This window comes from Canis aureus, chromosome 1, assembly GCF_053574225.1.
Source record: "Canis aureus isolate CA01 chromosome 1, VMU_Caureus_v.1.0, whole genome shotgun sequence".
Lineage (NCBI taxonomy): Eukaryota > Metazoa > Chordata > Mammalia > Carnivora > Canidae > Canis > Canis aureus.
In genome coordinates, this window is record NC_135611.1 from 44,440,152 (window position 1) to 44,577,147 (window position 136,996).

The 136,996-nt window shown below is 35.7% G+C and overlaps 1 protein-coding gene and 1 long non-coding RNA gene across 2 annotated transcripts; one reads left to right on the plus strand and one right to left on the minus strand.

Annotated features, from left to right (window-relative positions):
• The first annotated feature begins 46,885 nt into the window (after positions 1–46,885).
• OPRM1 (opioid receptor mu 1) lies at positions 46,886–119,346 on the plus strand. The gene is made up of 4 exons (XM_077897784.1): positions 46,886–47,256; positions 93,163–93,515; positions 94,241–94,761; positions 111,698–119,346. The coding sequence occupies exons 1-4, from the start codon at positions 46,964–46,966 to the stop codon at positions 111,734–111,736; spliced, it is 1,206 nt and encodes a 401-aa protein (XP_077753910.1). The 5' UTR covers positions 46,886–46,963; the 3' UTR covers positions 111,737–119,346.
• LOC144314082 (uncharacterized) lies at positions 92,978–98,361 on the minus strand. Its single transcript, XR_013379736.1, has 3 exons — positions 98,221–98,361; positions 96,590–96,722; positions 92,978–93,479 (listed from the first exon to the last, which is right to left on the minus strand). It is a non-coding gene; the product is annotated as an uncharacterized LOC144314082 (long non-coding RNA).
• Positions 119,347–136,996: the final 17,650 nt, after the last annotated feature.

The following is a 136,996-nucleotide window of genomic DNA, read 5'->3' on the forward strand; positions in this document are numbered from 1 at the left end:
CTACTCATATTTTGGGTCAGGTGTTTCTTTGCTGTGGGAGAACTGCCTTGTGACTCTACCTACAAGACTCCATAGTACACTGACCTCCTTTCATCCAAAAATGACACCAGATGCCTTATATCTTTGCCATGGCCTGAATGTTTATGTCTTTCTACAATTCATGTGTTTAAATCCTAACCTCCAAGGTGATGGTATTAGGAGGTGACTAACTAGGTCATGAGGTTGGATCCCTCATGATGGGGATTAATACCTTTATAAAAGAAGCTCCCCAAAATTGCCTTGTCTCCTTCCATATGTGAAGACACAGTGAGAAGGTGCCCGCTAAGAACCAGAAAATGGGCCCCCCTAAGATACCAAATCTGTCAGTGTCTTGATCTTATGCTTACCAGCCTCTAGAACTAAGGTTAAAGACTGTTGCCTTGAAGCTACCTAATTTAAGGTATTTTTTTTATAGCAACCTGAATGAACTAAGACAATCTCTGTGGTAGAGGCTGGAGTAAAAATTACCTTCTCATTCAGAACTACTAAGCCAGAGTAATAAAGTACAGAGGAAAAGTATGACTAGGAGTCCTCTACTGGGATGACATACAATCCGAAAAATGAAAGAACTCTGGCGAGTCATTCTTAAGTAGCTTGAGTCATTCTTAAAAACAGAACTCAGCAACAGAATGCAGATAGCCAAGTAATTGGAGGACATGTCATAGTCAAATCTGATGGCTTATGATTGTTGACCGTTTTCTAATAATATGGAATAAATCTAAGCAATCATGGGATATATGGTCATGGAAGATAAAAGCTGTAAGTTTGGAAAAACTAAACTAACACTTTAATAAGTAAAAACTGTGAGATAGTAAAAGGAAATAAATGATTAAATGTATACAATTTCCTCATATTTCTTACAGGAAATCTGACAGTCACTTCTTGTAATGGATAAATCAATGATGAATGGTGTAAGCCAATGAGATAAACATTAAAATATAAGAAATAAAATCTGTTAAAGGAAGGGGGCAGAAGCACAATTGTGTTGATTTTCTCATCTTTCAAAATAGGACATTAATAGATGCACCTCCAGTGGTTATACCAAAAGATCAAGAGTTAGGTGTTACAGATGTAAAGATCCATAGAAGAGTAAAAATAATGAACCTTAAAAACATATTCACATACATTCTCACACATTCACTCTGCCTGCCATACAGAAAACAAAATGGATAAAGAAGGAAATCCAAATAGTAAAAATAAAAGCATAGGGAACATTCTAACAGAAAATAAAACAAGATTTAAAACTTACTACTAATTATCCCAGTTTTATCAGGAAATTTAAATGGAGGATAAACTCACTTATTGAGAAAAGATCCATACCTGACTGCATAAACCAAAACAAGCTACCCATTTTGTGCAAATAACACAATTAAAACCAACGTCTCAGATTACAGGTAGAAGGGTAAACATCTTAAGTCAAGCAAGTAATAACAAAAAGAATAATGAAATTTCAACAACAATAATAATAAGTTTGATTTTTTGGTAGTTAGGTAATAAGTAGATGAACATAGGAAATAAAAATGGGTTTGTTCTCTGAAATAAAAAGCTTCAAACATTAAAATAAACAACCATAATGGTAGTAATAATCATATTAAATTACAGCAGATAATGGTAAATAAATCAAGAGAGAGTCTGCATTTATAAATTTATATAGATAGGTAGATTTGACATCTCTACAATATTGAGTCTCTTAGAAAGCAAAATGTCATAAAATATATTTAAACGTCTTTGAGTATTCTTAGAGGAGTGTTTATCTCTTTTGTATTAGTAAAAAGAAAATTAGACTGTTTTTTAATTGCATAAATCTTTTGGTACAACAATCCAACATTGAGTTCTGTCTTACAGAAATCAATCAGTGTGTTATGTAACACATTCTGCCATGGATAGAATATTTCAAGTCAAATGTATATGTGTCCACAAGTGGATGGCTGCATGAATTATGGTATATCCAACAAGAAACTACCAAAAACAATAAGTTCTATAAAATCTATCAGGGGCTTCATTTTAAGCTGCAGATTTACATATAGTGGATAGTTTCTAAACATACAAACAACACAATATCCACATTCTATACATGCTTGTGTCTGTTTGATTAATCATAGAGCAACTTGTGGAATATATACACCACCTGTCAATAGTGCTTATTTCCGGTAGAGAGATTTTACAGGTTTGGTAAAAACATTTTAATTTTTTTCTGAAAGACTTTCTTAATTCTTCAATTTGTTGTATAAAGCAAGTATAACGTTGGCAATTTAAAATATAAAGCCTCAAGACCTCAGATGCAAATTAATAAAAGACTGTTCCCTGAAAGCCCCATTAGTTAAGGGTGAACTTAGAGACACATAGTGCTATTCACGATCAGGAAGTGGTAACTTGCTGCTGCAGTTCTGTGTGGGGTTTTTCTGTCTTCCAGGTTAGAATAGGCAAATTTTGCATGTAAAGAACCAGACTGTAAACACTGTATGCTTGGCAAGCCATATGGAGTGTGTCACAACTACTCAACTCTGTGGTCTGAAAGCAACCAGAGGCATCAAGTAAACAAATGACAGTGGCTGGGTTCTAGTCTACTTTATTTGCGGACACCAAAGCTAAATTTCGTATGATTTTTATGTGTCACAAAATATCCTTCTTTTGGTATTTTTTCTACCATTTAAAAATGTGAAGATCATCCTTAACTTATGGGCTGCCCCCAGGTGAGCTCTGGATCATAGTTTCCAAAACTTTTAGGGAATACAAGTGGAAGTAGAAATCTACCTACTGGAATGGAGTCCTGTTGCCCAAGCCAAAGCCTTTGGGACCCGGGGGAGCTGGTACAGAACTTACGCAAGATTGGAGGTTATCTTCCTACATGATATCTTCCCATGTTCCTTCTGGATGAAATACACTTGATTACTTTATCAGCTTTAATTCTATACTTAGCCTCATTGTTTGCCAGAAGAAAAAAAAAAAAAAAAAAAAAGCTCCAATCCTAAGAGAAAGAAATGCATTAGGCTATGCTATCTCTCACTGTGTGGAATTGCGAAAATGACATTCTCCAAACAACTACACCCAGAAAATGGAAGTTGTAATGGGTTAGAAGAGAGGAAGGAAGCCCTCTTTTAGGTAATAGATCTCCCCTGAGAAAGGCTGTGTGAGCTGTAGGATGGGTGCTGCCTGCCAGGAGAGACAATGGGTGAGGTACAAGGGCAAGAGAGGTGGTGTGGTCACTTGGCTGTAGAAACAAATGAGACAAAACAATATATTCAATTGTTTGCCTCAGACTGCATCCTGATTTTACCAGTAAGATTAAAACTGAAGAAAACAAAGGTATTTGAGGGAAGAAAAGGTAAAAGGCAAAAATCATTTCCATTTTTATTCAAATTTATGCCAAAGAATTACGTAGATGAATCTCACTCAGAGAACAAAACAGTGCATCATGCATTCGGAATGTGGGGCAGTAGGTTATGACTTAGAGGTAAGCCAGGATTTCATAGAGCGGGGAATGCTGGAGAACTTCAAATAAACTTCAGGAAGAATGTGTTAATGATAATAAAGAAGGCTCATTTTTTGCAAGACAATTTAAAGTCCAACTATTCTCATATGCTTTGTTAACTTCCTAAGGGAGTTAGAGTGTACCTTACTTCAAGATATATCTGAAAACAAGATGTGTGTGTATGTGTGTGTTTGTGTGTGTGTGTATAAAACCTTTCAGGATTAATCCCCACAAAACACATTTTAGAAAATTCTACGTTAGTTATAACCATTTACAACAAAATTTGTGCTATGACAACAAAAAATCATCAGGTACACATAAACTAAGTAATTTAGAAAGAGAAACAAAACTTAAAATAGGGCAGCCCCGGTGGCTCAGCGGTTTAAGCGCCACCTTCGGTCCAGGGCGTGATCCTGGAGACCGGGGATCAAGTCCCACATCAGGCTCCCTGCATAGAGCCTGCTTCTCCCTCTGCCTGTGTCTCTGCCTCTCTCTCTCTCTCTCTGTGTCTCTCATGAATAAATAAATAAAATCTTTAAAAAAAAAAAAAACTTAAAATAGGTATATATGGGGATCCCTGGTTGTCTCAGTAGGTAGAGTGTGAACTCCTGATGTCATTGGCAGAGATTACTTTAAATAATAACAACAAAGTATGCATTTACATGCACTTGTGTGTATTTAACCAAACTCCCTTCCTGTGGCACAAACTGTGGGAGACAGTGACATAAATATTTTCTTAAAAGCAATGGCTTCAAGTTATCAAAGAGATTTCACTTTCACATTTTAAAAGTTGGTGTTACTCTTAATAACTCAGAATGTACTTTTTAATAGAAACTAACAAAAATGGTGACTTAGTTTCCCAGCCAAATTTACTAATTTTTAAAATAAAGCTGAAATAAAATTACTGGTGATACAGTAAAACTTTTTTTTTAAAAAGTCATTGTTAACCACAGTCACTAAATAAAACAGAAATGTAGAGATTTTTAAAACAATATTTTTAAAATAGTATATTAAACTTAATGCTTCTGAAAAAATAAGTGAAAAAACATAATAGTTTAAGAAAATTATAAAGGAAATTTTTGAAATATATATTTCCAGACTATTTTGTTTGCCTATACACATATTTATCAAAAAGAGATTTTGCCTTAATAACCTTCTCTTTAACTCTTTTTATTTAAGTATAGCAAATGCAAAGAAAAAATATACAGAACAAATATTCATCTCAGTGAATTATCGCAGGGTGAACACCCTGGCAACCACTACTCCAGAGATGTAATATCATACCTCAAAAACCCCTGAATCACCTCACAGTCACTACTCCTCCCTTCTCCTCATGTATAATATGATCCTGACTTTTAATATAATGGCTACTTTTGCAAGCTTTTGAATTTTTTTTTTTTTATTCATGAGAGACACAAAGACAGAGGCAAAGACATAGGAAAAAGGAGAAGGCTCACGGTAGGGAGCCCCTTGTGGGACTCAGATCCCTGGACCCCAGGATCACACCCTGAGCGGATGGCAGATGCTCAACCACTGAGCCACCCAGGTACCCCTAAGCTTTTGAAATGTATGCAAAGAGAAAATATGGTACATATTCTTCTAGATATGGCTTCTTTTAGTCAATATTATGTTTATGATACTTTTCTGTGTAATTATGTCTTGCTGTAATTTGTTTTCCTTTATTGATGAATAGTATACCACTATATGAATGTACCAGCATTTAACTACTCTACTTTTATATTCAGATTTTGGCTCTTTTACATGGATATCTGGTTGTAGAAATCCTAGTAGTGGAATAGCTGAGTCATTGGGACAAAGTTCATTCAAATTTAGTAGACAATGTCACAGTTTTGCCAAGTGGTTTATTCCCATTCACTTTTCTGTCAGCATTTCCACTGCTTCATATCCTCATTGACACTCGATATTGTCAGTGTGTTGGATTTAGCCATTCTGATATATGTCATGATGTCTTAATTTACATTTCTGTAGTCATCTTTTTCCATATTTATTGAACACTGTGTATCCTCTTTTTTGTTTAAAATGCTTGCCTATAATTTTACTAGATCATCTACTTTTTTGTTTCCTTTGAATAATTCTTAATATAGTTTGGATATAAGCTGCATTTATTGTTCAATTTATTTCTTTATTAACTATTTTAGTGCGTTTGTCAAAGTAAGAAGCTAGGCTTGTGCTAAGGGAACAAAAAACCTTCAATGATTAGTAGACTTACACATAAATGTTAAGATTTGCTTCAGGTCATTGAATTTGGGGATAGCCACTGTACTCCACATAGTCTCACCATTTCGAATGTTGCTAGTTGCCTCAGCAAGAAAAAAGAAAGAAAAAAAGTTCACACCAGAAGTGATATGTGTCATTTTTGTTCACATGACAACATGCAGTTCTAGTCATACCTAACCTTATTCATACCTAACCTTGAGAAAGATAGGAAGTGCACTTTACCAAAGGCCCAGAAATATTGGTAAGAACTAGTAATTTCTACCATGTCTGGACATATTCCTTTATCAATAATATAAGTCTAATTTTTCTTTTGAATGTTTGCAATACATTCCAGTTTGGGCTCATACCATACTTTAGTTAAGTACTTCCCCAAATTATTCACACCATGACACAAAAGAAAATATTATTTCTGTGGTAAAATGGGATGAATATCAGAGTTTTGGTCATATTAGTGACATCTATATGATATTGTTATATTAGGTCATAATTAGAAAAACAATGTGTTCAGTCATGTGTTGCATGATGAATTACTGTATAACATTCAAATTACAGTTTTTCAAAAATTTAAATGAGAAACTTGAACTGTTTCTGTAAACATGTCTTTTAATATCAGATCTTGTACTTGAAATAGTAAGATGAAGTTCCTGGTCAAGGCTTTTAAATGATCATATATATTCAAGTTTTTTGTGTGATCATCAACAAAACTTGTTCATAATAAGTTTGCAGAAAAAATAAAATTACTACAGTGGAAATTATATTTGAAGATTACGACAGCTCCTCTTTTTTCTTTCACTATCAAATAAATTTGAATTGCTTATGGTAATGGGGATGAATTTTGAAACCCAATTCAACATTGTCAACTCAACTACTTCAAATTACTGATTTAAGTTTAGTTTGTAGAACAGGCATGCATTGTTAGGACAATCTTCTATAGCTATCATAAACATGATAAAAAGGATACATCAGCCACAAAGGGATAAAAGTATCCGATACATGCAAAAACAGAAATTCAGAGATTGGGGCAGATGCACCCACCAAGGACTTCTGCCTAACTCCATACACCAGTCTAGGACTGCATGCACGAACTCTTGGGTGCCAGAGACACCACCCCTTCTTGCAGTATACAAACCCCTTGTTCCTGATGGGCAGCACCATACTCTGCAGCTGACAGCTAAAGAAGTTGTCAAAGTGGTTGACAGTGACCAATGTGTGACAGTGAAGTCATTAGTGCCTATTACCTGCAGAAAACTTAGGTGTATCACAGTCCTGCTCCCAGGAGCTCTGGGGGAGCTTCATCTAAGGCACCTAACAGTGAGATGTATTTGGCTGAGCTCCATATTGCTGGACTCTCTGCCTCTTTTCACAATATTCTGGGGACTAATTAACTAGACCCAAATAAGAGGTCATAATGACATTCACTCAATTTAACACAAGAGAAAACTGGGGCACAGAAAGATCAAATGTCTTATGCGCAGCAACACAGATTGCTAAGTGGGGAGTTAGGCTGTGAAACTAGGAAATTTGCTCCAAAGTTGCTACTCCAAGCACTAGAGACAGACATTTATTTTCTCAAGGCGAAACCAAAATGGCACAATTGCAAGGAATTGATATGTTGTGTTGATATTAACCATCTCTAGTGTGTGACCTGTTGATCAGAAACACCTGCAGATTTGCACTGAAAGAAAATAATGGCCCTTGCAATTCATTGTGACTCTGGCTTTTCCTTACTTAACAAAATGAACTAAGAGCTAGTTTGCCTGCAAGTTTAATATGTTAGAATGTAAGATGAAAACTGTGATGATTATAGTTTCGTTTATATAGTACTTTCAAATTTCTCAGTGTTTTATTTATTTTTTTTTTAATTTTTTTTTTTTATTTATTTATGATAGTCACAGAAAGAGAGAGAGAGAGGCAGAGACACAGGCAGAGGGAGAAGCAGGCTCCATGCACCGGGAGCCCGACGTGGGATTCGATCCCGGGTCTCCAGGATCGCGCCCTGGGCCAAAGGCAGGCGCCAAACCGCTGCGCCACCCAGGGATCCCTTCTCAGTGTTTTAATACAGTATTAATTATATCAATAAAATTGTGGGGTTTTCAAGTGAAACAAGTAGAATTGCCAGAACTGATCACACATTTAATTAGAACATAAGTAGGTACACTATTGAGCAACACAATTTCCCTCTTCTCTTGTAACAGTACGAAAAGTTGTACACTGAGGAAATCACAAATTAAAGTAATACCATTCTGAAGATTATTATTCAAGCATACTCTCAGTTTATTGTCTTATACAAATACAAAATTTGATAGTTAATAGGACTATTACTGTAGATTTCTATAAAGAATATCATTACCAAAAAAAAGAAGAATATAATACATTACCGTAGCTATACCAACAGATTTAAATTAGTAAAAATAAATCTGGTCAATTTTTTGACACCTAGATCCTTAGAAATCAGAAAATTCACATGGCATTATCTTTCAAATTGCAGCAGATTTAATGACATCTGAATTATAATTGAAAACACCAAGACAGGGACTCCTGGGTGGCTCAGCGATTGAGCATCTGCCTTTGGCTCAGGGCCTGATCCTGAAGTCCCAGAGTCAAATCCTACATCGGGCTCCCTGTGTGTAGTCTGCTTCTCCCTTTGCCTATGTCTCTGACTCTCTCTCTCTGTGTGTGTCTCTCAAGAATAAATAAATAAATAAAGTCTTGAAAAAGAAACAAAAAGAAAATGCCAAGACTGGGGCGCCTGAGTGGCTCAGTTGGTTGAGCATCTAACTCTCGGTTTACGCTCAGGTCATGATTGCAAAGACCTAATATTGAGCCTCAAATCAGGCTCCCAGGCCCAGTGGGGAATCTGCTTAAGATTCTCTCTCTCTCTCTCTCTCTCTCCTCTTCATCTGCCCTTCCCCCATTCTCACTCTAAAATAAATAAACAAATCTTTAAAAAAAAAAAAAACTAAACTAAGAGAATTTTATATTAGCCAAGCATAGACTGAACTTCAACACATTCCAGCAACAAAGTGTATTACAAATGATATTATTCTGATGTGGTTCTTGCCTCATCCAATTTGTTCATATTTGATATGACTTAACTGCATAAATTGCAATTTGAAAGAAATAGAAGATAGTTTAGGTTATTTTGTTGTGGTCTCTGGGAAGTTGTTTATTCTTTTGGACTTCAGGTGCATGAAATTGGGGCCAGCAGTTAGTTTGTGGCATGATCTAACCTTTCCTTCTTGCATCTTTTTTAGATGTATTTCCATGTGCTTTAATTTTCCTTCCTTTTATCCCTTTGTATATCAGCCCTAATATCATCTCATCTTCTCTCAGCCTATCATGTCACCATAAATTCTGTGACCACAATTTCTAGAATGGTTTGAGGCTATTCGCCTCTTTGTGTTACTTCACAATTTTCATTGAAAATACTTTTGACTCCTCCATCTTGCTTCCTATAGATACAGTTTTGTTTTGTTTTGTTCTGTTTTTCACTGTGGTAAAGTATTCCATCCTTTGTGTAGCTATGTCTTACCTTCCCAGACCCTGCTGATGGTCACTTAGATTGTTTCCCATTCTGATTCTACTAGCAATGCTGTGCCATTGCTTCATGGATATGTACAACGGTTTTTCTCCGAAGTACATCTCAAGGAAGAGAGTTAACGAGTGGTAACATATGTACATACACAAATCCATTACAGATGGCTCTGCAGAATAGTTGAATCTACTTATATTTGGGAAACAGGAAGAGATTTAGTTTTCCATGCTGATATCTGACCTTAATTTTGATGGCAAAAGATTTGCATGTCATTGCTGTCTAATTTGATAATTTTCTTCAGTATTGAGATTGCATAATCTTTACTTCTTAGATATTCATGCTTCTTTCTGTGAATGTAATTGATCTATTAGATCTTTTCTTGGCTAATTAGAGATTTTCCTGTCTTATTCTGTCTAAACTGGAAGAATTTCTTATATATTTAAGATTTCTTATAGATACTGAATGTTTTTTAGTTGCATGTTGTATCAGGATCATCTCCCAGCCTGTGAGCTGTCAGTTAATTTTTTCTATGCTATTTGTGTAACAGAAATCTTTCCTTGTGTTGTATTCAAGACTCACAAATTTTGCCTTTATGTCTTATTTTTAAATGTTTTGTTAGGTCAGGGGTGTATAAAGGGCATACATTTTCAGTGTACAGTGACAAATGTTTATGGACGTCTATCTGTGTATAAACCTTTGTGATTGCCACTCAAATCAAGATATAAAATTTCTAGCATCCGAGAAACTCCTCTTGTGTCTTTTCCCAGACAAAACCAACTCTTCAGCTCTACCCCTACACCCAAACAACAACCATTCTACAACCAGATGTTAGTTTTGTTTGTTCTTCAACTTTATGTAAATGGAATCATAAACTGTATACTCTTATTGTCTAGTTTTCTTCACTCATTGTCCTGACAATGAGATTTATCTCTGTTGTTCCAGGTAGCAGTGGTTCTAGTTTGCAGCTGTGTGGTTCTACATTGAATAAATATATTGTATCTATACATTCTATTATGGTTGGGCATTTGATTGCTTTCAGTTTGGGACTATTATGATAAGCTGTTACATATTACACAAAGAATTTTACAAACATATTTTATACATATGTTTTTGAGATATATGAACTCAATGTATTTGAATGTATTTCTATAACACACCTAAGGATATATAAAATTTTTGGGATTCAGGGTTGTGTATATATTTATTAGGAATAGTTATTGCAAATTTGGTTTCCCAAGTGATTGTCCCAATTTACACTCCAAATTGCTCAACAGTTATAATTGCACCACATCTTTGCCAAGATTTTGTATTGTTGGTCTGCTTAATTATAGACATACTCATGAGCATGTGGGAGAATTATATTTGTGCTTATTCTCTTTTTTCTCAATATTTAACTTCATTTCTCTGGCTTCTTGATCAATTGTTTAGAGGAGAACATGGCCTGGAGTACCATAGTACTAAAGTTATTGCATACAGACTACCAGTGTGGATGAAGCAATTTATTGTCCCACAACATTATTTGAGAAAATTTTCTAATTCTGTGTATGTAAAATTGCTTCACTTTAATGTATTAGTTGTGAATTATATTACCAGATGTCCCACTGCTGAAACTTTGTTATATAACTAGAATAAAATGCAGTTTGTGATGTTATTAATGTGTTACTCCATTCTGTTTGCTTAGAATTCGGTTTACTTCTTATGTTTCTATGGGTATCCATATGTGATTTTGGTTTCCTGACCTACATTAATGTGCTGTATTTTGGAAGCATTCATATGAGGGCTGTATTTGCTTCTTACAATAAATTGGAAATTTTTTCTGTTTCTCTCCCCTGGAATTGTCAAATAATATTGATGAGATCTCATTCCAAGTAAGATAGAATTCTCTTGGCTTCTCTAGCTTAGTGTTTTGTTTTTTTTTTTTGTTTTTTTTTTTTTTTTCAGGAAGTAACACTATGATAAGAAATCTCTATTTCTTCTGACATTTGGCTTGTGTTTTCAAAAACGCAATGAGGTAAACTGGCGGAATGGACTCTGGTGCCCAAAGCCAATGGTCTGGAATCTTGGTTCTGCCCTTTACCAGCTGTGTGACCTTAGGCAAATCTCTTGTCCTTCTGTGCCTCCATGTCTTTTTTGGAGAATAGGAATGATAAAAATGTTCTGATAGTGCCAACTTCATAAGGTTGTTGTGAAGATTAGATTGGTTAGGTATAGAAAACTCTTAGGACAGTGTGTGTGGCACAAAATAAAGAGCATTTAGTACTACTCTTTCAACATTCCTGGGGGAGGTTTGGGCAATTTACATGCTTGTAGAAAATGTATTTCATCAATTTAAAACGAATGATACGGACAGAACCATTTCTTTTACATCTTCAAATTTTTGTATCTTTTATTGTTACCTTATTATTACTTCTTAGTCTTTATTGATGTATTCCTGTTTTCCTTTGATTGGTTTCATTAACAGGTTAACAAGGTCTTGTTTTTCTCCCTGCCCTAAGAACCAGCACAAGATTTATTCATTATTTCTAATGATTTTCATTTTCTTATTTATTATGTCCTATCTTTACTTTTATTTATTTATTTCTTTGGTTTCCTTTGGTTAATTTTCTCCTAAGTTCTTATGTTGAGTGTTTAATCTTTTCCTTTCATTCTTCTTTATTATTTTATTACAGTTATTTTATTCCATTTATATGTCAAAGATTCAGATATGTAGTCTTTCCATTATTTTTGTTTTTCAAATATTTTGCAATCATGGTATGAATTTTTTCTTTTTCCAAATAATTCTGTATGAGAAGTTTTTATCTGTTGATTTGGTCTTTCTCCTCTTTCAATTTTCAGTTAATAAATATTGCCTTATTCTCCAGTTCTCTTATGAATAAATTAATTTTTATTGAATTTTTATCAGAAAGTGTTCAAAAGTCATCTTCTGCTCTGTAGCTTGTTTTACTTTTTCTAGTGATGACTTTTCATGAACAGAGTTCTTTAATTTAGGGAAATTTGTCCAGGAATTTACTTATTATCATTTTATAAGTATTATTTTTTTTTACTACTCAAAGTTGATACAGGTTCAGCCCGCATATTTTCTAAATTTTCATTTTGCTTTTTATATTTAATACCTTAATCTACTAAATCCATTTTTGTATATGATATGAAATCTAATTTCAGTTTTCCTCATTTCTAGTCTGTTTTCACAACACTATTCAATTTTCCCTCTTCTACAATTCTACTTCTCATATCTGTTATGTCCATATGATTTGTCAGTTTGTCTCTTAAGTTGAATGCCACATACACCTAACTACTGTATCTATATAAAGGTTCTGTGATCAGTAGGGCAATTTCCTACAACCGTCTTTAGAAATACCTTGTCACATTTCATTCACATATTCTAGTGAAATCTTAACCTCATTTGAATTTTGTTTTGAATTGTATTCAATTGACAGATCAACTTGGGAAAAATCAACATTGTTTTAACGTAAGCCACAATACATTTTTCCATTTATTTTCTTGACTATATTATAGAAAACATTTACATTGTTTCCATACAGGATTCACAACCCCTTTGTTAGATGTAAACCTAGGCAATTTATGTATTAGTTTTAAATGGCGTTTTATTTTACCAACTAAATCTCTGATATATAGGAATGCAATGAATATACATTAACATCATATTCATCTATGTTAATGAAATCTCTTATTTCTTCTAAACATTTGAAAGTATAACTTTTGAGGATTTTTTTTAAGATTTTATTTATTTATTCATGAGACACACAGAGAGAGGCAGAGACATAGGCAGAGGGAGAAGCAGGCTCCCTGTAGGGAGCCCGATGGAGACTCGATCACAGGACCTCGGGATCACCACCTGAGCCAGGTAGACGCTCAACCGCTGAGCCGCTCAGGCATCCCTTGAGTTTCATATGTGAAAAATAGAACATCTGAGAATAATGACATTTCTCTTTTCTTCCTTTTTAATTTTCATATCTTTAATTTTATTTTCTTGTCTTACAGTAGTAATAGTAATGTTGTATTATTCCTAAAACATTTTTTTACATATATTTTAGCATGCTCTCAGTTTATGTCAAATGTCTTTTGTCAGATAAAGGAAGATTTACTTTCTATTTTAATAAGAATTTTTATTATGAGTGACACCTGGGTGGCTCAGTGGTTGAGAGTCTGCCTTCAGCTCAGGGCATAATCCTGAAGTTCCAGAATTAAGTCCTGCATCAAGCTTCCTGCAGAGAACCTGCTTCTCCCAGTGCCTATGTCTCTGCCTCTCTCTGTGTGTCTCTCATGAATAAATAAATAAATAAAATCTTTTTTTAAAAAAAGAATTTTTATCATGAGTCCATGTTGAATTTCATCAAAGGTTTTTCATACATGTATGGTCATATGTCTTTTTCCTTTCAATATGTTAGAGTGGGAGAAGACATTTCTGGATATTTATGCCTTCTTGGGATAAATTGAACTTGTCGTAATATGTTATTTTTCTATTATAGATATTATCCACTAATATTTTGCTTGGGAATTTTGCATCTTTATTGAGTTAGATAGGCCTAAAATTTTTTCTGATGTGGACATCTAGTTCTTATTGAATTCAATGTATGAATTAAGAGTTTTTTCTTTTTCTGTTCTTTTAGAATAGTTTGTATAATACTGCAGTGCTCTATTCTTTAAGAATTTATCATAATCGGCCTGTAAAGCTATCTGGCTCAAGTTTTACCTCGGGGAAAAAAATTTTAACTACAGAATTAATTTCATGTATTCAGAATTTCTATTTATATTTAATAAATTATAGTAAATTACATTTTGGCCCATTTTACCCACCCAATATTACTTTATTTGCCCAATATTTTTCTTGCTTCAATTTTACAATTTTTTTTACATTTTTTCTTAAAAAAAACTAATTTTAGGTTGAGATTCCTTATGTCATCTTTGGTTTCTATTTTATTAATTTATACCATAATCTTTTTATATCCTTCCACCTTTAAATAATATTTTTCTGATATATAGACATGAAAATTAAATATATATGTTATATAATATATACAAATTTAGGTTCTACTCTCAGAAAATTTTAATTATATAATATAGTATTATCAGCTATTCTCACTAGGTTATGCATTTAATCCTCAAAACTTCTAAATCTTATACTGGAAAGTCAATTTGTTTTTTGTTTTTTTTTTCTAACTTAGGTTGGCTGCTTAGCTCACCCATTTTTAATCTGTGTGTGACTTGTTTTTTTCACTGATTTTTTAAAAGATTTTTCTGTTTACCTTTTGTTTTCTGAAGTTTCACAACAAATTATGTAATCATGAATTTCTTAGTGTTTATCCAGATCAGTGGATGTTTTGCTTTCTTAAAAATCTATGGGTTTGTTTCTTTAATTTATAAAATTCTTAAATATTATCTATTCAAGTAGTTCCTTTGCTCCACTTTTTTCTGTCCTTTTTCTGGAAGTCCATTTAAGATAGATTAAACTTTCTCATTCTTTACTCTTTATATCTTAACCTTTCTCATATTTTTTCATTTCTCTGTCTCCCTGGGATGGATTCTAGTTAGTTACTTCAAACAGTACCTTCCATTACAGTTATTCTGTGTAATATTTAATCTGTATCCTTTGAATTATGTCAACACTTTCTATATCTAAAAGTTTTATTTGCTTCTCTTTCAAGTCAGTCAATTTTTTTCTAATGATTTTGGCTTATTTTCATGTTATCATTCATTTCTTTAAACATTTCATCCACAGCTATGTTATTTTTTTCTGTTTCAAGGCTACTTACTCCAGAAGAACCTATCTGAATTCTCTTGTTCTGATGGTTCAATAATTTCTGGAGTCACCATGTTTTCTGTCAGTGGTCAGAAGATATTTTACAGCTGACCCAGAGCATCCAGTCTTGCAAATGAATAGTCAATTGCCAGACTATAACTTCTCTTCCTATTGATTTCTGTAAGACTTTTGTATCTTTAGAGTCAATTAATGTTATCAGAATATGTTTAGACACTTTCAGTTTTTCATCATTCCTGCCAGAAATTTGATCAGTTCTTTCAATCTATAGATTCAAGTCTATCCTTACCTCAAAGATCTTTTCTTATTTTTTTAAGCAGTACATATCCTTTATCTGTTCTTTTCTTTCCTTTTAAAATTATTCACATGTTAGATTCCTGGAACTATCGATCAAATCTTTCATCTTTTCTCTCATGGTTGTTATCTCCTTGTCTTTACTCTGAATTTTGAGATAATTTATGCACTTTAATCTCAAAGGCTCTTAATTCAGGTTTTAACAGTGACAATATGTTCCTTCAACTAATCTACCAAACAGATTTATTTGAGTAAGTGTCAGTAGTTTCTAACTCCAAAAACATTCTTCTGTGTGCTACATTTATATCTCCTTAAAAGGTGGGTTAGGGAGCCCCCTAAATTCTTAATCTGCCTATAAAATCAGTTCTATTACACCAAATGTTCTATTTGTCTTCACTGATAATCATTTTTTCAGCTATTGGATCCCCTTAAATGAGATGAATTATTCTTTACCCAGTCATCATAAATGGTGAAAAGCAAAACGGTGGTAATATAGAAAACAAGGCATCTTTCCTGCCAATGTACATGGAAGAACCTCTCTTCTCAGAATCTTGAACTCTTCTTGGCCTCAAGGACAGAAATGATTGATTCCTCCCTCAGTACTTTCTGACCCTCAGGGTGATTGGAAAAGTGTATACCTCCCTGATGGTATACGCTTCTCAGTCTGCCACTTTCCGAAGCTTTAGCTACAACTTCAGGCAAACTGAACAAAGTTTTGCACAGTCTGCCTGCATGGACCCCAAGAGAGCCCAAGGTTAATGGCCTGCAGGCCTATTACTGTTGTATTTTTGCCTTCTTTTCAACTACTTTGTTCCTCATTTAGCTTTTATGGGAAAGAGAGGAATATTTTGAGAGCTGAATGGTATTTTTTTTCCCAGAAGTAGTTGTTATTGTTATTATTGTTTCTCTATCAAAGATTTTCCATGGCCCCCAAGATTAGGATTATTTTAATGTCTCTGTCCTCTGCATACTGCTTCTCTGAGCTCAAGCAAGAGTTATTACAATTGCCACCATTTAGTAGTGGTGGCCCTTATGGTTTCCTTTAAATTAAATCATTTTAGTTTTCCAAATCTCTTAGGAGATTTCTATTTATTTCCTGTAGCAAACAGAATAGAATTAGAACCACACTCCTCAGGTCTTCTGAAAATACACACACACACACACACACACACACACACACACATATAAGAAAGAGAAAAATACTTTTCCCTTGCTACAAACATTATCTTGGATCTAAACTAGCAGTTGTTTGTTCTGAGAGGCTTTGTCCTCTGTCTCTGAACTCTAAGCATTCTGGAATACCTTTCCCTGCCAATAAAAGTTTTCCCATTACTATTACATTGTGCCTGAATTCCTCATCCATATCCAATATCAATAGATCAGAAAAATACCCAAAAGTACCTTAACTCTATCTAGTTGGGGGAAAGGTGAAATATTCTATGACAATAAAAGCAAGTTGATAGCATGTGGCTTTTTTTCGGATAAGGGAATGCAAACTAAGAGTCTTCAACAATACAGCAATAGTTATAATTCTAATTCCCAGTATTTATGTGGAGAGTCTAGAATATCCTGCTCCTATTCTATTCCATCTTTGCAAAGAAAGGAATCCTGAGGCGCTCCCTAGTCTTTTCCCTCTAGTCCATTAGAAGTGTACACACTCTTCAGCTATCTCACCCTGGAGTCTACAATATTTGGTATATGGCCATGCCTTGCTACCCCAGCTTATTACATCCCATATAACTTCTTGCCATGCTTTGATCTGAGTTTAACCTCAGCCTGTGAACATTCACCAGTATTGTTTCCAAAAGTTCAATTACTTGGACTAGGTAGTTTCTTTAGAGACATAGAGCTGGGAAAATTCTGGGTGCTTTCACTCTTGCTTCAAAAGCTAATTCTCATTCCACAGAATGAAATATTTATCCCTTAGGGGAGCTAGGGAAGCTAAAGAGCATGTTTCAATCATCTGCCTATTATCACTTCTGAATGCTTCCACTGCTTATTCCATTAGATAATTCAGTGACTCAAAGCCAGATGTTTTCATCCCCAAGTGAAAAGTCCTACATTTGGTCTAAAATTACAAATATACTGCAGTACAGAAAATGACATTCTGAAATTGGCCAAAGGGTTTTATTTAACATCAGAACACTTAGAGCATTTCTGAAGTAGCACCAAAAATTTATCATTTATAAATACATTCTCTGTATCAGTATGTATTTCATGATATATCAATACTTATTGTCTGGCAAGTAAGACTTTGTTTTCATACATGTCTGGTTTTACCTAAGTTATGGCTTCAAAATAGATTGCTATGATTATTATAGTTTGGTGCTGAGGAAGACAAATCACAGTTCCCTCTTATTTCCCTACGTGTTCCATTACTAGAACCCCCTCTTTGTTTTCTCTACAATGTTGGTTAATTCTACTTAGTTTTTAAAAAAATACAGTAACTGGTCTCTTTTTAAAATTTAGACAGGCTTTCCTAACATTTTTTACTTACCATTTGAATACTTGAATGATTATTCTCTAAAAAATTTGAGATATATTTCACGAGCCTCTCTCTTTCTCTAAATACAGATAGATGATACATAGATAGATAGATGATAGATAGATAGATAGATAGATAGATAGATAGATAGATATAGATAGATAGATAGATAGATATAGATAGATAGATAGATAGATAGATAGATAGATAGATAGATTTAGATGATAGATAGATAGATAGATAGATAGATAGATAGATAGATAGATGATAGATAGGTGATAGTCTCCAGGTTGTTCCAGACACCACTAATCTATGGAATTCAAGAGTTTAAGATCTTCCTGTAGTTCTGTGATTCCTTGTTGATAAATAAGTACTATGCCAGGAAAAAAAAAAAAGAGCACTTTTGTTGATGGGTGATGAAAATGTGTTAGCAGAGAATGCTGAGGCAGCAAGACAGAATATCATACTGACAGGAATTCATAGCCAAAACACCAGGAACCAACCTGAGGCCAGATGAATGGCTTCAAAAGCTCAGTAGATGCAGAGTGAATATATTTTTACCTCCAGGATGGAATCGCATCCTTTGAAATGACTGCCATGAGGTGTGGCTAAAACTTTCTCAATGAGAAGGAAAGGTACTTCAGCAGTCTGCCCCTACAGAGTCCAGTAAGGTATCCCAACCAATATCACACCTACCCTGAATCTGTCCCCAACAGATATAGAATTTGTGGTGATTTGCTCAGCCTATGAATGCATAAGCTCTATGGCAACCTTAATTCTGGCTGCTTCTTTTTTTGCCTTTCCACATCCGCATTCTGATCATCTATTGTTGTGTAACAAACTTTCTCAAATCATAGTGACTAGACAACAACAATAAGGTTATTGTTTTTCATGATTTTGTTTGTTGACTGGGCTCAGCTGAGCAATTATTTGGCTGGTTCTAGTTGATGTCATTAAGACAGTAGCAGTTGCATAGTGGTTAGGATAGTGAAAAACCTCTCTCTCTCTCTCTCTTTCTCTCTCTCTCCCTTGAGTCTTAAGGCTTATCCTCTCCATGTGTTCTCTCCAGTAAAGTACAGTAACCAGACTTCTTACATAGTAGCTAAAGGCTCCCAAAATTAATGAAAGTCTTCTTAAAACCTAGACTTGGAATTGGTCCAGCATCACTTCTGTAACATTTTATTCATTAACATAAGTCAAATTCATTGTAGTGGAAAGTACTATACACACACACACACACACACACATTTCATATGTATACTATCTGTTCTACTTCTCTAGAAAACCCTGACTAATAATATAATGATGCACATTTTGCATCCCAGGCACCCTTTTAGCTTTAATATACTTTCCTATTATTAATGTCTTTTTAACTGATTTCTCTTAGCTAGTTTCATTTCAATATATCTTGGGAAAGAGAAAAACGGTTCTTGACAGCCAGGACCCAATCTGGCACTCATAGCTAGGCTGTGGTGTTCTCCTATGGAACATAATTTCAGAGAATGTCAATATAAGAGAGGGCCAATCTGTGATTCTATGGATCCAAACAAGGACAAGACCATAATCATGTCTGTATACAGACAAGAATATTAACATTGTCCAAATCACCAAAATGTCTGCACGTCCCCCTATCCTGGCTAATAGGAATGACATAATTTTTTTAAAGATTTTTATTTATTTATTCATAGAGACACACAGAGAGAGGCAGAGATACAGGCAGAGGGAGAAGCAGGCTCCATGCAGAGAGCCCGACGCGGGACTTGATCCAGGGTCCCCAGAATCACGCCCTGGGCTGCAGGCGGCGCTAAACCGCTGCACCACCGGGGCTGCCCAGGAATGATGTAATTTTAAATTAGGTTTTAGTCTTCTCCCCTGCTGATAAAATGTATTAAGATAGAATTACCTCCACCCTCTGACCTCTGATAGCATCTAATCCAGAACAGAGTCTGCTTCCTCAGCCCTCTTCAAAATTGATAAACCAAACCCAAATCTTATTTTAAAAAGTTGTTTCTAAAACTCTCTGAGATGACTCACAGTTGTTTTTTGTTTGTTTGTTTGTTTGTTTGTTTTTTAATTCAGACAGAGAGAGGCAGAGACACAGGCAGAGGGAGAAGCAGGCCCCATGCAGAGAGCCCAACCTAGGACTTGATCCCTGGTCCCCAGGATCACACCCCAAGCTGCAGGCGGCTCTAAACCGCTGTACCACTGGGGCTGCCCAACTCACACTTCTTGATGGTACTGATTTACCCATCCTGAAGTGAGAAAGAAACCCAAGTTGCTCACCTACAGTTATATTTCTGATAGTCTTTGACTAAAGAGCATTAGCAGTCTTATTATATGTGTCATCAGTGAACTTAAATGATTTCTGAGTCAAATCAAGGTGGCATGCAATACTTAAACAACAGAAGCTTAAAATGTGAAGTTTTGAAAGACCAGTAATCGTTTAGTGTTCTAAGTAATTCTCAGTGTTACACTGACTGATTTCAATGTTTATTTTGGTATCTTATGGTTACAAACCAATATTGAATATCAAAAGCACTCGGCAAATTGCTGTCTGGAAGTTATTAAATTAATCCCAAGTAGCTATATTGTTTCCTTTTCCTGAAGAAAGCTGTAGGCTTGTAATCATTATAATTCTAGGTCCTGTGAGTATTCTGTAGCAATCAAATACTTATTAACTGCCACTGTTAATGCAACCATCAAAAAAATGTGGAATGTATAAGTTTCAATTCAATTTAGGAAATAATGGAATGACACAGTTAAAAATTCAAATGACAAACAAAAGAGAGAGAAAGAAGAAAAAGAAAAGGCCAAATATATTGAGGCACAAAAAGAAAACAGAAAAAAGAACAAACATAAATCCAAATGTATTTTTTTAAGTAAGTTTCTCCTACTAGCCAGAAAGAGTAATAGAGACTTACTAATACTCCCATTGAAACAATCAAAAACAGGATGAGATATATAAAACAAAAACCTTCAAGACATCGGACTATGGCAATAAATGACAGTGATTCCTGAGAAGCATAAATGATGTAAACCCCGCAATTGCTCTAACTTATTGTCTTGAAAAAGCTCCTACTCCACTACCGCAGGGACAGAACACAGGAAGGGAATGTGAGTTGTGAGATAGAGCTAATAGTCCAAACAGCTAGATATCATCAAGCAGAATCATGGAAAAGAGAAGGCTGCACAGAAAAAGGACTCTGAAATCTGCAGATGATCCCTCTTGAGTATTCAACATAGTTCTGAACAGTGCATGTGTATGAAGAATGTATTGCAAAGCTGAGGAAAGAACCACCCAAAAGGATTGGAGAGACCAGTACATGATACTCACACATGTGATATAGGCCACCGAATAGAAAAACATCCTATTTTATGTGGCATTGGGTAGAATATTCAGAAGGTCCTCTAATCTACTAACCAAAAAACCCACAAAGGCACATGGGTTGGGACAGAAAACTATCTTCCTGCAATTTTAGTTATCTTCTCAAAAATCAGCCTTTGTTTTTACTAATTTTCTCTATTGTTTTCCTGTTTTTTATTTCATTGATTTCTTCTCTGACCTGTATTATTTCCTTTCTTTTGCTTGCTTTGGATTAATTTATTCTTCTTTTTCTAATATTCCTAAGTGGAAGCTGAGGTCATTGATTTGAGACCCCCTTTTGTTTTTCTCATTTAAGACTTTAGTGCTATCAATTTCCCTTAAGTATTGCATTATCTACATCACACAAATTTTAACAAGTTGTGTTTTCATTCTTATTCACTTCAAAATACTTTTTAATTTCTCTTTTGAATTCTTTGTCCCATGGGTTATTTCTCTGGTCTCAGTTTCCTCACATTCATGAACTTATCAGTATATAGACTTGAGAAAAAAACTCTACAGATCTTTTTAAATGCAGCTGTCTCTTCTCTAGTACTCTCCCCTGTCAACTCAAACCATGTTGACTTCCATGGACTCCCAGGACTCTTTTCTCAGTTGAAGGAGACCAGCGGGTTCTAGGGTTCTATCTGGGTTTTTATTTCCCTGTATTGCAGCCATGAAACTTTCTTTAGCCAAGAAGTTGGGACAATTTCAAGTTCACCTTGTTTGTTTCTTATTTCTTATTGTCTGGTGTCCAATATCTTAAAAACAACTTTCATATATGTTTCATATATTTTTGGTTATTTAAGAGGTTAAGTCTAGTTTCTTTTATTGCATTTCCACTAGAAGCAGAAGCCCCAGAATTGAAGATTTAAGTTTGCAAAGTACTTATCCCAAATAGAAGTAGACTCCAAGTTTAATATAGTATACCTTGATTCTTCCCAAGGATATAATTATTGGTAAAAGAAGATGAATGATTACTAAGAATTGTAAGAGCTGATATTTCCTTAATATTTTTCATTTCACACACAATAAAAGGAAGAAGAAAGATTTCTCCCATTAAAGGCATCTGAGTCTGCCCCGAATTTCTTTTCTCAGCTGCTATGGTATATTAATTTTCCATCAGCTGCTTCAAAGAAAGAGCATTTCACCAAATGTAGTGACTTGGTAGGTATCATTCAAGTGGACACCTTTTTTTTTTCCCTTTTGCATTAAGAACAATGCAGAGAATCCCTCTGGGAATAATTTGGGGAAGACAATGAATAGTGCTCAAATGTGTTTCCCTTTTACTGATGCTTTTATGTACTTTATATTATAGTTGGGTTGATGTTCATAGAAGTTTTAATAAATGTAAAGCCAGGAAACTCATAAACCATGGCCCAAACTCTACGACTGTAATTGTTCTTTGTTTTACTCTGCTCTAAGGAATGCTGACACACACTCATTTGTCAAAGAAATTTTCCACTCTATTTAATTAACTTACATGTTTATTTAGGAAATATTTGTTGAACAACTACTATGTCAAAACACTGTGTGAGACACTAAGGTTATAATATCTGAAACAAAAATAGTATTTTTACTAGTAAAGTATATAACCTAGTGAAGAAATGGACAATACCAGTAAACAAATAAGTATTTAAACACAGTTGTATTAGGTGAGGTGAGGGAAATTAACAAGGGACTATGCTGCAGAATAAAAAAAAAATCAATTCCTATCATATATAAAAGTCCTATCTAAGAAAGTTATAAAATGATCCACAGAATGAAAACAATCAATCACAGGAATAGCACAAAAGATAGTGTATATAGAGCTATGTTTGTGCTGAAATATTAAGAAAGGAAAGATGAACTTATTGTGTTTGAAAATATGATATAAAGCCACTGCGGTTGAAGTGTATCAACAGAGAGAGTGAAACCAGATGAGGCTGAAAGAGAGGAGAAGCCATACCATATAGGGTCCTACATGCAATAGTCGTTAAAGAGTTTAAAGCATAAGGATGGTAGAATCATCCTTATGTTTCTGAAAGACCACTCTACCTTCCATATATGTAATAGATCAGAGGAAGGCAAGGGTGGAAAAGAAGATATAAACTAGGAGACTAATGCAGGAGTTCAGAAAAGAATGACATGAGATACAGTAAGTTGGTGGAGATGCAGTGAGTACATGACTACATGTTTGAACAGAGAGTTTGTGTATGGATAGGCATGGAAGTCAGGGACAAGTTTCTAGCTTAAACAACTAAGTTAACAATGTCCATTGCTAAGATGGGAAAAGACAAAGTGAGAAAAAGATTTGGAGGTGAAATCAATTCCGTTTGGAGCACATTAAGTCTGGAATGTTTAGGAGTTATCAAAATAGAGATGTTAGGTAGCTACCTGAATAAATAATTTATGGGAGGAATCTGAAATGGAAATATTATTTTGGTAGTTGTTAAAATTTAGATTATATTTGAAGGCATGGAACTGGATAAACTCACCTAAGGAGAAAATGTACTCAGGAGACCCTAGGACTAACTTCAAGTGTGATGGTTAATATTATGTGTCAACTTGACTGGATCACAGAATGCCGAGATATCTGGTTAAACATTATTTCTGGGCATGTCTGTGAGAATCCTTTTAGAAAAGATTAGTATTTGCATTGGCAGACTGAGTAAAGTGCATTGCCCTTCAAGTGAGGGTGGATATCATCCAATCCACTAAGACCTGAAGAGAAGATAAAGAAGGAAAGAAGTTTTCTCTCTCTTCTTCTCCTCCTCCTTCCTTCTCCTTCTCCTTCTTTTCTTTTCTCTTTTATTTTCTTCCTCTTCTTCTTCTTCTTCTTTTTCTTCTTCTTCTTCTTCTTCTTCTTCTTCTTATTATTATTATTATTATTATTATTATTATTATTTTCATCTTCATCTTCTTCTTTTCTTTCTCTCTCTCTCTCTCCCCATGACTATTGAAGCATTACCCTTCCCCAGTCCTCAACACTTCTGGTTCCCAGGCCTTCAGAGTCAGACTGGAATCTACACCACTGGCTCTCTGGCTCTCAGGCCTTCAAATTATGCCACTGGTCTTCCTGAATTTCCAGCTTTCAGATGAAAGATTATGGGGCTTCTCAGCCTTTCCAGTCAATTGATCCAAGACCTTTTAGATAGGTAGGTAGGTAGGTAGGTAGATGATAGATAGATAGATAGATAGATAGATAGATAGATAGATATAGAGGGATAGATTCTGTTTCTCTGGAGAACCCTGACCAACATGCATCAAGGAACTCCAACACCTAGATTTCACATAGAGGAAGAGGAGAGGAAGGGAGAGGACAGTGTGATATCATAAAAGCCAAAGGAGAAAAGTACTTTGAGAAAGGTAATGTGAGTGGGTTGTGGAAAGACATATGTCAATTAGTTTTTAAAACTCAATAGCATTCTTGTGAAGAACAGTTTTTTGTGAAGCATTAGAAGTGATAGCAAGATTTAAAAGGTTAAAAAGAGGTAAGAAGTGAATAAGTAGAGACACGTGTGATAAATAACTCAGAAAAATGATTTGGAAATAAATCAATGAAGTGCAGTGATACATAGAGGGAAATATGGAGCAAAGCGATTTGTATATATATACACAAATATATGTTTCTTCACTTTCTGCACTAAAATAGACCCTGAATATTTGCCATGGTACCAATTTGAAGCATATATAAATAAATTATGGAAAGAAATCAAAGTTATCTAGCATCATCAAGGGAGAAAAGCTGCATAGTCATTCCCAGTCCTGAAAAACATGTGGAAATCCATTCTATCAATATTTGTGCAAACCAACCTATTGCTAAAATTCATTAGTATCAACACAATTTTATGAAACAACTGTCTAAACAAAATAATCCTCAGGGGATCCCTGAGTGGCTCAGTGGATCCCTGAGTGGCTCAGTGGTTTAGCGCGTGCCTTCAGCCCAGGGCATGATCCTGGAGTCCTGGGGTCCGGCTCCCTGCATGGAGCCTGCTTCTCCCTCTGCCTGTGTCTCTGCCTCTCTCTCTCTCTCTCTCTCTGTGTGTGTGTGTGTGTGTGTCCCATGAATAAATAAATTAAATCTTTAAAAAATAAAATAAAAACAATCCTTTTTCTACTTAACAAGAAGAAATGGTTTTTGATGCAGATTCCTGTAAAATTGTGGTAAGTCATGTGACATGTTACTATGAAAGTTCTCTTTCTCTATGTAAAACTAAGAATTACCATTAAAAAAAAAAAAGGCACTAAGCACAACCAGAATAAAGATAGAGGGTTTGACCTCAGATTTAACTTCCAGGTGTGATTTTCCTGTAATTTTACCGCAAAAAAAGCTGAGCTCACAGGATATTTTTAGCAAATAAGAGAATTCTTTAGTTCTTCTCCTGATATTTGGTAATATATGGATGGGTCAAAAGTAGACTAATAAGCATAGGTGAAGGAAGGAGGAGAGCATCTAGTAGCAAAGGAATAGTCAAGAAACTAATCTTATTATTTACTATAAGAACATACAAAGTTTAAGTGAAAGGATTATCTACTTTAACAGTTTCCACCCAAGTAAGGATTTTCAAGCATATTCCATTTGTTCTTACCAAACACAATGAGGTTGACATTATTATAATTTTACAGATGAAGAAACTAAGGTTTATGAAAGTTAAAAATCTTACCTAAGTATACACACAACTGGTAAGTGTCAGTCAGATCCAAGGTGTAAATCCAGCTTATCCAACTCCAGCGCCAATGCTTCTAAAGACATAGCAGTGATAAGCAGTAGAGGGAAATAGGACCATGGGCTGGGAACCCAGCTGCTTCTGTTTGACACCTTACTCAACCCCATATATATATATATTTTTTATTGAAGTTCAATTTGCCAACATATAGTATAACACCCAGTGCTCATCCCGTCAAGTGCCCTCCTCAGTGCCCGTCACCTAGTTATTCCATCACCCCACCCTCTTCCCCTTCCACTACCCTTTGCTCATTTCCCAGGGTTAGGAGTCTCTCATGTTTTGTCACCCTCTCTAATTTTTCCCACTCATTTTCCCTCCTTTCCCTTATACTCCCTTTCACTATTTCTTATATTCCCCGTATGAGTGAAACCATTGTCCTTCTCTGACTTCAATGACTTCAGTCAGCATAGTACCCCCCAGTTCCATCCACGTTGAAGCATCAGAACGTCCATTCTGATGGCTGAGTAATAGTCACAGTTTGGCTATTGTGGACATTGCTGCTATAAACATTGGGATACAGGAGTCCTGATGTTTCACTGCATCTGTATCTTTGGGGTAAATACCCAGAGTGCAATTGCTGGGTGTAGGCTCTATTTTTAACTCTTTGAGGAACCTCCACACTGTTACTAACTCTATTTACTTGGGCAAGTTGTTTCTTCTACTCTATGTCAGTTTTCTCATTTATAAAAGGGAGATAATATCTACTTCATAGGATTGTTATGAGACTTAAATGAATTTAAACAGGACTTGGACTGTGGATTTTAATAAATGATAGGCATTAGTATAGGAACAGTTTTCTCTTTGGTAAAATTACCCTCTTAGGAACAGTTTTCTCTTTGGTAAAATTACCCTCTTAATGGAGTTCCTAGTGACTTCAGTGAGCAAAGATGCTTCCCAGTCAAATCACTGTAAAGTATTTCTGATCTTATATCAGAAGACAGACAACTAGAATTTTAATTTCAAAATAGAGACAATATTGTCTTTGTCTCACTATTACGTATTTGCTTGTTATTCAAGCTTTTCCCACCCCAGTACCCCAATAAGTCTTTGTCTGAGAAGTAGAACAACTAAATCTATCAGCACCAAAGCTGGGAAGGCTTCCAGGATTATTTGGAGAGTACTCTACAGAACGTAGGGAAGTGTGATCTGTCACAATATGGTAAGCTTGCACTAAGTCTGCATTCTAAAAACTCACTGGGAAAAGCAAAAGCAAACAAGATGGAGCAGCTGGGTCAGAAGGGCTTCTCCATTCAGTGTTTAGTAATGATTTTGCCTGCATTAATTGCCTCTTTCTTTTATGAACAGGAGAATTCAGTCAAGTAGATGTGGTAGAAATGAGTTGCTCTAAGATAATAGAAAAGGACTCCTCTCTTTTACATAATTGCAGCTCCTTGCTCTTCTGTTTGTTAGATGCAATAAATGCTATTCTATGACAAGGACCAGTCCTTGCATCCCACCGAAATCTTTCCCGGAAACCTGGAGCATAGAATTCTGATATCCTCTCATATTGTAGCAGAAAAGCAGTAGTACAAGGCACATTACCGAAATAACATGGTACAGGAGAGATAGGGCTGATTTATTTTGTTGTAGAACGTTTTCCACTGAATTTGCTGGAAAAGCAGAGTAAGAGCTACTTAAGACTCAGCTTTCAGGTATTATGCATTCTGCTTGTCCCTGTGACAGAGAAGCAGACAAATGAAGGACAGCAAACAAAAAAAAGTAACAATTCTGCGAGTTAAATGAAAAGGCATGTATGTGTACATATCTGTGTTTTTCCAGAATGGTTATGGAATAGGTAATATTTATGTCAAAGCATGGTTTTATAGAAGTCATTTTAGAGTTCCTTTGGTTACTTCTTAGTTTTATTATACATTTAGAAGCTTGGAAACAGAGGGAAATCTAGGGCTCCTCTCTATGGATTTAAATACTTAGAAAATTCAGCTAAAAGCAGAAGAGAAGAGACAAAACTCCAACATATGAAAAGTTTTACAAAAGTGTTGTTTTCCAATATAAATATAAACTACCTCATGACTGCCTGCTTATCTGTGTTCATGTCTTTGTGCATTCACACATGGTCACACACACACACACACACACACACACACAAAATTTAAGGGCAAGCAATTTGAATTGAAATAATAGGTATGTCTCAATTATCTGGATGCTACAAGAAAAAGTAAAAATATTCTGACCACAATAAGTTTTCTACTTCAATCATGTGTAAACTATTTTAGAACATTTAGGACATTTTTCTTTAAAAGAAAATCTTCGGCAGCTCTTGGAATGGAGAACAAAGAAGGTCTCAATTATTTCTTTCACAGATGGACTCCTAATACACATTACTATTAAAATTATGTTACAGCAATGTTTGCAGAAAATTGGGATTTAAATTCAAATACAAAAAAAAAGTCCATTCAGAACCAAAAAGAGTTGTACTTTGAAAGTCAAGATGAGACAACCTTCCAAGTAACTTAAGCAATACTTTAGCTGCAAAATAATTTAAGTTATTGCACTTTCACTTCCAAATGTAAACACTTAAATAACACCTTGAATTTTTCCTTGTGCCATGAAGTCTCTGTCTTAAGGACTTGGCTGAGAGAAATAATTGCATTTTTAGCACTTATGTGATGAGATCAATTCAACAATGTTAATGAAGCTGAGTATTTACAATCACTGTCTCAACAAATGACAATGTAGGCTAAATAACAAAAATATAACAAGATAAAATTTTTATAAAGGTGGTTTTGAATATTTGACAAACTTCTTAAATAATCAAGTAAAACTCAACAGAAATAAACTTTTGTCTTCTAATTTTTGTCATGATGGAAACTTTCCATAACGTATATTATTGAATTGTACTACTCAGAGAGTAGCGGTAGGTAGATCACCAGCCTTTGGTCTAGATTATCAACGGCTACATCTCTTTTCTTCCTCAAAGAGGAGCTGGGTAAACTTAAGCTGAAAATACAAATTTATGGAGTTCCCCCTATTGGCAGAACAGTGGCATTTATGATAACATCTGATTTCCAGAGCTTTTACTGGGTATCATACCTCCAAAGGGTTAAAGTGGCAAATGATGCCACATTCTAGCACCTGAGAGCTTACCCTAGAGTCTGACATTAAAAGTTGAATTTGAGTCAAGACTGGTCAATGTTTTCAATCACATTTCAATCAATTAAAAACATTCTCTCTAAACTTAATCATTCTTGACAATGTTGAAGACTTAAAAAGTTTCAGTGAAATATTTTCCAAAAATAAATGAAATATGAGAGAATTTGCTTAGTAATATTTATTGCTCATTATCTTTAATCAGTTAGGTTTGCAAGAGAGGGGAGGAGAATTTCAAGTGGCTTTTAACCTTGAGTCCTAAACATTTTGAATCCTGCCTTTTTAAGTCAGCCAATAACACAGAGAAAACAAGAACAGTGAAAATTGTTATGTGTAGAGTACCAATAGCTGCAGTCAGGACATTTTCAAAGAATAATGTACAAAATTCTAAGAGTTAAAGGGAGCTATATGCATTTAATTAAAATCACCAGTATAAGTGTGTGGGAGAGAATAATTAGTTTGAGGAACTATTAGCAATGTCATTCAAGTGCCTAAAATAATCAATGCATGTTTGCAAAACTTACAGAAATAATTTGTGAATTTATTTATCTAACAAATGTTTATTGAGAACCTACTTATGCCAGAAAATTCCCTATCTTCATGTAATTAATATTTAATGGTAGAAAGCAATAAACACAAAAGTAGCATATAATCAGTTCATCCTTTAAAACATGGGTTTGAACTGCACAGATCCACTTATACACATTTATTCTATTTCCATTTATTTTTCAATAAATAAAGTACTACAAATATATTTTCTCTTCCTTGAGATTTTCTTAATATTTTTTCTCTATTTTAAGAATATAATAGTTTATTGTAACAATGTATAATACACAAGGCATACAAAATATGTGTTAATCAACTGTTCATGTTATCTGGAAGGTTTCCAACCAAATAGTAGGCTATTAGTAGTTAATTTGGGGGGGAATCAAAGCTATATGTGAATTTTCAACTGTTGAGTATCAGCACCCCTAACATCATCATTGTTCAAGGGTCCACTGTAATTAACCGGATAAGTGGCAAATGCTAAATAAAGGTCAGTGTTATGAAGTAAAATAAAGTGTGTCTATTAGTCAACTATTACTACAAAATTGTGACAATCAGCGGTAAGTGTTTATTGCACACATGTCAACTATGCTGATCTCAGATGAGGTTGGAGGACTCTAGGATGGTCAAGGTCAATCCTGACCAAGGTGATTGGGGCAACTCAGCTCTAATTCATGTTTCTCAACCACCAGCAGGCCACTCTGAGAAAGTTCTCAGGGCCTAGTGAGAAGTGTGGGAAAACATATGGAGATAGCCAAGGCTTCCCGAGACTTAGACTTGAAACTGGCACACCGGCAATTCTGATTCATTGTACTGGCCACAGAAAGTCATATTATTGAAACCAAGCTCAAAAAAACAGTGTATGTCATCCTACCCAGTGGGAGAAAAAAACAGAGACTTAGTAGTAAGGGGAATGGACACAAGGAGGAATAAAAAAAAAAAGGTCAATGATACACCAACCACAGTGTATAGGCTACTTGAAGAGATCAAGAAAGGACTTATCTATTTGACCCAATTGATCAGACACCTTAAAGAGACAAAAGGATGGGCAGCCCCGGTGGCCCAGTGGTTTAGCACCACCTTCCGCCTGGGGTGTGATCCTGGAGACCCGAGCTCACATTGGGCTCCCTGCATGGAGCCTGCTTGTCCCTCTGCCTGTGTCTCTGTATCTGTGTCTCTCTCTCTCTCTCTCTCTCATTAATAAATAAATAAAATATTTTTTAAAAATGAGACAAAGAGGTGAGCCATTGGGATGCATGGGAGAAATAGTTCAAGTGCAAAGGCCATGAGGCAATATGGAGGAAATGAGGGGAAAGAGAGAGGAGATGAGGTTACAGAGGTGGTGGCAGAAGGTAAATTGAGGCACAGATCTTATACAGCCTTGTAAGCCTTTGAAAACCTGTTTATTTTTTTCTAAGTAAGATGAAAAGCCATTTGAAGATTATGAGATAAGGTAAAACACACTTTATATTTAAGGGAATTACAACTGACAAAATGCTGGGCACGCTAAAAATTGCCATGAAAACTGAAAAATTGAGAGTCATAGAGAAATATGTACCTACAGATAATAAGAGGAATGGGTAAATCCTACATATGGAATCAACATATAAAACTATATGCAATAGTCTCCTATTACCCACAGGGCTTATGTTCTAAGATCCCCAGTGGATTCCTGAAACCACAGATAGTACTGAATCTTATATATACTATATTTTTTCTATACATACATACCCATGATAAAGCTTATTTTATAAATTAGGCCTAGTACAAGATTAACAACAATTATAGTAAAATAGAACAATTATATTAATATACTCTAATCAAAGTTGATCTCTCTCAAAATATCTTACTGTACTATGCTTACTCTATTTCCTCTTCTTGTGATAATAGGAGAGGATAAAATGCCCATGTGATGAGATGAAGTGAAAGGTATGATGTAGGTGTTGTGAGGTAGCATTAGGTTACTATTCACCTTCTCACAATATCTCAGAAGGAGGATCATCTGCTTCCAGACCTCGGTTGACCATAGGTGACTGAAACCATAGGAAAAGAAACTTCAGATAAGAGAAGATTACTATATATAATACCTTAAAGGAAATCTAATGGCTATTCCAAGTAAGGTGATTTACAACTTGCTTATGCTTAATTTAGAATATAGCCCAAATAAGCAGAGATTTCAGATTTCAGTATGAGCTATGGTCTTGGATTTATTACCTAGAGTCTCATTGAGCAGAGATATTCTTTACTTTATGTAGTACATGTATGTCTGAAAAGTCTTCTGGGGCTTTGAATTTTAAACTGAAGTAATTTCCCAATGGCTATAATTTAAAATATGCAATCCTATGCAAAAATAAATTGAGATCCCCTAAAATAAAATACTTAACATAAATAATAAAGTATCAGGTATAAAAAGTTAACATACACTGGTTTTTATTACATAGGTATATATAGTTAACTAAATAGAAGATATAATGGAAAAAAACACATTTGCAGCAACAAAAATAATAAAATAATATAAGATACCGGGAGTACATTTTAGCAAGAAATATCCACACCTCAATGAGGAAGTTTTTAAAACAGTCTTAATGACACAAAAGTAAAAGTAAACGAATGAAAAAATAGACCATGTACTTAGGATGAATCAACATCATAAAAAGATCAGTTTTCCCTAAGGTAATTTAGAAATTTAATACAATACCACTTGAAAAAATCATTCATTTTTTCTTTTCCACAACTGGACAAGTTAACTATAAATTTCACTTGAAAAAACAAACCAGCAAAAATATTTCAACAGAACTGGGGAAGTGGCTAGTCCTAACAGTTATTAAAATATACCATAAAGGTTCATAACTTGAATCTGTGGAAACTGTTCCATTAAAAAGACATAAATGGGACTGAATAAAATGTTCAAAATAAACTTAGTTACATATACATGTATACATAAAATATAGAATATAATAAGGAGGCGGCATCTCAAGTCTAAGAGGAAATACAAACTGTTTAGTAAGTGGAATTATGATAACTGGAAACTGATATAAAAAAGATAAATTAAATCTATTCCTTACACCAAAAATGATAATAAATTCCGAAAATATCAAAAAGATTTAAAAAACAGAACATTATAGTTCTAGAAGTCAGCATGGTTAAATTCCTCTATAATCTGGGAAACTTTGCTTAAATTCCAGAACACAGAGAAACATGAATAAATTTGAATACATAAAATAAAAAGATTTTTTTTGCATGGCAAAAGACACCCTGAGCAAATAACAAAGATAAATAAAATTGGGAAAAATACTATCTGAAGTGTCAATATTCCTAATATATAAGCTGCTCATAAAATAAAGAAGAAAAAGACTAACCACTCCAAATATTTTAATTTTTTTAAAGATTTTTTAAAATTCTGCTATAGTTAATATCCAGTTTTTTAAAAGGAAATATTCTTTTTTTTAAGATTTTATTTATTTATTCATGAGAGACACAGAGAGAAAGAGAGAGGCAGAGACACAGGCAGAGGGAGAAGCAGGCTCTATACATGGAGCCTGATGTGGGACTCGATCCCGGATCTCCAGGATCAGGCCCTGGGCCAAAGGCAATGCTAAACCGCTGCACCACCCAGGCTGCCCAATATCCAGTTTTATAATAGTTTCGGGTACAATACAGTGACTCAACAATTTAATGACCCTATAATTTCATATGAAATAGGAAACCGAATACAGAGGACAAAGAAAACTAAAGGTAAATAAATGGCTTAACTTTAAGGAAAAATATTCAACCTTACGAATAAGAGAAATGCAAAGTAAAACTTCTGGTATACCATTTCTCTTCTACTACATAATCAAAAAATCCAGAAGGTTGAAACCACACTGTTTTTAAACCAATGAGGAATCAGGCCCTCATATATTTCTGTTAAACTGCAAAATGTGAAATTCTCAATGAGACGAGTTTAAAAATACCTAACATAATTATGTATGCATTTACCCCTTGATCCAGCAATAGTTCCAAGAATCTATCTAAAAGACATACTGGCAAAAAATACAAAAAGCACAGGACTGTTCATTGCACTATTTGTAATAGCAAAAGTCTGAAAACAATTCAAGTTTCCATTAAAAAGAGATTGGTTGAATAAATTATGGAACATCCACAAATCTTATTACTTACAGCTAAGAAGAAATGAGTAAACTCTATATACATCAGTATGTGCACCTCTAGAAAATTTATTAAAGTAGCTGATTATAAAATTAACATGCACAAAGTATAAGAAAGCAATAAGTAAAAAAATCTCTGATGTGCTAACAATTATCTAAGAATGGAAGAACACTATAATATATTTTATAACTTTATAATTTAAAAATTCATGGAGAAAATATAAAGTTAAAAAAGTTATCCTTAAGTCAGAGAGGAAGAGAGAAAGATAGGGGGTAGAGAGTAGCTAAACTTATTTAGTAAAGTACTTTGTATACTTCACTCTGAGAGTTTAAATTGCTTACAAAACATCTCTAAGTTTTAGATGAGTTTAAAGAATTTATATCTAAAGTCATTTTCAAGTCTGGAAATTCTAACTCAACTTTTGTTAAGATAACATTAAATTATTTTCTACAGTTACTCATACATAACAGATATTTTGGCAAGTGTGAAAGCACAGTATATATGGACTATATTTGTCACTGTGATAGGTGCTCCCATTATATAGTGAAGAAGGAGATTGAGTCTGGTGGAAAGTTTCTCAGTTGAAAATCAGGTTATCAACCAAAACTAAAAAGAGTTCTTTAAAAATAAAAACCTCAAGGGACACTTGGGTGGCTCAGTTGGTGAGGCATCCGAGTTGATTTTGGTTGAGATCATGATCTTGGGGTCATGAGACTGAGCGCTTTATAGGGCTCTGTGCTGGGCATGGAACTTACTGGGGATTCTCTCTACCCACCCTTTGGTCTCTCAAAATGAATAAATAAACCAAAACTTCAATTGTTAATAATTATATAAGAAGATAAAAATATAGTTGAGCTTTATTCTCTTAATGGCTATCATCTCATTTATATAATCAAATACAAATATCCTGATATACCTCTCAGTTTGGCTTATCATTGAACTACTAATATGACTTTAACATACAATTGACTTTTTTCTAGCACTCATTATCATCTGACTAATAAATTAGTCATAAACAATTTTTTCTCTCTCCAACTGCCCCCTACTCTTCTTCCCTCCTTCCCTCTAGAATGTAAGCTCCATTAACACAGGGACTTGTTCATTCTTTTATCCTAGTATCTGGTTTCCATGTCTGTCATATACAAGTTGCCTAATAAATATTTTTAAATAAATGAATGTGTAAATGTTATGGTCAAAATTCTATCCAAGATTTGATATGGTCTTAGAGTGTTTGACCATGGGTATAAACCCAGGTTTATGATGAACAGCACAATCTCTAGGCTTTCAATGGCATTGGTATACATGAGATCAACAGCAGAATGTAGCGGCGAAAGAAAAGAGCCTCTGAAGTCCTTCACTCCACCTTCTCACAGAGCCTACTTTACTCACTTGTATAGAAAGATTCATGATAGTACCTATCTCATAAGGTTATTCCAGGTAAATAACCTATCACAGTAACTAGAATACAGTAGGTTCCCAGGAAATGTCTTATTCATACTTACGTGCTGTGAAAAGAGATTAAGAAAGAAGAGTGAAGGAATTTAATCCCTAACATCTAACTTCCGCAAGTCTCTGTCCTACTATTTTTCATACAGGAGATCATTGTTAAGTTGTTGAAATAATTTGAGCTTCAGTTTCAGATTCAATAGTATCTTCTGACTTTAACATTTGGCTGCTGGTACCTACATGTAAACATGGAAGAGATTTTTTTTCATAAAGAACACATCCCTGACTTCAAAATTCTTTCTCATTTTCCATTTTCCCCCAGCAATTCCCTTTCTTGTCTCTTCTGGTTGTGCTCATCGAAAATATGGGAGTCCAAAACCTATTATAGTTCTGGGAAATAATAAAAGTAGAATAAAGTCACTTATTGCCCCCAGAGAAAACACTTGATTTCTCCTTGAGGCAAAGTGCCATACTCTTCCCCACACTTCAGGCCTGCGAATGAGAAACTTGTACTTGAGTACAAGTCTCAGAAATACTACTATGCCCAGTATAGTATGATAACCTTTCATTTTGTGTTTCATACATCCCTGGAAAAATAAAGTATTTTCTACTTGAGTGCAAGACTCGCCCGTCCTTAGATCCATCATTAAGCTCTTTTCCCAGGCAACTACTCCCACCCCATTAATATATCTTTCCTCTTTGTGAACATGGATTGTCTCCCCCACAATTTTTTTTCCTTATATTGCCACTTTTCTAACTATATGACCTTCTTATTTGGTCCAGTTTATTGGTTTCCCTTCCCTTTGTACAGATGTCTATACCCCTTTCATGGAGCATCACCGAGCTCAAATATAAATTCAGACCCTAAAAAAAATCCCCCTTTATGCTTTGATCTTTCCTTAAAATATTTAATATATGTAAGACTGACATTTTCTAAGGTAGTTTACAGGTAATATGACAGTAAATTAAATGTTTTTTTAAAAGCTAAGCACTCTATTAAAAAAATAAAAAAAAAAAGCTGAGCACTCTAGAACATAAATGAAAGTACTTATTCATGTTGTCATTTTGTAAGATTATATCTCTAGAAAAGCTTCCTATTTCAAGAACTAATCTTAAAATTACCTTTAAAAAAGCGTATAAACCAAATTTTTAAAAAATTCCATCTCCATACTCAAAGGCTAACCACCTTATTTTAAACCCAAAATAAAATGATATAAGCACAACACATAAATTTGGCCCTAAGCAACTTTTTTATTATGTTAGGAAATCAATCTTAACCTCAAAGAAGGAAGACTCTAACATTTCTAACATTTGCACCTATATTAAAGGATACATTAATAACTATAAGAAAGCACAGTTCCAGGTCAGATTTTCTATCTAGATGAGATGGGCTGTTATTGATAATTCTGAAGGCTCCTAGCAGGGAATGTGTGGAGAGATCAATTCTCATTTATATTTATATTCAAAACTGTTCCTGTAAACATTCAGAGTATACCTGACATATTGTACCCTTCTCAAAGTTTACCCATGCTATCCAGTATTTATTTACATTTAAGAAGGTATGTTAACGTATATGCAAGGAAGTATAAATCCTAGTTTTTGCTCTTGAGGTTCTTTAAACTTGCTTAAGAAAATAAGTTGATAGGTACTACAGAGACACCAGGATTTTAGGAATTTTCACTTATGCTGAGAAAAAGTCTAAAAATTCAAAATAGGACTATGCCTGGTTCCTTTAAGAATTAAAATTTTTCTATTAGGAGTGTATTATCAAATATGAGCTTGGAAGTGCTAGTTTGCCTGAATCAAAAGTCTTCCTGTCTGCCTAGACTCTTCCAAGAGAAGTGTGGTGAAAAGTAAAATTATAAGCTAAAAATAAAAGGAAAACAGTGTTAATCAAACATATGTACTCAGTTTTCCCCTCACAAATTTGTTTTTAGTAAAGTAAATTCTGGGATATTTTCCTCACAGGATTTGGGAAGTACAGAGAGATTGGACAAGAGGTTTGGGGTTATACACATTGTCTTACCTCAAATTTTGTGCAATCTGTTCCCTGAAAAGAAGGAAAATTATATGAAGATCAGAAAGATCCAGAGTTAAAAACAACTTTAAAAATATATGTATTGTTTTCATTGTTTCTGTAGAAAACAGGCCATGGAAAAGACAAAAATAAAAAATAGGGCAAAATTATATTAACATATCTCTGAATCTTCAAATGGATGCACATGAAGACTACAATAGGTAATCCAAGGTAATGGTCAGAAATTACAGCCACAAAGAATACAAGTGTAACTTTATGGTTATCATAGAAGTTTGTTTTAGTTTTATATTAAAAGCAATAAGAGGGATCCCTGGGTGGCGCAGCGGTTTGGCGCCTGCCTTTGGCGCAGGGCGCGATCCTGGAGACCCTGGATCGAATCCCACGTCGGGCTCCGGGTGCATGGAGCCTGCTTCTCCCTCTGCCTGTGTCTCTGCCTCTCTCTCTCTCTCTCTGTGTGACTATCATAAATAAATAAAAATTAAAATAAAATAAAATAAAATAAAAGCAATAAGAAAAAAGAAATAAAAGAAAAATCTATGATAGTTTAATCCCATCAAAGCTCTGTGATAGTTTATATTTCTTTTTTAAAAATATTTTATTTATTTATTCATGAAGAGACACAGAAAGAGAGAGGCAGAGACACAGAGGGAGAAACAGGCTCCATGCAGGGAGTCCGATCTGGAACTCGATCCCGGGTCTCCAGGATCAGGCCCTGGGCTGAAGGCGGCACTAAAATGCTGAGCCACCTGGGCTGTTCTATATATCTTTAAATCCTATTTCAAAACCCTAGTACCTTAATGTTAATATAAAAATATTGGCATTTAGACAATTTTACATTGTTATTTTACTAAAGGTCTTTAAGGGGAATATGACCAATCAGTTGTCAGGCACAAGTGCATTAAGTTCTGAAATACTCTGCTCCATATGCCTCAAATGCGTCTAACCATTGAGTCTTCACCACTTTCCTACCAATCAGTTGTTACAGGATGTTTACTAAGGCTTTGCTGTATTCCATCACTGTGCCAGTCTGCATGCTTAAACAGGGCTAAAACAGCACCTTACAGTCAGTCAACAAATACTTATTAAACACATCGTGTGTATCAGAGAAGTAAATGATCTAAATAGAGAGACAAGAAGGAGTATGGCAAGTACAAGGAACTATAAGTTGTTCAGTATTCGCAGGGAGCAAAGTGCAAATAGTGAGTACCCCAGAGATGAAGCTAAAATGATTTATCCTGAAGGACTGTATGTAACAGGAAATTCAACTTTATCCTATTAATAATGGGAAGCCAACAAACAAGATCAGTAGCAGCACAGTCAGATTTTCATTTCAACATCTCCTTTTGAAAGCACTGTGTAAGGTGAATGCATAGAGAGAAAGAGAGGGCAGTTAAGAATTTACTATTTAGGGGCACCTTGCCTGGGTTGCTCAGTCAGTTAAGTGTTTGCCTTTGGCTCAGGTGATGATCACAGGGTCCTGGGATCAAGCCCCACATTGAGCCTCACATAAGGTTCTCTGCTCAGCAGGGAGCTTGCTTCTCCCTCTCCTGCTTGTGTGGTCTCTCTCTGTCAAATAAATAAATAAAATATTTTCTTAAAATTTACTATTTAACTCTAAAGGAGTAATAAAAGCCTGAACTAGAAGACTGATAGCAAGAATGAGAAGCAATTTAAGGTAGACTCAGCAATCACTATCACTGAATATGGAGATAAAAAGAGAGTGGGAGCAGGCTATGAATTTATTTGACAAATATTTATATCATGTTTACACATGCCAAAGACTCTTGTAAGTGCTTTTGTTAAAAATAACTCATGCAATACCCATAAAAGCTCTATTAGGAGCTCAATTTTATAGATGACAACACTGGCTATCAGCCAGTTAAGTAAATTGTCCATAGTGGCAATGGCTTGTTTGTGGTGAAAATAGGATGTTACCAATAAAAGAGGCACCAGAGTTCACACTTTTAACCACTACATGCTGCCCATCTAGAATGGCTGCCAGGTTTCTCAGTTGGAAGACACAGGGAATGAATGAAACCAGTAAGAGAAGTATGTTTGTGTTGTATGGTGAAAATACTTTGGACATACGGCATTTCCAGTACCCATGAGTTGTTCAAGTGGAAAAGTCTATCAAACATTAGAATCTGAAGCCTTACATAAAGGTCAGAGCTGGAGATGCAAATTGATTGGGTCCATCAGTGTACAGGTTAAAATCAAAAGTGATTTGATATTACTTTGGAAAAGCATGTTGAGAAGGTTATTAGAGGGAATGCTTAAAAATACCAACATTTAAGGAACAAGTAGGGGAGGAAGGATGATTAAAGTAAATGAAATGGTATGATCAGAGTGATAGGATAATCAAGAAATAGAGTTGAGGAGAGACACTAAAGACTATCAGGAAGAGAAATTATGTAAGACTAAAAATGCTAGTGGGTAAGCTTTATGAAAGTCCCTAATGTCCTTAGAAATGAAGGCCAGATTTTTAAGTGTGAAAGAGTCCATGAGGCTATGAGAAAAGAAAGGAAAGATAAGGGCAGGGCTTGGGTTAGAGATAAAAACATGAAAAAGTGCCATTTTAATGAGAATGGAATGGCCTGATTTTATTAATGCCAAATTAAGAGTCTTTTGTACAAAGGCAGATGTATAATGGTTTGAATGCAGAATTAACATGCTAGGAAAAAGCTGCCACCATTACTTTCTATGTGATCTGTGAAGCATGGAAGTTCAAGGAGGGAAAAAATGAGGAAATGAATTAAGAAAAAGGAAACAGAATAATGTATAGATAAGGATACAGGTTAATAAAGTTGGTTTAGGTGAATCATTAAAAGCTATGGTACAAAGGAATGATTTGCTCAAGGAATGATTTTAAAATTTATATGGCACCGACACATGTTCAGTAGATTGACAGAAAATAAAAGCAGAGAACAGTAAATATTTATAAAAGTCTAAACCAGTAGTTATGAAAGTGTGGTCTAGAGATTCCTGGGAGTCTCTAAGACTCTTTCAAGGGATCCATGAGGTCAAAACTGTCTTTAAAATAGGGCAGCCCTGGTGGCTCAGCAGTTTAGCGCTGCCTTCAGCCCAGGGTGTGATCCTGGAGACCTGGGATCGAGACCTGCGATCGAGTCCCACGCTGGGCTCTCTGCATGGAGCCTGCTTCTCCCTCTGCCTATGTCTCTGCCTCTTTATGTCTCTCATGAATAAATTAAGAAAAAAACTTTTTTAAAAACTGTCTTTAAAATAACCCTAGAAAGTTATACTGCTTTTTCATTGTGTTGAAATTTACATCGATAGTACAAAAGAAATGATGTATTGAAACTACTGGCACTTTATGAGAAATCAAGGCAGTGACACAAAACTCTGTCACTGTAATTTTTCACAAATACACATTCACAGAAAGGAAAAAAGATTCATTTTCAAAAAGTCATTGATGGATCAATAAAAATAATTAATTTTATTAACTCTTGACCCTTGAGTACATGGCTTTTTGATATTTCAAATGATAAAATGGGGAGTACATATAAAGCATTTCTGCCACATATTAGAGTAGCACTTCTGTGATGTAAGAGTGACCTGAACTTTTCCATGGACTACTATTATATTTAAAATATGACTAAAGATAAACTACATGTATTCAGAATTATATATTTGATAAACATTTTCCTAAAGTTGAAGGAAGTGAGCCTGTCACTTCAAGGAAAACTGAAGATATTTCTTACCACTGAAAAAATCCAGTCTTTCAAGCAAAATTGGAAATTAGAAAAATTTGTCTTCCATTGCAGCTTGACAACATCAAAACAATCTGAAGAAATTTCCTATAATACCAGCAGTGACATTAACAAATGTGATTTTTTAATGTTATACAGTAGACTGTTACAGCATTTTGAAAATTGACATAACCCAGAAATTCAACATTTTTAAAATGATCAATACATGATTTACAAAATCATGCATGAGTAGCAGATCCATCTGAAGTGGAAGTTATGGGGCACCTGGGTGGCTCAGTTGGTTAAGCATCTGCTTTAGGCTCAGGTCATGATCTCAGGGTCCTGGGATGATCAAGCTCTGTTGGGGAGCCTGCTTCTCCCTCTCCCTCTGCCTGCCTCTCCCCCTGCTTGTTCTCTCTCTCTCTCAAATAAATAAATAAAATACTTTAAAAAATGGAAAATAAACCAATGGATTTTAATGTAACAGAACACATGAAAAAATCATTACTTCAATTTTCACATTCCAACAAATCTTTAAGTTAACTAGCACTTGTTAAGCTTGTGTTTGTATCAAAGAAAAATATCCACAATTATCTGTAAAGGCCACTGAAATATTCTTCCCCTTTCCAACTATGTATTTGTGTAAAGCTATAGCTTCTTCATGTCCTTCAACCAAACAACATAATGCAAATGATTGCATAAGGAAGCAGATATGAGAATCCAAATGTCTTCTTCTAAACCAGACATTAAAAATAATTGCATAATGTAAAACAATGTCACTCTCCTCATTAAATATTTTCTTACCTGGAAAATACAGTGTTTTTTTCCCTAAAAAAAAATGTTTACCTGGGGATCCCTGGGTGGCTCAGCGGTTTGGTGCCTGCCTTTGGTCCAGGGTGTGATCCTGGGGTTCCGGGATCAGGTTCCGTGGGCTCCCTGCATGGAGCCTGCTTCTCCTCTGCCTGTGTTTCTGCCTCTCTTCTCTCTCTCTCTCTCTCTCTCTCTCTCTATGTCTATCATGAATAAATAAATAAAATCTTTAGGAAAAAAAAGTTTACCTATAATAAGTTTACTGTTGTTATCTTAAATGAATGAATAAATGCTTTTAAATGTTTTATCTTAATTTTTAACATTATAAATTGTGATAAAGGGATGCCTGGGTGGCTGTTGGGCATCTGCCTTTGGCTCAGGGCATGATCCCAGGATCCAGGATCAAGTGGCACATCAGGCTCCTGCGGGGAGCCTGTTTCTCCCTCTGCCTATGTCTCTGCCTCTCTCTCTCTGTGTGTGTCTCTCATGAATAAATAAATAAATCTAAAATAAATAAATAAATTGTGATAAAGTATAACCTAATAAACCAAAGTTTCTATGAATCCTCACTAATTTTTAAATGTGTAGAGTCCTAAGACAAAAAGAATCTGACAATTTTTTTTGTCTAAATATAAAGTGGTAAAAGACTATGATAGAGTAATGGCAGTCTTCTGTAACTGGAAATCAAAGAGAAAGACTCAAATAGAAATGAGGTTTCAGATTTTATGAAAGATATTTAGGCCTATGAATCATTAAACTATCTGCTTTTGTGAATTATTCAAAAGAGTTAACGGAGTTGGACTCATAGATATCATCTTCAAGTCCTTAAAGGAATCAGGCCCTTTAAGGTCAATTTTGTACGATTAAATATTGTGTAATATTTGTGTAACTCTTCTTGCTAGTCTTTAAGCCACATACAACAAGACATAAAATTCCAAAAAGTGAAGGATACTTTTACATGCAATGGAACATTACTCAGCCATAAAAAGGAATGAAACCTTGTCATTTGTGATAAAATGGGTGGACTTAGAGGGTTTTATGCTACGTGAAATAAGTTGGAGAAAGACAAATGCTGCATGATTCACTTAGGTGTGTTCCATTAACAGTCAGTCTCCAAAAATCAGGAGTAAGCTATTAAAATATGTGTAGGATAATGGTAATTATATGAATAACTAAATAATATATACATTATATGTATATTTATATATTTTGAAATGAAGGAAGAAGAGTGGCTTTTAGCACTTGTCTAGAATCCATTCTATTACTAAATGCATTGCTTTGAAACATAGTTTTATGAAAAAATGTTTTATTTTAGGGATTTGATATCAATGTTAAATCTTGACTGGTAGGTAAGTTTTTCTTTTTTCAGAGAGAAAATCTAGGCTAAACAAGAAATACTAACAAAAAAGCAAATATTCCTATTATACAGATAACTTACTAAGGCTTAGGAAATTAAAGATTATATGGTTAGAATCGATGTTACATAAAATATTTAGGCATGTACTAAATTAACTTATGTATTTACATTTCACCTCCTTTTACAAGAGACCTGAGACTTAAGACCACTCTGGTAGATGAGACACCAGGGTAGCTCAGTCAGTGAAGTGGATGCCTCTGGCTCAGGTCATGATCTCAGGGTCCTGGAATCCAGGCCCACATCGGTCTCCCTGTTCTGTGGGGAGCCGCTTCTCCCCCTCCCCCCGGGCCTCCCCCCAAGTGCTCTCTCCCCCACTCTCTCTCAAATAAATAAATAAAGTCTTAAAAAAAAAAGACCACTCTGCTGGGAAACATGCAATTAGAAGAAAAAGGAGAACACCCCACAGGGCAACTAAGATATAATAGAATCTGGAACTTGAGGTCCTTTTACACTATATATTAAGTGGTATCAATTTTTTATTTCTATAACAGCTCTTCCCTGAGTTTCTCAAGGCTATCCTATGATATTTGAAATAGAAATTAAGTTTGTCCTACATTTCTCAAATTGTATATTGAATATATGGGAGATACTGAGATACAGATGTTAATATAATTTAAGGAAAGACTTGCATTGATGTTCAGAAAATTCTGCTTTCAAAACGGAAAAATAATTTCCTAATGAAACTTGAGAAAGAATAATAGAAAAGGAAAACATCAAATTTCAGTTAAAACTATATACTTGAAGCCAGAGTTCAAATATCTACTACCTAGAAAAATTGTATATTTATAAAATAGAATGAAAAACAAATGATGTTTCTAGAGAAGGACAATGGGAATTTTTAGTCTATGACAGTAATTCTAAGAGAAAAGTCCCATGATTTTTAATGACTTTATAATGTCAGTCCCATTATATATGTAGATATACTATGTATTTAATATTTAGAGAGCTAAAGAGCCTATGACATATTAAATACTGTGTAGTGATCAGACTTGCCCTCAGGAATCATATTATACATATTATACAGCCTCTTTTATAAAGCCAGGAGGATAATTGAATATATAAAGTAGGAAGTAGACATACAAAACTTGACAGAATCACAATTCCAGAAGATTTTGTTAGATTTTAATCATGAACTAGATCTAAGATGTAATTTAAAAATTAAAAATCTATTTGTTATACTCAGATCCCTCTAAACAACTATAAATTTGTGAGAGGAAAAATATAACTTACGAGGTATAAGAAGTCAGCTCCTGTGTTCAGAAATAATTAAATCTATCTTTTAAAACTCCAGCACCTGACCCACAGTAGGTCTTTAATAAGTATCTATTGAACTCTTTTGGATCATGTTTAGAGGATGCTATCAATACTAAACCTAAGGAATGTCAAGAAAGCATTGTGACTTCAAAAACAAAAATGTAATGGGATCTTCTAATACCTGTATTGTTAGAAAGAAAAGTTTATAATCTTTCTCAGTTTTTATTGGTCAGGTCAAACTTAGGGCACTGTTTTTAGCTCTAGAGCTGTACCTTAAGAACAGACATACAGTACAATACAAGATGATAAAATAATAAAATTATATATATATATATAAAACAGATGTACAAACTATAATGTGAATAGAAAAAAGGGAAGGCTACTGAGAAAAGCCAAAACTACATTTTATAAAAAAAAGTTAATATTTAACTTGTGGAAAAGACTACTTAGCTATTTTCAAAAATATTAAATGGAATAATAAAAATAAGCTATCATTATTAAATAACTACTATTGTATATCTCATTTAATCCTGCAAACAGACTGATGAGGTATTATTAACATTTTTTTTACAAGAAAACTGTTAGTGAAATAAAGTTACATGTTCAAACTTATGCAGCTTAAAAGTTATAAATCCAAAACTCACAAAATGATATGAGTCCAAGGCCAGGGCTTATTACATTGTGCTTATTTGTCTTTCACATAAAGCAAGTTCTGTGTTTTCAAAAGACTAAATAATGCCAGAGACATTTCAGGTCCATGTGTGTGAATTGTATACTAGTTCATATGAGCATATGTGGTAAATGTTTTTTACTCGTCCTTAGGAGATCTCTATGAACTTTTATCACTGAAATTATACCCTCTAGTGTAAAAGGATAAAAATAATATTAAATATTGGCAAAGTAACCTATGGAGTTTAATGGTGTTTACCTATGAGTTACCTGTTTTCAAGAAAATGATAATATTGGAATTAAACATTTTTTCAAGCTCCCTAAGCCACTCCTCTCCCTGTTCCCCAAGAGTGTTGCTTTCTACAACCAGCTGGGTATATCTAATATCAATCTTTATTGCTAAAAAATATATACAGGGCAGCCCTGGTGGCTCAGCGGTTTAGCGCCACCTTCAGCCAGGGGTGTGATCCTGGAGACCTGGGATAGAGTCCCACATCAGGCTCCCTGCATGAAGCCTGCTTCTCCCTCTGCCTCTGTCTCTGCCTCTGTGTGTGTGTGTGTCTCTCATGAATAAATAAATAAAATCTTTAAAATATATATACATAACACAAATACACACATACAGTTATGGGAATTACTTCAGGATTAGTATTAATTTACCAAAAAGCAAACAAATAATAGCAAAAATATCTTACCCCTGGTTGATTTACACATGTATTTCTAAAATAGAAATATTTAGGGTCTTGGAAGTTAGGTGTCAAATTTAAAATGTATCAATATTCCTCAACCTTTTGTCAGCCACTCCAGTTCCAGATGTCTATGAAATTCCTCCTGGAATCTCTACACTGGAAAACAGACTGATATAATGCAAATGTTTGATTTTGACAACGTCCCACTGAGAAGCACATGTTCATGTAGCAACTCTGGCAATAAAAGAGATAATAAATAATTCTAAACGAATCTATGAGATCTAAGATGTGGGGGATCACCAATATCTTTCGTTGCTTTCCCAGATGCCACCACCCTCTGATTTCTATAACATGTTCTTGTGCCTTGTCCCCACCAGGGTAGAAATCAGTGTAACTAGAGCTTCTACTTTAAGAGAAATTGGGGACATATGGAGTAAAAGGAATAGATTTCCTAGACAAAAGTTTGCTTCTCACTTCTTTTTCAGAGAAAGGACCACGTTTGTTTTAAAAAGCTTTGTAGGTCTGAAAATTTTCATTTACTGATGTAAAAAAAACACGGTTAGTTTTGTGTGGACATGAAGGACTGAGCTAAGGAGGACTAAGGAAAAGGAGTTTGTGAACCCTGTCCCGAATGATTTCAGCAGACTGGAGGGCTGGAGGCGCGCTGGGGTGTAAGGATTGTCCGGGTTGTACCAGGCCAATGTCTTTCCTTTCGTATTATACAGAGAAAACGGAGCTGGGAAAACAGACTGATGTCAGCCCCCTTTCTTATGCTTTCCTGCTGCCAAGAACTCACTCTCTGTCTCCCCCATCCCTTCCCCATTCTGCCGCTCCTTAGGTATGCTTGCACCGACGAGTGCCTTTTGGGAGACAGACCAACTCGTTGGATCGCTTTGCGCAAAATCCACCCCTTCTCTCTCCTCCCTCCCCTTCAGCCTCCGGATCCCGCACAGCCCTCCCTCCCCTCCCCACAGCGGTGTGGGGTTGAGGATGCGTCTCTACTACTAAGGCGGAAGGGGGCTGCAAGCAGAAGATTATGTCAGATGCCCAGCTCTCCCCTTCTACCTGACGCTCCTCTCTGGCTGCACCAGGGCTGGTCTCTGTAAGAAATACCAGGAACTGTGGCAGCGGCGAGAGGAGGCGGCCGAGACGCGTGGAACCTGAAAAAGTCTAGGTGCTCGCGTTTACCTCGTAGCGAAGTCCCAGCCAGCCGTCAGCACCATGGACAGCAGCTCCGTCCCCACCAACGCCAGCAATTGCACTGATCCCTATACGCACGCTTCAAGTTGCTCCCCAGCACCTAGCCCGGGTTCCTGGGTCAACTTCTCCCACCTAGATGGCAACCTGTCCGACCCATGCGGTCCGAACCGCACCGAGCTGGGCGGGAGCGACAGCTCGTGCCCTCCGACCGGCAGCCCTTCCATGATCACGGCCATCACCATCATGGCCCTATACTCCATCGTGTGCGTGGTGGGTCTCTTCGGAAACTTCCTGGTCATGTATGTGATCGTCAGGTAAGGAAGGCACCAGGGCTCCCACCAGAGACTTCAGCAGCTAATAGGGGCGTAAAGGGACACCTGATCCCCCAGGCAGCGTTTGGCGGGAGGATAAGAGAAGGGAGGTAAACAGGGGAGAATATGGGGGCGACGGTAGGTAGAGTGGTTGTTGTGAGTGCAAAAATCTACTTTTCTATTTTTCCCTCCATTGTTAAAGAATCAAAAATTTCAGAAACAGATAAGTTGCTTTAGTAGAAGATGTAAAGCTCTGCAGGGGGTGGGGGGGATGTTCTGTCTTAAAGCTCACTTTCACTGAGCCAAGAGGGTTCTTGGGCTCAGAATCCTACAGTCCCTTCCACAGGAGCTGTGGAAACAATAATTTGTGAATGATGGAAGAGAAATTCTAGTTAGTTTTCCTGATGAAGGGAAATCTCCTTTTCATGTCTGAAGTTGAACTTGAACATGCAACTTCCCTATCCCTGCTGGCTTCCAGGTACTTTGCTGCACCACAGCACCCCCCTCCATTCCCTTGTCACACTTGTCCTTGCCCCACTGTTCCTTCCATCCTGAGGCCACACTCATTGAGAAAGTTTTCTGTGGTAAACAGTGTTGCTTTGCAGGAACAAATATGACTGTTGTGTTGCCTAGACCATTTGGCAGTTGGCAGCTGCAGATCTGCTAGGGGAGTCACAAACTGAATTGAGAATAGATTAGTGTGGTTCAGGAGATCTGTAGGGCATGACTGTTTTCCAAATCCTCTGAAAGTGGGAACCAACTAGAAGTGACCTTAAACATCATAATTCTGGATTATAACTATCTTTAGGAACTTACAGTGGTTTCTCTGAAGGGAAAAAAGTGTCTTAATCAGTGAAATTTTTTGAAAAGAGTTTGTGGCCCATTTTCTTTCTACCTAGATACTCCAGGTTTATTTGGCAAAGAATGTGCAAGCTTTCAATATTAATTGAGATTAATGCAGACTGTGTTAGTGTTGGTGTGCATATTCAAATCCTACTTCTAATATGGAATACTATATATTCATTTTTGTTAAAGTAGAAAAATATTTTAACACTTTAAAATGGTTTCTTATTTGGGGTCTTCTTCCTACTACAGATTATATGTATGTAGTGAACATAGTATTTTCATATTTAGTTACAATATTCACTTCATCTATTCAGCAAGTACTGCAGGTTGTAATGGAGTTCCTTAATCATTTAACAATCATTTTTCCCCTTATGCTTTCCTGACCACGGTGCTGCAAGCTGCTTGTAATCGATTATTTCTCATATGTCTGATTTCCTTAATTAATAATTGTTAAAGAATAAAACTAATTTCTCTAATCTTTTGATGAGGAATAAGATAAGTAGTGTCTCTGAGAAAAGAGCACCATCTATTGAGAAGAAGGCTAACAACAGAAAGGAAAATGTAGGAAGGAAATCAATGGAGAATTTATTTTTGAAAACATTTACCGTGTATAATGCAATACAAAGACTCATATCAAAGATAAAAACCATGTCTCACATATTTACAGTTATGACAATAAAAATCATAATTAAAGGGTGACCTTATGAGAAGAAAATATATTTCTCATTTGTCCTAAGAAAATTCATAGAATCATAAGCCGATAGGGCTAGAAAGGACCCTAGAGTTTACCTATACCAGATGAGTAAACTGAGGCACAGAAAATATTAATGATTTCTTCAAGGATGGATAGTCATTAGTTCAATAACTGTATTAGTTCAATATAATATCTATCTTAGCCAGTATAATTTTCTTTTTATTAGAGTGGCAAATCATGATTTGAGTTAGTCCAACTAAAATAATAACAGAGTAGATTTAATTAGAAGTAATAATGTGGAAATAATAAACTACCCTAAATTTATGTCTGAAATCCTGGAAAATAAATGATGAAGAGAAATTACCAAAGTGTGTAGAAATCCTGCTGTCTGAAACATAATCCTGTATTCCTTTGTATTGCTTCTTTTGGTATTTTCCTTCCTTGTTTTTTCTCCCTCCTAGTTTTATGCTTTTCTATAAAGAGAGTCAATAAAGCAGCAACTGGCTGTGAAATAAAAAGATTGGTCTTATTTCAGTGTTTAAGAGATTGCTGGTTGGGTGAGTTTATTTTAAAGGCATTACCTCTGACCTCTTAATGACTTGGAGGATAGTGACATTGCATCTTAGTGGGAACATGATATTATGCTTTTACTTCTCTGTACTGAAAGTTCTAACAAAATGCAGTATGATTTGAAAGGTCACCCAAACATATACCTATGGCACATTTGGTGTATAATTCCATACTTATGTAACCTTATGGTAATATGACAGTGACACAGAAAAATGAACAGTTTAGTGACCAATAAAGTGACGAAGAAAGCATTTGGAGATTGAGAATATATGTTTATTCAGCTTAGAATATTTAACTGGACTCCAAGCTGTGATGTTTTCACTACAAAATGATAGTTCAGAGATACTATTGCCTCTGTTTAAAAGATAAGTATAATGCTACATCTATTAAATTATTGAGGTGAAATGCTCACTTTCTGCTATTATTTAAAATTCAACAAATATTTTTGAATGGTCAAGTGCAGTTTATGGTCAAGTTACAGTTTTCTATCCAGATTAAGGTGATATTTATTAGAATGCTTTAATACCTCAAGTAAATTATGAATCTCAGATGACTATAGCAACCAAAACAACAAAGGTAACTGGTAATACAGATGCCATGATTAATACTTTTCTGCTCTGTGTCTCAACCCCATCATCATCATACCTTCATGAACAACATCATTAAATAGTATAAACTTAAATAGTATTCTTACACAGTGCTGTTCTAAGGAAATAAGGGAGGGAAAGAGATACCATCATATGATCTAAAGATTTAAAATCTAGATGTTAAATGATAAAAAATGTTGTAACTATTCATCACATGAAAACCTTTTCGATTTTAAAGAAAAAAATTACTTGCAAGATAATTATATAAAAATTACCACAGATTCTGAAAAGTATTGTGGTCAAATATTATAAAATGTTGCAATTATTTAAAAGGAGAGGACACTTTATTATTGTCAAGAATGTTTTCTAGGGGCACCTGACTGGCTCAGTGAGGAACATGCAACTCTTGATCTTGGGGTTGTGAGTTCAAGACCCATGTTGAGTGTGGAGATTACTCAAAAATCAAATCTTTAAAAAAAAAGTTTTTTTAAAAAAATTAACCACAATGCTACACAAAGTTATGGCTACCAGGAATGTTTCACTTTTGAGAACACTTGACCAAATTGTAAAATTAACCATAAATATAAAAACTGATATCGTCCCACATGTATTTATTTTGGGAGATTTTTTTTCCAAAAAGACTTGTCCATATAGTCATGAACATGTTCTATGCACACATTGTTTTAAAAAAATAGAGAGAGTTGGAACTGTTAGATCTTTATGAGCTGTGTAAACCATCCTTCCCATAAATTTTCAATGAATAGTGCCAAATGATACCTCCTTCATTTTTCAGATTATTTCTTAATTTGACTAGATGAATTCTCAATATGACTATCAGACCAGAGTATTTTAATATATGCAAGACGTTATTGTTATTTTTCTTTCACTAAAAGGTATCTCTGATTTTAAAGCCTTGCTCTATATACTAAATATTTGATTCGGGTTTAAATTACAAAATGATCAGTCATGCCTGATTGGAACAAAGCATAAGATTTTTTATTTCTTGTATAAGTAGCTGAGAAAATAAAGAATAACAATATTTTATCTAATTTAAGGTTATATATATATATATATGTATCTACAAATACATATACACATGTAAATTAATTTCAATGCATATGCCCCTGAATATGGTCACTAGTAATTTTCATTAAAAAAATGTTTATTCACAAAGTTCAAATACTAATAAAGTTCATTTTCTTTTTTCAAAACTAAAATATTCTAGTGAGAGAATGGATTTAAAGGGGAAAAAAATCTTGCTAAATAAAATCTGTCCTTAACATAATGGTATACATGAAAACATTAGAATTTAATTGTATTCCTTTCCCTGCACAATGGAGAGCTTCTAGTGCCATCTATTACAATTTCAACTTTAACTACTATTTCCCATACAGGTGCTAATTCTGTCAGAATAGTCTTCTTCAGTGCATCCCAAAAACAAAAGTTGTTTTTCATTGCCTCTGTTGTAAGTTGTGTCTCTGACATTTGTATAGTGTTATCACTGAGTTTCTTTTATTTTTTTCCTTTCTTTTAGAATGAACTATCTTATATTTCATGAAATATTTTCAACATTAAGGAATGCATAGAGAGTAACAGAAAATCCTTCACCTTTAAAAATTATATATAATTATAATAATTATAAATACTTCTAGTAATATATATTATACATAATAATATATATTGTTTATATACAATATATAATTATAATACATACGTTATATAATTATATATTATACAAAATAATTATATATAATAATATGTAATTTATAAATCATATTACATATATATAATATATATAAGAAACTTCCTCTCTTCTCTATTACACTGTCTTCCAGAGACTATTACTATTGTAAATTCAGTGGTTTTCTCTATTCACATACATATTTTTAAACTTTTATTTCTGATGTGTTTCCACAAACAAAATAAATATTTAAATATGTTCTTCAAACTTAACATATTAAACATTTATATTTTACATTAATGTTAGCAAACACAATTTCGCTATTTTCACAGAGTTGTTCTAGTTCCAGCAGATCAATGATAGAAACAAGATGCAAAACAAAAAAATAACTCTCCTTAATATTTTAACTTTTCTCTTAATCTCTGTTAAAAATTATTGTAAATATTTCTTTGCAAGTATTTTCCTGAACTAATATTTTCATTCATACTTAACTGCAATATTTGGGGAAAAACTTCTGGCAACTGCTACAGTAAGTTAATCTGTTCATAAATAAAGCTTAGGTATAATTCCTGTACTTCTACAAAGGAAATAAAAGTAATTGGTTCCTGACTACTTCAATATGTCATTCAAGTGATAAGTGCTAACAGTACTTACTTTGTTCAGTATTTTGAATATCTTAGAGAACTTTTTATAAATAAAAATCGAAAATAGGGATCCCTGGGTGGTGCAGCGGTTTGGCGCCTGCTTTTGGCCCAGGGCGCGATCCTGGAGACCCGGGATCGAATCCCACGTCGGACTCCCGGTGCATGGAGCCTGCTTCTCCCTCTGCCTGTGTGTCTGCCTCTCTCTCTCTCTCTGTTACTATCATAAATAAATAAATAAAAATTAAAAAAAAATCGAAAATATTATTTCTTCTAATATTCCACTTTAGATATTAATTGAAATAAAATTATTTTGGTCAGCAGGTGCAGATATATTGGTTTCCATAAATAATGTAAAACAACATAACATTTTAAAATATTTTAATGATAAATACCAAGACTAAATGTTGTGTGAAATTTTAAAATATGAGAATTTCATATTTTTAACCTTCATAAAGTTTAATGTCTATGAACTAAAATAATGATTTATGACAGTAGTCTCCAAACTTGTTTATAGACATAGACATTTACTTCAAGAACTCGTAAGCCAATATATAAAAGAGATCAAAGGAGCAATTCAGGATTAATCACCTGCTGGGACCGAAGAGTGCTTCTCAACTGTCACCCTCATCCTAACCACCATGCTGTCCCCAAGGTACCTTCATGGAATTTCTAGAGCTCCCTCATGCAATAGTTTAAAGCAATGGTTTTCATATTGTTTCAGACCTATGTTGTATCTCACCTCTCATCCTGCAGCTCACCTTTTACTTCAGTGATTGGTATGGCAGTCAATTTTGCCTGGATATAACTTATTAACTCTCCACCCGAGGTAGCTCCTCCCTTGCCTTCAGCCCTGGAACTTCTCTGATTCCACCACTCTCCACAGAAACCAGCCTGGTACTAACGATTCAGAAAGTGTGAGGAAGTTACCACCCCATGAAACAACCCTTGACTGAGAAAGTGAGAGACTGGACAAATAGTCCCCTAAGCTTCCTTCTACCCTTGAGTATACAGTTCCAAGAAGCAGACCACAAAACACATTAGAAGCTCTGGTCCACGTTGTGTCCATTTCAAGAACATTATTTTCTTTCTTTCCTATTTCACTTCCCCATTTCACTTTCTATTACCCCAAAATGATTCACCTTCATACCTCTACTTCAAAATGATACACCTTCACACCAATTTCTGTTATTTTATAATCAGCTACAATGTGTTGGCACAGTAAAATCTGACTAATAAATGAGGCTTTACATACTCATAGAGTACAGATTTTTCTTAATAATTAAAAGTTCTTCTGAAAAATTTGCATAAGTAACCCATATTAAAACAATGAAGACAGTTCATGAGTCAAGCTTCTCCTTTTATTTGTTGTCCTGCCTCAGTATTCAGGAAAGTCTTTAGTACATTGTTACTTAATGGACAGGGAGTAGGCAACAGTCATGTGTAGTGTTCAGATTACTTCTTGAGTTCAAAGTGATGGTGGCAGTAGACTCTGATATGTAAAAGAAATAAAGTCTCCTGTGCCTTCTAACAAATTATTGGAAGACAAAAACTACCACCCCCCTCTCCACTGATTACAAGTTGTATAATAACTATAAGAGTTCTTATAATAACTAGGCTCAAAAAAATTTCAGGATCCTCAAAAAGAGCTGAAACAACAGATACAAGAAACCTCATATAATGAGTTTGTTCTAGTATCTCCTTTTCCTTAGCCGTCTGTTCTTCCTTCAGTCCACTTTATTTGTTTCCCCATTAATTCTTCAGGTGAGGGTCCTTGAACCAATATAGACATCTAGAATGGAAAAGTCACATGTAAAAAGAATTGCTTTAGCTCAGGACCCCAAATGTCAATTGTGGCTAAACTTCAAATTGTTCTGTGCCTCATTCTTCTCATCTGTAAAATGTGAGAATTAAACTAAAAATCTTGGAGTACTTTCTAGTACTAAGAATTCCTATGGCAACTTCAAGGACTATTTCTCCATAATTTATGCAGCTATATTATGTAGAGACAAAAGTAATGATTTACCAAATTAAATACTCTTAGTTTCAATTCCATCTTACTCTCTTGGATTCTAAATAAGTTCAAATGGATTCTGTCAGAGAGAAAATGCTGAGCTGCCAGTTTTGTGTTGGTCAGTTTATACCATGAACCAAACTGAAATCAAGAATCAAGCCTTTATTCACTTATGAGAGTATAAGCAAGACAGGAAACAGGAAAACGGTATCATCCCCCTAGTGTTCCATTTTTTCCCACAGAAAGGCACCAGGTTACATGTATGAGTATAGATGTGGCAAGGGGAAAGAGAGTAATCATCTTGCTGTACAGAGAGCTCCAAACAAACATATTTCATGGACCTGGGTTGAGAAGGAGGGAGAGGTGAAGGGATAGGAATGGGAAAGTATTGAGTCAGAGAGGAGAGGAGTTTCTTCAAGAACTCCTGATGAGTTCTCAGAAGAGTCACCTGGAAATAACCCCATCAAGGGCTCCTCAATAAGGATGCTCCAAATGCAGGCAGGTGGACTAGCAATGCATATTCATCTAAGAGCATGGTTGTTGAGGTGGAAGAGGGGCATGAGTCCTTGATTACAGCTCCCTCCAGACTATGTACCAAGTATGTTGTGAGGAGGGCAGCTTCTCCCCATGAAGTCTGCCAGGTAAGCCTTTGTAATTGCCTACGGTTGGGCCTCAAAGATCACACATAGGTTTTTGCCTGAATTCAGACCTCTCAGATTCAGCTTAAACCCTGACACCTCACTCCTCTCCTCTCCACTTATCTTTCTCTTTCTTCCCATCTAACTCCTCTCTCTTCCTGCCCCCTCCCTCTTTCTCATTCTTTTTTTAATTCTTTAAAGATTGTTTTAATATTTTCTTTCAGAAATTAATTATATTCTAGATGTTACATTATAAAGTAGAGTGGATAGGGCTCTCATACATGATGAAACCCTGGATGGGTTTGAATGAGAGAGAGATTATTCAGTTCTGGATATAAGTTTCTGCCCAGACAAGAATATTGTCAAGTACAGTTGTATGTTTTTTCTTTAATTCAATCATGAGTTATTAGTTATATATAAGCAGGTGTCCTAAAGTGATTTAAATGGTAATCATTCATACTTACTAAAAATTATTCTTTATAATTTAAATTAATGTACAAATAAATTAAACCTGGGGCACCTAGGTGCCCCAGTCAGTTAAGCATCCAGCTTTTGGTTTGGGATCAGGTTGTGATCTCAGGGTCATGGGATCCAGCCCTGCATCAGGCTCCACACTGAGCGTGGAGTCTGTTTGAGTTTCTCTCCCACTCCCTTTGCTCCTCCTGCTGGTGCTTATTCTCTAAATAAATCAATCTTTTTAAAAAATAAAAAAGGGGGCACCTGGGTGGAGCAGTTGGTTAAGCATCTACCTTCAGCTCAAGTCATGATCCCAGGATTCTGGGATCAACCCCCGCATCAGGCTCCCTGCTGCCTGTTGGGGAGTCTGCTTCTCCCTCTCTCTCTCTCTGCCCATCCCTCTGCATGTGCTCCCTCAAGCTCTGTCTCTCTGTGTCAAATAAATAAATAAAATCTTTTAAAAATTAAAATAATAAAAAGAAATAAATCAAACCAACCTAATACATCCACTGTCTTCAAATATGCTACATATTAAATTTTCTATAGTTTTTTCTTTACTTTTTCTATTTTCTCCTATCTACTTTTTCTAATGAAATCCTTCTTATTCTTTGAGTCTAAATTTATGTACTTTAAGCCACGTACTTTTCTTTGCAGCCTCCCCATGGTACTTCTACAACCAAGTTCCCTAAAGTGTAACCCATGATAAAGTCTGATTGTGAAAAATCTGGGCATTTTCTCATGCCTTTACAAAATGTCACTTCATAATCCTTGAAGACTTGATGTACAACTCTCTGTGGTAACTAGGAAATTAGAATATCTCAACAGAACCATGCATCTTTGAAGTATTTTGCAATTCAAAGTTTTCAGCATTTCAAGTTTACCTCAAAGTATTCAGATGAAATTATCATTCAGACAATCCTCTGAATTCACTGCTTTGTTCATGGGTATTTAGCTTTTGTAACTTTAGTCATGAAAATTGATCTGTAGCAATGGATTAATATCAACAGATCATAAATTCACACACATATACACAAATAAATAAATAGATAAATAAATAAATTCACATACATACATAGATAGATTGATAGGTAATAGATATGTAAGTCCAAAAACTTTAAATAGGAAATAGATTGAACACTTATGATTGAAATACAGAAAGTAAAATTTTAAAGAGAAAAAAATAAGAAGTGAATACAGTCAATTCTCATTATTCGTGGTAGTTATGTTCTATAAAGTCATTGTGATTAGTAAATTAGAGAAAACTGAATATTTGCCTCTATGGGAGATGCAGAGTTAGGTTTCTATGATCCTCTAGTCTCATTTTCATCAATTAATCAAAACATAACTATCTGTTATTTGTGGTTCTGTTTAAAGGCAACTATTTAAATGTATATTATTGATTCATTACCAATGAATGCATGATCAAGAGTATTATAATTAATGCCTGCATAAAGCACATCTAAGATATCTACTTTCTCCATCAGACATCACTACTGTCTTGTACTTAGAAACATCAGACAGTACTTCAGCACTCTATTTGGGATCCATTTTAAACAATGAGATCACACACAAAAAAAAACACCCACAAAAATGCTCTAAATGTTTCATTAAATAAGAGGATTCCCCTTTACCCACATCCTTGCCAAAATCTCTCATTTCCTGACTTGTTAATTTTATCCATTCTGACTGATATAAGGTGGTAGTTCATTGTGGTTTTCATTTGTATTCCCCTGATATGGAGTGATATTGAACATTTTTTCATGCATCTGCTGCCCATTTATGTCCTCTTTGGAGAAGTGTCTGTTTATGTCTCCTGCCATGTCTTGACCAGATTATTTGTTTCTTGAGTGTTGAGTGTGATAAGTTCTTTATAGGTTTTGGATACTAGCCCTTTATCTCATAAGACATTTGCAAATATCTTCTCCCATTCAGTAGAATGTCTTTTGGTTTTGTCAACTTTTCCTTTGCTGTGCAAAAGCATATCTTGTGAAGTCTCAATAGTTCATTTTTGCTTTTGTTTCTCTTGCCTTTGAAGACATGCTACACTGCTAGTGGGAATGCATACTAATAGAATCACTGTGGAAAAAAAGTATGGAGGTTTGTCTAAAAGTTAAAAATAGAGCAATCCTATTGACCCAGTAATTATACTACCTGGTATTTACTGAAGGCTACGAACATAATGGTATGAAAGGACACTAGATAACATTATACAGTTATATAATTATATATAGCCATGGTTATATATATAACAATATTATATATTGTATATATATATATACATTGTACATATATATATGTACATTGTATATATATACATATATATTATATATTGTGTATATATATATATATATTTCTCAGCCATCAAAAAGGATGAAATCTTACCATTTGCAATGACATGGATGGAAATAGAGGTATTATGCTAAGTGAAATAAGTCAATCATAGAAAGAGAATTATCATATGATTCCACTCATATGTGGAATTTATGAAACAAAATAGAGGATCATAGGGGAAGGGAGGGAAAAATAAAATAAGATAAAATCAGAGAGGGAGACAAACCATAAGAAACTCTTAACTGTAGGAAACAAAAGGAAGGTTGCTGTAGGGGAGGTGGGAGGAAGAATAGATTGGGTGGTATGCATTAAAGATGGTACTTGATGTAATGAGCACTGGGTATTATACGCAGGTGAATGAATCACTAAGCTCTACCTCTGAAAGCAATAATACACTATATGTTAATTCAATTTAAATTTAAAAAATAATTTAAAAATTTTAAAAATAATTAATAATTAAAAATAAATAAATAAATAAATAAATAAACAAATAAATAAATAATAGAAAAATAAATAGACCTCAGAAAGGAGACATTTCCAGTCTGAGAGCCAAAATGGGAGAGCAGAGTATTGCTTTGACCTCAGCTGAGAACTTGCCCATCAGTGTAACTCAAATTTTTCATCACTGTACGTATTTACAAATGACCACAAAAGCCCATGAGTATAGATTTTTAGGGTTAAAATAGATTTAGCATATAAGTTTGTTTGCAAATACAGAATCCACTTATAATAAGGATTGACTATAGATGCAAATGTTTTCTAAGGAAATATTTTAAAAACTGTATTTCCATTTTCATTTGTCTCCAGGTATCTTTCTTTTCTCCTTTGATTTCTCTGCTGACCAATTGGTTATTGAGTAGCATGTTACTTAATATCCACATATTTAATTTTTTTCTAGTTTTTTTTCCTGTAAATGATTTCTAGTTTCAAACCATTGTGGTCAGAAAATATACTTGATAATTATTTCAATCATTTTAAATTTATTGAGACTGTTTTGTTGCCTAACATATCTATCCTCAAGAATGTTCCATGTGCACTAGTATTCTACTGCTTTTGAATGGAATATTCTGTATGTATTTATTAAGTCCATCTGGTCTAATATATCATTTAAAGCTAATTTTTTCTTACTGATTTCTGTCTGAATGATCTATTCATTGATATAAGTGAAATAAAGTCACCTACTATTATTATATTGCTTCCATGCTCTCCTTTTTTTGTCTGTTAATATTTGCTTTATATATTTAGGTGTTCCTATGTTGAGTGCATAAATATTTACAATGTTGTATCCTCTTTTTGGATTGACCTCTTTATCATTATGTAATGCCCTTCTTTTTCTGTTACTTCAGTCTTTTTTAAAAGTCTATTTTTCCTGGTTTAGGTATAGCTACACCAACTTTCTTTTTGCTCCCATTTGCATGAGTCATTTTTTTTAATCTTTTTTTTTTTTTTTTTTTTTATTTATGATAGTCACAGAGAGAGAGAGAGAGGCAGAGACACAGGCAGAGGGAGGAGCAGGCTCCATGCACCGGGAGCCCGATGTGGGATTCGATCCCGGGTCTCCAGGATCATGCCCTGGGCCAAAGGCAGGCGCCAAACCGCTGCACCACCCAGGGATCCCCGAGTCATTTTTTTCCATCCCTTCACTTTCAGTCTCAGTATATCCTTTGATCTGAAGTGAGTCTCTCAGGCAGCCCAGGTAGCTCAGTGGTTTAGCACCGCCTTCAGCTGGAGGCCTGACCCTGGCGACCCAAATCAAGTCCCACCTCAGGCTCCCTGCATGGACCCTGTTTCTCCCTCTTCCTGTGTCTTTGCCTCTCTCTCTGTGTGTGTCTCTCACGAATAAATAAAGTTCTTAAAAAAAATGAAGTGAATCTCCTATAGGCAACATAAAGATGAGTTTAATTTTCCTTATCCATTCAGCCACTCTATGTCTTTTGATTGGAAAATTTAATCTATCTACATTTAAAATAATTATTGATAGGCATATGCTTTTGCCAATGTAGTTGATTGTTTTCTGATTATTTTGTAATTCCTATTTCTTTTCTACTTGTTTCCCTTGTGATTTAGTGAGTTTCTCTAATGTTATGTCTATATTTTTTCTCACTTTTTATGGTGTATCTACTATAGATTTTTGCTTTGTGGCTCACATATTACATCCTAAATATTTAACAGTCTACTTCAAGCTAGTAGCATTTTAAGTCTGAGCATATTCTAAAAATTCTATATTTTTACTCTCCCCCTATGTGTACTGTTTTTAATACCATATTTTGCATCTTTTATTTTGCATATCCCTTAACTATTATAATTATACTACTTTTTTTCTATTTACCTCCATGTTAGCTTTGTAAGTGGTTAATCTACATTAACCACTACATTTACTCTATATTTGCGTTTACCAGTGAGATTTTTACTTTCATATATTCTCTTGTTACTAATTAGGGCATTTTCTTTTCAGCTTAAAGAAATATCTTTGACATTTCTTGTAAGGTCAGGTTAGCGTTGACAAACTCCTTGAGTATTTGTCTGGAGAACTCTTTATCTCTCCTTTGGTTCTGAATGATAACCTTGCTGGGTAGAATATTCTTGGTTGGAAGCTTCTTCTTGTCAGCACTTTGAACATATCATGCCACTCTCTTCTGGCCTGCAAAATTTCCACTGAGAAATAATTGATAGTCTTATGGGTGTTCCCTTGTATATAACAAGTTGTTTTTCTCCTGATGCTGTTATATTTCTTTATATATATTGTTGACATTCTAATTAAAATGTGTTTTAATGTGATCACTTTGGGTTCATCCTATTTGGAACTCTTTTTGCTTCCTGGACCTGGATGTCTATTTCCTTCACCAGGGAACTTTTCAGCCATTATTTCTTTAAAAAACTTTCTACCTCTTTCTCTCTCTTCTCCATCTGGGACCTCTGTATGCAGATATTATTTTTCTTGGTATATCCCATGGGTCCTCTAAACTGTTTTCACTTTGTTTATTTTTTTTCCTTTTACTTTAAACCTCTGATCAGATGATTTCCACTATCTTCCAGGTTGCTGATCCATTCTTCTTTTTCATCTAGTCTGCTGTTGCACCCCTCCAGTTTATTTTTCAGTTCAGCAATTGCATTCTTCAGCCCTATGACCTTTGTCTGATATCTTGTTATATTTTCTATATCTTTATTGAAGTTCTCGTTGTGTTCATCTATTCTTCCCCTAAGTTCGGTGAGAATTTTATGACCATTACTTAGAACTTTTTATTGTGTAGATAACCTATCTTTATTTAATTAAGTTTTTTTGAGGTTTTTATCTTATTCTTTCATTTGGAACATATTCTTCTGTGTCTTCATTTTGCTCAGTTCTCTGTTTCTATTTATTAAATGAATAAATGCTGCCCTCAAGTCTTGAAAGAGTGCCTTGTATAGGAGATGAACTTTATCATTCAACCGTGGCCTTGGTTTTGGTTGTTTCTAAGATATCTTTGATTATCTAAGAAGTCTGATTTGCTTTTGATGAGCCCCAGTTTTTGACAGTGTGCCAAGACCTGTCAGTGTTCCAAAGGGATGGATCTCACATGGTGTCTCGTTTTAGGCTAATTGCAAGCCAGATCATCAGATAGCAGCTTTTAAGATAGATAGATAGATAGATAGATAGATAGATAGATAGATGATAGATAGATAGATAGATAGATAGATAGATAGATAGAGTCTTGTGGATCTGATCATAAATCTTGTTGACTTCTAGACCAGGAGATCTGGATGTGTCTCCTTACCAACATTTTCAAAAAATGTGGCTTTAGTCATTGTATAAGCTCATTTCAGGGATGCATCAGTGAGCTGTGGCAAGGCCAAGGGAGGGCTCTAATATGGTATATCCCTGCCCACAATCCCTGGGAACACATCTGTAGCATCTGGATCTGTGGCAAACCTGAAGTCTGCCCCTCAGGCTGAAGCTCCAGGACAAAATAAAGGCATTTTTTTCCATAAAGACTGGGAATGTGTGTCAGTCTGCTGTTTATGCATTACCCTAGAGATGGTAGCCTGCCAAGGACTGTCTCCCTGATTATTTCAGACCCATAAGGCACAGAAACAAAATCCTCATTGGTCTCCAGAGCCCACCATTTAAGGGGCATGCCCTATGTGGGCTGTGCTTATCCATAACCTATAGTGAGGCAGACTGTGGTTGTGACACATGGAGACTGGAGCAAGAAGCCCACAGTTCAGGTGCAATGTGAGGTACTTGACTGCCCAGCTGTGGTGCATGAGGGCAAGTCACTCAGCAACTATGGTGTGGTGTGAAGGGATGGGGCACTCACACCGGACCTAGAAGGCCAGGAGACAAGTGTGAAAAATGATACCCACTAGCCCCAGTATCAATAAGGCAGAAGGTGAATGCAAAAATGGCACCTGCCAGCACCTCTATCCCTAGAGAGACTCCCAACAGGTTCTCACCTGTCTAGAAGATGCTTTAAGGTTAACAAATAAGTCTCCTCATATGGTTTAATCACCTTTCAAATTGTTGCTTTTGTACTAAGTTTCCATGTGAGTGGGTCTGTGCTGGCCCTATACCCTATGGTTCTCCAGGAGGCAGGCCCTTTTTGTTTTTAAGGCCAAACTCTTTGAGGGCTAATTTGGTGCACTTCCCATGGGTTAAGTTGCCTGGTTTGGGATACAAACCCCCCAATCCTTGGAGATAAGCTCTGTATTATGAGATCCCTCCTGACTGCAGGTCACCACACCTGGAGTGGGGTTTCTTGTAAGACCATGTCTCTGCCTCTCCTACCCATATCGATGTGTTCTCTTTATCTTTTGTTGAGGAGTCAGCTAGCTAGTTCAGCTAGCTTTCAGGTCTTTTTCGGAGGTAATTGCTCCATATATAGCTGTGGGTTTGTTTTATTTGTGGGAGGAGGTGAGTTCAGGATCTTCCTATGCCACCCTCTTGAGCCCTCCTTCCCCTAGACAATTGGCAATATTCATTACCACCCTTAGCCAGTGATTAGGGAGTAAGTGCTTAGAAAATAGCATTGCTGGAAAGTTTCCCTCAATTGGACATGCTTTGTGGTTATCTTAAATCAGTGCAATTTTCTAGGCTTTCTCACAGTATTTTCATCTTCAACTATTTGAAGCTTTCAGGAAAAATTGAAACTGTCATCCATAAATTCATATTAACTTCTTAGCAAATACAAAATCTTCCCTCAAAGACACCTAAGGCTGCACACCAGACACTCTACACCCACCCCCATGCACCCAGCTGGTGACTGGCAGCTTCATTTCACTCAACCTCTCACTATGCCCTTTCAAGTACAAAAGCTCATTGCTTGGATTTTTTCTTTTCTTTTCTTTCTAATTTATGTAACTTGCTCATTTAAAAAAAATGCTTTCTACAGTTTGCAAAGTTTACCTTGAAAGATGTTATCCCTTGGATTTTGGTATTCAGACTTGCTAGCCAGATAAAAAGAAACACCAGTTAGTTAGGCCAAACTATTCTGTGGTGTTTGTAATCCCATGGTTTCTTGTCCATGGTTTTGCTCAATGATTTTTTTTTCTCAATGATTTTCTAAAGGTTCACGGAACTCTCTTGTCTGCCTGACACATATTTAATACAGTCCCCATATGTCTCCAAACTCTACGTTGAAGAGTTGTTCTCAGAGAAAACTTTCTGGCATGTACAGGAATTCTTTAGATTAGCCAGATAGCCACTGGGTATAAGTTTGCAAGGGCAGCAAAGTTGAGAGATTTAACTGGGTGATATACAGTCCAGCTAAAAAATTCTGTAGTTCCAAGAACCACTTATGTGAGAATTAGATCTATATTCTACTGAGAAACTCAGGTTAAAATAAATAATAACATGTGAGTTTCCTTCCAATTAACTCATGGAACATTGGAACTATTGCATACATCTTTGCAAGATGCTTAGACATGTAGAAGAAGACCTCCCAAATCATCCATTCCAGTGGTGCTCAATCTTGGTTACACATCAGCACCACCTAGGAAGCCTTAAAAAAAAAGGAAGCCCACCTCCAGCTAAGATCAAGGTTAATTAAATCAGAATCTCTGGGGGTGTTTTGGACATAGGCCTTTTAATGTCCAGCCAAGATTAAGAGGCACAGATCTGGTCCAACCTATTCATTTTATGTATGGGAAAACTGAAGCTTATTTGTCTAGGAGGCTTCAGGGGTTTGTACATATGCCTTAATTCTCTGAACTTTAAGAAGCTGTTTATAGAGTAAGTAGTATGTTAAATTACCTCTCAGAAAAGCTAAAGCTTGAGGTGTTTTCAAAATTTCCTTAAAATTAACCAATTGGCTCTCTTCATTATAGGTATAGTGGAGTGGACAGAGTGCTGAACCTGGAATGAGAAGACTCATGTTTGAATATCTTCCCCTTGCCAATTAACATTCAGCATTCAACCTCCTTAAATCTTATTAGCTAACCTTTACTAAAGAAATAATAACCATATTCAATCTCACATGGATTTTAGGCCCAAATTAGACAAGATATATAGAAGTGTGTGATAAACACTAAAAGTGCTATATGAGAGTAAAAAATTTTGTTTTTGTTCCTCTTGTACTGTGAATTCATCTTTCTTCCCACTAGGCTCACACCATGAGCATGTGGGATCTCAACAATCAGTCCTTTCCTTTCTCATAGGTCAAATATATTACCCACTATATTTTGAAATACAGTTTATCTTTTTGGAATCAGAATTTCTGCAGAGGCAAAGCAAAGCACTGCATTAGTGTCACTATTGTCATTCCTTTCTTCATTCCAATAAACTCCTTCCCAATGCTGGATCATTCCAAAATCATCTTGTTGATTACCATGATGATGCTAAGAAAATTTTAAAAACAGAGAAGTGCAATTTACTTGGTTCTTTATTGATAAGGCTTTTTACATTGTCCGTTGAATAAATTCAGTGGGTAAAAAATACGCAAACAAATTATTTTGAGAAGAAAATAGCTATTTTGTTACTTAAATTGGTATTATAGCCAAAGCATCTAAAGCAGAATTTAAGTCTAAATCCTGATTGCATGTGATGAAACTCCTCTTTAGTCAGCAGCATTGTTTATTTGAATTAGAAGAAATAATTTACAATAATGGTGTTCTCGAACACTAACTTTGGAAATTTAGACATTTAGAATTCCATCTCTGGGAAGAGAGTACTAGCTTCTTTTATGAGTCTGACTCACTAATCACAGTAAAATTGGTCAAAAAGGTGGAGTTCTTCATGATGAATGTATTAATGATACAGTGAGTTTGTATGTCTATTGCTAACACCTTCATAATGTATTTTTTCGGAACTTGCAAAGCAATGCCTGTAAATGTCCTAAGGGTAGTAAATTGTATAAACAAGCAACCACAGGTACAAAAACAACATCCATGGGACTTAGTGTCCCTGAGAATTAAGACTATTCCAAGTATAAAAGCTGTGAGAAACAAGATCAATGAAAGGGAAGGTCTTCTTTGTTTCTGAGCATTTATCCACTGAAACACTGGGTTCAGTGCCAATGAGAGATTGAGAATTTTGCGGGGGAGTATTAAATGTTAATTGGAAAATGCTGCCAGCAGTATAACCTGAACATCAGAACCTGATTGTGCCTGCCAAGAACAAGGGAAAGTATTATAGACATTATAATTTCATACTTATCCAGCCCCCATTGCCTATGAAAAGGCAAACACATGAGTTGAATGAAATTAAGTATGAATGTGCTTCTGACGATGCTGGTGATGATCCAGGGCCACCAAAATAAGAGGTCTTGTTAAAATCAGACAGGGTAAATTGAAATCCCACAGTCTTTCCTTCTGAAAACAAAAGAAAGCTTATTTAACTTCTTCATAAAATAAACAAAACATATATATATATATAATAAAGATTATACTTTATAATTTTAAGAGATCTTAATTTTTTTCATTACATTGGCTGATTTGAATTTCATAAAGTTTTTGCAACCATAAACAGGGAAAAAATTGTTAACTAGATTAATACTAAAGAGGATGAAATTAGGGCTCATGGATTTATTTGCTATGCTTGTGGGACACCAACCATGTAAAAAGAACTCTCCTAGGGACTCCAGATATATCAGTGAGAAAATTGATATAGTCTTCCCTGTCCCGAAAAGTACAGTCTAGTGGAGAAGAAAATTAAACCATTTCACCATTTGATAAATGCCAAGGATAGGACTATAACAACTAACCTATCTATGTTCTTCAACCTCACTATCAGGCAAACACTATTCCCAAGCTTATTAACAATCAATTAGTATAGTTCTTTATCACCAAGCTCAGCAATGTAGTAACTCCTGATTTGAGTATTTATTCACTTTTCCAAATTTTTTAAACTATTATTTATGTCTCAGAGACAAGATAGAGAAATGTGAGTGGACAGGGCCCCTGGTTAATTTAAGAAAACTATGAAAGAGAATCTTATTAACTGTAATTTATAAGTATTTCTTTAAGCAGTTATTGTAAACATTTTACAAATAATAAGGACAGTGCAGTGGAACAATAGAGTCCTGAATGAATAGAATGCAGAGGAAGAAAAAAAATCTCAAGAATCATTGCTTTAGGAGATTCACTACTGTCACTGGACTATAACTATGGCCAGTCTCCTTCTGAATATCCTGTAACATGCACACAGGCAGTGGAAAGCTCAAACTGGAAGTCAGAAAGGAAGCTTCTGTTCTTTAAAATTACTATCTTTTTTGCGAAATTTAGGATATATGTTTCAAAGGAAAAATTGATGCCATCCTTTGAAAAGGATTATTTCTCTGAACAAAGCAGATATTTCCTGCATGAAAATAAATAGGTCACATTTCCACAAAAGACATTACTACGTGAGTCGATGCCAAAAGTATACATTAAAATACATGAACCACACTAATGATCATTTCCACAAGAGTACTATTTCCTCAACAATTTAGAAACTCGAAATAATAATACATGAACAAATGAATTAACATGCCATCTACACACTCTTGGTTTGATTGTCTCTTACAATATATATCTTGTATAAAGTTATATGCCTTCTGCTCTACCAAAAATTTAATTCTGGTACAGTGATAGAAATCATGCTTTGGTGTAATTGAGATGTTTTGTTCACATAGTTGTTTGAAGTTAAGCTTATACATAAAACATAATATACTAGTCAGCCTTCTAGCTAAAATAGATGATGTCATGAAACTTAACAAGCTAAAACATTCTGGAGAGATATAACTGGTTAAAGAATATAGTTGTGTCTTATTAGATTAATCATCAGTCAGGATGCATCTTTAGCACACATGAGAAATACTACAAACAATGTTAGTATAAGCAAAACAGAAGTAACACTTTTATGAACATTTACCGGTATCTTATCAGAGAATAGTATCAGCCTCATTAAATTCAAAACCCACAAGCAGCATACCCATCCTTGTACCTAACATTTGTTGAAAGTTACTACCCGTTAGACTCCATGTTAACAATCCTTAAATGAACCATTTTTTTTAATTTTCATCATTAAACCATCTAAGGAAGTTACTAATTATATTCCAAGTTTTACAAAAGAGAAAAATAGAACTAAAGAAGTCCAGATTTGTCCAGCTAATAATGATAGAGCCAAGATCTGAATCAAGATCTATATGATCCTAAAACTTAACTTTCAAAACTGTTATGTTTAATTGCATCAAGACAAGATTTTTCAAGCCAGTTATGGAGGCTTCATCAGGATGGCTGATTAGTCTTTTATTCTACATCATATTTCCAACAGCATCTCCTAATTGACAAGCTAGTCATGATTTTCCCTTGGTGGATAGGCTGTGCCCCCATTGAAATGGAAATGAAGCAAAGAGAAAACTTGTGTCCTTAAGGGTCTAAATCTGGAGTTTCTCCTTAATATTGGGCTATGACACATTGAAGTGAACTTATACCTTTGGACTAACTGAATCTAGGTCTCTGAGTCTACCTTTCAACAGAAAGCTTTCAACTGAAAGGTAGACTGATTAGTTCTGATTAATAGAATCCATTATTTGTGAAACTTTCAATTACAAAAACTCAATTGCGATCTAAAGATGTTGTCATATTGGGGACAGATCCCCAATAACATGATTTTATGCTGTGACAAGTGGATGCTAATAATTCAGAGCGACACACTGATCAGTTTGTATGCCAGACTCAGTGCTGACAGCTACAGATCAAGCTTGGCTTTGATCTGGTATCTAGCCAAACACCATGCCATTTTTATATTTCCATTTACATTAGTGATCCCTTCCTACATATTTGGAAAAAGGAAATATTCAATTTGGAAAATGTAAGCTCCTTGAGGATCAACTGTATATTTTTTCATTTTTTTATCCTGAAGCAAAAAGAGTAAGAATTGGTTATATGGTGCTAGTGTTGCTGGAATGTTTCAGTACATTGAATTGATTATACTGTTATATTAGTGCCAGATTTATTTCAATCCTCTAGATCTAAGTGTCCTGTTTCTGGTTTGTAAAAATAATAACTTTTGTGTCTTTGATCCTCTGGGAGTTAATGGTTGAAATAAACTTAGAATTCCTAAAAGTAAAATTCTTATAAAAGAGGTAGCTACTGTTTAATATAGGAGCAAAGATACTTTCCAGGGTTGTTTTCCAAATTCAAGAAGAGAACTTGAGTCCATGCATTCTTCAGCTTCCATCTTCCAACTCACTCTTCCAAAGAACCCAAATGGAATAAAGGCTGTAAGGAGATAATAGTGAATGAGAAAAATTGAATATAGAAAAATTATTTCTAGAAGAATCTGAGAAGAATTTCTGCAAGGATACATAGGTCTTTATTCAGGATTTTGCTAAAGATTCACCTAATTAAATTCAAAAAAAAGCATTCTATTCCATGCTCTTATCTTCCTGGTGAGCAAAACACCAGATGGACAGGCTGGAGGCAAGTTAGCTGGAATTACTCCAGATGAAAGTAGCAAGGCATGTTGGTGCTACTCCAGAGAGCTTAAATAAAGTAAATAGAAATCTTCCCTTCTCACTAGTGGCTCTTACCTGTGACACTTTTTTTTTTTAACTCAAATGGCTTATGGGGCCACTTTTGAAAAGTATGGAAACTTACCCTGTCCAACTCCTATGCCAAATTCTTTCCATACACTCTACTTCCCATGCCATGAAAACAGGTATATGAAGTATCCCAGGAGATTACAAGTAAATGGAATTCTGCTTCTTGTATAAACATGATAGACCAAACACTGAAAAACATTAGAATTCTTAGCGAGATTTTTTTCCCCCTGAAAAGCCAATGGACTACACCTCTCCAGGAAAAGAAAGATGAGATGACAATACCCATAATAACAAAGGAAAATAAGAGTGGGGTTCTTCCTCAGGAAATGGAAAGAAATAAATTATAAGACAATGTATGATGAAGAAATCCAGATTCATCTTATTGATGTATCCACATGATGGACTAACCATTTCACAGACATTTAAAAATACAAAGTTTAGGTTAAGGAAAAGAAGTCAGAATTCACACAGAGAAAATAAACTGGCAATAAAATTTTGATAATTATTATCAGTAAAATTTGCCAACTTAAATGCATTTAACAGAATTTCTGGAAAGCATACATAATAGACTAATTGGAAAAACCATATTTACTTTTATTTCTAGAAAACAGATAATATATCACTTATTTGGAGCCAACCCTCTACTAATCCCTTCCTACCACCATCAGAGACAAAATCCTCAGCAGCATAGATCAGGCATATGACTCCAAGAAACAAATTTGATATTTTCATGGATACTCCCCGGGTAATGAAACAAATTTTGAATAATTGCAACATTTCTGACACTAAATGAAGGTTAGATCTCCTCTCAACATTGCCACACCACCCCCACTTTGTCATAATATCTAACATACTAGTTGAAATCACTCAGTTCTGATACCTTACCAGACTGTAGATCCCTTCAAGGTAAGAGGGTCATGTCTCAGTTGATAACCATTACCTACCACAGAACTTGGTGAAAAGAAAAGTGAAATTAATGGATGTTTGATTTAATATTGACACTTCGAGGATTTTATGGTTAAAAGTAATTATGAAAATATAATAATCATATGATCCTCTCAATAGCTGCAGAAAAAGCATTTGACAAAGTGCAGCATCCATTCTTGATAAAAACCCTCAACAAAGCAGGGATAGAGAGAATATACCTCAACATAATAAAAGCCATATATGAAAGACCCACAGCTAATACCATCCTCAATAGGGAAAAATTGAGAACTTTCCCCTATAATCAAGAAAAAGAGAGGGATGCCCACTCTCACCAATGTTATTTCAGCAATCAGACAACACAAAGAAATAAAAGGCATCCAAATCAGCAAGGGAGAAGTCAAATTTTATTCACAGATGACATGATACTCTAAGTAGTAAACCTGAAAGACTCCACCAAAAAATTGCTAGGCTGATACATAAATTTAGTAAAGTCACAGGATATAAAATCAATGTATAGAAATATGTGGCATTTCTATACACCAATAACGAAGTGGCAGAAAGAGAAATCAAGGAATCAATCCCATTTACAAATGCGCAAAAACCATAAGATACCTAAGAATAAACCTAACCAAAGAGGTAAAAGATCTGTAACCTGAAAACTATAGAACACTTATGAAAGAAGTTGAAGAGGACACAAAGAAATAGAAAGACATTCCAGGCCCATAAGTTGGAAGAACATGTGGATCCCTGCGTGACTGGGTGGTTTAGCGCCTGCCTTTGGCCCAGGGCCTGATCCTGGGCTCCCGGGATCAATTACTGCATCAGGCTCCCTGCATGGAGCCTGCTTCTCCCTCTGCCTGTGTCTCTGCCTTTCTCTCTCTCTGTGTCTCTCTCGTGAATAAATAAATAAAATATTTAAAAAAAATAAGTTGGAAGAATTAATATTGTCAGAATATCTCTACTAACCAAAGCAATCTACACATTTAATGCAATCCTTATAAAAAATACCAACAGCATTTTTTATAGCTAAAACAAACAATTCTAAAATTTGTATGGAATCACAAAAGACACCAAATAGCCAAAGTAATCTTGGGGGGAGAAAAGCAAAGTTGGAGACATCACAGTTCCAGACTTCAAGTTATATTACAAAGCTATAGTGATCAAAACCATATGTCACTGGCACAAAAACAGACACATAGATCCGTAGAACTGAACAGGAAACCCAGAAATAGTCCCACAACTATATGGCCAATTATTCATTGACAAAGCAGGAAAAATATCTAATGGAAAAAAAGACAGTCTCTTCAACAACTGGTGTTGAGAAAACTGGACAGCAACATACAAAAAAATGAAACTGGCTTACTTTCTTACACCATACACAAAAATAAGTTCAAAATGGATGAAAGACCTAAATGTGAGACAGGAAAACATCAAAATCCTAGCGGAGAACGCAGCCAACCTCTTCAACATTGGCTATAGCAACTTCTTACTAGATATGTCTCTAGGGGCAAGGAAAACAAAGCAAAAAGAAACTATTGGGACTTCATCAAGATAAAATCAACAAAACTAAAAGGCAACCTTCCGAATGGGAGAAGATACTTGTAAATGATATATCTGATAAAGGGGTTAGTATCCAAATCCACAAAGAACTGATCAAACTCAACACCCAAAAAACAAATAATCTAGTTAAAAAATGGGCAGAAGACATAAATAGACATTTTTCCAAAGAAGACATACAGATGGTTAACAGACTCATGAAAAGATGTTCACATTACTCATCATCAGGGACATACAAATCAAAACTTGTATATAGTGAGATACCACCTCACACCTGTCAGAATGGCTAAAATTAATGACACAGGAAGCAACAGATGTTGGCAAGGATGCCGAGAAAGGAAAACTCTCTTACACTATTGGCTGGAATACAAACTGGTGCAGTCACTTTAGAAAACAGTATGGAAGTTCTTCAGAAAGTTAAAAATAGAACTACCCTATAACACAGCAATTGTACTTCTAAGTATTTGCCCAAAGGATACAAGAATACTAATCTGAAGGGATTCATGCACCCCAATAGTAATAGCAGCATTATCAACAATAACCAAATTATGAAAAGAGCCCAAATGTCCATTAACTGATGAATGAATAAAGAAGATGTGGTATTGGTACACCTGCGTGAATCAGTGACTGAGCAAATGCCTTTGGCTCTGGTGGTGGTCCCAGGATCCTGGGATCAAGTCCCACATAGGATCCTGGCGAGGAGCCTACCTCTCCCTCTGCCTATGTCTCCGCCTCTCTCTGTGTGTCGCATGAATAAATAAACAAAATCTTTAAAAAAATAAGATGTGGTATATATATATTTGCAAGACCCATTTCATATGGATGAAACTAAAATGTATTATGCTAAGCAAAATAAGTCAGTCAGAGAAAGACAACCACATGATTTCACTAATATGTGCAATTTAGGAAATGAAGCAGATGAACATAGAGAAAGGGGGGAAAAAGAGAGAGGCAAACTATAAAATAGACTTTTAACTGTAGAGAACAAACTGAAGGTTGCTGGAAAAGTGGTGAGTGGAGGAGGGGTTAAATGGATGATGGATATTAAAGAATTCACTTGTGATGAGCACTGGATGTTCTATGTAAGTGATGAATCACAAAATTCTACTTCTGAAACTAATATTACACTACATGTTAACAAACAAAAGCTTAAAATAAAAAAATACATAATATACAAAAATAAATAAAGTTATTTTCATAAAAAAGAAAGTATAAATGTTTTCTATGAAAATTAAATGCATGCCTATAATTCTTCAGATGGTTCTATTTCATAACGTAAAGGCAAAGAAATGTGAAGTGTATAACTTTGATACAAAATTAGACTATTAAATATAACAAAACGTTATGAGAATTTGTCTCTACATGTTAAGCTTATGATGATTTGTGTTTCACTTTTTATATTCTTCATATTTTTGCAATGGATATGTAATGGTATAATGAAGAAAAACACAATAGTATGAAAATAAAAGGAGAGAAATGTTTTTTAAAGTAATAGATGATCTTGAAAAGCAATTAAATATTCATCAGAAGGCTTTTTCACTAAAATACAAGTCGAGATCATGTTTGAAGTTTTCCTATTAAGAGTACAGTTACATATATTAATTTCTGACTAAAAATGTTGAGCGTGCCAAAGGAGTCCACTCCAATTTGGAAGACAACTCCATGGTGATTTAATAACTCTTATCATACCCTAAGTCTAAATGTTCACATTTTAAAAACTAATGGGACTTATTTGCCTTGCCAAATTACTGATTTATGAATCTTTTTTTTTTCCTCCTAACAAGTGCTATTGAATTCTCCGCAGGGGAAGGGAAATACCTTCCAAAAAATCTCTCCGCCTGAAAATACTTAGGAAAAAAATCTCAATAAACTGACTTCTGTTTCCTAGAAAAATCCCAGGTCAACATGATCATTAAGTTATAAAGAATTTATAATTCTTGGATGGAAAACTGTCATCATAAACAGACTACTTTACATAAGCAAAGATTTAGAGGAATTAATTGTATCACTTTTATTTCTCCTTCAGTTGGTCCTGAAAGAATTTGGACAGCTATTTTTGCAGGAATTAATTGAATGCCAAAATATTTACATATCAGCAGGTTCTATGACACATTAGAAGAGGTAGACAGGGAATGTTCATCAACAGTTTGACAAATGGAATTTGAAATTGAGTCTTTGTGTATCTTAATTAAATCTCTCTGTTGCAAAACTCAGGAGCAATGAGAACATTCTTATTTCAACTCCTTACACAGTATCTTGATGTATGATTCTCTCCAACATGCTATGCTGTTGTTAAACACTGGCAATAGTTATTTCTACAGGACACACACACACAAAGCCACATGCAAAACATCTAAATTATACAGGTGTTTTGTTTGTTGCTATGCAAACAAAACACCCAGGTATTTCAAATGTATAATGCTAGACAAGTTTTTCCCGGACACTGCTCCAAATTGTAGTTCTTTAAAATGGGGACCATAGTTGCTTCAGCTACCAATAACCATAGTTGTTCCAACTACCAATAGAACTTTTGTGAGCACTGGTTTACACAAATGTTATACAAATACGCAAATTTGTGTTACACAAATGCACAAATGTGTAAGTGTTTATAAACCTTACTGCACTTTTTAGAAGTTAGTATTTATTATATATATGGTTATATTGCATGATGTGTGTTGTAGCAGTGCCATGTAATAGTGAAGAGTAAACCATAATAGATATGGGCTTAAATTCTGCCTCTGCCACTGTTATTACTGAGCAAGTTATTTAACCTCCATGAACCTTGGTTTATTCATCTACAAAAAGAAGTGATAATATGCAACCCATAAATCTATTATGAAGATTGAGCAAGAAAATCCAAGTAAACTGCTTAGAGTAGGGCTCCCTTATCTGTGGCTTCACCTTCCAGAATTTCAATTACCAGTTCTCTAAAGGAAAATGACTCTTTTTCTAAAACAGCATCTGAAAAACAATAGACTAATGCTGTGTCACAATGTCTATCATTCACCTCACATCATCTCATCACACGGGCATTTTATCATCTCACATCAGCACAAGAAGGATAAGGACAGTACAATAAGACATTTTGATGGAGCGAGACCACACTCACATAACATTTTATTACAGTATATTTTTATAATTGCTCTATTTTATTATTAGTTATTGTGGTTAAAATCTTATTGTGCCTAATTTAAACATGAAGCTTTATCATAGGTATAGATGTATAAGAAAGAACGTAGTATACACAGGCTTTGATACTACCCATGGTTTCAGGCATCCTTGGGACTGTATCCCCTGCAGATAAGTGGGAATGCTGTATAGCAATGCCTGGCACAAAGCATTCAATAAATGTTTGCCATGGTTATAATAATTAAAAATAGCACCTGTCACCATCATCATTTAATTTGTTCTAATGATAATTTTTAGAGGTATTATAATCACCTCTACAGTTTGTAAAAATTGAAGTTGGACCACCTGGCCAATATCACAAGACACAGCACTCAGAATGTGTTCTAATTCTAAACTGAGTGTTCTTCCTTCTAGATTAGGTGGGACCATTTTACTCCTAACTTGATGAAGAAGTTAAATTGGGGGAAAATTAACAAAATCAAAGTAATTTTAGTTATTCAGTGTTCTATGGGTTCACAGCATCTAAACGAGACTGGCCTTGCTCTTCAGAGTAAGTAAAGTTTGTATGAGAATTGCCAGGAATGCTTCTACCCTAAAAGGTAAGATTTTTGTTGCTTAATCTCCTAACACTTCAGATTTTAATTAAGGAAATATCAGATGGTCATTTTAAAGTCTGAAATATCTCTAGAAGATATTGAAAAGAAACACTATAAATACAAAACATATGTCTACAATTGAGCAAGTTTTTTGCTTCCATGACGCCAAGACCTAAAGACCACATTCAACTAGTACTTGAAGGAATGCAATACATAATAGGTGAAGAGAGTTACCTAGGGCATGGGGAGGATCCAGCTAATGGCTCAGTGCATGGTTGTGGGCTTGGAAAGAAGGGAGCATCCCTGAAAAGCATCCCTGAAAATCTTTTTTTCAGAAATTTTCAAAAGAAAATTTCTTTTCTTTTCTGAAAAGAAAGATGACATGGTATCCAATATAAACCACAACCACCTCCAATGCAGTACCATCTGGAAAAGTTTCTAACTGCTACAGACAGATATTAAATGAATACATTTGCCAAGGCTCCAGTGGTGCAGGCAGCTGTTGTAGCTACGATGCCCTCTAAGTAGCCTGTACCCATCTGTGGACATCACTGGAAAATTCCTAATGCTCCCTCCAATTGCTGATTGCTGTTGGCCCGCTGGTGCTGATACAATGTCCTGAGCCAAGTACACTCTACTATCAATGCTCACCAGCTGAAAACCACGGGGAATACATCTGGAGCCAAACAAAATTTACATTTATTAAACTTGCTACAGTGAAAGAGACAGTACACCACAGGAACTTCAGTCCTTGCTTGATGATTTAAGATAGGATTCAAGGAGCATAGGTCTATCTGGATGGGGTGCTGTCTCAAAGCAAGAGTAATCTGATGTATGAGCATCAGATATTTTTTATCTAGGACACAGAATAAACAAAGTAGGGCTGGAGTCATTATTGAATAAGAAGCAGCAGTCAATGTTAACCAGGAGAGGTGAGATGTTTGGCATTTTTAAGCTGTGAGTGACCTGGGGTTTATCTCTGTTTAGTCATGTTTGTTTGTTACTTGTTTCCGTCTTGTTGCATTACAGCCATTAAGAGTTCTCCTATGATGTTAATATTCTATAGAATTATGTTCCCCCCCCCAAAAAAAAAAAAAAAAAAACACAGCCTGGCTTTAGCAACTAGGCTAGCTCCCTGAAGGCTGGCAGAGACTTTTTCCTTCATATTCCTCAGCCTCTCTACCATTACATGTCATCCCTTGCTCTCCTCTGATGATAGAGGAGGGATAAAAATGGAGACCAATGTAGGAGTGATAAGATGACAACAAATGAGAAAGTATGATTTATTTCTATTTGGATAGAGAAAATTCCTTAAGAATATGAGATGAACAGGAATGTCACATTTAAAGAGATATCACAGTATGGGCAAAAGGTTTAGTCAAGAGAATTCATCATGTTGCTCAGGCAAGCAGACAGTAGAGTAGAGATTGAGTACAGTCCCTATACTCCAGAAGCTTACAGACCAAATGATAAAATAGCTAATTCTAATATAATTACCACATATGTTAAACAGCACTAAGATTTCATGTGCAAGCATGCAAAAGGTTGAAATTTATTCTCAAATTCATTAATAGAACAAGATTTGTCTTACTTGAATTTTCAAATATTTGTTGAGAGTAAATACCATAAAGGTTTCATTTTCAGATTGATTGAAAACAAGCACAGCACTCCACTCTCAGCCTCTAAACTCTAGAACAACTTTTAGAAATTTTTTTTTAAGATTTTATTTACTTATTCAAGAAACAGAGAGAGAGAGGTAGAGACACAGGCAGAGGGAGAAACCGGCTCCATGCAGGAAGCCCGATGCAGGACTCGATTCCTGGTCTCCAGGATCATGCCCTGGGCTGAAGGTGGCACTAAACCGCTGAGCCACCCGGGCTGCCCTAGAAATTATTTTTTTTTAGGTTTTATGTATTTAAGTAATCTCTACACCCAACATGGGGTTCAAACTCACTACCTGGAGATCAACAGACAGATGCCCCAGAAATTATTTTTTAAATAGCATAAATTAGAGCAATATATTACTGAATAGACACAAATTTATGAAAATTATGGGAAAATTCTTGGTAGGCAATGTTGGATGTTTAAAGGAGCCTATAAAAAGCCATGCCTACTTACTTTGTCAATGTTTGAACCAACTGAGAGATAAGATGAAATGAATCAGTGAATGGAGAAAAAAATATCAGCTTTATTAGGACAATTACTTTGATGTATGATATGCAGTGTTAGTACTTTCCTAATTCTAAATTCAAAATGAAATACACTAACCCACTTAATCATAGTCCTGGACCACTGGTGACCTCCTCATTTGGACATCAAATTTTTAAAATTTACAATCTGAAGTAGTTAGATATAACATGCATTTCCTTTGAGCATCTGAGTCTCAAATAAGAGATAGGAGAAGGGGCAGAGCTATACGTATCCAATTTTTACCCTAAACATATAAACCAGATATGTCATTCTTCCTCCTTTTGAAACAAGTGAATGATGCTACAGATAGAGATTGAATGCTAGAGTCATTGGTGACTTTACTCATGAAATATGAATTCAGAAGAAAGAAGATTCTTTCACATTAGATAAACTAAAACACTGAACAAAAATCTGAGACAAAAAAAAAAAAAACAGATAATCTGGGCTTTAGGTTGTGAAGGGCACCCCAGAGGGAATTTCATAACAGAGTGGATTTCCACAGTGTTGGCAGCCATGTTAGTTGACTTTTGTGTGTTTTCCAGGCCACAGACTAGGCAAAAGCAACAATGTCCACTTTAAAACTGACGCAGTGCTTGGGGAAGAGATATTAGGCTGTACCTGGGAGACCAGCAATGCTCTAAAAATTAGAAGGCAGCCACCAATGGACTACTTAAGCTCACCTCCACCAAAAGCTTTTTTAGAAAACTTTGGTAGAAGAGGCTCAGGAGCAGATTCCAACCTCTGCCCCCCAGCCAGACTGCACAGCAGAAGTGTGAACAATCTGCCAAGGGATATTTATTTCAAAGAGCCTCTCAAAATCAATAATCATCGTATTGTTAATGAATGACAGTGCCATGAAAGAGATGGTGTCTGGGGGACAACACAACAAGCAAAAGAATTTAGACTCGAGGAAACCATTAAAAAGCAATCACACAAGGACTTTAAAATGTTAATATCTGGGATCCCTGGGTGGCGCAGCGGTTTGGCGCCTGCCTTTGGCCCAGGGCGCGATCCTGGAGACCCGGGATCGAATCCCATGTCGGGCTCCCGGTGCATGGAGCCTGCTTCTCCCTCTGCCTGTGTCTCCGCCTCTCTCTCTCTCTGACTATCATAAATAAATAAAAATTTAAAAAAAAAATGTTAATATCTTCAGAGGAAGGAAAAAGAATAGTGTGCTCATGAAACAAGAAGAAGTAATTAGGAAATAAGAAATGGTTATTAATAAAAAAAGGATGGCCATTAAGGTCCCAAATAACCTGAGCTCAAATCCTCAAATCCAACTAGCAATTGCTAGTTGGGAGCCTCTAAGGCAATTTATTTAGCCACTCTATGTTTAGTTTTTGCACCTGTATAACGGAGATAATTATAATACCTACCTAATTATTTAATGTTTGTAAAGCACTCAAAGCAATACTGACACTTAAGTGTTCGTGAGATATAAAAACAAATTTGAAATCCTGAGATTAATGGCCATAATTTTTCATTCAAGACTCTGCGTGACCTAAAAAAAAGGAATGAAGGGAGGTGAAGAGTCTATCATTGAGCTGGAAGAACATAGTAAATGGGAGGAGTAGAGAGTGAAAAAGCAAATTAGGTACCAGAGGGAAGCCAGGATAGCTAAGATAACTCTGTTAGAAGCAGAGAACAGAAGGAATGGAAGAGAAGCCATATTTGAAGAAGTAATAGCCCTAAATTTCCCACGCCTAAAGAAAGTGATAAGATTTTAAACTGGAAGGGTTCTCTGAATGCTGAGCACAATAAATCTTTAAAAAAGAAATTCTCACATTGTAATGAAGTTCAAGAGCATAAAAGATGGAGGTAAAATTGCAAAGAAAGAGAGGAGGAAACAGTATGTTGTAAAGGAATAAAATCAGTCCTCATCAACACCTTTGGAGTAAAGAGAAAGATGATGGAATGGTGTTTCAAGATGAGTAAAAACTACTTTGAATGACAAACAAAACTAGATATTTTAGAGGTTGCATTCTATACATATGCTAGAAACATGTAATTTACCGATGTTGACATAAACAGTAAAATAACCCATTTCAAGCACTAAAATTGATCACATGAGCAACAGGAATGAGACAGAATAAGAGAAACTGTCATCTTATGAGATTTCTTCAAAAAGATTAAGTGTATTTTTTAAGCAACCAAATAAAATAAGCACTTTTGAGTGCCTACTATGAGCTTCATGGAAGAGTATTAAAACTCAAACTCTGACTCTAAGGGACTTTTTATTTGTTGGGGGGCGCGGGATATAGAGCAGTGAACAGATGAGGGGTTATCCCAGTTCTGTCACTCATTGGCTTTACAATCTTGGGTAAGACTGCCAATCTCTGAGCCTAGTTTGCTCATCTGTACAATGAGGATGATAAAGCCTGTCCCAACAATTTTGTAAATTTTTTGGTGCAATAACAGGCATGTGGCCAGTATTAATAAACGTTATTATTCTCATGTATGATACAGTAGCCAAATTTCCTCTCTCCAGGGGCTAGAGTTTTAGTTTTATTTTATTCTTTGTACTTTCCTGTACTATTTTATGTTTACATTAGGCATATATATTTTTAAGCTAAAAATGCATTCAAAAAATTTTTAATTATTGAAAGGAAATTTTATAGACAATTTTTAGTAGTCTCTGAAATAGAATGAAAGAGGCCTTTGTGAAAAATGTGCACACACACACACACACACACACACTAAAGGAAGTTAAAATTTGATACATCTAAGGGACCAAAACCCCACAAATAACATAAAGAGTAGCAGTCTGAGAGGAAATATTTGCAACATATATTTTTAACCTCTTGGAAATCAATAAGAAAGAGATAACCCAACAAAAATGTGCAAAAATGAAAACATGTTAATGGAATAGGCAATACAATTCATCGTGAAATATATGAAATGATTTTCAACCTCTAAAGTAATCAGTAAAGTGTTAACTAAAATTATAATGATATAGTATATATCATTCATAAGACTGATACATATTTTGAAGTTTTTTAACTCCAAATATGGGAAGAGACTGTCTCATGCTACAAGTGGTAGCACAGCCCCTTTGCCACATGATTAGGGAGGCACTCTCTCAACAGAAAACGTGCATTGTCCATGACCCAGCATACAAGCCCAGAGGCAGATTTGCACATGGGCATAAGGGGCTAAAACACAGAATATCCATACAGTCTTATTAATAATATCAAAGAAGTTAACAATACAAATGCCAATCAGCTAAAAGGATATGTAAAAAGAAGCATTTTCATATGAAATACTGCTAGAAACAGTTTAAAAGAATGAATTAGGTCTCAGGTATTAAAATGGAGAGACCTCAAAATAATATTGCTGACTGAAAAACTACAGAAATTCAAAGATGGTACAGACAGCATGGTACTTCTTGAATTAAGAAAATAATGCAGCATTGCACATTTTCTCAGGGTACCTGTCTATGCATATAATTATTGTAAAAGCTTATAATAGACCAAAGCCATAAGAGTGCTTGGGGAAAAGACAGCCTTTTGATATTGGAGTTGAGACCTAAAGAGGTCTTTAGTTTTATCTGGAACTTGTGTATAATTTGTGTTATCATAAAGAAATTTGAATTAATTTAAAGATTGAAGAGAACAAAAGACAAGTTTGACACAATATCTGTTTTAAAGGGTAACGTGCTACAGAAGATAGCACAAATGCACAACTGCATGCAAACCATATTAACTGGAGAAGGAGAAGCAGGAAAAAGAAGAAAGAGGACGAAGGGGAAGAGAAGAAAGCAGAAAAACAACAGAAAGAGTAAGGACAAGAAGAGTGCATAGTAGTAGTAGAAGCCACACTGCAACAGTAGTCATTATGAGAAGAGTCTAGATCACACCATGAGAAGGGCAAGAGGCATTGTGAAGGATGGTGTTTAAATTGGGATTACTGGTGATATTTTATTCTAGGCTGATTTTAGTCTCATTTTCCATAGTCACACCCTACAACTATTCATCAACAACTCCAAAATCTTCCCCTTTAAGGACTCTTAGTCCCTTCAGACTATACTCTTAATTCAGACCCTGAATCTGGTGCTGCCTTAAAACTGAGCCTTCCCATCTGTCATTCTAACCACTTGTTTTGCAAACTACAAATCTCAGGTGGGTGCCCACCACTGCCAAACAAATGTTTCTTTGCTGAATTTACTTTCCTACTCTCCTCTCTGCCAGATCTCCCACCTTCCTTGCTCCCACCTTTGTTCATTGATGCCCCAGACTTTTACTTCATTTATTCATTTAACAAATACTTATTGTGTGCCTACACAGTAGAATTGAAGACAGTGAACATGAATTCTTTTTTTCTAGAAGCTTAGTGAAATAAAAAAACACAAATGGAAACTACAAAACAGAAAATGAGGTCAAGAGAAGGATTTTACTGGAAAAATATGAGCAAGCAAAAAAAGTCTTCAATGAGTCTGCAAGCCTTTTTGTATCTGTCCTCCTACATTTCTTCTTGCTGCTAGTAATAATCAAGAAGGGACCAACCACTCATGTGTGCTATGATTCCTATCTCCTTTCAGTTTCTCAAAGACATTGCCTGCACTAGTATCCCCTTTTTCCCCCGATACATGAAATTTCATTAAGACATGATTCCATAGCACACACACACACACACATTCTCTGATATATCAGATCAAGTTTTCTAAAAATCCTTTCTTGAACTCACACTCCGTCTGTTCTGTACAGCACAACATCGCCAAAGTATTCTTACATCCTCTTCTCAATTTCTTCCCATTTGCTTTTTAAACTCTTATCTACATATCTTCCAGCCCCACCACTCCACTGCACTTGTCCAGACCATTAATAATGTGCATTTTGCTAAAGCCAACAAACATAATATCTCTGTCCTCATTTTATTTAAACTCTGCAGCATTTGATGAATTTGACCACTACAGACTTCATGACATTCATTCCTTTCTTGGTCTCTTTAACCCCACTCTGGGTTTCCTCTTTAAATCCTGGCTATTCCTTACTTCTCCATCTTTATCAGGGCTTTAATCTGAGCCGTTTTCTCTTCCTTATACAGACTTTCTTCTCAAGTGGTCTTCCATGGCCCCAGGCTTATATACTACACAAATGTTAACTTCTCCCAAATTCACACTTTCAGTGTGTCTTCTCTTCTAGACTCCGTACTCCAACTATCTATTTAATTTCTTCACCAGATATCTAACAGGTATTTGGCAAAACAATAAACTAAAATGCTATCTATTCCTTTTCAATAATTCCTGATTAATATTTAAAACCAAACTATGGGGCTGAACTTTATTTTCCCAGAGAAGAGGAGTCTATGAAAGAACCCAGGGAAGATGGAGAAAGTTAAGCTCTTGACTGTAAGTTCCATTATACAGTTTTGAAAGCCTTAGCTTTAAAATGCAACATAAGGTAGACAAAAAGGAAAAATGTTTTGAATGAACTCTAAAAGTTCAATCAATCACTCTGATTATAGAAAGCTCAGCCTAAAGAACTGGGAGAATAGAGTTTATATAATAAACCATAGATTAGGAGAGAAAGGTAGCAAAAATTGTGATTTTCCTGACACACTGAGAGGAGAGAAAACTTTCTGGACTGGAGGAAGTCCATCTGAAAGTTAGGAAAAAGAGAACAGAAAGGTCAACTCTTTATTTGGGGCCCTACCCTTATCACTTGCCCACCTCACTATCTTACTCCAGGGACCACCTCATTATGGGAATATAAATCACAAATCTGTGAATATAAAACAGTAAAAGATTTGACTTCATAACTGGCTGGAATTCTGGAACAAGGTGCCTCACAGAACATCTCATGGTACAACTGGGTAGTGATGGTGGAATAAAATGGGCAAGGCAGAGAGAAGAACTGAGATAGTCTTGCATTATAGGGAGGAAATCCAAAAATAGGATGTAGGAGATTATTGGAATTGAGAATACTTGTGCCATCCAGAGGCACCCCTGCCACATGCAGTAAGTGAGCCCTCTAGTTAACTTGTGTGGCAGAAAGCCCAGGGCAGAAACCAGAGATATCACGGATTGAATCTCAGGAAGTGCCCTGTGTGTGGGAGCTGAGAAGTAGGCAGGGAGAGGCTCAAAATATGTGAGGTAGGGCTCAAAGCTCATATACTTTGGAATTCCAAATTCAAATTAATTATATTGAATTAAATTTAAATTAATTAGAAATTAAAACAAAGGGATACCTGGGTGGCTTAGTGGTTTAGCGTTTGCCTTTGGCTCAGGGCGTGATCCCGAGGTTCTGGGATGAGTCCTGCATTGGGCACCCCACAGGGAGCCTCCTTCTCCCTCTGCCTATGTCTCTGCCTCTCTCTTTGTCTCTATCACGAATTAAAAAAAAAGAAAAAGAAAATAAATTAAAACAAATAATTATGTTGAAAAATCAATGAAAATACAATTTTTTTTAGGGACGCCTGGGTGGCTCATTGGTTGAGCACCCGCCCCTGGCTCAGGGCGTGATCCCGTGGTCTCAGGATCGAGTTCCACATCAGTCTCCTTGCCTGGAGCCTGCTTCTCCCTCTGCCTATGTCTTTGCCTTTCTCTCTGTGTGTCTTTCATGAATAAATAAATAAAATCTTTTAAAAATTTTTTAAGCTGATAAATACCACAAACATCACAAAATCCATAATAATAATATTTTTATTAGTTATCCCCCTGCCATGCTTCTGTAATACTTTCCTAAATTTTAGGCTGTATAGTTTTTAAATGCTTCATCATTTTATACAACTTTGTATTATCATTTTCTACGGAAAAAAGAAAATTATTTTAATTTTCCTCTAGCACAGTTGATCAAAATTTATTTTTATTGATTCTTTAGAAAGATTTCTTTCCTTTACAGATTGATAGTGGAATTGTATAAATTTTCAAATTGTCAAATTTGGGGAAATATCTATCAAATTTCTTATGTGACCTATAAGATTTATCAGAAAAACATTTATCAAATAAGTAATATATGAGTTAATATGTTAGGATGCCTAAAATAAGCAATTTCACATATAGACATACTAATGGCTGTAGGACTGCTACAAATTCATGCTTTCAAAAGCAAGAATTCTGATAAATTCTATTTCAAACAATTGTCCTCAAGAGTTTTATTATCCCTGAATAATTGTATTTTGTACTTTACAATTAAATATAGTCATAATAGGAAAGAAATATTTTGATTGAATATTTATAAAAGTCAAACCCCCCTTACAAAAAAAGTATGTCTGGTGATTAAAAGACTTGTGCCCACATTCTAGCTCTGACATTTCAAAGCTCATTTCCTTCCCACTCATTCTGATGCATCCCCTGTAACACATTCATATTCTTTCTCTCTCTCTCTCTCTCCTTTTCCTTTATCTCCTTCTTTCTCTATCCTTTTCTGAAACATTGTCCTTCTCTGCCTTAACACTGTTCACATTTTGGATCTTACCATAAGATCTCATCCTCTTACATGATCAGAATTATCATCCAGAGGCTGATGATTTATAAATGAATTGCTCCAGCTGAAATTCAAATATAATCATTCTTCCTTTGTCCTACAACATAACAGGCTCAAAATCAAACTATCAATACCAAATTTGCTTTTCCTCTCTTCCTTCCCTGTTAGATAATGGTATTACCACCTGTCTATTCTTCAATACTAGAATTTGGGACCCATATTATGCCCTTCCTCCTTTATTTCCTATTTCTTGAAAGTAATTAAATCTGTTGATCCTTCTTCCTAATTATCTCAATTCACCATTTGTTACATCTTTTTAAGTGATGTTACTGATTATCTTGCAGTTGGTAATTGTGTAAGTCACTCTCACTACATTTGGGAAATATTGCATTTGAGAAGCCAATAGCAAGTGCAGATGTTCAAAAGAGAGCTGGAAAGGTAGCGATGGAACTTGAGAGAGAGGTTGTGTGTCAACTACATAGAATTGATAGAGGATTGTGAGAAAATAAAGCAAAAGATATGAACTCAGCTCTTCTTTAAAAGCTATGATTCTATTATAACATTCAATATAATAAGAAAATGTCTCAAGATTTCCAAGATGTTCCCAGCATAATCATATTGAGAAGATTAAAAAGCTTTGCATGCCTACCATGTTTTAGCTAGTGAGCCAAATATTACTGGGGCAATGCTAATTGCTAGTGAGCCAATGTTTTAGCTAGTGAGCCAAATATTACTCTACAATGTTATCAGCAATGCACTCCCAGAAATGTACATAGCCCACATTATAGTACAGAAGACACATTGTACCTTTAGGTGAAGCCTAAGGAAATAGGGGGAAAAAATCCCACACATTTGTACATCTCTCCATGCTTTGGACTCTTCTACCGTAAAACAAGGTGATCAGATAAACTGGTTTGGAAAGCCCCTATCAGTACCTACTTATCATTACATGACCTTTTTGGCCAAAGTTCTTTTCATTTTTTTTTAATAATAAATTAATTTTTATTTGTGTTCAATTTGCCAACATACAGAATAACACCAGTGCTCATCCCATCAAGTGCCCCCCTCAGTGCCCGTCACCCACTCACCCCCACCCCCCGCCCTCCTCCCCTTCCACCACCCCTAGTTCATTTCCCAGAGTTAGGAGTCTTTATGTTCTGTCTCCCTTTCTGATATTTCCTACCCATTTCTTCTCCCTTCCCTTCTATTCCCTTTCACCAATATGAATGAGAACATACAATGTTTGTCCTTCTCCGATTGACTTACTTCACTCAGCATAATACCCTCCAGTTCCATCCACGTCGAAGCAAATGGTGGGTATTTGTCATTTCTAATGGCTAAGGAATATTCCATTGTATACATAAACCACATCTTCTTTATCCATTCATCTTTCGATGGACACCGAGGCTCCTTTCACAGTTTGGCTATTGTGGACATTGCTGCTATAAACATCGGGGTGCAGGTGTCCCGGCGTTTCATTGCATCTGTATCTTTGGGGTAAATCCCCAGCAGTGCAATTGCTGGGTCGTAGAGCAGATCTATTTTTAACTGTTTTTTTGTAATTTGACAATGAACTGACAGGAAAAAAAGAATATTCTCTCTTCACTTTTACTTTAAAAACTGTTGGTTCTCTAAAAAAAAAAAAAAGTTTGGCTATCTTACTATATTAAAATAAAATAACCCACATCCTTCTTCCTATATTTAATTCCATTCAACAAGCATTTACTGGTGCCTATCTTGTGCTAAGTTCTGTGCTGAATGGATAAATCTTCTTTTTTATTTCTTTTAATTTTTCCATTTGTGTTATCTTTCATATTTTAGTTATAGTGAGCAATTATATGCACATCATCATCAAAAGTATAAATGAAGTCTTTGTTGTATTTGTTGTATTAAGTATAATAGGTAATAATTTTACAGGCAGACTATGCCTTCTAAAAATGTATAATCTATAGCATATGTTTGAGCTTCAGAAAGTAATTTTCTAATACTGGTATTGGTAGAATTGTTTTGTCATATATTGAAGTTGTGTTCTTCTCTTTTGTTCCTTCATTTTTAAATAAATACTTAGGGATATAGCATTATTTGAAATTGGTAGTAATGTACTTGATTATTTTTTATGTACAAAACTTTCAGATTCTAAAATAGAAGACATTTCTTTTTCTCTTAGACCATTTGAAATCTAAGATATTTCTAAGTTCTAAAAACTAGTTCTTTAAAATAAAAGCAAAGAATTGTTATCTATGAACCAAAAAGCTCTAGCTCTGAGGTAGATGTTCTCATGCTGTTTCTGAAGTCAGTGGTCTGAGATGAGATTTTCCTGCAAACAAAAATCTAAAGCTACAGACAAGAATATTTCAACCAGTTATACTGGTTAAATATATCAGTGGATTTAGCATAGTAATATTTTCTATGATATATAAACATTATTTATCACAGAATTTAGCATCAAGTAGGCAAGACATAATTTTATATAAATTTCTGATGAAATAAATGCTATTTATGTCCCAAAGTAAAATTTTCAGAAACAAAATAAAGCAGGAAATAAGCACTTCCAAAAAAGCATACTCCCCTCTCGCCCCCCCCCCCCCCAAAATTGGTTAAGCAAAATCTCTTGGCCATAATGGAAGTATCTCACTTTTTTCCTCTGACCAGAGGAGTAGTGCATTGACAGGTAGCCATGTATTCACTCCATCCTCCACTTCAGTTCCATTTCCATAAGGAGAACTTCAAGAATCTTACAAAAATGCATACAATAAAATAAGAGAAATAAAGATGAAAATAGGCAAAGAAGAAACCAATAGAGAATGAAATGATGAGATCAGCAGTAAAGATATGATAGAAATGTATTCAATTTTAATGTCATTAAGATTCTACACTGATTAAGAGGAAACACAGATTTTACTTTGATTTTTCCGAGCCACAAATGCAAAAATATAATCACTTATTCATTTCACATTTTCTATCTAAAAGGTCCATCAGTTCAATCTACTTCAAAAAAGCAGATTTTTCCCTTGCTCTGTGTGAAAGATATTTTTCTCACGAATTATCATTAATGGGAGGAGAATGAAACTAAGAATAAAAAGAGAGAACAAAAAATGAAGCGGGTGTGAATAAAGAGAGAGTAACACTCAACCGAAAAGTCCCTGATGGTCATCACATTCTGGTGACACAGAGACCGAAAAAGCCAATTAACCCCTGGAAGGAAGTTGCCTCTTTGTTTAATTTCCTATAAGCCTTTCTCTGTGCTTCTTTTTTGAGCCAAACTGGTAGGCAATAGTCACTTTCTTGTCCACAAGACTCAGAGGTCTGAGGTTTATTATTCTGTCCTTTTATAAGTATAAGCTATTAGAAATTTGGTCATCAAACACATAAAACTACTTTGAAATAATTGTAAGTGAAATATTTTAAAACATTCTAGATAGCAAAGTGAGTAATCCCCTGTTCCCACTTCCATTAATAGAGAACGTAACAGAAAATAACAAGTTAGTATGTGGTCTCTTTCTATGTTAATACTCAATGAGAGTATCATCACGGACTTTGACTTTGGTTCTTGTTTTAGATCTCAAATCTCTCTTTCTCTCTCTCTCTCTCTTTCACACATACACACACACACACACACACACACAAACACACACACGCTTGCCTGAAATATCAGAATGAAATGGACAATGAGAAATTTAAGTAGATAGTCATATAATCACTTTGCTCATTAATTAATAACTTATTTTCTCTATTAAAAGTGTGAATTTTTTATATGAGGGTGAGTAGACATAAAAGTCAGAGCAGATGGAAGAAAAGTATCTTTACAAGAAAAGTGCTAGAAAGGGTTCATTGAATCCTTACTAGATTAGGTATATTTCTACTTCACTGGGATTAGCAAACAGGAAAAAAGGGAGAAAAAAATCCGTTTGGTAAAAACAAAGAGAGCAGAAAATTAGTTCAAAAAGAGGTGAAAGTCTTCTGCACATCCCAATTGGCTCTGCTGTGAATTTCTAGCAGAGCAATGTGAAGGGCTTGACATGGTACGAAACTGACAAACTGGATTCTAGAATATGTTCTTCCTCTTTTCAAGCTTCCTTGGTCATTTTTTTTCTGGCCAGAGACAAGGCCATCACAATTCAAAAATTAACTCAAATTAAACAATAACAACAAAAGGTTTGCAAAGCCCATTGGGTATACACAAGTAATTGATTCAGTGTGGCTTCATTTAACATAAGTTGGTCAAAATCAATGATGTTTTGGCAACTAGTAGTAATTGCAAAAATGACATCAAGAATGGGTCTGAAAATAAATAGGAATTCTTTCATAAACACAAAGAAAGGAAGGGCATTTATAAACAAAAAGTGTATATGAAATCCAGGAGAATATTTGAGATGCTAATGAAATGGAATTCATACTGCCTCTTCCCCCAACACAGCATCTAGAAGCTCCATAAATGGGTCAAACCCTGAAGGTCCTGAGAATATAATTTTTCAAAAATAATTATTGTATAGTTATATATTTGGATTTATATAGCAAATAAGCTACTCAACCACATAGAACAGACTTTAAAAAATACATACTAGGAAAATTTCAATGGAGATAATTAAAAAGAAAAAAATAGCTTGAGCCTCTGCCTAGAGGAAATGCCCCAATTCAGTGGGCATGGTGAAACCAGTCAAGGTCAGAAAGACCCTGGGAGTTCAGGAGAGACACTCCAAGGAGATGCCATGTATCCCTCCTATGTCACTTTGTCCATTTTGTCACCAAATTCATTGATGGCACAGTAAGAAGGAATAGGCACAAAGGATGTTTTGAAACAGGCTTGTACAGTGTTAATATCCAGGGGCTCTACTCAGATCCACTCAGGTAAACTGAACAAGCAAGGATGGTCCTTCCTTTAGCTCACCTCTTCGGAATGTTTGCTAACACTGGTTTATATTCTTCTATGATTTACAGTGTGACTCTGATTGTTCATGTAACTTTTCTGGGGCAGCATTCATACCACTGCATCAGAACAGAACAGAATGAAAAGCCCGTGTTTGTTGGACTGTATGATCCCTTTTCTGATCAGACTGTCCCTTTAGATTAAAGCCTTTAGAGATATGCTAGAGGCAACTAGAATTCTCAAACCTTTGGTCTTGTATAATTGTCTGACATATATTTAGGAAATTGCTAAGCCCTCTTTTGTATGTTGCTGTGACTCAAAGTGTGAGTAATTGGGGTAAGAACATCGGCTATCTTTAGAGAAAGTCTCTTTGGATAAATTGAGAAAATTCAAACAGCTTTATTCCTGTAAAATGCCAATTGAAACAGCTTCTGTAGATATTCACTTTTCCTCTTGTGATGTAGGACCCTAGCCTAATTTTGTTTCACAAACATCTCGTCCCGGGGGAGGAAAATTTTTCAGCTGAATAAACATATATCAATAAATACCTAGTGCTAAGATGAGCCTGAAGAAAAGGTTAAAGGTATGATGAGTCATAAAACTGACAGTAAAGAACCTAATTATTTAACATAATACACTCTTAAAGATAAGATGTGAAATGTAAGGTTAGCTGGGTGAGAAAGTGACTAATGTAGTTGAGCATGCTTTTATATCATGCAGATCTGTTATCAGTGGTGTAGCTAACACAGTTGAGGTTTTTTTTTTCCTTCTTTGTGGGAGAAATTTATTTTTGTAAGTATCAAAAATTTTTAAACTTCTTCAGCATCCAAGTCACTTATTCTAAAATCTTTAAAGTCATACTTTTAATCTTGTTTTTATTTGTTTGTTGTTGGACTTTGGAGGATCTTGTCTAAACTAACCTTTTTATGTTTGCCACATTTAAAGTCCTCACTAAAATCAAATTGCTTTACCTCCTCAAGTTGATGGCTTTCTCTACCTTTTCCTTTATAAATCTTTTAGAGGATTCAGACTTCTAAAGCAATTCAAAAGGCCCCAGATCTGACTTTCTGGCATTAATGCAACATCTGCAATTTTAACAGACAAGATGGGGCATCAGAATTTTAGAGCTCAAATAAACAATTCGAGCCTGTTGACCCTAAGAGGGTTCATGGAATCCTCCATTAAAACTGCAGCTTCCAAAAAAAAAAAAAAAAAACTGCAGCTTCCGGAGATCCCTGGGTGGCGCAGTGGTTTCGCACCTGCCTTTGGCCCAGGGTGCGATCCTGGAGACCCGGGATCGAATCCCACATCGGGCTCCCGGTGCATGGAGCCTGCTTCTCCCTCTGCCTGTGTCTCTGCCTCTCTCTCTCTCTCTCTCTCTCTCTCTCTCTGTGACTATCATAAATAAATAAATTTAAAAAAAAAAACTGCAGCTTCCCAGTGCTTATTGAAACCAAACAAACTTTCCTGAACACTGATTTAGGGCCCTAAAAAAATGAGTCCATAACACTACCTCCTCCAACCAACAGCCATCTTGGACTAAAAGAGTTAGCTTCTTAATTTCATGTGACTGAAAAATATACACATGCTAAAGTTTAAAGAGAATTTATTGCACCATGTAAACAAAAAGTCCAAAGCTCAGGTAGATGTTCCTCTCTTGCTCTCTTAAATTCACACCCTCTGTGTTGGATCCACTTTCAGACAGACCCTTCCAAGAACCTTACATTCTCTCAGGTTTAATTATCTAAAAATAGTTTATTCTTTCTCCAGAAGTCCCCCCCAAATCTTATTGGCTCTGGTTGAAACATGAGACCATCCCTGAACATTCATTCACCAAGGCCCCAATCACTTTACATGTTGATGCCTTAAACTAGTAATAGAGCCCAATATAAAACCTTCAGACTAAGAGTGGAAAAAGAGTGGTTTCCCAGAGTGATAGTGAGTACTATTCCTAACATTAAGGCAAATAGATGTGGAATGTCAAATACCTCTCACAATTTGACAATACATTAGCAAGATATTCTTCCAACATCATATATAATTTATTAGCGTTGTCAATATACCTGCTTCTCTCTTCTAAATTCTAATTTCTGTGGCTTTGAAAACATAACACTCCTAGGTACTTAACACAGGGGAAAGAAAACCATATGTTCATGCAAAGATATAATTAATGTTCATAACAGCTCATTTTCAGTATCTAAAAACTAGCTGCAACTCAATTGCCATTAATAGATGAGTAGATAAACAAGTTTAGCATATCCACACAATGATATCTATATCCATACTCAGTAATAATAATATCCATACTTAGTAATAAAAAAGAATGCATTATTGACACATGCAACAAGATGTAGATGAATCTCAAAATAATTATGCAGAGTGTAAGAAGCTAGACAAAAAAAAAGTACACACTGAATGATTCTATTTACATAAAATTCTAGAAACTGAAAAGTAACCTAAAATGACAGAAAGCAGATCAAGATCAGGGGTCAAGGCAGGAAAGAGAATATGGAAAGATTAAGGACCTGCACAAGGAAACTTCTAGGGGTGATGGGTATGTTCATTATCTTGATCAAGAGTTGTCATTTTTTGCTGTAAAGGGTAAGATAGTAAATATTTTAGGCATTGAAGGCCACATGGTCTCTGTCACAACTACTTGACTCTGCCACTGCATCATCAAAACAGCTAAAGATAAGAAGTAATTAAGTGAATGCGAGTGTGTTCCAACCAAGTAGGCAGCAGCCCAACCAGGTCTGCAGGCTGCAGTTTGCCAATTCCTGATCTTAATTAAGATGATTGTTCCGCAAGTGTGTACATATGTCAAAACTTATCAAATTGTACACTTTAATTACATGCCATTTATTGTATGTCAATTATGCCTCAATAAAGCTATTAAAAAATAAAAACAAAACAAACAGCCTTAGCTTCCTCGCCATGGACTGGATAAAGTTCAATCTTGCCACGGCATACAAATCCCTCCAAGAACCAGCCTCTGTGTTCCTACCCTTTCAGATTTGTTGCCATTCTCTGGTGGGATTTTACCTTTTGGGAGAGCCAAAACACATGCATTGAGCCATTTCAACTCATGACTTTGTTTAGGTGGTCTACCTATCTAGAATAACCTACTCTTACCAATGTAAGATTAAACTTGCATATCTACCATTCCGAGATACTTTCCTTCTTCCCTTATCTTACCCCTTCTATTCCCTTCATTTCTCCCTTCTGCCACCATAATAATCTGTGTGTGTATACAGATATATGTTTACATGTGCATATAAACACACTTGCACCATTACATTGATATATATATATACAAACCCATTCTTGTATGATTACACTTTTCCATACTTTTAACTATATATATCTAAAATTTTCCTTTACATATTTAGAGTTAAAATGAATTATTATTCATTTTATAGTCATTTCATGAATATCAGTAAGACTTGGATATGTGACTGAGAGCTCTCTGTGTCTATTACATCTATCACAGTGCCTGGCACATTTTTTAAAACGTGATAAATCAGTATGGCAGCTGTTATTATAACCATTTTATAGATTATAAGACTGATAGGTAGAGAAACTGTGTTTAGCTCATAGCAACATGGTTATAAGGAGCCAATCTAGTATTAGAAAAGAGTCCTTCCATATCTAATCTCAAGTGCTTCCACTAACTCTTGCAATATCTTTTATTATTGGAAGCTGATCTATATTTCACATTGGTCTTCTTCTGACTTTGCCACCACTCCTCCTTCATCTCCTAGATACACCAAAATGAAGACTGCTACCAACATCTACATTTTCAACCTTGCTCTAGCAGATGCCTTAGCAACCAGTACCCTGCCCTTCCAGAGTGTCAATTACCTAATGGGAACATGGCCATTTGGAACCATCCTCTGCAAGATTGTGATCTCCATAGATTACTATAATATGTTCACCAGCATCTTTACCCTCTGTACCATGAGTGTTGATCGCTACATCGCAGTCTGCCATCCCGTCAAGGCTCTGGATTTCCGTACTCCCCGCAATGCCAAAATAGTCAATGTTTGCAACTGGATCCTCTCTTCAGCCATTGGTTTGCCTGTAATGTTTATGGCAACAACAAAGTACAGGCATGGTAAGTTGCAGGAATAAGGGATAATGGACTTATAGACTGACATGCTGATAAAGTCATGAGCCAAGTATGGAGTGGTCCAACATATTAGATTGTAATTTGAGCGATTTTTTCTAGCAAAATGCCTTTGAATTTTTTGTAGTAGGAATTTTTCCCTAAATTTTAAGCCCACTAAACATGTTAAAGAAAATATAATCTAGTGTTTCCTGATTTCTCTGCATCATCAAAATGATAGGAAAATAAGAATATAGCTCTTCCAAGAGTAATTAGAACTTAAATTCCAAAAAACCTTAGGTGGAGACTTGTTTTAAAATTTCAAGTGCCTGCCCATATGACAAATACATATTTCTAGTCCTCATATCAGAATGATGAACCACCCATCAAAAAGTGGAATGAAAATATCCATTAGCTTGTACCTCCTCTAGCCTTTGGACTGTAATTATATTTTTATGTCAACATAGACTCCACAGAGGATCTAGCTCACAGTGAAAAGTTCTACAATTATTGACTGAATGAAAGCTTAAAGTGATTAAAATGGAAAAAAATGAGATATTAAGGAAAAAAATCTAAAAACTAACTCCCCCTAAAAATCAACAGAGAGCTGAGTTTCTCCCTCAATTTCTTTAAATCTTCCATTGTTGACTTCCCTTAATGGGTTTAAGTTAGCTCTGGTCAAAGCTATAATGAGATGCTGTTGCTAATTCTTCCTTATAATTATTGTTTTCTAGGTTCCATAGATTGTACACTCACATTCTCTCACCCAACCTGGTACTGGGAAAACCTGCTGAAAATCTGCGTTTTCATCTTTGCCTTTATCATGCCTGTCCTCATCATTACAGTGTGTTATGGACTGATGATCTTACGCCTCAAGAGCGTCCGTATGCTCTCTGGCTCCAAAGAAAAAGACAGGAATCTGCGAAGAATCACCAGGATGGTGCTGGTAGTTGTGGCTGTGTTCATTGTCTGCTGGACTCCCATTCACATTTACGTCATCATTAAAGCCTTGATCACAATCCCAGAAACTACATTCCAGACTGTTTCCTGGCACTTCTGCATTGCTCTAGGTTACACAAACAGCTGCCTGAACCCAGTCCTTTATGCATTTCTGGATGAAAACTTCAAACGATGCTTCAGAGAGTTCTGTATCCCAACCTCCTCCACCATTGAGCAACAAAACTCCACTCGAATCCGTCAGAACACTAGAGACCACCCCTCCACGGCCAATACAGTGGATAGGACTAACCATCAGGTATGCAGCTTCTAGAATTGGGCACACCTACTGGGGATGACATAAAAATTAGTTTGTACCAATCCAAAGTTTTAATCCATTAGAAGTGGATCCGTAACGAATGGATGGAGGTTCCTACCATGAGGACTGAGGGAGGAGAGGAGCAAAATTATGGTCATTGTGACAGAGAGATACTTCATTATATAATTTGTATATATTTAGTTATATAGAGAGATATGCCAACTAGAAATTCATCAAGCTGCTAAAAATCAGTATCTTCACAGCTGTTGCTTCTATGCAAAATTAATGATGTTAGCACATTGAGGAAGTGATGCTAAATTCTTCTCATTTTCTTTAATGTTATATGTTTCATGCATATCATTCCAATATCCCTGTCACTTCTCAAAAGTCAGTCCTGTTCTGGTTCTGTGGTTAAACAGAAAGGGTCATCACTTCATTCACTGTGGTGATGGGTGCCAGATGTTTCCAGCAAATCACTGTCATAGCAAAGGAAAAAAGACAAAAAAAAAAAAAAAAAAAAAAAGCCAGCCTAACTTGTTCAGCCATCGGTTTGTCAATTTTTATACCTGAACTCTAGAGAGAACAGCAAACATATTACTTAATTATTAGAACTAACTCAGTTTTAGAACAGTCATTACCAGTCAGGATTAATATGGTGAGGAGTGATGATTTTTTGTAAGATATATTCCTATGCACAGAGTACAGAGTGTGGCCTGCACCAAAGAATCAAGATTTATACACGGTACGATCATCAGATGAGAATCAAAAAGAGAAAAAATTGTCTCTAAGTTCATATGACCTTGATAAGCCACTGATGATGCAAAATTTGGAATCCAACCTAGACGGTAAATTAAACATACACGTCACTACTAATATTAATTTAAATAAGTAAATTTGCAAATCATAGTGCCAACATCAGAAAATCACAGCCTCTGTAATTTTATAACACAGAATTCAAATTCCAACTTGCCGTGAAGGAAATCCTTGAGTCAGAGCCATCAACTTCATAGGGCCAGGGGCCAGGACTGTGAGAACAGATGCCTCCGTAAAAGTGACTAGGAAGCCTAACCAGAGGAGGCAGAGGGAAAGCCTTACAGTACAGAGCGGCTGCTTGCTCTCAGTTTTCTTTTCCCCATGCCTCACTCTGCTTCCCCCTATCCCCACTGCCGTGCCCCAGGCTCACCTAGGCTCACCCTTTCCTACTGACCACAGGCCTAGCCTAAGGAGGCCCAAATGATCATCCCTCCGGGATGCTAATCCTCACAGTGCTGATATTAATGCTGAAAGGAACTTGGGAACTTGGGCCCCCTAGACAGTATAAGATAATGATGGCAGACCCACTGCCAACCAAAGGGAAATTACTAATTTACCATGTGTCCCTTCTAATTCCATTTCAGGCTGGGTAAAAGCCAGAAAGAAATGTTTTTCTACTCTGCTTCTTTTCTCTGTATTTTTTTCCACATCAAGCCCTCTAAACCTGCCTCTTCTACTAAACAGCTCTCCCCCTCAGCAGCTATCAAAGGCTTGTGAGTACCTTAAAACGGGTAGGGATCCAAATAGATTTCCTCCGACCTGAGGATAATACATTGCAGAATGCAATTTAAAACTCTCAATCCTAAACCAAGGTTAACACATTTTGCAGTGGAACAAAGTACTTCCGTTCAAGCACAGGGATGGAGCGCTATCAAGTATTGACTCTATCTCAGTCGGGGCGTGCCCCACCTTCCCTCTCTTGCGGGCACGCTGGGGTGTGGCTGTGGGTAGCCTTACCCAGGACCACTGCTGGGGCCTCTTGTCCCATCGAATCTTCTGAGCGTGCTTCCCTCACCTGCTCTCCGGGAAACACAGCTCCCAGCCTGCCTGGCGGAGAGCTTCTCCTGTTCAGCATGATTGTCCTGCAGTTGCCCCGACCCTGCTCTTGACTCCCATCCAGATGCAGCATTTTCACATTAGTGTGGTTCCTGCATAGCCAGAGAGAGGAGAAAGGAAGCTAATTGAGGAAGCTCTGTTCTAAGTAACTAAAAGGTTTGCTTTAAAAATACATCCAATTAGGGCTTATCTTCATTGCTGCCTCTATGAAGCAGCGTCAGTGTCAGATAACAGCAGAAACACATTAGCCCTGGAATTGGCTGCTTTCCCAAAATGCCCAGCTGGGAGGACTGGACAGAGAAGAGCCACTGCCAGGAAAAGAGGAAAAGACACTCTGACATATTTGAAAATTAAGATAAATCAAAGATCTCTTTCACTCATCTCCACTGATGTGTCATTGTTAGAATCAAGGCCGTTCCACAGACATCTGGAAGGAGACTTTGGTGAGAGTTTTGATAATGTATCAAAATAATGAAATTACTTGAAGGAAAAATCAGAGACTTTATGGCTGTGTCTATAGGACATAGTTGATCAATCATACAAATTCAGAATCTGACAGGTTTTGGGGGGTTTTTGTTCGTTTGTTTGTTCGTTCATGTTTTTGTTTTTACACCATGAGCCATTCTTTTGGGAAACAAGGCTAATTGGATTTGCATGAACTTTTTAACTGCTTGTTTGGAGTTGGTGCTGTGGTAGATGTTTATGTCCTGCCTGTGTATTTGTATTTTCTCAAAGAAATATATTCTATATGTCACATTTCAAGCGCACTAGTCAACTTCATATTCTGCAGATCAGAGATCCAATATCAAACCTTCCCAGGGTGTCTGTATTCTGACAACTATACACTGAGACCATGTCCCTACAGCGCAAAATGAAGAGTTGGCAGTTATTAAGGTAATTTGATAAGCCATATGAGAAAATTCTGTGCCCAAAATAAATTTTGAATCATATTTACATAGTTAAGGGTTACTTGGTCAGCTTTTGCTATGTAACAAATCATTCCAAAACATAGTGGCTTAAAGCAACAATTTATGTAGTTTGTGCTTCCATATATGAGTAGTTTGAGCAGGTCTGGGCTAGAAGATTCTTCAGTCTTAGGTGGGCTCAATGCAGGGGCAGCAGCAGCTGCCAGAACTGCTGTCAGCTAGCCGGTCTGGGATGACCTCTGCAAGAATGGCAAGGTCCTGATGGAACCTCATCTTCCAGCATGTTAGCCCCTGCTTTCCTCATGGTGGTCACAAGTTCAAGGAGTAGAAAACAGACCTTACCTCTTGATGGTAGAAGCTGCAGTTATATTGCAAAGGGGTGTAGATATAGGGAGGGAAATCATTGTGGGCCCTTTGCCAACTATCTACAGTAAGCGATGCTGCACTGGACAAGCATAGCTTCCTGAGGGCATGAACCACATCTGCCTTGCTCCTTCTTCTTCTTCCAGTAGCTACCTAAACAGTGTCTGACATATTAAAAAGTACTCTAAAAATATCTATTGAATGAGTGAATGATCAAAGGGCTCATGATATTTCAGGAGATATGGAGGACAGTAGGAATGACCCCTTTCTTATGTTACTAATTGATGACCTCAATGCTTACGTAACACTCTGCCATTATTCCAGGCTCACTCTTCAGTAACTGGAAAATATTCATGGAAGGGGTTCTTCGTTTTCTTTTCTTGAGTCCTCTGATCAAAAGTTCTACTGTCAAAAAAAAAAATTGTTACATGTGTGCTGGTCTTCTAATTTTATTTTTAGCAAGTGCTATTAATGAGCAGGCCAAGAACTGGATTCGAGGCCCTAAAGAGGTCTTGCTCTGGCTAAGTATAAAAAATAAAATAAAATAAAATAAAATAAAATAAAATAAAATAAAATAAAAATATCCTCCTCTCCTTTGTGCATTCCAGGACTCAGCCTCCTGCTCCAGCTGCAGGACTCCATGCCTGATTTATGGCCAGCTCATAGTCTTTATGACTTCTAGAGTTTTATTAGGTAGACTCAGGCATAGACATTCATTTTCTATCTGCTGTACATGTAGCAGCCAGTGGTTGTCATGGGACTCCACCTTGCTTCAGAGCACTTTCCCCATTTGCTCAGATCAATTCAGATCAGCTCAGACCTGAGATGCTGACCACTCTAACCTGCCTTCACTGCTTCATGTCCCACCCTGATTTGCATTCCATAATGCATTTTTTATTTTGATACCAAGACTATGTCCTTTAATGTTTAACATTATATGGGAAAAGAAACAACTCTATTAGACAGTTGGATTATTATTTAAAGAGTTTGTATTAAACATAACTGTCATAATAATGCTATCTTACATTTGTATCACAGCACAGATTAAAAGTGCTTTCATGTGCACTATCACACTGGCTTCCTGTAACAACCCTGACGGGTAAACATAAACAAATAAATGCTCAGGGAGGCTCAATGGTTATAAAAGATCAAACCATCAATAAGAAGCAGAACCCCGAAAAACACCTGGGCCTCTAGTATTAATCCAAAACTCTCCTTTGCTTTCCTACACAATGCCACTTTATAGTCAAATATTATTACATGGTCTCAGCCAGAGGTTCTCAAATCTTATTATAAGTTCTGAGAAATTCCTCTAAGAAATTCTGGTTCACTGGGTCAAGGTCAAGGAAGGGTCCAAGAATCTGCATTTTGAATAAAACATGAAATTGAAAACTGGTTAAAGCTGTAACTTTATCCAAATAGTATAAAAGTTACCGTTTTGTCTAATCGGACTACTATTTTAGTCAAGCTGATTGGTAAGAATGTTTTCACCAAATGAATCTTATATTTAGCAAAATAATGCAGCTATAGGTGGACAAAGCTTTAATTTTCTAATATAACTATCAATGAGTCTTTAGGGCATTGATAAAACTAATATTATGGTATCTCCTGCCAACTTCTTCTCATTGATATGACAAGTCCAGCCCTAAGCCCTGTGGTTACCATTTTTAAAGCATTTTCTTAGCATTTTAATCAAAGTACCATGTCAAGAAATTAGGAGATGCTTTGCAATTTTATTAACTACAAAGTTATATTATCCCCAGCTAAACTAAAAGCAGTAGCCTAATTTTTTTTTTGTAGCCTAATTTTTTAAATCAACCACATCACTCTCAAAAACTAGATCTTGATGTTTTTTTATAAAACATCTGTGGAGAGATCATTTGAGAAGGAAAAGCATTTCAATTCCATCACAAAAGCCCCAAAGAGAATAGTTCACAAAATTACAGAGCTTGACCACATTAATGCATATTTTGTGAATAAAACAAAAATGGATATTCTTTCAACTAGAGGATTTAAAAGAAAATGGATCCAGTTATGAGTGTGTGTGTATGCACATATGTGCATGTGCATAATATTGGTGTGCCTCTTTATGCATGTGTAGTACTAGAGTATATTTATATTAAAAATGAATAGTATCTTTAATAAATAACAATAAGAATTTCATGTTTGTATAACTTGGCCATTATCTGGGAGGATAAAATATTATTTAACTGAAAATATGATTATTCACAGAAAATATTTGGCTTTAAGACCAGTAGAAATGTCACTTATTGACCAGTTTGTGTCCAGTATAACTTATTTAGTCATATGCGGTATGAATTATTATCTCTACAGTTGAGAAAGCCAATGTTTACAGAATTAACTTGCCCAAGGTCATATTTACAAAATTAGTGGCTGAGGAACAAATCCAATGGAATTTGAATCTATGTGCCCTACTGCCCCACCAGTTGGTTGTCACTCTTCTCCAATGGTAGCTCCTAGAACTAAATTGTAGCATTTACATATGAACAATTCAAATTCCACAAGGTCTTTATGTAGGCTTGTTTATATGTATTCATATCATATCTGTGTATAAAGATAAACATCTAGATGGATTAATGAATAACATGAGGAATTAGAAATTTAATAATGAGGATTTTGCTTATCATTCCATGAGTTATTTGAACTAAAATCTTTTGCCATCATTAAAGTCATGTTGATTCTCACTAAAATGATAACATTTGCTTTTCCACAAGTTAAAATTTTTCATTCATGTCAGAGAGGCTGAGTTAGCATTTTTATTATTTTTTTAAGATTTTATTTATTTATTCATGAGAGACACACAGAGAAAGAGGCAGAGACACAGGCAGAGGGAGAAGCAGGCTCCAAGCAGGGAGCCGGATGTGGGACTGGATCCTGGGACTCCAGGGTCACGTCCTGGGCCAAAGGCAGGCGCTAAACCACTGAGACACCCAGGGATCCCCCCTAGTTAACATTTTTATAAATCACATTTATCCTACTAGAGAAGGCAGCTTGTTGGGTGGTGGTGCCAGAGGATACCAGGATGGGGAGAAGAGTGAATGCTGTAGTTGTCATGCTGTGCCTGTCCAACATGTGATGGAGCAACCTCTTCATCTTATACGAGTTCAGTTTTTTCAACTTGCACATAAGAGGGTTTAAGCACAAGATTATTATGTATATCAGAACCATACAGTGAACTCTGAGGCATGAATTAGCTAACATTCTTCCTGAATGAATTTTCTCATCTTTCAGGGAGGTTAAGTTTTAAAGATTAGATTAACTAATATAATTACAGCAGCATTTTCCTGTGCTTGTTGTTTCAATTGATGTAACTGATAATATACAGCAACACATTCATCTTTTAAAAAGTAACTTTAAATGAGATGTTACTTATTTGGCTAACCTTAAGTGGAGAATTGTTATTTTCCTAATTATTTAACATGGACAATTCTCACATTGAGCTTTCGTGTTTTGAGACAGGTTGTGTTTATTTGTTATCTATATTTATTGCTGGGAGCTAAGTACAAAATGTAGATATTTTGCTCTTTTAACTTTCTACAACACATTTATTCTTCCTTCTACCTCTATGAATTTGAAATGCAGTTACATAGTATTTTTTTGCTTTTGTATTTTTTTTCCTCATACCAAACAAACTGATCATCTGAATGAAGATGACCAATTACAAACCGGTCATTTAATTTTTGAATGTCATTCGAGTGCTATATCTTTGGGTAGGTTGCAATAAATATTTGGATATCACTACCATTTTACAAATGACAAAAATTATTTTGGGGATGACATTATGAGAACTACAAGTTTCTAAAATAGAACATGTCTCAATTTTTCCTTTCTAATAATTATTTGCATAGAAATCAAGAACCTAGAGTCACAACTTTTGTTGCCCTTCTCCTTCTACACTAAGGAATTTCTTTCTTATATAATGGAGTTCCTGGCTTTGAAGTGAGTAGAAAGTGGGTAAGGAGAAGCTACTAACAGGATTCATTTTTGGCGCTAAAAACTGTGATAGTACTTTTTCAAAACATGAATTGTTTTCATGATCCCAAAGATTATAATGCCAGTTCTCAAGACCTCATATGAGTTTGATCTTCTGCATTATCAGTTATGTATGCTGAAGGAATGAATACCCATAAATATTATTTTACTAACCATACCTGGGTGGGAGGTAAGTTTAAATTTAATTTAATGTTTGTTGCTTTATTGTTTGTGAATGAAAGGAAATGAACTACTTTTTCTTTCCATAATAACTGAACTTATTAGGAACATAAGCAAATAAAAAATTAGCTCCATATAGTTATCAAATATTAAAGATAAGCTGAAAGTTTCACTGCGATTTAAAATAATAGTTCTGTCAGTCCAAGAATGAATATGGGGGAAAATAATTCATATCATTTATCTATAAAGCATAGTATTTATAAGGAAAGAAGAAAGGAAAGAAGGGACGGACGGAGATAAAGAGTACATATTGTGTTTGAAATTAGCCACATTCTTCCTACTATTCTGTTTTCCATACAGATACCAGGAATCCTGGGGATGTCAGAAATCTAGGAACTCTGTGAAGCTACCTAATTGTTTCCCCATTTTTTCTACCCATATTGTCAAATCTTCATAAAGATCAAAAGAGATAGGTAGACATAGAGATGATTCAGAATCACAAAATGTTAATGTGGTATGCTTAAGTCCCTAAAGCATAACAAATGGGGATGCCTGGGTGGCTCAGTGGTTGAGCATCTGCCATCAGCTCAGGTCATGATCCCGAGGTCTTGAGATTGAGTCCTGCATCAGGCTCCCTATAGGGAGTCTGCTTCTCCCCCTGCCTATGTCTCTGCTTCTTTCTCTGTATCTGTCATGAATAAATAAATAAAATCTTTTTAAAAAATCAAGCATAACAAATTAATAACTTTTGCTTATAGTGATGAAATATTTATCTCCAAGACACCTGATAGAAAAGCAAAAAAGTAAAGGCTATGGAAAATGGCATTAAGAAATAAGAATATTTTACTCAAGAAAAACCAAAGTATTAAAAAAAAAACCCTTAAGAAAATGCAGTGCATAGGGGATGTAGAAGGGAATGTAGTCATTATATATTTGGCATTATGAACACTTATTTAACCCATCCTACAGTTTACCAATTTAGCAAGAATATTTCACTCTTATTGTTCTTTCCTCTTCTCTGTCATGTTACCCAAAATGTCCTTATATTCAAAAATCCCCAAATATATATCAGTTCATTCAAATTCAAAACATCAACTTAAAAAATGCTTTCTCTGACCTACCCTTAGGAAATAGAAGAGATACATGTCACTCACAGAACTTTACCATGCTGTTTACCTTGGAGGCTTACAGTATGACTACCATATACATATGTCAAGCATATGCAAAATATTTACAATTCTTAGGTGATTGGAACTGGAAAGAAAACACTAAAGTTCATCCAGTCCAAACTGCCTTATCCTACAAATGAGGAGTATAGGCCAAATATGTACTTTTTAAATTTGTGCTTTTTTTCTAAATATAAAAGATGTTAGTGAGAATCTTTTCAAATATCTGTTTTTCAAGTACAGTTTAGGAAAACTTTTACAACTAAAGAAAAAGTCAGGTAATTTTATATTATTTATACTCTATGTAAATTTAATTTAAAAATTCAGGTAAGGAAACACTTTATAATTATGTAGAAATAGAAGATGTAATATAAAATCCTAAAAGTTTAGGTGGCTCATTTATTTTTCCAGATGCTACCACTGCCCAACTAAATGCTCCTAAGTAACTCCAGCTTCAAATGCTATGTCTGTGAGAATGATGATAACTGTAGTAGGCAGCACTTAGTTTTGACTTGAATGTGATGAATTATAGGCCACATACTTTGCCAGGCAATTGGCTAACACTATTCTAAGCCACTCAATGAGGCTTTACACTTTTCATCTCCTTCCTTCTCTTTTCCCCAAGAAACTGAATTACAGCTCTTGTAAAGAAAATTCAAAAGGAATAAAATAATGGTGCTGAAAGGAATCATAAGTTTGATCCTAGCCAAGGCTTCTCAACCTTGGCACTGATGACATTTTAAACCAGCTAATTCTTGTTGCAGTAGACTGTGCATTGTAATGTTTAACAGCATCACTGGCCTCTGTCCACTAGATGCAAGCAGCACTCACTCATCCCTAGTTGTGACAGCCAAAATGTCTCCAGCCATTGCCAAATGTCCCCTAGGGTGAGAAGATGGGGGTGGACGTGGTGGGGGGAAGGAATATGCTGAGAACCACTGATCTAACCTGACAACCACATTTAATTGATGAAAAAATTAGTTATGACGTCTTTAATATAGTCCCCGAAAGTAGGAGCTAGACCCCAGGTGTCCTATGAGATAACTGATTTCTCAAAAGAATGCTTCCTTCTGCACTGCTAACCAGTTGCAAAGATTAAGATTCAATATTAATGAAGATAAGAGGAAAGCACAATTCTTCAGTCATTATTTTATTTCAAGCTTCTCTTTCAGAGAAAAAAAAAAAAACTTCAGCCTAAAACATTATTGTTAAAGGGTACTGGGAAACTCAGAATGAGGTCAAGCCTCCTGGATATTGTGAAACATTAAGAGAACTTGTAAATGAAACGTAAATAATAACCTCAGAAGCAAAGAAGGATGGGAGACATTTCCTGGAAAACTGAGGGAAAGAAATAGAGTCACAGTTTTAATAGTAACTTTGTAGCAACTAAAGACCATATTGAATATTTAGCTTTGCATTAACTGTTTTTAGGACCTAGATCAAGTCATTAAAACATACTTTGAGGACACTTAGAAAGGAAGCAATAACCTGTAGGAGGCAATATAAGCTCTCTAAGAATTTGTTATAGTAAAAGGAATCTTGTTTTCTTAGCAGACAGAGAAATCAGGTAAACACTGTATCAATAGTGTTTTTTGGCAAGAGATTTGACCAGTTCTTGGAGTGTTATAATACTATAGTATGTTGAATTATGATCTGGATATAATGGTATAATGGGATATGCTTATAAGTTTTGACAGATTCCCATCTTTGAGTCCCAATCAATGAAGGAATGCTGAATAACTTGAAGTGATAGGATAAAGAAACAAATATACTAGAAAAAATAAGCAAAAACTATAGCTATAGTAGTTACTAGAGAAAAATTTTAGTCAAAAAATCTACCTATAGACACGCAGAATGTGAGTGATAGCAGAAATGAAAAAAAGTCATATTAAAAAAAAAGTCATAGATTTTATTTCATGGATCAACAATAGGATACAGGAAAGAAAGAAAGAAAGAAAGAAAGAAAGAAAGAAAGAAAGAAAGAAAGAAAGAAAGAAAGAAAGAAAGAAAGAAAAGAAAAGAAAGATAGATAGATATAGGCCATCCCAACTATTGTATTAGAGATAATCATATCCACAGAAGTCTAGTGACTAGAGCCTAAGAAATGTTAGCTTTACTCTAATACATCACATTCTTCAGAAATGAAATAAGCAAATTGCAATGTGTTCAGAGATGAGCAACTGAGAAGATGAAAGAAGTTAAAATTCTTCAACATGACAAATCGTTGAAGTAACTGCACATAGTTACCTGAGAAATAGAAGACTCAGAGAGGATGAAATAGTTCTCTTCATATACCTGAAGGGATGTGAAGAGGTAATTGGACTTATTCAGTACAATTCCACTAATTAAAGCCAACAGGTGGAAGCTACAGGAAAGGGATCGTAATATAACCAAAGAAAGACATTTCTAAGCCTTGAGATACAAGAACTCCCTTGCCACTGGAGGTCTTGAATGTTCAAGCATCAGAATTTTGCCTCTACAAAAGGGAATATGGCCAGAATTCAGGTGTTAAGATTTGATGTCTAAGGAATCAGAACTAATGACTTTCTAAGAAGGATCTTACAGCACACTACTAAATAAAATGTTAATATGAAAAAAATAGCTCTTAGACAAATCTTTAGAAATGTTGCATGTCTTATTTTGGTCATGGGAATTGATGCTGTGTATTAACATTGTAAAGGCATTGAAAAGTCCTACTACACGTGTGTGTGTGTGTGTGTGTGTGTGTGTGTGTTTGTGCTACATTTCCTTTTATATACATATTTGCATTTTGTTTTTTAAGCTGAAGTTCTCAAACTTATCTGAATACAGGCCCAGTGTTTCAAAGGTGTTCTGTTTGGGTTTTCACTTTTGTTGTGCTTTGTTTTGAAATTTGCCACTTTCTGGTTATGATCCTCAAGGGGGAGAAACGTCTATGTAGCTTTGGAATATGTTTCCACTGACCTAAACTACACTTTGCTAAGAATAAGTCTCATAGTTGGCACATTCTTTTGTTTTGAGGAAAATAGGTTTCTTTTTAAAAATCATCTATGCTCAACGGTGAGATACATGCCAAAAAAGTTGAGTAATTATAATCTTTCTTGTGAAAGAATGCAAGACTGGAAGCTAAAGAGCCTGAGTTTGGTGATGGCTGCTGATAACTAGCGGTGTGAGCTTGGCATCCTATGCCAGTGGCTATGCAGGAGATCTTCCCAAGCAGGACATCAGCAGTATCTTCTAAGTGCCAAAAAATTAGGGCTCCTTTCTGGGTTTGATTGATCACTTCAATCAGACTCTGGGGACTAACTTCTAGTAAACTACAAAAGTAACCACCAAAGCTTCCTTTTGTGAGAGAAAAGATGTATTATACTGAACAAAATAAATACACAGTTAGAGGAGACGGAAGTATATGGCCCATCGAGTCTGAATCCTTTGAACTACCAGACTATTTCACATTTCCTTGAATTCTCCTCTACCAAAGTTTGACCCCTTGTCATGCTCTAGATCCCAATATGTCTATTTAAGCAAAGGAGCTTAGAAAAAGAGATGGTTCTATATTACTGAGGCAAATGGAGAGTTTTGCCTATTAGGCATCAGCTCTCAGTTTTCTGTGTGGCTTTGTTTTAATGATGCTGTAAAAATGACAGTTTGAAGCCTATTGCTGGCTAAAACTCTGATCAGCTTCAAAAGTACCCAACTTTGTTTCTAGCTTCAATCGCAACTTCAGATGACATCAAAAGAAAGAGAAAACAGAAGTAGAAAAAAGTGCCTGCAAAAAAGGAAAAATAAGAATATTGAACTATCTTTCCTCAACCAATATGCAGGCATGTCACTTCACTTCTCAAGACTTCAATTTCTTTCCACAGAATGGTGAAATTGGTTAAAAAAGAAAAATCTGTTAAATTTCCTTCAGGGTTAGGAAACACACTCCAATCATTGTGTGGATAGAGATTAAAAGTGCCTCAGTTAGAATAATCCAAAAGCTTTTCAAAACTTTATTGTTCAAAATAGGCTAAAAAACAGTTCAAGATAGGTATTTGCTATTTGACTTCCTGAAAAAAAAAAAAAACAGTTCAAAAGTTGTTGACAAAATTGGAAAATTGATGGTAGATTAAAATAGTGTATCGATATCAAATGTCAAATTTACTGAACTTTATAATGGTACTGTAGGTAGTCATGTCAGGAAAAAAGGCCAGACTTAGGAAGTGGCAGGAAGTTACGGGTTTCTAAGAAAGCAAGCAGGTTTGGCACCACTCCATGGGTACCAAAAATACACATTGTGACTCAATGGACCAGAGAAAACAATTTGTCCCCCATAGCACTACAAACTGCAGGAGTATCAGCACAGAAGCCCTGACTCCCAGTCCCTGTGTCCCAGGGTGCAACACAATGGGACCAGATTGTCACTATGCACCTAGTGGTTGCAACCAATGGAAAAGCCTAGAGCTAGGGGTTCAGCACGTTTTGTAGCAAGCAATAAGCAAACCAATCCTCTCACCAAGGAGCAAGCAATCACAAAATGGTGATGCTGTAGTTCTCATGAGGTCAGGCAATGAAGGTTCTCAATTGACTGTGACCCTAGGAAGAATTCAGAGTCAGAAGATAGGCCTTGTAACACAGTTCAGTTAGCAAGAATGTGTAGGGATGCTTAGAGGACTGTCCTTCCCAATAATTCACCTGTCAGCTCAACACATTTTTGGCTGAACTCAATTTTTATATGCCAACCCATAGCAATTTGGATTAGATATTCTGACAGGAGCTAGAACCAAATCTGTTCTATTCATTTCAGTCAATATTTGATTAGACTTATTATCCACAGAATCCCATCCACAGGATGTGGTCAATCTCTAGTATTGACCTCAGCCATGCATCCCAGTATCTATATTCAACTGAGTAAGTGCCGGAGAAGACTAATAGGTCTTATTTCCAATAACCATTCAGCTTTTTTCTTATAGTATGCATGAATTGTACCACCGTAGTGTTGATATCAATTCAAACACAACAAATTAATTCAATCATATCAAAAAGAATGTAGTCTAAGCCCAATCGTTGATCCATTTACAATCAGGGAGTTTAGCCTGACTTGTTGATCTCCTATGGCTTGTTCCAACTCATTGGCTATGATAGCTAAAGTAAAGGGTAGGTTCCTGACTACAATGTGGAATCTGATGGCAGGGGACAATATTCACATTACTACATATATTCTATGTCAGAATATATGCAATTATATATATTATATTCTCTCCCCTTTACCTTTCTCTCCTACCCCCATTGTGTCCTTCTTAGGGTATAAAGCCTCTGATCTCCCCTGGAAACAAAAATACCTTACCTCATCCCAGTGCCCCTTATCCTTAAAGGTTTTCAAATCTTGATACAGAAATGCAAGGTGAAGCAGTAGAGGTTCTGAGGACGCAATTTGCTATAAGGCAGACACGTGGCTTCCTAGTTCCTCATTAGTGGGAGACTGGTCTCCACAAAGAAATCTGGCTCTAGAGAGGCATGCAGAATTTTATTTGTATGAGCTACTAACTGCCTCCATGTGGCCCATCATAGCCTTATATCTGGACCACATTTCTTTGGTGATTATTCCATCAGCCTCTACTTTGGGACCCCCCATTTTAAGAAGCATATTCACATTGCCTTACAGTTTGAAGGACATTAGATGTTCCCATCCTGACCTTTGCCTTAGATTGCAGAGACTGCCTGGTTTGGAGAGTGCTATCTCTGTCCTGGGCCTCTAATGGCCCTAAGTCTGCACAGCTTCCAGCACAAGGTCTTCCAAAAAAAAAAAAAAAAAGAAGAAGAAGGAAGAAAGGAGGATGAAAGAAAGAAAGAAAGAAAGAAAGAAAGAAAGAAAGAAAGAAGAAAAAAGAAAGAAAGGAAGAAAGAAAGGAAGGAAGGAAGGAAGGAAGGAAGGAAGGAAGGAAGGAAGAAAGAAAGAAAGAAAGAAAGAAAGAAAGAAAGAAAGAAAGAAAGAAAGAAAGAAAGAAGAAAGAGAGAAAGAAAGAAGAAAGAAAGAAAGAAAGAAAGAAAGAAAGAAAGAAAGAAAGAAAGAAAGAAAGAAAGAAAATAGTAGAATGTTCCACTTTGCAGAGAAGGGGGTAATCTTAAAGTAAAGTGAACCAGTTGTTCTCTGGATGCGGGATCATAATCAGGCTGTCATTCTGTTCAGTGTAGAAGAAGTATAAAACAGCCTCAGCCTTTGAGTAGCTTTCTCTATAGTTTCATGGGATTGTATTGGCCTCAAGAAAGTCTCCCTTGCTTGGTCATAATGTGATCATTGAAACAGAAATACACAATACTAAACTTCATTGTGTGGCATGATTCTGTCCCAGTTCAATTATCTGCACACTGGCTTCAGGCATGAGATCTCCTGTAAGAAGACATTAAGTGCTTTGTTCGCTTTGTAACCTCCCTACTCCTTCATCAGCCACATGGCTAACACCTTTTTGGCCTGTTGATCAAAGCACTCCTGGACATCCTTCTTTTCCCTCTCACTGTGGGTCTATATCTTAGTGTTCATTATGGAGACATTTGCCATGTAGAAGTTTCTAGTCTTGACTTACAGCTGGTGAAGTTGTGCTTTCCTCCCTGGTGGTGGTCAGAGTGCTCTCTTAGTCTCCTAGTCCATAGGAGAGCAAGCAACCACCATGGTACCATGTGGGCAGTTGGTTAGACTTGTGTCCTCACTACTCAGCCCTCATCCATTGACTTAAGTCACATTCATCAACAAGAAGACAGGGGTGGACCAATTACTCCCTGTCTTTTGGTACCACCTTGGCCAGAACATTTACTACTAGCTCCCAAAGAGTTTCTTCATATTCTGAAACCCAGTCCATGAGCCCGCCTTCTCTCTTCCAAAAAGTTATTGTCTATCTTGACATCCTGCTGGTGGTGCCAGCAGGTGGTGGTTCTTTGGGAAGAACCTCTTAGAAGATGGCAAGAAGTAACCAGACTCCAAAGGAGTCCATCTCCAAAGACTACAAAGGAGATGATTGAGCAAGCAAGCAGGTTGTCTTACCACAACTCTTGAGGTGCGAAAAGTAGACCAAAGGTCAGACAGTTTGGTATTCACAGCACAGGAATAACAGGAGCTTTAACTTAGCAGTGCCTCTTTTGCCTCCAAATCCCACAGGGCAGTGTGATGAGACCAGATGGTGGCTGCACACACAATGGGTTGTGTCACAGTTAAGGAACCCAGAGCTGAAGTCTCAGCCCCTTTGGGGCCAAGCGGTAAACAAACCTTCCTAGGAACAGGCACTTCACACAGCAATCGATGCTGTGGTCACCTTGGCCTAACTAATTGCCTATGTGACCCCCTGTAGAAACTGTTCCAGGCCTGAGGACATGAAGCCTTGCAGTTTGGCACAGTCAGCAAGGATGCACTGGAAACCCAGGGCCATGGTAGACTGCCTCTCCAAATGGTGATTCTGATCTTTCTATTCCTTATTTTTAGGAAATATATAGTGAAATATATAGTGAAATGTGTAATGATAAAAAGTCAACTGACTATCAAATGGTTCAGTGAGATCATGTGTGTGTGTCTGTGTGTAGAAGAGAGAAAAAAAAGGATAGAAAACAAATGATAAAACAAATGGGATAAAATGTTGATAACAGGTAAGTCTGGGTAAAGTGTACACAAATGTTCTTTGTGCTATTCTCATTCCTGCACTTTTCCTGAAGTGTGAAATATACCAAAATAAACTTAAGGGAAAAGCCCTCTCACGCCTTGACGCTGACTCTGTAAACACCTCCTTTCCTTCTCACCAAAAACTATAGTAACAATGACAGCAATTATTACTTGCTAATTATAAAACTTGTTTCTTTCCTACAATTTTCCTCCCATATTTGAAAATATCAGGCCACGTTTTTATGTGTGGGAACAAACATGTTATTGCTCAAAAAAGTAGCTAGCTTTACAGTATATGCTAGCTTTACAGTGGAAGTGCAGGTGATAAAATCTGTGTGCTTCAAATCAGTTGCTTCAGGAAAAAAAATCCATTAATTTTGAGAATTGGGTGAAAAATAAAATGTCTTCACCTAGAAATGAAGAACATGAAAGGTATTGCAAAGAGAGACACTACTTTTCTTTTGAAATTTTTGTCAAGCCATGAATAATTTGAGGAGAAAGAAGGAGAAAGAGGGTCAAGAACAGAGGGAGATAAGGGATTTGGATTAAAATGTATTTTTTCAAGGAAGCGATCAGTAATATCCCTTTGATGACTACTGTATAATTCTCATTGTATACAAACGCAATAGTATATTCATAATGATCCAAGAGATTATTCATAATGACCCAAGAGATTAAGTAATGTCTTGACACTTAGAAAAAGCTCTGAGGGTTGCAGGTAAAAGAATACTGAGGGTTCTCAGGACAGTTCTGACATACAGAAGATGCCTGATAAATGTGACTGCAACCCAATTTGAAACGCTCAGTGTCTTTGCTCTTTCTTCTTTCAGCTAGAAAATCTGGAAGCAGAAACTTCTCCATTGCCCTAAGTGGGTCTCATGCCATTCAGATCCTCACTGAGCTCAGAAGCCACCATCTATATGGAAGCAGGTCACTGCAAGAACATGTGGGAAGCTCCAGTTTCCTAGGAAAGCATCTGCTCCAGAGTCATCCAAACTCAATCCTCTGTGGCCACTCCACTCTGCACATGAGAAGGACATTTCAACTAAGTGTTGGGAAGGAAAGGATTATACTACACTGAAGAGTCCAGTTTGTGTACATAAGCATGAGGAAGATGCCCAATGGAACCAAAACATACCATGGTATGTGAATTGAGGTCATCATAGAAGATTACCATTCCATGTATAATATTTTTTTCCAAGCAAATATTTATAATCTCATTAGAGGAAAACCATCAATTGTTAAACTCAGCATGGTGACATGTAAAGTAAGTGCTACCTCCGATCAAAGGAACTTGTGTGGGAAGTCAGGACTTTACTTAGTCTTCTTTAAGAAATACTTTATTCTGTTATTACTTTTAATGTTAATCTTCAAATTATAACACGTAAGACATCATTTCCACCTTCATTTCTTGGTTTTGTATTCTTTTTAAAATAACATCTCTTATCTAGCTCCATGATTGCAAGGGAAGAAATTAACATGAAAGGTAATCTGAAACACAGCAATGTGTCAGCTGCAGAAAGATGGATTCTTGTGCATTGCAGGTACTTCCCGAGAGTCTCAATGGGAGATTGTCCATTCTTAGGCTTTCAGTTGTTTGCTCCCTAGTTTTAACGGTGCAATTCTCTTCTTTTGTAGAAGTATTCATATAAGGTAATAGTGGATCATTGAGCTCATCACTTCATCTATGGAGGAAGTCAAGCATTAAAATGTACTGACTTCATTTTGCAGTCGTTTCTCCATACTACACACTCCCTTTGCATATTCTTTTATCTTTTTTTTAAACTCTGCTCAGAGTACTTATGCTTTTGGAATCAATGTGATAAAATGACAGATTTTTGCTGTTGATTTTCAGAACAGGCTAAACCTTCTTAAAAATAAGGATCCAATAAGCTTAATCTCAAAACAGAAAGAATCAAATGGCCATAGATAAAAGTGGTTAATCTTCTTTTCAATCCTGTGGAGTTACTTGGACATGAAATACTAACAATGAATATTTTCCTGAAGATTGTGTTTATATAATGTCATCATCAATATGTTGGTCTTTTTGATCTTTGCTAAATGTCAGGATTTCCTTTATAAAATGTCGGTCTTCTAAGCAATTTCTGTAAAATAAGTCTCCTCTTTGACTGGTTTTCTATGGTATAAAATATGGTAAAGATTTGGCAATCACTCATTTTACTCGATCTATGTAGGCAGTCAAGTCAGACGGTCCATGCGTAAAAGCCCTCCACATTGAACTCTTGTCCATGTTGATTAAATGAGTCATGTACATATTTATCTATGAAGACATAGTAGACAACAGAGTGCCAACTTCCCTTTCTAAGTCTGCAAGCTGCCAGTAGATTCAACATTAAAATTTGTATCCATTCTTCAGTATAATAAGGCACAAATATGTACCGGACATCCAAAGGCAATGTTTCAGGAAGACAGCTGTCTTGGATCAGAATAACTAAATTTACCATCTCAGATCCAGTTGGCTGTCATTATGTGAACCCAATACATGTATTCACTGAATGAGAAAAAAACAAAAGCCAAGATAATATTTCATCTTGAATATTGAAGTCTTATATTTGCCTCTAATAATCTCTATTTCACAAATATATGTCCCAGAATGGATATACATCATCTTTAATGTTTTTCTGATCAAAGTAACTAAAACCAGAGCCTTAAAAAGTTTTAGAATGTTAAATAAATGCATTTGTGAATAAATACATATATGCATATATACACTATTAAAGCTTCCACAAGGAAAACGATAATTCAAATGAAACATAATAAAGGAGAATGAAATATCTGCATGTAAGTCAAGGGGGAGGAAAATTCTTGCCTTTAATGGGCTGTAATAATAGTTCTCTCAAGAGATGACGTAGTGCTACTTTCTGCTCATTAAGGATGATTCTCAACAATCATTATTTCTGCCTAATGACCAGCTCTTAGTTAAAACATTCTACAGTAAATAATAAATATGTTTTCCATATTTTTCATTCAAAACCATCATCACAAATTTGCTAGATCTGTCTTGCTGGTCTGTGGCAAATAGGGAAGTGCCAGCCCTGACTTAATCAGATGAGCTAAAGATCCTTATGAAATCTGTGTATAAAAAAAAAAGAAAGAAAGAAATCTGTTTATAAAGAAAATGTAATGTTCTGTTTTATTCTTCCTTCTCATTTCTCCTTCATATCCTTATGGACAGAATTTCTTCTGGTTTGGCATTCCAGGGAAGCAGATTGTAGATGTAAACTAAGGGGAAGAAATAGTAGCCTTAGCTTCTCAACTTTTCTACACATGCCCCTACCATGGCTGTGAGATACAGCCACAAACACTATCCTTTTCATAAAAATATCCACCAGTAGGAAATAGGTGTCTTCAGGAATCCTCACTGCCATTGCAAAAGCATCAAAATTTTTGCCTAGATTCTCAACATAATTTTTTTTTCTCGTGAGCCACCTTACTTGGGGAAGGGGAAGAGATAGGAACAAATGCAAACCTTCATCAGTGCCTTGGTCTAACCATTGTATTTTTCCTGGTAGGAGATGCTTCAGGATCATGGTGATGGAATATAGCATCCAGATTTTATTTAAGATCACTGCCATTAGGACATCAGAGCCTAAAGTGACAAGTCAGTTAAAGAGTATATAGCTTTGTGACCTCCAGCCAAGAGTCAGTTGAATTTAATTAGAAATAATGCTAACCCAGTTGTTGCTCACCACTGAGATCAAACTAAAACCACAAGTAAGTATATACGTTGCAAGTTGTAAGCAAAACCAAATGGTAAAAGCTTAGTGTGCTATGGTCCATGGCAAATATTCAAGCTCTTGTCATGTAATGCCTCAGCATTTTTTAAAGGAGTCAGCAGAAAAGTCAAGTTCAGTTTAACTTACCCAATATTATTGTGTCCTAGACAGTTGAGTTACAAATGTAAGGACCATTGACAATGAGTTTTAGAATTATGAAAAATGGATTGAGGGTGGGCTGAAAGTGCATCCTGTAACAAAGTACTTTTCAAACATTAAATAGCTGCATACACATTTTAAAGGAATTTTAAAAGCTCAGAAAAAAATAAAATTGAATCTATCAATCTTTGAAAGCATGCCTTGACTCAAATATATGAAAAGATGATTCTAGACCTTGGTCATATATTCAAAGAGAGATCAATTTTTCTGGGGTTCTTCCCATCACATATTTAATGCAAATTTAGTAATATACTTTTTCAACTCACTTTGCATTTCCTATTACTTTGTGTGAAGTGAGAATTCCATTTAAATCCGCACTTGAAATTTTACCTAAACTTTATAAAATTACAGAGGAAACTGGGACAATTACTGCTTTCTCTGCTCTTTGAGAGAGATTCAGGTTTGTATTTCATAGCTGACACATCTGGAAACCAGTGCTTAGAGCTCTAATGTCTCCAGACCCCTGACCTCACACATTGAAAAAACAGCCCTTTGACTTCATGTGGTATAAGGGGTGAACTCCTTCCTTGTCTCCCAACCTTCAGAAACTTAGCGAAGTCTCTGACCCATTCACATCCAAAAGAGTGTCCCAATCTGCTTGAAGACAAAATAAAACTCTATGACAATAGATTAAGATGTTCATAGAGTATACCCCCAGATCTGAAACAGTGCAGAAGGTTTACTATTTATTTGGAAAAAGTGAATTAAGAATCAAGTGGAATCATAAGGGGTAAGGAGTTTACTCATTTTTATCATTCTACCATCAGAATTACTTGGCATCATACTTCACTACCATTCAGAAGAACTGGTTGGCATTATTACCCTTTATACACAGAGATTACCTCTAAAAAGTGTGCATTTTGTAGAGCAGGTAGTGGTCTATTCAAAGCTGCAACTGTTCTTTAAAATATATTAGACCAGAAACAGGACCTGCAGAAACCACGGTTGAATGCAAACAAGTTTTATAGCTTTGTGTTTCAGTAAAAACTCTATATACGTGTAGAAAGAGCACAAAGCAGTCTTCTACAGTATAAATGTTGCCCAAAATGAACCATAATAGCCCCAAATGTTTCAATGTAAGCATAGATATGCTTTTATTTTTCAGATGATGTATCTTCAGTTATGATTTTTAAAGAATGGTAATATTAATATACATCATAAGGGGAGATAATATTTTGCAGACACTGAATTGGCCTTCTATACATCTCAGTGATTGCACACTTCAATGAGTGGCCATTCAGAGCTATCTCATGAGTCAAACAGAGTTTCCTTCTCCCCCTACAATTTATGTAAATCGAAACCAGGGCAACTGAAAAAAAAAAGTTTATTGCTTAAGTTTCAACTAATAGTGCCTCATTCTTAGTGATGTGTGCATTGCCTATAAAGAATAAATGTATATTTGTCTTATGGTTTCAGAGAAAGAACATAGAGGTCTCTTTGGAGACAGCAAAGAAAATTCATCTTAGTATTGTCACATGCCCTGTACTAAGCATGTTTAGCAAAAAATTCTTCAGGAAAAGATGTATTTTAACATTACCTACAACTTCCTTCTTCTTACTTTGCTATTTGATCTTTGAAAGAACCTAAATCTTGAGAACAGGCTATCATATTTACTTCCAGTTCTCTTAAAAGACATTTCTGTTGTCTTCCTTCTAATACATAAATGTTTTGTTCAATTAGCCTTACCCACTAACATTAGAAAGTTTTTAATGAATACACAGGGTTACAAAATGCCAAATGGAAATGAGAGAAGTGATACACACAAGGGAGATGCAAGAGGAGAAAAGGAGGGAATAGAGGGGATACTATGTTCCTGAAAGCCTAAGTGAAATTGAACACAGTCATATACACTGAACAACATAAGTGAGCTTTCTGAATATCATCACAGTAAAACCTTTAATTAACAATTCCCAGAGAAAAGGGAGAGGAAATCACATTCGTGTGATCTAATGACTGAGATTTTACAGTCCATAGTAGAGAACAATGCAGATAAACTACTGAGAAAAACAATTATTTTTCCCCATTTTAAGGAGGGAAGCAATGTCCCAACAGTATATGATATAGTCTCATAGGCTCTCTTTTCTCTGGTTCTCTCAGAGATGGACTTCTGAGATGCAGAAATACTCTTCACATTCCATATCTTGTCGTAGCCATAATGTCACCACCCCACACTGCTATGACATCAAAACAACCAAGCCTAGAGATCAGTTGGTGCCTCTTCTGGTCTGTAGATTTGACTTCTACGGATACTCCCAGTTCTGAGTTAGGAAGGGCCAGTCACAGGCATACAATCTTTATTATGCCCTCCAAAGGTCTCTAATCTGAGATTACCCTATGAATCCACTGGTATTTGCATGCCATATTAGAGTTTTTACTTTCCCAAAATAAGACAATGCAATTTGCATGAAATTTCCATTATACAGCACACCATTGAGATGCAGTATTAATTTCTACAGTTTTCCTGGCAGAGTAGCATATGTGATTTTTTTCTTGCCATGGTCAAGATATCATGCTCTAAAATCAGTGGACATTATTGCCTAATGAATCTGACTACTAGAGACTTTCAAAAGAGAGGAGTTCTCATTTATAAAGTAAATTAGGATAAAATGGTCAGTAAGATATTTCAGAATGCCTATTCCTTATTTGTCAAAACTCTTTGAAGTTTTTTTGTTTGTTGATTGTCCGGTTGGTTGGTTTGGGGATTTGTTGTTGTCATTGGCTTATTTTTTGTTGCTATTCAAAATTTTTGACTTCTCCCTGGGATATTTGTCATCATATACATGCATGCTCCCCAATTTTCTCTACTTAGTGCGTTTCCCTTTGTAATGACCAGTGTAGGAGGTCATCATTGCCAGAATAAAGTGGAAAACTGAGACATATCTTTGCTCATGCCTTGCCATCATGCTGGGCCACCTACATTCTCCATTTCATCAACTAATGTCCTTCTTCTCTGTATCATTTTGATGCTAGAACCAATCAGAATTCAATCTCTAATATACTGACTAGCACAAGAAACCTATCAGCTGATTCTTTCTTTGCATCTCTGCAGGCGGTAAACCTGCTTCCTATTGCCTGCTCTTGCCTCTGCAGGAGTCCATTCAAAAAACAGAAAAATAACAAGGCCTTCCTGTTACTCTCTTTGGCTGTGAGACAATTTGTTCCCATCTGCCCCCAGGCTCACCCAGCACTCTGACTCAGTGGGAAGCTGCTACTGATCATTGCTGTATTAACTCAAAACTCATTTGCCTTATGGAAATTCATGGCCCTTATTTCTCAAGAGAGTGGAGAAAACCAATAGGCCTCCTACCCAGAGAAGCACTTTCCATGTAAGCTACTACATCTATATAAATTAGGTTCAAATAGCATCAGGTTATTTTCAAGATTTATAAACTCAATATTGCAAATCATAGGAGCTGGCAAATAATTCTTAGGATCCCCTTGCTGCCTGTTAATCAATCACATAACTTCTACATAGATTGGGGGTGGTGGAATAACAATAATAAGGAAATCTTGTATTTACATCAAAAACTGCCCCATTGATTTTTGTTTGTTTTAATAAATTTCATCCATTTACTGGGAATGGGAGGGGGGTTAATGTTGATTACACAATTTCTTTTTCACTTTTATTATGAAATCCTTCCTATTCTAAGAATGAAATAAATCTTATCATATCCAAATTCAAAAACCAAATGTATACAATTTCTGATAAGGCTGGTGATCCATTTATTGTAAGTAATGTTCACTACAACATAATTCCAGTCAAATCTAAAACCAGGGATAATCCATTGAAGTTACTTGCACCAGGATGTAGCTTGGCCCATAAACATGGATATGCACCTAAAAATGTGAGCACCTCTTTTGAAGTATCATTTTCTCATAACAAGCCTGAAGCTTCCAGTAGGAAATTGGGAGATCAATTTGGTTCCTTTTCTTATTGACCCTGAAGACCATTGATGTGATCATGCTAGTTGTTTCTCACTGAAAAGTAAAGACACCACTGGGGTGTGGAGGGGGGCGGCAGGGAGCCACCCTATATACTTCATGCAGAACTGAGGGAGAGGAGAGGGGAATCCACTGAATAGTAACTGCCAGGTAACTGACCATGCTGCTTCCGGCATAAATGTCAAAGCCAGAAGTCTTTCTTCTGGCTCTGGTTTTGCACAGTACACAGATGTCTTTGTAAATAGTAGGAAATTAATATTAGATTGGATCTATAAACTAAGTCATTTTGACTCTGTTATGTTGGAATAATCTCAACCTCTAACTGTATTTTGTAATATTTTAAAGTCTAAGAAGCTCTTCTTAACATTTTATGATTTGGAGACTCCTACAAACAAAAAACAATTTGAGTTTGACCGCCCACTGTTTGAGAAAATCCATAATGGAAAAACTAAAATGTCAATAATGCTTTTAGATGTGTATTTTATTTCATAAGAACATCTACATTCATTTGGAAAAAAAGTTTTATACATATTCTCAAATATATATATATATTTCATCCATTCATATATATACATTCATATATATATATATATATATATATATATATATATATATATATATTTCATTCATGGCCTGACAAACATGTGACTTTCCAAACTTCTGGGAATAGTTCTGCAGCCTCTTGAAGATCAGAGGAATCTGTGATTCTCAGAATGTCTGGGTTTGGATGAAGTTTCTGTGATCAATCAGGTGCTTTGCATTATATAGTATGTTTGAAAATAACTATCACAGATACACACACACATGTAGAAAAATGGAGCCTTGAAAATTACATGGTAATTGTCATCAAAATGGAAAGCAGTCAATGCAATAAAATGTGTCAAGACTTTAGCTCTTTATTGGGAAGGTCCAGAATCAATAAATTACTTGCAAGCTCTTTTACATTTATACTCTGGAAATAAAATGAAAATTAGAAAATACATTCTCCATTTAAATTTTAATTTGAACTTCAAATTATGCTTTTATCTTTACCCAAATAATTAATTTCACTGAAAAATTTGAATGGTCACAAATACAGAATTCATAAAATTCAAAAGTACAATTTATAATTTAGTATTTCCACCATAAAAATATCTGCCATATGAATATAAAAATATAAACTCCCATTAATTTAATGGGAATTTAAAAAAGAAATGCCAGTTTCCACTAACACAGCCTTCTCTTGGCAATACATTTTCTGAATTTTTCATCTACTTAATAATAATTCTGGAAACTTAAAACAAGTGATCTTGCTGCTTTTATTTAATTATGTTAAATGAAAAAAATTGCAAATGGAATTTTAAAATATTAGAAAATCTGTTCTATAAAATATAACAAATAGATGAGTTTCCTCAAAGTGTGAATCTAGGCATTAGGTGCTCTGTCACTTGTCATTAAATTTTTTGTAACATTAATGACACATTTTTGTTTTTCAAAGATAATTTCCATTAGAAAAGAGAAGGGATGCTGCATGCTTTTGATTATATTTGAAATTCAGATAACTAAAAACACTTAGTTTTAAAAAGACACACATGTTTCCATGGGAAAAATCAAAATATTATTTTTAAAATGTTTAATTAGATTCTCTGTGGTTGATTTAGCACAAATATTTTTATACAGATTCTTGCCCACACTACCCACAAACTACTTTTTTCCCCAGCAATAGAAATGTCAGCAGAATTATAGTTTCTTTTTTTCTATAGTTTGAAGTAAAACCTAACTCAAGCAATCAACTCTCTAAGCATTGATTTTGTTCTCATGGCTCCCATTCAGGGGTCTAAGAGAAAAGCAGAATCGATCCTTTTCCTTGAATGTATTGGGGATGCAAAGAGAGAAACAGATCCGCTGCTCTGCATATGGATTCAGCTTCTATGCAGCTTATATCCAAATGGCTGATTATACAAATGCCAACTGGTAGCATAAAAAGAAAAGTCCAGAATGGTTCTTATTTTACAGATTTTCTAGCTAAGTAAATTAAAGCATGACCACATCATTAGAAAAACAGGATGAAGTCCATAGATTTAACAGTGAGCAGAGGGATCCCTGGGTGGTGCAGCGGTTTGGCGCCTGCCTTTGGCCCAGGGCGCGGTCCTGGAGACCCGGGATCAAGTCCCACGTCAGGCTCCCGGTGCATGGAGCCTGCTTCTCCCTCTGCCTGTGTCTCTGCCTCTCTCTCTCTCTGTAACTATAATAAATAAATTAAAAAAATAAAAAAAAAAAACAGCACAACATGCTTCCTGTTTATTTTTAAGAAATTCCCTGTATCTGTCCTTACCACAATAAGTCAAAAATATTGACCAAAGTATGTGTATTTCACCTACGTGGCCCTGCCAGCAAAACAGAGACAAATTAATACAGTTGACCATCGAACAACATGGATTTGAACCCCATAGGTTCACTTTTAAGTGAAGATTTTTTTATAATTTCAGTCTAGTCCTATAAATGTAATTTTTCTTCTTTATGATTTTCTAATAACATTTTCTTTTCTCTAGTTTATTTTATTGTAAGAATACTGTACATAATATGTGTAACATGCAAAATATGTTAGTTGACTGTTTATGCTGATCGTATGGCTTCCGGTTAACACTAAGCTATAAGTAGTTCAGCTTTTGGGGAGTCGACAGTTTTATGCAGCTTTTCAACTGCATGGTCAGGGGTGATCAGTGCTCCCACCCCCCACATTGTTCAAAGATCAACTGTATATTGTTGGTTGTGGTAACACTAAAGAGAAATGTTTAAAAATACACAACATTTTTTTTTCATGTTGATGGTCTGGTAGGTGTTTCTTCAGTTTTTTTAAGGTGTGGGTTTTTTTTTTTTTTTTTTGGTTTTAATTAATGTGTTGGTCCCATCATAATGTCTTTTTAATTGTAGGAAAATTAATATTTTCACTTGCAGTAAAGACTAAGCTATCATTTTACACTTTATGCACATTTCCAGGTAGGAGAGGATGGTCAGCTCTAGCTTTCAAAAGAATGAACTGCCAGATAACAGTGATCTCACGTGCAGATCAAAATGTTGACTTGTACATCAAACAGTGAGCACATCAGTAAATTATGTTTGCCTTATTCTTATTTAACTGTTGAAGATAGTTGTATGTAAAAATATAAACTTTTGACTGTATTACTCTTATTGTGCATTGGTTATTATACATAGCCATTTGGGGCTATATTGTGATTTTCTTGCATGTAATGTACAATGATATATATGTCTAATAAAGAAAATCTGTTAGTGATATATAGATTCTCCTCTTGTCTTTCTCATTTACACATGATAACTTACCTGTTTAAAAAGAATATTCTCGGGCAGCCCCGGTGACGCAGCGGTTTGGCACTGCCTGCAGCCTGGGGTGTGATCCTGGAGACCCAGGATCGAGTCCCACATCGGGCTCCCTGCGTGGAGCCTGCTTCTCCCTCTGCCTGTGTCTCTGCCTCTCTCTCTCTCTCTGTGTCTATGAATAAATAAATAAAATATTTAAAAAAAAAAAAAAAGAATATTCTCCAAGTGAATGTTGTACCATAGATAAGGAGCCCAAGAATTGACTAACAGATGACAATGATAACTATTTTTTTAAGTTTTTATTTAAATTTCAGTTAGTTAACATACAGTGTAATATTAGTTTCAGGTGTACAATATAACGATTCAACATCTCCATACAATACCTGGTGCCCATCAAGCAAGTGCACTCCATAATCCCCATCACCTGTTTCACCCACTCTCTCACCCTCCTCCCCTCTGGCAACCACCAGTTTGTTCTCTATAGTTAAGAGTCTGTTTCTTGGTTTGCCTCTCTCTCTTTTTACCCCCTTTGCTTGTTTGTTTGTTTCTTTTAAGATTTTATTTATTTATTCATGACAGTCACAGAGTGAGGCAGAGATGTAGGCAGAGGGAGGAGCAGGCTCCACACAGGGAGCCCAATGTGGGACTGGATCCCGGGACCGCGGGATCATGCCCTGAGCCAAAGGCAGACGACGTTCAATCACTGATCCACCCAGGCGTCCCTGTTTGTTTGTTTTATTTCTTAAATTCCACATATGAGTGAAATCATATGATATTTGTCTATCTCTGACTTATTTCACTTAGCATAAAACTCTCTAGCTCCATCTACATTGTTGCAAATGGCAAGATTCCATTCCTTTTTATGCCTGAATAATATTCCATTATGTGAGTTTATTTTATATATATATATATATATATATATATATATATATATATATATATGTGGGTGTATGCATATATGTATATGTTTGCTTTATTCACTCATTAGTCTGTGGGCGCTTGGGCTCTTTCCATAATTTGGCTACCATAGAAATGCTGCTATAATCATTGGGGCTCATGTATCCGTTCAAATTAGTATTTTTATATTCTCTGGGTAAATACTTAGTAGTGCAATTACTGGATCATAGCATAGTTCTATTTTTAACTTTTTGAGGAAATTCCATAGTTTTCCACAGTGACTGCACCAGTTTACCTTCTCATCAACATTGCAAGAGGGTTCCCTTTTCTCCACATCCTTACCAACACTAGTTGTTTCTTGTGTTGTTGATTGTAGCCATTCTGACAGGTGTGAATTGATATTTCATTGTAGTTTTGATTTGTTTGTCCCTGATGATGACTGATGTTAAGCATCTGTACGTCTTCCTTGGAAGAATGTATATTCATCTCTTCTGCCCAGTTTTTAATTGGAACATTTGGTTTTGGGGTGTTGAGTTTTACAAGTTCTTTGTAGATTTTGGATAATAATCCTTTATCAGATATGTAATTTGCAAATACCTTCTCCCATTCCAAAGGTTGCCTTTTAGTTTTTTTCAATTGTTTCCTTCACTGTACAGAAGTTTGCATTTTGATGAAGTTCCAACAGTTTATTTTTGCTTTTATTTCCCTTGTCTCAGGAGACATATTTAGCAAGAAATTGCTAGATGTTCAAAGAGTTTGCTTCCTGTGTTCTCCTCTAAGATTTTTATAGTTTCAAGTCTTATATTTAAGTCTTTCATCCATTTTGAATTTACTTTTGTGTTTGGTGTAAGAAAGTGGTCCAGCTTCCTTTTTTACATATTACTGTCTAGCTTATTGAAGGGACTGTCTTTTTCCCACTGGATATTCTTTCCTTCTTTGTCAACAATTAATTGACCATATATTTATGGATTCATTTCTGGGTTTCTATTCTGTCCTATTTATCTATGTGTCTACTTTTGTGCCAGTACCATATAGTTTTGATCGCTACAACTTTGTAATATAACTTGAAGTCCAGAATTGTGATGCCTCCAGCTTTGCTTTGCTTTTTCAAGGTTACTTTGGTTATTCAGGGTCTTCCATAGTCCTATACAAATATCAGGATTGTTTTTTCCAGCACCGAAAAATATCATTGGCATTTTGATAGGGATTGCATTAAATCTGAATAGTGCTTTGGGTAATATAGACTTTAACGATATTTGTTTTTCCAATTCATGAACATGGAATATCTTTCCATTTCTTTGTGTCATCTTCAATTTCTTTTATCAGTGTTTTATAGTTTTCAGAGTACAGTTCTTTCACTTCTTTAGCTAGATTTTTTTCCTAGATATCTTATTATTTTTGGTGCAATTGTAAATGGGATTGTCTCCTTAGTTTCTCTTTCTTTTTTTTTTTTTTTTTTTTTAGTTTCTCTTTCTGATGCTTCATTATTGGTGTGTAGACATGCAACAGATTTCTGTACACTGATTTTTGTATCCTGCAATTTTGCTTCATTTATCAGTTCTAGCAGTTTTTTGGTGGAGTCTTTCTGGTTTTCTATACTGAATAAGTACTTTAAAATAATTTAAATACATGGACTTTGTCTCTTCTACTGTTTCTGTTTTTAAAACCAAAGTGTACCTAAACTTTAACAATGATGACTCTTCCATTTAGAATTGCTAGTCTAACTGTATAGAGAAGAAAAAAAAATCCTCTGCTGTAAAGTTCATTGTTGAAAATAAATGTAGGTACCTTCACTTCTAGTCTACTTTTCAAAAATGAATTTGATATCTTAAGTGGTGAAATTCTTTGCAAGAGACAAGAAACTCAATAGGGTAAATTTTGGAGCATACTTTAAGTTGTTAGGTATGATTTTTTGAATGGGGAGCTGTCGCCACACAAAAACACTATGACAAGAAAAATTATTTTAAAATAATGTTGGATAACTGAAGATTACATATTTTAAAAAGATATAAACATGAACCTTTTGAAAATAAAAACCTTGGTCCAAATCCCAATATATGCAAATGTCTTCTCCGCCTAGTATTACCACATGAATTTCCTGAAGCACAGCTTTGTTCCTCTGCTCAAAACCTCTGAATAGTGTTCTAGGACCTAACTTTAAAATCTAATGCTTTCCTATGATATCCAGATTCTCTGCACTTTGTGTGAATATACCACAATTTATTCTTCCATTCTGCTATTAATGGATAGTTGGGTTATTTCCAGTCTTAAGCTGTCATAAACAATATTTATATGTCTATGTTTTCTGCACATATACAAATCAATTTCTTTCAGTACATACTTGAGGATGGAATTGCTTAGTAAACATATCAAAAGATTTTCTAAATTGACTTCATTATATTACTCTCCCTCCAGCAGTGAGTGAGAGACTTTCAGTACTACATATCCTTGCTAATATTTCATCTTGTCATTTTTAAACAATTCTAGCCATCTTGGTTGTATATAATAATATCTTATCAGGGGTTTAAGTTGCATTTCTTTGATAATAATTATGTTGAGCATCTTATCATACCCTCATTGATATTTGCAAATTCTCTTTTGTGAAATGCCTATATAAGTTTGTTTGACTATTCTTTATTGAGTTGTATGTCATTTTCTGTTGTTTTGTAGTTCTTTACATTCTGTGAATATGAGTTTTTATTGGATATATTTATTGAAAGTATCTTTTCCCATTTTAGGTCTTGATCTTTTACTTTTTCACAGGTATGTTTGGATGAATGAAAGTTCTAGACTTCAATATACTCATACACTCTAACTTATCAATGAAGGTGGTTTTTACATCCTGATTAAGCATCTTTGCTGACTACAAAATGAAGAAGACATTCTCCTATACTGTTTTCTAGAATCTTTTACCTTTTGCAGTCCATAATCCTTTCGTAATACACAATTATTTATGGATGAAATCAAGAAGGCTTTTCCATATGGACATTCAACTAACCAACCACCATTTATTGAAAATACGGGATCCCCTCTGCTTTGTAGTATACATATGCTATAACTCAGGTAACCTTAAATATCTGGGTCTGTTTCTCTTTAATCCATTCCATTGGTCTAGTGACACTGTTTTACATACAGAAATTTTGTAAGGAGTCTTGATTATCTAATCCATAAGCCCTCTATCTTTGTTCTTTGCTCTCAAGATTGATTTTGCTATTCTTGGCCCTTTGCTTTTCCATATGTTTTAGAATCAGCTTGTTGATTTCTACAGAAAAGGTCAAAGAGATTTTGATTAATACAAAGTATTGTATTAATACTTAGGAAGGACCTGTGACTGGGGCATAGGGTTTGAGAGCTGAACAATGGAAGCAGCCTTAAGTTTGACTGAAACTAAATTTTAAAGGACTTTGAATGTTATTAAGGAATGTATGATTTATTCAGTGGACAGTGGGGAGCCAGCAGAGATCTTTAAGATCTCTGACTTAAGCAGGAAAGTCAGATGATTAGATTTGTATTTTTGAAAGATCACTAGGAGGCAGCATCCATGCCCAACTCCAACCACCTAAATTCCCAGATACTTTCCTTAAAAGTAGAGTTATATTTATATTCAGGTGCTGGGCAATGGATGATTCCCCCACCCCCGAACCTCAAGGCAGAGAAGTTGTTCCATGTTTAGAGTTGGGGTGGGGAGAGGCATCCCCACATGCTAGAGCAAGCATAGCCAGCAATGTGCCCCTTTCCCATGTACCAACTTTCAGTCCAAGGCTTGTTTTGGGAATCAGCAGAGTGTCACCCTCTCAGCCAGCTCATGTCTGCAGGAAAGATGTGTAGTTCTCTGGAATATCAAGATGATGAGAGAAGATACAATGGTTCTGTACTGGAGTTGTACCCAACTGACCCACCCATCCCCCTACATTCTCCATCTGCCTTCCTCTAACCCCTGAAAGAGACAGGGAACACAGTCAGCACTAAAAGTGCTGGACATAGAACACATATAGTAACCACACTGTGTACAATAAAACACACAAAAAACCGCAACTTGTTAAAAGATCTTCATCCATGACTCAGACTCCTTTCATTCCAACTTCTGATCCAGACTGCAAGAGCAATCAAACAGTCCTACAAAAGTACAGACAGTTCTCTCCCAGAAACTGGCTGACTGAGCAGCTTATTTTAAAATTTGTATGCATTTTTAGGACAATAGTCAAAGAAACATGCTATTGGAAAAGAGGAAACAAGAATTGTAGTTAACCCACTTATCAGAAATAGATGACAGGAACTGTCTATTTAAATTAGATTTCATGTTGAGAAGAGAAGATCTCCGAGTCCTTCTTTGTTTCTCTCTCATTTCCTACACCATCATGGGACTTTCAGTCTGGTGGCCATCTGAGACTTGAACCATTTGTGTAGATCAGATCTATAGTCCGCATCCTGACAAAGCTTTGTTCACTGTGGGTATCATGGATTACTTGGAGCTGTCTTTTGCAAAAGCAAACTAGACCAAATTAACTAGAAATCTATGAGAATAGATGTCTTCTCTTACTAAGTCTGTGTACCCATCCTAAGGAATATTGACAGATGTCATCTCTATCCAGATCTAGTGGGATCTTTAGTTAGTTTTTTTTTTTTTTAATTTGATCATCTCCCTAGTGACAGGCTCCATGTAAGTGTATAAAAACTAAACCAGCCACAGTGCCCAAGCTCTCTGAGCTACCTGGCGTTTTCATCCAGGCCTCTAGAGCCTCTCAGTCTCATCAAGGAGACACAGAGGCTCCCAACAATGAGCAGTAGAGGGCCTCCGTTTACAATTTTCCTAGTGCAACCCCGATGCTGGCAGTAAGATCTTCCACTGAAACTAGACCAACTCTTTCTTAGAGGAAAAATCAAAGTAGACATATATTAAAATCACAAGCTAGAAAGAAAATTGAAAGAATTTGATATTGAATATTATTACCTAAAGAAGCACCAATGTAAATGTAATAGAAAAATTCAAAACTTCCTTGGACTTTTCTTCTTTTCAGTATTGAGTATTTTCACTCTTTTGATTTGCATATGGAAGGCAGATAAACCATTGTCTTATGAGTGTTTAGAGATTTTAAAGACATAATGCAGCTCTGCCCATCCAGAAAGCCTGAGACATATCTCAGGGAGGCCTGATTGGTTATATGGATAGCTGAATGAATGTGTCGGTTTAGGGCTATCATAAAAAAAAAGTAAGAAGCCATATCAAAAGGAGCACGTGCACAATATCCTACCTGTGTCATAACTTGTTATTAGTGCTATTTTCCTGCCCTGCTATTTCTTCACCTCTGTTACCACTCCCTCACTCCTCCCATTCCTGACTGCACCAGAGCCCCATTTTGAGGCTAATAGTTAATATAAAATTCAACGCTCTGCCTAAGGTACAGGAGAGAAGAAGAATTAAGACGAAGCCCTATGGAAATTTATGATATTCAGCTCTTCTTGATTCTTCTATAAAACAAAGGTATCAAATTTCCACAGAATAATGTGGCAACTAATGGCAACTAATGCTAGATATAGCCAACTGCAAGCTAAGCTCACCTGTACACCTCATGCCCACCTTACACTCCCTCTCTACATTGACAAAGGGACTTCATGTTAACCTCTTGACCCCTTTTCTGAGGCTCTTCCCTCACTGGCCCTACATCCCAGTAAACAGTCACCAAGGCACAATGTGAAATGAAGGCACAACAAAAATTTACAGTTCCTGAAGTCCAAATACATGGAGAATGCAATGGAAACTAGCAGGCATTTTCCATGATTTACCCATATAATGTGGGTAGACTTCGAAGGATTCGAAGACTAGAAGCTAGACTTCGAAGGATTCCAACCTGTTCACTTGCCATGGAAGGGTGAATGAGTGAAGCAAGCAGAGTAGTAGTTAGTTGCCCACACCTATCCCCGCTACTAGTTTGGAATGTAAAGTGCCTTTAAAGAACACTTGCTTCCTAATCCTGTCACTGACAATGACGATGTAAAGGGATATTGTGAACATTTCTCAAAACCAAACTATCTACAGTTTTTCTACTAAGTGCTTTATAGTTATTATTGCATTTAATCAGCACAATACCTTAACAAGTAGTACTACTAGCATCCCATTTTACAAATGAAGTAATCAAGACTGAGAGATTATATTCTCCATAAAACCCCGGTAGTAAGTTATTTCAAAACTATGCTCTTAACTTCCACATTGTACTACTTCTTTCAAAAATTATTCCCCAAGCATATAGGTGACATGCAAATGAAATATAAATAAAAGTCCATAATTAGAAAAACAGAGCTCAAGGTGAGCTTATGGTAAAGAGAAGATTACAGCTGTGTACACTGATAAAAAGAAAGGATAGATAGGAATATGTTTACTATTTAAAAATATATCTGTTCTCTCAAACATGCTTATTTTCCTTGGCATGACTTAGGCAACATCAACAAATTATTTTATGATTAAATAAAGAAATAAGCCTTTATATTCTCAGTTCTTGATGCCAGTAATTTTCTTTTCTAATGATAGAAATATTTTTTTCTATAATTTGGACAGAGGAAGTTAAACAGAAATTAATCACCAAGTGCTCCACATGTGGAGTAGAGGGGGTTATTGGAAATTCAAAAGAGAAGATTCTGGTCTGTTGACCATCTTACGACAATTATCTTACGGATCCAAATGGAGATGTATGGTCTTTATACATAAGACAGAGAATGATACAGATTCAGTCATCAGTTATATAATACACGTTTTATGCGCCATGAGAGTGAAAGAAGAAAAACCACTCCAGCCAAGTTAGCCTGGAAAAGTGGGATGAAGGAAGGAAGTATAGAATGAAAAATCAGGTGAGTAGGATAATGAGGGACATTAGAGGCAGAGAGATTCACAGGAGGGATTCACACAAGAAAAGGAATGACTCTTGGTAAAAACATGGCAACAGACCCAAAATGGAGTTGTTTTTGCTAAGCCACACATCACCAATGGAACCTTAATTACAGTTTCAGCTTTACTAGAAATGGAATCTTCAGAAATGGAATCTTCAACCAATCAGGAATCTCCTGGCCAGCACTAGTAGGCAATCTTCCTGATGGACCCCTGCCCTCCCCCATAAGGAAAGAAACCTACAACTCAACAACCTGCCATGTTGCCTAATACCACTTCCTTGTTCCTGCTTCCTGGTCCCTGTTGCCTGTAAAATCTCTCATGGAGTATAGCTCTTCCAAGCACTTTTCTATCTGCTACATTGGACACTGCCTGATTCATGAATTGCTGAATAAAGCCAATAAGATGTTTACTCAGTTGAATTTTGGTTGTTAGCACTGAAGACACAGAGTTGGGTTGAGACTCATGTCTCTGCCGAAGGGCCCCAGAATTCATGAATAGCATGTGGTATTCACTTCTTCGAAATTTTCATTCAGAACAATACTAAGTGCTAGACAAGAGAGATAGAAAGACACCATCTTCATCTTCATGGGGCTCTGATCCCAACGTAAAACAAAACAAAACAAGAAATTAAAGCAACATCTGTAATCGTGTAGCATGTCATTAAAATTCTGAACTTTAGAGCCACACTAATCAGGTTGAAGACCTTGGCTCTCTGCTCACTGGTGTATCTTTAACCTCTCTGAGTCTGTTTCTGCCACTATAAAGTCACTAATAACTGAAATGAGGATCAAAGTCGACAGCTTACAGAAAGCTTTCAGTAAAAACAAAAAAGACAGGTACATAGTTTTTAATATTAATATTTTAGAATGCCTTCATATAGAAGTGATTCTCATCCCAGTTATTGACATAGGTAACATGATTGTTTTAAAAGATGCCAATGCCTGGGCCCCAACCCACAAGAATTATATCAGTTAAGGGTATCTAGTGGTGGGACCTGATAATCAGGACTTTTGACAAGTTCCCCAGGTAATTCTCACATGTCTGCCTTTGGGTTGAACACACAGAAGGGATAAGGCAGCGGGGGCAGACAGCCAAGGTGGATGTGCTGGGACTGATGATTCCTGACCTGTACAGTAGGTATGAAGAGAGAAAAACTCTCTAAAACCCTGATATATGAAGGGAGCCAGTTTAGATTTCTTAAGTCTAAGTCAACATGACTGTGTAGAAACTTTATTCAAACCAAAAGCCTGATTTAGAGCCCACCACGCATACATTGTACATCTGTTTTGTGAATGAGTAGCCTAAAGAAAAACCATCTTATCCTTGAGATATCAATCAACATTCCAACTCCCTGCATTCCTTTGTGATGAAACTTCTGACTCCTGCCTATATGCTCATCGGTAATCCATAATCTTTTGAGCTTTTACAAGATATAAAAGTATCTAACCCTGTAAAAACAAAAACAAAAACAAAAACAAAAACAAAAACAAAAACAAAAAAAACCTGTTCATTCTCCAGAGTATCTTCTTCCCTGTGACGGATATGTTTCCTGGGCAGCTATCCTAACTTGAGTTCAAATAAAACTTTCTTCCTTACTTTTAGAGATTCTGAAAAGTTTGCTCATTTTGTGCTAACAGGTATCAGAATCCAGCAGAAAAGATGGGAAGAGGACCAGGTGCACACCACATGTTGGAGAGGTCAAGAGCAATCCTCTGGGGACTTAAACATGGTTCCCCTTTATGATACATCTCAAACTCCTTGAGTTCTCCCCTTACAATCTCTTGTCTTTTTAACTGTAGGTTGAAAGAACAGTTAAACAACTGCAGTGGAAGGGACACGAATCAGCAGTAATACCTTTTGAGTGGTCCCATGTTCCCATTCACTCTGACCATGATCACTTCCTCCAATCTGGTCACTGGCATGTCAAAAAAGAGTCCCTAATGTGGGGGTTACTGAGACATCCTTTTTAATATAGAATTGTCCTTAAAGAAAGGAAGAGAATGACTATGGTTGCAGCTGGCTATTACATATTTTCAGAGAAGCAATCAGGGTGAATGATCCTGATTGCTTAAAGACCCAGGCAAGTGTGTGGCCACTTACATCAGCCCCTATCGCCTGGCTTGCTAAAAATTTAATCAAATGCTCTTCATTTTCTCCACTGTAAATGAAAGGAAAGACATGATCTGCAGACCAAAATGACCAGAAACAACGAGCATGAGATCCCACTACTCACATTTTAAATTTCACCCTGATCAGCCTAGCCCAAAAGAAGAAGAGGAAGGACGTGTGCAGACTCCAGTAGTGACACATACCCCATTTGTATACCCTCTGTGCTGACAGGGGGCCTGAAACATTGATATGCAAGTCATTCTCCGGATGAGTCAGTTTTCTTCTCAAAGCAATTAGCAATTACCAGCATTTATTCAGTGAGCAGGATTCAGGCAGACAGACACTGACAGTCCGTCATTATCACAACAAAAGAACCACAGCTTTTATCCTCCCCAAAGGAAGTAAGACTTTAAGAACTCTAACTTTCGAGCTCTCGCTTTCTTCCGAGACCTATGATTTATTGCATCATCAACCTTAAAATAATATAAAGCTCAGTCATTTATTTATGAAGACCTGCTTATAGATAGATGCCCCTTCCAAGAATCACATGCCGCCCCAGAAAACTCTGAGACTATTAAATATAGATTTAATAGCTCAACCCACAGAGGGCGCCATCTCCACACTCATCACCATTGATTACCTTCTGAGCCCACCCTTTCTGCAAACCTCCTGCAGACTGCTTCCACTTTGTCACACTCTTAACAACACAGCTGCTCTTATAATGTAATCAAATCAATCATTATTTGCCACATTCCTATTATAAGACAGTACTAGACACTGTAGAAGCAAGAATGAGCAAATGATGCAGGTAGAGCCGCAGAGCCTAAGTAATGGAGCCAAAGCCAAACTGGAATGGAAAGCAATCCACTTCCAGCTCTTACTGGATGCACAATTTTGAGCAAACCATTTACCACTCTGAACTTTAGTATAGTTTCCTCATTTATCAGAAGGATAAAACCTACCTTACATAAAAGAGATAGTTTATATAAAGCACATTGCCTTACACACAATATGTAGGCAACATATATTAGTGTCAGAAGTTACCAGCTTGTCCCAGCTTTTACCAGCTGGTAAGTATAAATATTCTGATAATCAGCTCTACCCCCTAAGTCTTAGCCTGCACCCCCCAGTCCATCATGGCTGAGAGTTCAGCCCTTTCCATTAATTACTTCTCTATTCCCTCAGAAGTTTTGAATGGAGTGGAGGTGATGGAATTCCTTGCAGCCCTCACCCACAGAACTTCAGACAACAAGGCTAGAATTCCAGCCCTATTGTCTGACATTCCATACTCTTGGGCTGCAGCACTACAAAGCATTCCCAGTCTACAAGCCTCCATTATTGCTTTGTCTTGGACCTCTCATGACCAAATTCCCATGTAGACCTGTAGTGCTATGGATTTCTTTTTCCCAGGATACTTGGGCACTTGAATTGCAGAGAAAATGCAAAAAGCCTAATCCTCACTCACTCTGAACCAGGAATCTGGGACCATGCATAGGTCATTTATTCAGGCTTGTTTCTACAGTATCTAATTTTGGCTTATTTCTATGCTACACTCAAGTGCTATAATTTCTCATCTGGATTCCATATCTCTCATGAAGGCATTTTCAAGTGGAGATAGTAGCTCAAACTGATGCTTCTTTGAGGGGACAGGTGCTAGAAACTCCTATTCCACTGTCTTGCTAATGTCTTTCCCATTGTCTGAACTTTGATAGGAATTTCATTAAACTTGTGTATCAGAGGACCTGGGTGGCTCAGTCGGTTAAGTGTTTGCCTTCGGCTGTCATGATCCCAGGGTCCTGGGATCAAGTCCTGCATTGGGCTTCCTGCTCAGCAGTGAGCTTGCTTCTCCCTCTCCCCCTCTCTTTGTGTGTGTGTGTGCACTCTCTCTCCTAAATAAATAAATAAAATCTTTTAAAACACCTATCAATTTGGGGAGAATTGACATCTTTACTGTGTTGAGACTTCTAACTTCTGAATAAGGTATGTCTCTCCAGTTATTTAGATTTATTTATTCAATACATTTAATTTAATGTATTTATTCAATACATTTGGTTTCTTTCTTCAATATTTTGTAGTTTATAGCATAGAAATCCTATATATTTTTGTCAGATTAACACCTAAGTATTGCACTTTTTTGAGTGATTCTAGATGGTATTCTATTTTTAATTTTAGTATCCATTGCAAATATATGGAAATACAACAGATTTTTGCGTGTGTGCATTTACCCTAAGTCCTGTGATTTTGCTGAACTCCCTTATTAGTTCCAGGAGGTTTCTGTTTGCTTTTTTGGCTTTTTATTTTTTTAAGATTCCTTGGGACTTTCTACACAAACAATCATATCATCTGCAAACAGGGGAAGTAGTATTTTTCCCTTGTGATCTGTATGACTTTTATTTCTTTCTCTTGTCTGATTGCACTGGCTAGAACTTCCAGATTCATGATGAATAAGAGTGGTGAAAGTGAACATCTTTGTCTTTTTCCCAGTCTTGGATGGAAAGCACTCAGTGTTTCACAGTATAATGTTAGCTATAGTTTTTTGGTATATATGCTTTAACAAGTTGAGAAAGTTCCCACCTATTCTTTAATTTTTTGAGAATTTTATTATAAATAGATGTTGAATTTGTCAAATGAACTTTCTGTATCAATTAATATAATCATGTGATTCTCCTTTAGCTTGTTGGTATGGTAAATATCTTGACTGATTTAAATGTTGAATCAGCCTTGCATTCCCAGAATAAACTCCACTTGGTCATAGTACATACTTATTTTTATATATTGCTGAGCTTTATTATTTTAAGAATTTTTGGATCTATATTTATGAGGGACATTGGTCTGCTTTTTTTCTCCTGACTTTATCTGGTTTGGGTACCAGTGTAATAGTAGCTTCAGAGAGCAATCTGTCCCCTCCAACCTTTGGCCCTCTCTGCCAAACTTCTATTTTTATAGTTCCACAAGCCCTGTTACTCCTCTTGCTCATCTTGTGGTCCTGCAATCCATCAATTAGGTATGACCTCATCTCGACCCCAACTGTGGACCAGTTCTTTTTCATGTTTCTTTAAGTTCTGTTCAATTAGATAGTAACTTCAAATTTCCTAAACCTACTCTGCCCAGACTAGAGAATCTCCAGCCACAATAACAGAGTCTCATTTCTAACATAGCAAAAGAATTGGTCATTAATATATACATACACATGGCTGTATGTATATGCATATAAATGCCCCAGGTATGATACATGTTCAATAAAAGAAGTTAATATTTATTTTGGTTACTTTTTTACAGGAAGCCCAACTGCTTGTTTCATTAATACATCTTGTATTTTTCTGACTTCATGCTGTCCCTTTGTGTCTCACACTAGCATTTTTAGTTCCTCTCTCACTCTTGTTCCATCTCTATCTCAAGATTCAGTGCAAACTTCATCTCCCCCATGAAGCCCTTCTTGACCACTCCAGCACACAGTTCTCTCTTCTTCTTCTGCACTTTTTATAATTATTGTCTGTGATACACATCCAACAATGAATTTATTCTTCTCCAGGATAGGAGGTAAAAATTCATAAGAATGAATAAAAACTGTCTTCACTTGTATAAACCATTGGAAAGGGAAGTTTGAGTAAACCACCAGGAGCATCTTTTGAAGAGGTAAATGAATTGCACTTGAGTCTAGGAGGGCCTGATGACCTACTAGTAAGCATTCATTAACTGTTTCCATTTCCAGAAAAACTGAAGAAGTGTACTTTTTCCTATTTTTTCCAATAAAATACAACTAATATTGAAAACAGGAAAACAATAAAGTTAATAAAATTAAAAACTATCTGTGAAAAGATCCATAAAATTGACAAATGTCTAGCAAGATTAACAAAGGAAAAAAGAAAGGATATAGACTACCAATATCAGGAATAAAACAGGAGTTATCAGACCCTGCAGACATCAAAATATACTAAGGAGATATTATAAACAACACAAACAAATTTGCCAACATAGATAAAATGAACCAATTTCTTAAAAATCATAAACTAACACAACTTGTCCAATATGAAATAATTTGTATACCCTGTATTAAAGGAAATAGAATTTGTTATTTAAAAATTCCCCAAAAAAGATATCTTGAAGCCTAAATAGTTTCACTATAGAATTATACTAAACTTTTAGGGAATAATTAACACAAACTCTACATGATATCTTCCAGAAAATAGAAGAGAATATTTTCCAATTTGATTAGCTATTATTACTATAAATATAAGTTGATTAAATTGTCCAGTGCAAAGACAGAGCATCTAGTATGGAAAAAATAGGATCCAAATTTTTGATATCTACAAGAGATTCACTTCGATTTTAAGGATGTAGCTTTAGCAACATAGTTGAAAGTGAAGGGATGTAAAAAGATATTCCATGCAAGTGGTAACCAAAAGAAAGCATGTGTGGCTATACTTACATCAGACAAAATAGACTTTAAGTTAAAAACTGTCAAAAGAGACAAAGGCCAATATATAATGAAAAAAGGTCAACCCATCAAGAGGGTATAAAAATTGTAAATATATATGCCCCCCCAAATTGCTTTATAACAAAATGTCATAAACTGGGAGACTTACAAACAACAGAAATTTTTTTCCCACAGTTCTAGATGCCGAAAGTTAAAGTTCAGTGAATGAGCAGGATTCAGGTGAGAGTCCTCTTCCCAGGTGCAGACTCCTGACTTCTTGTTTTATCATCACAGAGTGGGAAGAGAGTGAGCTACCCTACTCTGGACTCTTCTTAGAAGAGCATTAATCCCACTCATGAGGGCTATCCATATTTATGACTTCATTACCTCCCAAGGATGCCACCTCCTGGTATCACCACATTGGGGATTAGATTTCAACTTATTGTGAAGGGGCACCAACATTCAGTCCTTAATAGTGATGTTATGTGGGACCCCATACATAGATAGGACATTCTGTGAGCCCCTAAATGATAGTGTTGGCTGAGAAACTATAGAAAGACAAATCCTAAAATGGATGCTCTTTAATGGGTATTAACATTTATTTCAA

Excerpts from the sequence above, each read along its gene's own strand:
- OPRM1 (XM_077897784.1), top strand. The coding sequence starts at position 46,964 with ATGGACAGCAGCTCCGTCCCCACCAACGCCAGCAATTGCACTGATCCC. Across the intron at positions 47,257-93,162 it reads GTCATGTATGTGATCGTCAG|ATACACCAAAATGAAGACTG; the intron begins GTAAGGAAGGCA and ends TTCATCTCCTAG. Across the intron at positions 93,516-94,240 it reads AACAACAAAGTACAGGCATG|GTTCCATAGATTGTACACTC; the intron begins GTAAGTTGCAGG and ends ATTGTTTTCTAG.